This window comes from Rhopilema esculentum, chromosome 11 (assembly GCF_057945365.1).
Source record: "Rhopilema esculentum isolate cy_ngs chromosome 11, ASM5794536v1, whole genome shotgun sequence".
Lineage (NCBI taxonomy): Eukaryota > Metazoa > Cnidaria > Scyphozoa > Rhizostomeae > Rhizostomatidae > Rhopilema > Rhopilema esculentum.
The window spans coordinates 11,461,519-11,567,291 of record NC_142825.1 but is presented as its reverse complement, the minus strand read 5'-3'; the positions used below and the strand labels follow the sequence as shown (position 1 = coordinate 11,567,291).

The window sequence follows — 105,773 nt, the reverse complement described above, 5'->3', positions numbered from 1 at the left end:
TGCTGCTTCTACATTTAAACTGATTTTTTAAGACGATTATCATTGAACAATTTCCCTTTTAGATGCCCCTTAAAGTTACCTCGTTGATTTTCAATAAAATCAACAATTATGGGCCACACCCAATTTTTTATTTTAACCAGCAAAAAATACCGTAATATGACATATGGTTTAATTTTCTCCAGCGGACTGTTAGCCTTTGTATGTTGCAGAGTGTCAGAAAACGGGCCTTATTAATGTCATTCAATTCCTTGTGGCCAAACATACTGCAAGTAAACTCCTCCATCACATCCACTTCATTTTCTGGCAGAGGAGATCTTCCCAGGGCAGTAAAAGCATTCTTATACTGACAGTCTTTCATATAAAGTTTTAAAAGTTTGTTCTTCCCCTGTCGACAAAGTGATGAAATGTAGTCACGACCTGTGAAAGCATGCAATCTAGGAAGTGCTTGCACATAATCGCCAAGATCTTCGGCCAACTTTGAAACATCATTGTACCTTCTTGAATTTTTTTTTTATATATATCCAGATAAAATTTTACAATACAAATTACATTCTACTTTACTTGCTAATTACTCTACGATACTTCAGGTACGATACCATGGAAAGCAATGGACAATGCCAACCCCATGGCCATTTCATGCAACTAGACAAACAAATACGAACGCTACACTTACACTTAATCAATGTTACAAAAAAAGAAAAGAAGTATATATATATAGAAGATTACAGGTACAAGATAATACGTTTTGAAAAACTGAAAATAGCAAATAAGTGGGTGAGACACAAGATTAAGGGATATTTGATGAAACTGATTTTATGATCATTCAAAGCGTTCCGTTCTTGAAATATACAGAATAGTAGATTCCAAAATGAATTTATTTACTTCAAATGGCAATTTTTTGTCGCCATACAAAAGAATCTGTAAAAGGATAGGATTAGGAACGTTGGTAAATTCAAAAGAGTGCAGTACTGGAATGACACAAGCGAGGAGGTCATGTCTTTGTTCTTCAAAAGAATGGCACGACAATATGAAGTGCTCCGTATCCTCAAGACCATCGTTGATCGGACACATCGGGTTGATTGTGTCACTAAAATTATGACTGAATTTGTGGAAATTTAGTTTGCTCAACCCTACCCTAAGTTGAGTTAATAAAGAAAGCCCTCGTGGGTCATAGATACCGAAAACAGAGTTAGAAAGTGGTCTAATGATTGACAGCAATCTATTCTTGAATATATCAATGGAAGGCAATTCTCTGATTTCAGGGTAAGCTGTTTGGGAAAAAGCTTGACTTATATTTTTCAGTTCTTGCTCTAATTTGTCCAACAACGGGTTGATTACGAAAAGCAAGATATGATTGAATCAGCTGGGGAATAGGATCTCTTAGATAATCTGGCATCAGATTGTTAATGATCTTGTAGATCATGAAAAGTCGTCTACTTCATCTTCTCAAGTACAGGGATTCCCATCCTAACTCTTGATACAGCTTTTCACGAGAGGTACCTTTCCATGTTCCTGTTACTGCTAATGCTGCAGAATATTGTACCGATTCGAGTTTTTGCATCAGGATATTGCCGCGGCTATTTGAGCTGATTTCCTTGCATGGAAGGTGGTAAATCACATCACCATAATCTAAATGAGGTCTGACATAAAGTTTATAAAGCATATTCAAGGTTTCTCGAGGAAGATATTTTGAAAGAAACTTCAACATTCCTATTGCTTTTCTTGATTTTGCAATAGCTGCATTTATGTGACTTATAAAAAAAAGCCTAGAGTCGAGTGTAAGCCCAAGATGCTTATGCTCGTCCACTTTCATTACTTGGATATTATTAAAAAATATCGGGGGATGATCAATGTTGTCTCCCTTTGTTGAGAAAATTATCTCTACTGCTTGCTTTCTAGGATCAGGGTTGAATGACATCCTCCATCTATGTGCCCATGATCTTATACGGTCCAGGTCATGGTTCATGTCATCAGCTGCCAATTTAGGATCGTTTACAATGGTAAAGAGAGAAGTATCATCAGCAACTAATTTAACAGTACATTTAAGGTCCTCAGTCAAATCATTGATATATATGAGGAACAATAAAGGTCCCAGGATTGAGCCTTGTGGAACGCCTGCAGAAATATTACCCCAACTAGAAGACTTGCCATTCAAAACTGTTCGCTGCTTACGATTTGACAGAAAACTGCAGAGAAGGGTATGCAGATTTCCCGAAAAACCACATATTCGCAATTTATAAAGAAGGCCGATGTGCCATACCCGATCGAACGCTTTAGAGATGTCAAGATATACAGAGCGAACATCAAGAGTTGGATTACAGTCGAGCGCAGAGTAGATAGAATGAGTAATAGAGACTAACTGATTTATCGTTGAGTCTCCCGGACGAAAACCTGACTGGTTTGGGTTCAAGATGTTTTCAGAAGGCAAATGAGAATATAAAGAATCAAAGATCAATTTCTCTAAGATTTTCCCAAAAATCGGAAGAAGGGAAATTAGTCGATAATTCTCTTTTAAGTTCTTTTCATTTTTTTTGTGCACAGGAACAACGTTTGCACACTTCCAAGTTTCAGGGAAAATACCCTTAAACAAACAATTCTCGAAGATTAACTTCAATGGCAGTACAAGCTATCACAAATTTTTATCATTCACACAGAGATATCATCTCATCATATGTGTTGGCTCATTAATCAGTTGATGAATGCCAAGATCGGAAATTACAGCCTCAAATCGTTTTCCTTCTTCGTTTTCATTCTCATCTTTCCACCACTGGGAGGAGCGACAGTTGAAATCCCCTGATATGATTACAGCAGAAGGGTTTTCGACAGCCATTTTTGACAACATAAGCTCGAAATTATTCATAAAATTTTCAAATTCTTCTTGATTCTGACTAGGACTCCTATAGATGATAGCAAAAAGGTATTTCCTCCTATTGATTTGGATTTCGCAAGCAACACATTCGGGTAGCGTGACAAGGTCAGAACGCTCTTTTTTCGGAAGAGTCTCTTTCACATAAAGCCCAACACCACCCCTTTTGATATCTAACGGATGATTCTGCTTGATGAAAGAGTATCCATTGAGTGCTAGCTTATCCTCATCAATGCTACTATCAAGGTGAGTTTCCACCACACCTATCAAATCATAATCATAAACAGAATTGTATGCCTCGATAAGCGACACTCGAAGAAAATCGTATGCTGTTATACTATTTAAATTCCAGCAACAAAAATCTAGGGTCTCCGGGCCTGGATTTAGTTCAATGTCCTCACTTAGTAAAATCACTCTTTGTATCACCCACAGTACATAGAACAGGTGAATTATATCACAAACAGCATACCATTGAGTGTAGACTAAGAGAAAATAGCTAAGCGATCGGTACCTTAAGCGAAGAACTCGATAAGAAGCAGAAGAAATCCTTTTAAGAATTTCAAAAATCGTATATAGGATGATCCTAGTGTATGAGTATATCAGTGAGAAAAGCGAAAGTAAATTGAACTGAGGGTAGATGGAATGGACTGCAAAAAATTGACGCTTATTATTATTATTCTTGAATTGTTAACAGATATACCTACTTCCAGCCAAAGATGACTGCCTGAAAATGATGCATGGTTTGCCAGCCAAATAACCAGAACATCAGTATCGCTAGCTCTTACTACAATGCTGTCAGTTCTGAGTTGACTTGAATGCATTGCATGGAAAGCAATCCTTGTGTCAGCCTCTTCGTGTTGCTCTACATCTTTTGCAAACACAAATGCTCAGTCCGAAGAAAATTTGGTGCATTCATTATCAACTGCACAAAACAGCTCTTTCTCCGAAAACAGTGGGCCATATGATTCATCTTTAAAGTCTTCAACTAGGAATTTTGTGAAGCACTTCTTAAACTCACTGAAGCGCAATAGAGTCCTGAAATCTGTTGGCATCTTTTGACTAGGAACGAAGAAAAACCGCCTGACATCACTTCCACCCCGAGCTTGACTTTCTATGTCTTCGATGGATGGTGATTTGTATGCATCGAATACCAAATCTGCTCTTTTGACAGCCATCCGCATAATATATTGGGTTAAAATATATTGGGTGACTTCACGAAGAGTGCTTGGTAGCTCTGTCGGTAAAGTGTGCAAGAGAAACATCCCTTCAATCATTTCGTTAGCCACTTGTTCAGGAGACTCACTATCTCTAATTCTCTCATGAGTACCGATTTCTCTATTTTTCTGATAGAATCATCAAGATGAGACAATGTCCGGGGAGTTTGAGTGAACGGATAGCTGAATACTGTCTCCAGGTCGATCTGCGTCTCTGCAGTTAAATATAACAGATGACCAAAAAAGTATCTTGCTCCCCTTTGTCTCGACCACTTTTGCAGCAGCTTTTGATTTGTTAGCTTTCTTGAAACTTTCAGTTCCAAATTCCAGAATTTTCATTCGCTTAAAGTGGTTGTTCAAATCTAGCAGCATCTTTCCTATATTCATCAACAGAATTATTTCTGGCTTCCTCTCCTTTTGTAATGATACCTGGAAACATTCTCTAGTCTAGCGGATTCTTCTTTGCCGGTCTTCAGGTTGAACTGAGCGTCGACTGCTAAGTTTTCATCGAATGGATTAAATGCACTTTCAGTTGACTTTGTTCATGCTGACCCTCCCCCCACCCCCCCCCCCCCCCGTAGATCTTCATGCATCTCACTGCCGTATAAACAATGACCAGTAGTTTCCAGCAACTTATTTAAAAGCTGATCTGTTACTGCACTTGTTTTTAACCACCTACTGACTGCAGAATTGGTATTGGCGAAGGCATCAGTTCCTCGAAGGCGGCTGTTTGCACTTGGACTTGATCTGACCTCTTACATGCATCTTGTTGTAAACTTTTTTGCACCCTTTCAGCTCGGTTTAGGTATGATTTTGGAAAAGAGTTATGATACATTACCTCTTTCACGACAAAATCACCTGATGTTTCAACTTTCAGTAACAAGGAATCATCTTTTAACGATTTTGCAGCATTTCGTATTGCCACTTCTGCATCTACTGTCATGCATTTTTCAAGGCTTTCAATTAAAAATTCCTTTGGCAAACACGGACATGATGTGCCTGAGTCTTGAAACCAGATTTACGTACAGCTTTCGATATTCCAGGACTTTCAGCTTTGACTGGCTGCAAAGAGGTAGGTATTGCTGTGTTTGTTGAAGTTACAAGCCTTAAGGGAAAATCCAGCGATGGGGTATTATAATGAAAAAGTTAATGTCGATATAATTAAAAAATATTTCTTATTGTAATTCAAGATATAGTTTTCGTATCTATCAAGTGTCTATCTATTTTGGGCCATTCAGCTGCTAAAACGTATATAAACACATGCTATCGATGCATTTCACGAGTTTGTTAATTCTAATGAAATTTCATCGTTCACAATTTGCGTACAGTTGGTAGGACCCTGTAGAACAAAACATTGCAGATTGAGCATACCAAAAAATTTTTGAAACTAGTTGTATATCTTGATAGAAAAGAACATTTCACTTTTCTCGAAAATTAGACCTTATAACATTGGTTAAATAAAGGGGCCACAACAACCCCGGCCATAAGTGACAATTCTATTAGATTAGCAGTTTGTTATTTCTTTGCGATCATCGGTAATTTTGAAAGACTGATAGTATGACCATGTGCACCCAAAACCGCCTTATGACCATGTGCACCCAAAACCGCCTAAGTCTAAGGGCAGTCTTGGAAGCGTCTTTATAGGGACTGATCCACTTTAGGTGTCTTCCAACGTTTGGATAGCATAATTAACTTGTTGTTGAAAAAAGAACTGAGTTTTGCCGATGACTGTGCATCTATTTAACATTTACAGGGTGATTTGGGGGCGTCTTAAAGGGTAATTGTCTCAAGATAATCGTTTAAAAAAATCCAATGATTTTTGGCCATCATCCCCCCTTTCCATACTCCCTTAGTGTAGGAAATAAAGAAAATTTCGAAAGGGGAGTGCATATAATTATACAAGGTGAATTTTATGACTTTAAAGGTGATCTTTAATGCGGGATTTTCAATAAGGGACATTCATAACATTAATGCTTGTAAAGGATTTTACAAGGTGAACTGACTTGCCATGCTTTTAAAAGGTTGTGACACCAAAGATAATAGAAGCAAAATACCCAAGGATTTTGCTAAATTGCCTTGCCAAAGTAGCGAAAAGGTACCCTTGACTGTTTTTATTTTTAGTCTAGTCTTTTGTTAGCCTCAATACTACCATTGAAGTTTATAATCTGATTGTAATGATTTATTCATACCTACTTACCGGTGAAAACGCTATAAGATGCCTGAAAAAGAACGAACGCAAGCAGCGTTTAAATAGCATTGGCGCCCAGTGTGATGTCATGACTTCATATGCTTGCAGCATCCAACTAGAGCCTCGTGGGTACCGGTATGGGTTTATATTCAATCGATCAAAATTGTTTGAACTAGGTCGCTAATATTTGTTCAGTCGACAGGGTATTATTAACTCATAATAGTTGTTTATGAAGTGGCGTCAGGTAATAAATAAGTTTTTAGGTGGTTTTCTTTGCATTTGTATCTACATTGTGCTGCATTTGTATTCGTTTTTGCATCCAAAGATAGTTCCTAGGACACGGAAAAGCTATGTTCATCGAATAGTGTCCAGGTCCTTTCTCTCGATATGACCTTACTTCATGATCCCTACGCTTGAAATTGCAGGGAATAAAACTCGGACCCTTAGCTCTGTCTTCCGCGACCCTAATCACTCTGCCATTCTTAAGACATCATTTGATGAAATGCGCCCTAGAATGAACGCCCCCTTGATAATTCTGAATGCCTCCTTCATAATGCTTGATAAGACTATTTTGTATCTAAAATAACAGTCACAACCTATGGCATCAGGTCGTTAAGTTTTCAAGAGTCTACAATTTTGAATTCACTCCCAGAATCAGGAAAGACAGCCCAAAAGACTACAGAATTCAAGAATTTGATTAAATTTTGGTCCCTTAAAAACAAGTGCACATGCTCTTTTTGCAACAATAATCTGTTTTATGCAATTCTTGAAATTGCTTTATGTTAGTCTTAATAAGTGTATATTTAGTATTTTAAAAACTAACGTTAAATAATCTATGCAAAACCTTAAAAAACTGCCGCCTTTTTAGAACTCGTTATCGTAATAGCGCTTCATTCTCGTTGAAAGGAGCACTTATCAGAAGAGAAAGAGCTTAGGAAAGGCCTGATAGCGATGACTGAAAAAAATTTACTCGGTACAACGACAGTTGTTTCATAAATCTATCAAAAAGTAAATTGTTCGAAAAATGATAGATTTAACTTATCTTTTAGCACATTTTGCACGTGCATAATAGGTTAAAACGTGCATAATAGGCCTAAATATAGCTGCGAGGCACGTTTGTTGTCAAGTTCTTGAAATATCTTTGGCTAATGTGGTTTGGAGAATTTTGGTCGCACAGCCAATCAAAGATTTGGAACCTATGCTCGCGAAATCTTTCCACATGACAGAAAATCAAAGATAGAATACACAATTATAGCCCTTCATTTTACGTATTCATTGCTAACGATTTTCCCATTTCTATGTTTTCCCTTCTGATTTAAGTTTGACATTGTAGAAAGTCACCCTAATCAAAGTTATTGATTAAAATCATAAAACTACTGATATTGTTCACTATATATAATTAAAGCGGGGGTTCAGGACCAGGGATTAGTGGTGCAACAGGTGTGGCAGTTGGCTGCTCTGTTGTAGCTTCTGTAGTACTGGTTATTGGCTTTGGTGTGGTTGATGGTAGCCCGTCGTGTTTGATTACGTCATCGATCCAGTTGCGGAACTCACTGACTCTTGCAAACACTGAATATCTGTCAACTCCCGAACACCTGTTTATGGAATAGTAGTTGATTTATACGTAATCAGAGTAGGGAAATTTCGCTTGGCAGAAAGATAAGCAATAGTTTCCCTAATTAGACGGAAACAGGGGTAAAGCAGTGGTGCCGTGGAGAGGAGTTAACGGGACTCTTGCTAAAATTTGAAGATATTATTTTTGGGGGGCTAGCTACAAATGAGTTCATATTTGTTTGGGCGAATTCTTCTTTGTTGTCAAACCTTTCTTATACTTTATATTCCTCATGAATGAGCAATTTCTTATCAGTCTTTTTGTATCATCGAATAGTTTGAATGATTCCTACACACAGCGGAGAGTCTTCAATACAGATGCAAATATATTGGGTATGCTAAGGGTGTGACCGTGGGTCACACTTCTTAAATTCGCCCACAGCACAGCCTGCCTTCCTAACTTTTTAGGATGGCACCTCTGGAGTAAAGTAGGTATCTGGGGTCTGCTACCTGAAGTGGAATACCGCAATGAAAAAAATTGAATGCGAACACTTCTCATTACCATACTTTCTTGATTGAGAAAAATATGTTCCCGTATCTGCGGAATTCACTCTAGTTAGCGTTAGCAACAGGTTAAAATCGAAAACATACTAGAATATGCCATGTATAATCTTATGCGGAGTCGAATTGTCTCTTAATTGATTCACCCACCTGATTGAACCCCAGCTGACAACACCTTGCAGACTCCATTTTCCGTTTGCTCCTTGGCACACAAATGGGCCTCCGCTATCCCCTCTGCAAGCACTCAGTTCTTTGTCCGGAGAATTAAGGCTGTTTCCAGCACACAGCATTTGATCAGAAACACTGAGTTTTTCTGTTCCGAGTGATGCCTGAAGACGCTGTGCGCATTCTTGTTTTGAGACAGTAGCCATCGATCCTTGCTGCAAGACATTGGCAGGGTTGCTCGGATAGCTTGTCATTCCCCAACCTACGAGGCAATTACCCCCATTTTAATAGCATTTGTATAGGTTTAGGTATTAAAAGACCTCCCTATAGTTACTGTTGTTTATAAATGTCTATACGACCAAGACGAATAGTATCTCTAAAAAGGTACTGTAACTGAAGTTCTACCTTCTCAATACATTATTTCTCCTTCATCAGCAGTGCTATCGCCCTTTTTACGGAATCTAATTTGCTTTATTTACAGTTTTATTAGAAATAAAATATTCATCTTTAAAAAATATAACGTTGCTTTGCGAACACAGATTTTTTAATAATTCCTCTTACCTGTAACAAAGCAGTTTGTGTTTGTCGGTAAGCTTTGACCCTGGGCTGGCAAGCAAATGGGCAAAATACGGTTGGAGAAGAGGATGGGTCCGCTCATTTTTATTAAAGCAATGTCGTTATTGTATCGATGCCCTTTGTCATATTGTGGGTGAAGAATCATCTTGGATAGGTATCTTTTAATTTCTGTTCCTTCGTTTGATGTCCTGTAAGAAAATAAAAGCGCTTTTCACAATATTTTCATGCATGTTACGTGAAATGATACAATTGATGGCAATTGATGGCATCTTTGGCAGAGTGTATGGCATTCTATCAACATTGATTCTGTTTTTGTAATGGTCCTTTCCTCTTCATAGTTTTGAGCACATCATGACTGCTTGTGATGAAAATAGGAATACAAAATTTGTAATGGAGGGTTGATGGAACATTCGTCATGTGGTTTTACTTGAGATAAGGAGTACCCCCCAGGGAGCGGTATTAGAGCCACTTCTGTTTAATATTTTCATTGATGATAATGTACTGGGCTACCCTAAAGTCTGCTGTTATACAAACGATTCTACATTTAAGGTTGGTTATGAGAAAAATGCTGAAAAATCTGAAAAATCGGAATAATGTACGGTTTTATCTTTTATTGTCCCTGAAAATTTCGGTAAATTTAATGAAGAAATAGTAAATCTTTTTTATATTTAGCGCATATAAATTGATGGAGTGACACTGAAAGTTGTTGCCTCTAAGAATTTCAAAATCTAAATAATCATTTTGTCAACATTAGATTCTAAGATCAATTTTTATCCCAATTTTCTGAGTGAAATCAAGTAGAAGATGGTAACTTAACGAAATTATCCCCAATCACATATATTAAACTACAAAATTTTGATTGGACCGACAAAATTAAACTGATAACAAGGTACTTTATGCCACATCTAAGCTTGTTTTATGACAATATCACAAATGATCAAATATACAATATGTTTTGGACAGTCTCACACCCACATGCAGAGACAAAGAGAGATCCTTTTAGAACTTGCTGCCAAGGTAACTCAGTTTTAGTTCACAAGGGAAACCTACAGTTGCTTATCATACATAACACCAAGATAAAATAGTTGTTTATTTTATCGTAACAAAACCAAGAACAGTATAAACCCATCCTTCGTTTAAAGAACAAACGTATGCAATCTTAGAATAAACGATGGTTTTTTTCCAAGGAAACTTCAAGCTTCTAATGCTTCAAAAACAACAAGATTTTTTGGAATTAGACTCTAGAAGTTTAGAAGTCATCACTAAATGAAAGAAAATATTTTAAAGGTTGTTTAAAAAACTGATCATAAAGACAAACGAATGAAACTGCAGGCTTTGCAAAGTTTTTTTTTTCTAAACCTCCAGTATATTTAAGTTAGTTTGTATTTGATCACAGAAATGCAAAGTAGGCATTTCTGCATATTTGGCGTAATTTGGAATATATCTGCTTCAAAACTGCCAACTTTAAATGAAGAAATATTAAGAAAGATTATTTTCATTATACCTGTCATGGTCACCAAGGATGACGTGGTAATCGCCAATGGTATCCCCAGAATTTAGTCGTTCTAAACAGTGTGTAGCTGTCACTATCCACATCGGGTCAATCAGTGCTCCTCCGCACAAGAAATTGCCTTTTCGGTACAATGCTACTTGCCATGGCCATGCTCCTGGCTTTGCGTTGATACCACCAACTATCCGTGATTGCGCGACTTGAGGTGTGCCGCATGAGGCTGTAACAGAAGTTTATTTACATTGATTATCTATATTGAAAAGTGAATCGGGTTTGCTGTGGCTCATCGTATAAATGCAAGGCCATTTAAATTCCGATTCAACTTCACTAATATATAAAGGAGCAAAGCTTTTCCAGTCATTGTGCTTAAAATCAATGTATACTTAAAAAGGACGTCATCTTCTCTTATAAAACTCATGATTATAATGCCTTGCTATGATTGTTCAAAACATCTTCACCTTCCTTTAAAACTCACCAGAATACGCCTGTTAAAGTTGGTTTTTACTTAACTTTACATTCTCTTACCTGGTGGTACGGGGGGACCGACCGGCGTTGTAGGTTTAGGCGGAAGTGGTGGTTTCGTATCCGTTGGTGAATTTGTTGTCAGTGTGTCTAGAATACAAAGCAAATTTTGTTAAAAAGCTTTAAGAAATGGGCTGTACCTTCATTTTTGAGCTGATTCTGCAACTTAAGGGAACGATAAATAAATCTCGCAGCCTTCTTTTCGGGGGGGGGGGGGGGGGGGGATGGCAGCCTTTTTGGAGGGGAACTTGAATCTAGCAGAGAGGTGGTGGAGAGCTAAACCACTCTGCCACCTCGAAGGAGGGGGTATTGAATAACTAAATTGATGAAAACATTATAACGGGTTTTCGTTAAATTTTTATGTAAAAAGTTCTTTAAAGCAGTTGCTTGCTTTCCCCTGTTCTCTATGTGTTCCTTTCCCGCATTGTTTATGATTCTAGAGATATGACTTTCCATGACCTATCCATCAGAAAATGTTACTGTTGGGGAATGGTTATAGGTGAATAGGTAACACTACCCTATCGCAAATTGTTAATTGATATACGTTTTAAGAGTAGCGTAGACATTTGGGAATATGGGTGAGAACTTGCCCTTCTGCTATTGACCAATTTTTCCACAACATATTTCTTTAGGTGCTGGATTGAGGATTAGCATCTAAAAAATCCATCAAAGTTTGCTAAATATGCTTCTGTTAAATGCTCTCTATGCCGAATGATATTAATCAAAAGGAAGCTTGTAGATACTTTCTTTTAAAACTGTTCTCATCCTTAAAATTATACTCAATTGCTCCATCAGACTATGGAAAATTCTCCATTCCAGGGGGCTAATTTGAGGATTTGCGGTAGTAGCAATACAGAATAAAGATGCGGCAGCACCTTTTCCACAATGAATCATTTCTTAGTTTCTTCTAAAGCAAATTAAATATACCTTTGTCAACACACTCGAAACTGATTTGTAAATACTTCGAAATTCCCGGACAAGGATCTCCATGCAAGGAACTAAGGGCTTGTGCGATGCCAATTGATCTGCCTTGTGCGTAGAATCTTGCATACTTTGTGGCATCAACAGAGCAGGACGTATCGCTTATGTCTCCGGTCGTACAGTAGGCTGTGGATCTCCTTCCGTAAAACGCACTCAAGATATTGATGACCTTTCCTGGTGCACATCCCAGAAACGTAGAATAGTTCTCGCAGATTGTTTCTAAAAATTTTGAAAAGATTATGACTAAGATTTTTTTGCCTAAAAATCTGTAAAAAGAAAGATAGAAATAAAGGAATATGTTGTATATCGAATCCAATTTGATTAAAGGTTCTTTTCCTACAAAATGGCATTGCACAAACAGTGAGGTTTTTATAATGTGGAAAATTCTTTTAACAAAATTATAAAGCTGCTTACTTGTTTTTATGGGACTTTCTGTCGTTGTCTTTGGTACTGAAAAGTGAATGACACCTTTTAGTACAAAATTCACATCTTCGTACTATCAACATTCTGTGTTTTCTGTTACTAGTTTCAATAATTTATAAGAAACACCTTGTATAACAAAATAGTATGGCCTAGTGAGACTTACTTGTTGTCGGTGGAGGTGTCGGTGGAGGTGTCGTTGTGGCTGAAATTAAGATAATATCAATAATTGTAAAATTAATTTTTAATTTCGAATAATTATAGCAATATTTTCTACTAACATACGCTTGTACAGGATACACGATTAACTTGCCGGTCTAGAACTGTTTGATTTTTTATAAAAATGGCGGGGAAAGTGGTATGTTCTTCTGTTTTTAATTGTATAGATACCCATGAAAATAGTCTCTTACCACACTTTGTAGTTATTTTATACCTGTTCACCCATTGACGCTCTACGCCAAAAGGAAATATCGTTTTAAAAGTATTCAAATATTTGATAGGAATGATTTAAATTTCATTGGACTGTAATAAAAGTCATTTTTCACCCCAGGAAGAAAAGTAATTATGCATCATTGTCAGGTGAATTTTAGAAAATGAATATACAGAATTGAGATATCGGCTAGAAACATGAAGCTGCATCTTCTGCAATGTGATGACCTTAAAGGACAAGTGACACGCTTTTGGCGCCAAATTTTTAATGCTGTATGAGAGTGTTGTCGAAATATTTTTCCTTTCTGATTTCATTTTCCTACTTAAAAACCCTTTTCAAATTATGGCGGGAAATGAATCACGTGACACCGTGACGTAGATTGTGATAATTTGTTATTGCTGCTACTGGTATACAGTGCAATATTAACGTTTACAAAACGCTTCTAAACGAATTCAGTTCGTCTGGACCTGTCGCATCGTGTTTCGTAAACTCTCTATCAGTGACAGGAAAATTCCGAGTTATCACAATGTACGTCATAGGGTCACGTGATAAAAAGCAAAATCGCGCCCCCCGCCCCCTGATTAGAATTTTCTGTTTTAAACCAGGACAAACTTACTTCTAAATGATAATCTATAAGTTGATGGAAAAAAAAGATAGGGTGAAAAGTGGGTCACTTGTCCTTTAAGTAATAAAATAGAAATTTTACAAATGATGTTTAGTGCAGGGTGCGTTATTTCCCAGCGTCATAATCAATGGTGTCATCAGAAGCAGCTCCAAGATGATCGCATTTAAGGATACTATCGGGGTAGCAACTTTGATCCTGCTATGAAATCCGAAGCGTTTTCAACTCTCTTTATAAGGAACCAAGCATTACGCCCCAGTTAACAGCTATTATGACATCAGATGATTTAGCTGGAGGTGCAGTAGGAAGTTTTAAAGAAGCTGTCGTCTGTTTCCAAAAACCGTTCTGTCAATGTACCCTAGTGAACCACAAGTCATCCTTTCAGTCACTGTGAAAGAGTTTTTCCTAACAAAATAGTACATTTTGTCAGAAAGCGCCAACATATCTGGTTTAAATGTACAAAAGTAAAAACTTACATTTTAGCACACACTCATAATTGATTTCTAGATATTTTGAAATTCCCGGACAAGGATCTCCATGCAAGGAACTAAGGGCTTGTGCGATGCCAACTGATCTGCCTTGTGCGTAGAATCTTGCATACTTTGTGGCATCAACAGAGCAGGACGTATCGCTTGTGTCTCCGGTCGTACAGTAGGCTGTGGATCTCCTTCCGTAAAACGCACTCAAGATATTGATGACCTTTCCTGGTGCACATCCCAGAAACGAAGAATAGTTCTCACAGACTCTCTCTAAAAGATCAAGATACAACAATAATTTTTGTGACTGGGCTCGTTGTCATAACTGCAGTATACTTTACAGTTTAAAAATGTAAATTTGTCAAAGCTCTCGTAGAAAGATATAGCAAGCAAAAAATGTAGTTGATTCTTCAACGATTGTAATTTTACGTTTGAAAATGAGCTGAGCATTTACCTGATGGGCCACGTAGGAACTCTGATGAATGAAGTAATGTCGATTGAGGAGTGCGAATGTCGAATGATCAGATAATGGTGGAAAATCAGCGTGAATATTTGTTGATAACACATGTTGATGATGGGTGTAGTTGTTTGCTGATGACGTAATGGTTGTTAATGAGTTTGCTTTGACATAATGGTGTTTGCTTTGCGAGAACACTGGTTGACAACGTGGCATATGGTAATTGATGAATGTGAACGTCAATGGTTGTTGGATGCTGGATGCTGACGTTATTGGTGAGTGTATGTGGTTGGTGAGCGAGAACGTTGGTTGATGACATGATGGTGATTGATGAGTGGGAACGTAAGTTGATGACGTTATGATGGATAAGGAGTTTAAACATTGATCGATGACAAAATGGTGGTTGGTGAGCGAGAACGTTGGTTGATGACGTAATGGTGATTGATGAGTGGGAACGTAAGTTGATGACGTTATGATGGATAAGGAGTTTAAACATTGATCGATGACAAAATGGTGGTTGGTGAGCGAGAACGTTGGTTGATGACGTAATGGTGATTGATGAGTGGGAACGTAAGTTGATGACGTTATGGTTGTCAATGAGTGTGAATACTGCATCATGACGGTATACTGGTTAAGGAGATTGAAAGTTGTTCAATGGCATAATGGTGATTGATGAATATAAACATTGGTTGATAACAAAATGGTTGTCGATCAGTGAAAATTTTGGTCTATATAATAACTTTGGTAAGTAACTGTTAGAGTTTTTTGATACCGTAATGGTCGTGGATGAATGTGAATGCTGAATTATTAGGTCATGATGGATTACGAGTTTCAACGTTGAGTGATGACAAAATGGTGATTGATGAGTTGAAACATTGGTTGATGAAAAATGGTGATTGATGTGTGTGAACTTTGGTTGATGATCTAATCGTTGTTGATGAGTCTGAATGCTGGATGATGACGTTTTATGGAAAAAGAGTTGAAACGTCATTTGATGACAAAATGGTGATAATGAGTGGTAACATTGGTTGATGACGTAATAGCGATGTATGAGTGTGAAATTTTGTTGATAATGTAATCGTTGTTGATGAGTGTGAGCATAGGTTAGTCAATGTGTGTGATTATTGGTTTATGATGTAATGGTGATCGATGAATGGGACTTCTGCTTCACATTCATAGATAACGTAATCATAGATAATTACGTTGGTACATGTGAATTTATTCATTAATTGCGTAATAATAGATAATAAGTGGCAAGTAGGAAAGCACGCGCATCAAATTGGCCATGCTATAGCCTCTCATGTCCATAGTAACTGGGAGATAAATTTTCATTGTGGTATAGTACAGTCCACACGTATACGCCAACGTTAGTAAACGTATACTTTTTTATGCGTCTACCCTTTCCGTCCACATGTGAACGTAGTTTTAGCTCTTGTTGCTCCGCTCCTTATGTCACAGTTTCCATTGCAACATCTTGGGCCTTTTTATTTGGTGCCTTAAAGCTGGTGAATACGGATTACACATAAGTCATTTTAGTGCGAGCCATCTTTTTTACTGCAGTTATTTCACATCAGCATGGCTCAATTTTCGTGTTTTTGGAGATGTTGAATTTGTTTAGATATAGGCAAAAATCAAGAATATTTCTTCATTTGCTATTTTCAGTATTAAACCCTGATACATTTGCCAATATTGTCCGCTAAAAAGTCATCTTATAACTTTTATGAAACTTGCTATAGCTATTTGAATCTTGGTTACCAAAAACACTTTACTACAGTGCCGCCATTTTTGTCTCAGCCTGTACAATACATTTGCTCACTAAGTGTATAAATATAAATCTTACTTTTCTTTATTGAGCTTTCCGTCGTGGGAACTTGAGCTGAAACGAATAAAAATGTCTTCACTAGGCTTAGAAGAAAAGTTCCATTTGGAACCGTTCTAAAGTTTCTCGCAGCCTAAGACCCCATCTTGGAATGCCTTAATCAATATGGCTACAATCTACTTTTCAAGAATAATGAAGTTAAATAGAAAGTATAACTGCTTTTGATTCAAAATAATTCTTATTACAAGTAAATTTGTCTTTTTTTGTAAACTATAGATGATGGATCGCAAACGGGTCAATGCGTTTCTCAAGGCCAAAAGCACTCGGTGCTATTGTAGCTTCGCACCTTTTAGCGTATGTATGGCTGCTCATAAAACAATACATAGTGGTAGGTGCGGATCAGCGTCCAAGAGGTGCGAAATTGCATTAGTGCCCCACCTCCAATATTTTTAAGGCGAAAATCACTGAACTGGTGTTCAAAAATTTCTCAAAAAATGTTTGTTCGAAATTATTTGGATTAAGAATCTGTTTTTTCATCGCTAAGAAAATGGTGGGATATATTTTTCTTTTCTAAACCCGAATGGGTAGCTCGTGAAGTCAGCAAAGTCGAAACAATACTTGAATAATCGCTTTTGATTGGCTGGATGGCGAAAATGTGAAAAAACCTCTTTCTGGTTATAAACTGTACTTAATGTATGCCCTTTCCCGTTAATTTATATCAATCACTAGAATAGGTTTTCCTCAAAAATTGGAGAATGCTCAAAAAGGCTTACTTGTTGTAGAAGGAGCTGTCACTTGAGCTGAAATTGTAAAGATATATAAAACTGATTAATTGTACAATTTTGATAGAAAAGAAGAAATAATGATATGAAAAGACTTGATTGTAAAGACTTTTCATAAGGATGTTGAAGTCTTGCAGGAAAAGTGGAGGGATTTTGTGAGAGAAGGGATATGGTGCCAATTCCAAAGAATATTTTTATTGCACCCTCACTTGGCCGAAAGTCGTTTCATTCCAATTCATATGCTTAAAGAGGATAACCCTTCAGCAATGAAAGCTTTAAAAAGATTGACCAATTTTGATGTACAGTGGAATCCCGACATAACGAACCCCAGCTATAACGAACTTCCCGGTATAACGAACTAAATGTCTGGCCCCTTAGATTCTGCCTAACAAACTCCTTACAAATTCTCTCGGTATAACGAGCCCTGTATATAACGAACTTTCGTTATCACAAACCAATTTTTAGGTCCCTTCATCATAATTACCCTCGATATAAAGAATTTTGCATAATTTTTTCATCTGCAATTTTTGTTTATTTATCCCCCGTGTTCATTTATCACTAAGTCTTAGGGGAAATCATGTTTGTAATCGTCAAAACATGCCGATGAAACATTTCAAGTATTGGCTGATGGACTCAGAGCACGAGACAAAAGTTTGATCGCGTCAGAAATTTCTGCAAATGAGTACCTTCTTACCACTTTATTGAGAGACCCAGATGAAGAAGCAAAGAAGACAAATAGAACGAAGATCAATAATAATCGAAAAAATCGAAGACGGTTTTCAGCTACCAGTTAAAAGTGAAGTGATACCAGCTTTGCTAATCTCTTAGTCCAAAATTATACGACGAACATCAAGTTTTTCATTTTCAATGACCAACTAGTAGTATTATTTGAATTAGGCTTGGTTTTTTGGAGTTAAATGTGAACAGAAGTTGGAGATAGCCCAAACAAGCCCACCGAAGGTTTTTTAGGCGTGAACGGCAAAATAAGCTAAAAAACATGTTCTCCCGTTTTAACCAACTCCCCATATGACGAACTATTTTCTGGTACCGTTCAGATTCCGTCATATCTGGATTCCACTGTAGTTTTCAAAGCTTTGTTTAAGATCAAATAGAAACATAGACCCCGTTTATACTGTGCCGCACAATTTTTTCCACAAAGGCGTCCCGTTTACACTGTGCCGCATAACTGAAATCACGTGACCCAAGTCATGCGCAGAACACCCACAATGAGGTCATTGCTAGGCAACAAAATCAAAATCATCAAAATATTCACTCCAAAACGCTAAAGGTACAAAGATTTTTCATTCTCTCTTCAGAATCATCTGCTCTTCCAGTTAAGACGAAGTCTGAGGACATTGTCAAAACATATCAGACCTAGTTAGCTTTATTAATGCATTCTCTGCTGAAGCAACCTGTCGCTGAAATTGCGAAAATGTAGGAAATCTGACAAGGATACCAATTTCAATACAAATAGTTATCAACTACAAGGCAGCCAAGATGGCAAAAGATCTTGATTGGGAAACAGTTAAAACCAAATACGATGAAATAGCCAATCGTTTTCAAGCAAGATACGATTTGGAAAAAATTTATCCGGATAAAACCGCTTACACTGTACCACATAGCTATCTGAACTAGTTTAATCCACTTTCCTAGATGAACTAATTTTTTTTCGGATAGCCGCTCTCAGATTGGTGCGGATAGCGAGGGTCTAGTGCAAATGCGGCGCTTATCTGAACTAATTTTGATTTGGACAAAATTTATACGACATAGTGTAAACGGCGCATTTGTGATACAGCTTGATAATGCTAATCACTACCGTCACCTTGATAATTAAGTCTACGCAATGGCGGCGCCAGCCACTACAGAGTTAGGGGCTACCATGCCTAAAAATTTGAAAATGAAATGAAATGAAAAAGTGGGAGGATAATTACCAATATACTTCCCCCTGGCGCCGCCATTGAGTCTAAGTAATTCCCCGTCCATGATCTTACCTTTACAGGTGTATCTATAGGAAAGCGATTCCCAAACAGCAGTGCAAGGGTTCCCGAGCAAGTTGGTGTCAACGACGCAAATTGTTTTTCCTGAACATATTCTTCTAACTTTCAGTATAACATTTTCGCCAGAACACGGAAAGCTGTATATCTCGCATTGTGTGCTTGGTCTTCCATATAATGCTTTCTCTATGTGCACGGTTGTTCCAAAGGGGCAAATTAATACACCCCGTTTATTGTGGCATATCTCTCCTGAAAAACGAGTCAGTCTAAATCCTTAGATATGAATTTCTGATCATTTTATGATATCAGAAAGCCAGAAAGATAGATGGCGATTGAAGCACATATTAAAACAGTTTGAATTGTTTACTTTAAAGGACAAGTGACACGCTTTTGGCGCCAAATTTTTTTTTTCTTTTAACTTAAAGTAAAATGCTATATGAGAGTGCTGTTGAAATATTTTTCCTTTCTGATTTCATTTACCTACTTAAAAACCCTTTTCAAATTATGGCGGGAAATGAATCACGTGACACCGTGACGTAGATTGTGATAATTTGTTTTTGCTGCTACTGGTATACAGTGCAATATCAACGTTTACAACACGCTTCTAAACGAAATCAGAGTTAGTTATCGGGTCATTCTTTTGCAAATTGTTTTCGACATTAAGTAATTCTTGTAAATAAGTATAAATAGCAATAAAATGCGCCACTGTATTGCTTACGGATGCACACCAAAAGTAAGAGCTGCGGCCACCGCCGATGGGAAGAACATATCATTCCATAAATTTCCAGAGGACAAAGCAGTTAGGAAAGCCTGGCTTGTCAAAATAAAACGAGAAAACTTTGTACCAAGTCGACACTCCAGAGTCTGCTCCCTTCATTTTACAAATGAATCGTTTCTGAGATCGCCTGTTGTGAACAACTCTTTGGAAGTGACGATGAAGGCACAACTTTTGCCAGATGCCGTCCCCACGTTATTTGTATATAACAAAGTTCAAAGGCGTATATCTGGTGCCCGCAAAAAGAGAATTCATTCAGAAGTAAGTCTTATTTTTTACTACAACTGTTAATTCAATCGGGAAAACCGTGGAGGGGTGCGGGGGCAAACGACCTTTTGTAACGGGGGCATAGGGGCGGAAGTATATTCCGTAAAAAAATATACTACACCTTGCTACGTACAAGACAATTTTCTTATACCTTGTCGTCACTAAGTTACCGTAAAGCTATATTAAAATCCCCCGGGTTTTTTTAATATTCGAGGTTTTAGAGACAGGGGGCTTAATAGAAATCGGGGCTTATTAGAGAAGGGGGGCTTATACAAAAATCACTGGGCTGCGTGATTTTCAAGGAATTATAGAGACGCTGAAGACAGAATTGGACAAGAAATTTTTGACTCTCAAACACACAGTGGTGGCGCCAGGGGAGGACTAGGGGGGCTACAGCCCCTCCGTCGGAAGCATCTAGCCCCCCCATCGGAGGAAATTTTGGGTTATTGTTGGAGCAAATTTGACAAAGTAACATACAAAAATTGCATATTTTAGTCATTTTAGCCCCCTTGTCGGAAGCTCAAACCCCTCTGTCGGAAGATTTCTGGCACCACCTCTGCAAACACATGAAATGAGAAATTGGCAATATTACGACGAAATACAACATGAAATATGACTAAATCATTGCAGTCTACACTGTAGTTTCTCTTGTATGAAAAAGGGGGTTATGTCAAATTTCGGGGCGTTATTTCAAATTTCTGTTAAATATAAATTATTGACCTATAAAAAAAAAGATGTATATTAATTCAAAATTGACTCACAATTTATTGAGAGAAAAAATATTTTCAACCAGGTTATTGAATCAGCACTTGCATCCCATCAATCGAGTTCAAATGCTGAAAATGAGCTTATTGTTGAGGAGACCACTGATCGGATGGATGCTATGGTTACTGCGGACATAACAGATTCTGTTGTAACAGGTGATAATGATGATGATGATGATGCAAAAAAATTTGTTGATGTCTCTGTTCAAACAGATTCATGCAATTGCCGCTGTTTTTGCTTTAAAGAAGATGATGTACTGTCTCAGGAGAGTACCATCGAGAGCACAAAAGAAATTGAAGAATCTGATTATGAAACAGATGAAAGTGATATAGAGGAAAGTGAGGAAAGTGATATTGAATATGAAGAAATAGTAGATGTTTCACAAATACCCTTGCCTGCCCACAAGGATAGATATTTTCTCATACCACAGACCATTTTGCTCACGTTATTCCAGTTATGCCTTGTACCTGGTTGTTTGAAATCTGCAACGGCTAAAATAGTTTCAATTATTGGGACAATGGTGAAGATTTCAGTGAGTTGTGCAGCTGGACATGAAACTACCTGGCACAGCCAAAAATACCACCAACAACTGCCCATTGGTAATCTACTTGCATCAGCAGCTGTATTTTTGAGTGGAAGCAGTATTGCCAAGGTATCAGTGATGATGCATCATCTTGGAGTGCCATTCATTTCTAAAAGAACTTTTTACAGGCATCAGAAGCTCTATCTAATCCCAGCTGTCAATGATGAATATCACCGACAGCATTTGGAGATCATAGAACAATTGAAAGGAAAAGAGATTATTCTGGGAGGTGATGCAAGGTGTGATTCTCCAGGCCACTCTGCTAAATATGGCTCTTATACCTTTATGGATTTGACGCACAACAAAATCATTGACATCAGGCTTGTACAAGTAGGTTGCACTGACTATATGTATGTATGTATAAATGTAGGCATCAGCCTGACTGTATGTGGGTCTATCAGATTTATGTAGTTGTGTTTACAAATAGAAAATCTTTTTGTATGTGTATTCTGTGAAGTATTGTTTAGTATATCTTCCCTTGAAATGATCTCTTTGAATCATACCATGAATTGCTCATTATTCCAGGCAAATGAGGTTAAAAGTAGCTACCATATGGAGCTTGAAGGTTTGAAACGAGGACTTCAGTACATGCAGGACGCCAATATCCATATTGCAGAAGTGGTAACTGACAGACATCTTCAAATAAAGAAGTATATGAGAACAGAGCATACTGACAAAAAACATAGCTTTGATTGTTGGCATATATGTAAAGGTATATCTGTTTCAAAATTTAGTTTTACAACAGTTTCTTCTGTTTAGTTGAAATCTTTAGGACAAAATATTTAACAAAAAATACCTACACTGTTTTCAAAGTGGAATTACTAATTTTCAGGAGTTGAGTCAAAGCTGACGAAGGCTGGTCAGAAGAAGGGTGCCTCTTTGATTCAAAATTGGATAAAAGCCATTGTAAACCACATCTACTGGATTGCATCAACATCAGGTATCACTCTAGAATAATTATCCACCTGCTTCTAGATTTTTAAAAAATTTTCCACCCCCCCCCCCCCTCTCATATTCTAACACCCTTTTGTTATTTATTATATGACAGTGTACCTCTTTTTCGAATAATTCCTGCCAAGGAAAGGCACTTACTAAACAAAAAATGACTATTTTCAATTTGTCCAGCCTCCTCCTTCCAATTCTTTGAGCTATTAACTTTTATCATATGGAACTCCCTTATTATAATAATCTTAAACCAGTTTCAACCCCTCCCCCATTAGTTCTCACCCCATTTTTAATTGGTACTTGTGAGTACATAAAATGCAATTGCAAACAAAGGGATAATGTTAATGATACACTATATAAATTTGACTATGTTTTTACCTTTGATAGGTCATGAAAAAGAGTTAAAAAAGGAAAAATGGTTATCTGTCTTGAACCATATGTGCAACATTCATGCTGGACATGGTGATCTTTTCCCAAACTGTGCACATGGAGATATTGATGAAAGGGACTGGATTATCAAAGGTATTTGGACTTTTTAGGGACAATATAACACATCATATTAAAAATTAAGTAGCATAATTGAAAATGATTATTGATTTCATTTCTTTAAATGATGTTACACCTTATTATAAAAAACATATGATCCACATGTTTTTACTTATTTCACATTTTTATCTTAACAGAAAGTATACCATACAAATTACTAAAACCTATCATTACTGCACCACTGCTTGTGAATGACATTGGCTCCCTGTCTCCGTTGTATCAAACATATGGATTGGAGGTCTTTCACAGGGTGATACTCTGCTTTGCTCCAAAAAGTCATCATTTTTTCTACTGGTCCATGTTGGCACGGTGAGACTCTGAAAACCTTTAACCTTTATGCATACAATTTAGCAGATTTTGTCATTTCCATATAAATCAAAATATACAATAGATTTTCAACTTAGCTTGCAAATAAACAGACAAGCCACAATTATTGATTAAATAACTGCAGATTGAATAATTGGTGTGTGTGTGTCTGTGTATGAAACAGAAGTTGTAAGACTAAATGCAGTAAATATTTTACCCACAGATTACACCTCGCAGTTCTTCACTACAATGCTAACAGCCAAATGCAGCAAAAAACAAACAATATGGGGGGAAAGCAATGGCGTGTTTGTTATCCAAAACATAAAAAGGGGCAACTTGCTGTTGTAAAACCTCTAAAAGAAACTCCAGTATTTGGTGAGTCAGGATACTTTTTTTGAAAATTTGACTATTTATTGTTGAAAATTAAATCCCCATCCTCTATTGGATACACCTAATAAACTAGTTGTTGAACATGCACAGATGCTTCAAATTTCACAACAAGGACCCTCCTGATGCCATTTTGTATGCTGCCACTTTTTGATAACTTTTGATTGTTCAATAACAGAACTTTGGTAAATATTGTCCTCTTTTCGAATAGACTATGCAGAAAAGCTCATCCAAGATGTTTTGGCAAGGAGGGAAGCATTTCCAACGCTGAAAGAAGCTGCACTTGACATAAAGGAAAGGCAGAAGGAAACTCCACCTCCTCTAACTGCTGGTTATGCTACAGCTGACAAAGATCACCTTATTGCACACCACAGATCTAGATTCTCTATTACTTATTAGGTTCCTCGCATTTTCATTTGTAGGCATAACTAAAAATAGACATAACTCATATAAATTATGAATTGGTTCACTAATATTCAAGAATGTAGGTATAAGTTGAAATTTAGAGAAGTGTAAATCAAAAAACAATCTAATATAATAATCCAATAATCAAAATATAAAATATTTCAAAAATCAAAAAATTTAAAGACAAGGCATCAAGGAATATAATACTGGAATCCAGCATACGATTGTCCAGGGAAAGCTCTTCTTATTGCAGCTACTGCACAGGAAGGGTGAACTCGGCGGTTATGACGTCCAAGATGTCCATAGAGGAATCTTGCAAGCTGCCGATATGCAACATGGCGATAGGTTCTATTGAAAATGTTTATAATATTAAGTGAGGAAATTGGTTATGGTGATAGTTATGCACTGAGGATAGTTCGAGAAATGACGATAATCATAAACTTTACTTACTCATGCGGTGGTTGTGTCCCATCAAAGGGTCCAACATACTGAGAATAAATCTCTATTGCCACACGAACTGAATGCATGTTAAGACAGCAACTACGAAATCCGGAATGAGCTGTAATACAATTAACCCCTTCTTCTCCCAATAAATTCTCAACAGCTTCGATCTCCCTGCAACATATTGCCTCAGCTGCCTTGTCCATGCTGACACAACTCCCACATTTGCACCTAGGTAAAAGTCGTTGAAAATTTAACCCCTTGACACAATTTTTTACAACAAAACTGTGTTTATTAAAATTATTATCTTTGAATATAATTTGATTGCAAAAAAACCACTCACCATTCTGTATTTCCAATTCGTCCACTGGGATGTTCTTCTTCCGTGCCACCATTTTCTAGGTCGTCCTCGGAGCTTGATGTTTCCGTGATCGTATTCGGGTAGTTGTTTTGTACAAGAGGTTCAAATTGGTATGGAACGATTTCCAAAGAGTTATTCTCTGCATAATCGAAATCCGTTTGAGAATCTGCCATGTTTTTTCTGAGTTATCCGATCTTTTGTCTTCGTATTCCTCAAAATGCTACTTGTTGTCAATGACAGGAAAATTCCGAGTTATCACAATGTACGTCATAGGGTCACGTGATAAAAAGTAAAATCGCGCCCCCTGCGCCCCCTGATTAGAATTTTTTGTTCTAAACCAGGAAAAACTTACTTCTAAATGATGATCTATAAGTTAATGAAAAGAAACGATAGGGTGAAAAGTGTGTCACTTGTCCTTTAAACTAGTTGGTTTTAATTTCTTCTTGTGTGCAGAGCGTTCGCTATTCATTGGAGCTCGGGTTCTATTTGCTAAAGAAATTTAAATACTTGTAGGAAAGAACATTTTGTAACTCGAAGATGTTTGATGTTCCCCAAAAGAGTTCGAACTATTCAGATTTATAATATAATAATAATAAGAATATTTCAACAGGATGAAAGCTTCAACAAAATATTGCTGAGTTCAATGCCTGTCCTGCTTAAAAGAAAAGAAAAGAAATGTTAAAAACCTGACAAAAATTTTGATTACCAGTTTCGAATTCTTTTTTAATTGGGAATATTAAATTGTGATAGTAAATGGGAATTTGCCGCTTTACTATCACAATTCAATATCCCCAATTGATAAAGAATTCGAAACTGGTAATCAAAATGTCCCCGCCCCAAAGTGGTACTCCCCTCCATTTCCGTCTGGTCAAATACATCCGTGTCTGACCAACATAGTGCCTGGGCCTGGCTTGATTCTTTTGATGATACAACAGATGATTCTTTTAGTGATTTTGAGCTTTGAAGTATGTTTATCAATTTTTAACAAAAAGTTTTGTTTTACGCATTAGGAATTGGGCAAAGTTAGATATTTTGTGACGTCATCATCGAAAGTTTAACGATCCATGTCTCTCAAAATATAAACTTCACAGGGTTCATGTTTATAGATTTTTTTATCTGTTTTGATTCTTTTTCAAATCTTGCCTCAGATTTATAAAAAAATGACTTTTAATTTTTCTGACCGTAAAATGAAACTTTGCCTTCTCACGTGACCGGAAGTAAAATTTGAAATGGTACCTGGCAGATTTAAAATTTCTGGCATATTGGCATCGAGAAACAGTTTAAATAACCTTGATAACACCTGCGGTTAGTTAGTTACGGTTATTTCCGTGCCTATTAGCTGCATCCATCAGATCTATGGAGCTGGCAAAAAAGACAATATACAACAAGGTGGTTATGAATGAAGAAAACGAAACTTTTACCCCATTGATTTTCTAATGCAATGGTGGTATAGGCATTGAAATAAAAAAAATTTTCCAACGTGTGTCGAAACTAATTGCTAAAAAACATCAACAAAATTTCAGTTAAAGGTGAACTGACACGCAAAAATAACTTGACCTCAAATGAAGGCATATCGAGCATCAATACCTGATGCATTATTTTTTTTTAAATATTCAACACAGTTTTCGAGTTATTGAGCGTCAAAGTTAGCCACCGAGCATTTTCCGAGCACGGACGAGTTCGCCCGAGCCTTCCGCATAATCGTGACGTCGCAAACACCATGTTCACATAACTTGATCAACACGACAGTCTGAAAGGGCATACTTTTATGACTTTTCGGATGAGCACCGATACATTAATTGAGTAGGTTTTGGCTCCATTTCGACAACCTAATTGGAAAACAGATTATGACTCCTTTACAAACCTTTCATAATAAGATTTGCAAGAATATCGTATTATCCAACGCGTTTGAGGCCCTACCTCCGTCTTGGAGGACCCAGTGTGTGGCGGGCCAACATATCGTATATGGTAGCGATAAATATATCGACAGGATTTTCATTTTCTGGAAACCTAAGTAAAATACTTTTATTTTGTTAAATACGGCTGCTGTTAGACTAATTTATCAGCCATCACCCCCCCCCCCCCCCAAAGTTAATTTCGGTCTTTGATCCAGGTTAACTTCAATATTCGCAGTAAAGATTTCGAGTTTAAGTCACTCATTTTTGGCATATTTTTTATTCAATCACATGAAAGATTTTCAGGGGTGAAGAACCTGGTACGATCGAATCGCTATTTGCAGGAAAACAACTTAGTAAAATTTTCAACTCCCAGGCCGCTGCACTCCTGTAACTCGAGTGAACCGATGAGTTTGCAAACCCAAAATAAAATAACGTTCATGATTTATATGGATGTATATCGAAGTAATAATATATTGAATTTATTCGAAAAAGAAGCTAGATTCATGATAAAATGAAAAGATTCTTACATTCGTCCGCATGATTGACTTCAGAATTGAGAATTTCTTCGAGCAGCTAAAAGTGCCTATTCCTTCCAAACTTAAATTCCCTCCTAACATAACGCAGTACCAGCCAGCACATAACCTTCGTATATTTCATTAGCCTCGATTTTTCATTATTTTGGATCAAAGGCTACGTAGATCTCCTCGAATAGTAACTAAACAAGATGAACTGAACTGTCCAGTCCGTGCGTGATTTCCATTCAAGGAATAAAAACATGGTGTTTGTGACGTCACACGCACTGGGTCACATGAAATGCCGACAATGGTCGAACACCCGACGATAATTTCATGACATTTAGAGCGGAATTGCGTCAAAACGGACAATAATAATTAACCGAAAACTTGAAATTAAGATTCCATGCATCGTTTTCTACATTATATCAAAAAATAGTTTTGCGTGTCAGTTCACCTTTAAACCTCTGCCTGGATCAAAAGAAAGCTTAATTTTTGTTTACTCAGAACTGCAATAATTTGCATATGAGGCTCTAGGTTAAACATGTTGTTCCTACTGGTGAAATGGGTGACCTTGACACTAGAAACAATTTGTCTAGCATCGCTAATTAAAAACATCATGTTTTAGTATTTTCTTTGTTCTTTTCATTTTGTAAACCGACAGCCTATCGGTATAAAAACAGGCTGAAATTTATTGTAAATTCCTCTATATTTTTTCAGAGAAGCAGTGAGCGTGAATCCACTAACACGCTCATTAATTTGCTAAATATGATTGACAGATGACTTAAGGCATTTAAATATCTGTCGATTGTCTTCAAAGGGTCTTGCGCAACCAGCACGCTTTGCGACTATAATTCAAAAAACGGCTTAATCTAATATCTAATAGCGCTTTTTTTAAAGTTTATTGAAAAAGGCCAGTGAAATCAACATATAGAAGATTTTACCTGACTTTTCATGCTATCAAACTAGCAAAACGTGATTATTTAATCTGGGCCGTCAATATTTCTTCTGTTCATTACGATCGCTAAAGATTTTCTCTATCTTGATTCGTCTAGCCTCTTTCCAGCCTTATGTCTTCAATACTACTATCGAAGCTTATAATCTAAAAATAACAATTTATTCATATCTACATACCGCTACGATTGCCATAAGATGCCTGAAAAAGAACAAACGCGATCAGCGTTTTAAAAAGCATTGGCGCCCAGTGTGATGCCATGACTGCATCTGCTACAGAATTCGACTGGAGCCTCAAGGATACGAGTGTAGATTATTATTCACCTGATCAATATTGTTTGAATTTGATAATTACTATTTGTTCAGTTGACAGTGTACAATCGACTCATAATTGTTGTTTATGCAGTAGTGTCAGGTAACAAAAATCTAATCGATTTTTATTTACGGATACCTCAGTAATGTTAGAATCATGCCCTATGAATTACTCCACATTTACAGCAAATGAAAATAATATGCTTTTTACAACAACTTAAACATGAAAAGCATTCCATTATGTTCCCAACCAGGGTACCTCTGCCCTTTTGACCTTCAAAAGAGCAGCTTTAAGAACATCCCAAAAAGTTTAGTTCATTCTTGAAGCCAATTCCTACTTCTTTATCGCTACACTTAATTCAAGGCCGCTGAAGGGGCTGAAGACCCCCACTTTTTCAGAGATAAATGTTTTTTACCACCCTTTTTTCTTATTTTTGAAAACACAATATGAAATAAAAAGAAAACAAACTATTTATAAACTGGTTGATTTTTTTATACTTATTTACGTATATTTTTATCATTTGTTTATTGTTTGCATCTATTCAGTAGATAGCTTTCTGTATCATTGCAATGTCTGCATTTGGATGTGTAAACATGGCCTACTGAAAACACTCGCGACAAGCAACATTTCGGTTCAAGAAGTGAAATTATCCCAATTAATACAACAGCTTCTTGCTATACAATCGATGTGCACTCTAAACGAAAGGCCACCCTTCTTTTCTTTCCTCAAAGTTTTTCTGAGAATCATCGAATTGTCTATTCTGAGCGTTATTGTAATTTGTTAAATTTTTGTCTGGGAGATGCATTTTTAGTCATTCTAGAAGGCTTCATCTCAAAAGTTTTACTTTTGTCGGACCCAGCTGGTGGGTCCTCCTATGTCACTAAACTTGACTCTTAGCCCCCCCCCCCAGTCTGTTTGAGTGGGTTACATATCCCTAGATGCCTAGAAAAAGGCTTTCCAAAGGTAGGACTAATGGCAATAGTACAATGTTACTAAACTAATGACTAATGGCAAATGAAATTATCAATAAAAAGTCAAAAGCTATAAACATTGATTGCATCAAGAAATGTGTCCAGGAAATCGCTAACTCCAGTGAAATTGTAAACGTTATGAATGATTACTTTTGTAGAATAGGTACCGACCTTGCTAGAAATTGTGGAGAAACTGTGAACCCATTATTATCAGGCAAATTTCAATAAAATGACACCAAAAGTCCTATTCAAATCCATTACTGGCCATGACATAAGGGAAACCAATACGAAAACTGCCAATTCAAAGAGCTTGAAACTGACGCTATTTCAAGTTACTTCCTAAAACTGGCCTTGCCATTCTTGGAAAATTCCAACGCATAGACAATTTTTAGACAGGAATGGAATTTTTAGGCAATGGTTTTTTTTCGCTTAATTTGTTTAACAATAGTTAACTAGCTTAGAATCTGTTCATTTTCTGCATTTACTGAAAAACCCAAGGACAGAGAAGAATCTTCATTTTTATAGCTTTGTGAACATATGAACTTGCATTTAGTACCCAAAATTTTGAGTTAACTTTTCGGTTAAGCAGATAAACTGGAAATTGACCCCAAAGGAATTTTTTGAAACAGTAATTTTTTCTCGCCAAAATTTTCAAACGCTAGGAAAATCTCTAAATTTCGGTTTGTGATTTCAATATAGCAAGAGAGAAATTCCAGTTGTCAATTCTGATATCACAAAGCATGATTGAAATGCATCGAGAACTGTCTGTAGAGATTTTTTGCTTCAAACAATATTTGAGCATTGCTATGCATCCAATAGCATCAATTGTCGTTTCCAGTTTCTCTTTCTCCTTCGTCCCAAAGAAATAAGATTTCCAGCTCATCTTCACTTTTTCTCTTTCAGCAATGGATCTTCATAATTCTCCTCAATTATTTCCTTCAACCGTTCCAGCGGTTTCAATTTTTGCGCCTCGTTTTTTAAGAACTGTTGGCGAACGAAAATCTTGCGAACTGTAAACGCTTGTAACTAATTTTCTTCCATGGGCTTTGAAAAATTTTTAAAAAAATACTTCCTCCAAATAAGATTTTATAACATTCTTGCCTACACTTTCACTTCTTTTCTCACCAAATATTTTCCTTCCACCAAAACATTTTTCTCACCGAAAGAATTTGAATCTCAATTTGAACTTTCAACATAATCTCATATGCAGAAGCCTTATGTGGTGGGGTACAACGAGAGCAAAATTATTCCACTAAAATCTCGTACACCTTTGCTGGAAATCCAATATCAAAATTTCTATAAAGTCAATAAAATAAGTAAAAAAATTTCAATTCAATACCTCCATCCGACACTGCTCACACTAAAGAATGCAGTTAAAAAATTGAGATTTACAGAAATGGATATGAAGTAGCCAAATTGCATTCATGTAGCAAAGGATTTCTACTTGCGTACAGAGATAACGTTTGTTGTCTTCCTTTGGTGCATGTTGGCTGCTCCTTCGCAGAAGAAGCAGTGAGGGAGAATTCTACTTGCGTACACAGAAAAAGTTTGTTGTCTCCCTTTGGTATCTTCAACTAACTAGGTGAGAGTTTAGCGGCCGCCAATTGACCAATGACAAAGGTCCTAGAAAATTACCCTGGGTACCAGAGACTCAAGAAACCGGGGATAAATTAGACCGCTGCAGTAGCAAAGAATGAATGGATGCGTAGGAGGGGAAGGAAAGAGGCTCTGCTCTGATCTGACAGGGTTCAATTTCTGGGATTCTGTCTCTGATTGGACAATTACTGGGGCTGCAAGACAGTCAGTGGTGGAAATTATGGGGGTTTTGGGGGGGGCTCGGGACCCCCTATCATCGATGTTGTCGGAAAATTCGGGCTTTCGTCGGATAATTGACAACCTTTTAACGTGTCGAAATTACTCCAAGAAATCGGGCCTCTCTAACCTCTCTGTGCCTTTTTTGCAAAGTTTGAACATAGCATAGCTGATAAACAAATTAGCCAGTACTAAATAGTCAAACAAACAATATATGACCAATATTGAAACTGCTTGTGAATTTTATATTTAATTTCAATTCCGTAAAGATTAGCCAAAATTTCCATCGGATTCTTCTGAATAAAAGTTATTTTCAAACATATTTTTCACTGACGAAAACAAGATAAAATGCATAAAATGAACGTACGACTTGTCAAAAGTGTAATCGGTCTACCTCTTGTATCACAAATTGTCTTAGATGAGATATCGATCTTGATATCAAAAATCATAAATGGATTGTTCTTCTTGCTACTTAATTATGGCGTGGTCAGCAAAGATTTCTAGAGAGTCCTGTCAAAAAATCAACTATTTTTATCAAAATTTGCAGTTTCTTTGAAATAAGACATGGTCCATGATGTTATCTTGTCGGAAAATCGTAGGCCTGGCTCCCACCAAATGAAAGCCTAAATTTCCTCCACTGACGACAGTTTACTTTAGTGCTGAAATAAAACCCAACTGATCACATAGAACGTCCCTTACTGGTATTAAAACTTATTTAAATCCTCTTTCAACGATCTCTTAGATAAAGAGCTGGACAAAGCCTCCATTGTTGTGAATTAAAACTTTTCATGAATTTGTTGTTTCTTTTTACAAATAATGAAAAATAGCGTCAGAATTGGCTAGAAAGTTCCTAATGCTCCTAGGGATTCCATTCTAATCGCCAAGAGTATCGAATTAGAATATTTCCTCTGCGTGTTCAAAGTGCTATCTAGAAATCTCTACATTTTGTGGTATTTTTCTATGACCTGAAGTTTGGTGAAGTTTGTTATTATCGTTGCCAAAAAAAGCATTGTGCCAGCCCAAAAAATAACGCTGCAACAACCATGTTAAAACGAGAAAGTCTTTCTTCCAAAGAACTCTCAGAATAGGCTCAATTTTACCATGCCGTCGGAACGAAATTCATATTGGGGGGGAGGGGGGAGGACTGCCCATTGTATTCCTTCTCATTCAATACAATGTTATAAAGGAAACATACAACAGCTTGACATTAATTGGGGGCTCCAGCCCCCCAGCCCCAGCCCCTCGGTTTTGACGGGCCTGAAATTTTCTTACCCTGGGTATCAGAGCTTAGGTGCCCAAGATTTTTTGCCCAAAACGTAATGCTTTGGTGCCCAATGTTATTTTTCCCTGTCTTTACAAAGGTTTGCAGCTCCTTGTGTTATTGGAGTGCTTGAGCCGACAATAACAATTACAAAAAAAAGCTAAATCCTTTGTTTCCAAAGAACAGTGCCTCTTGTTGCTATCGTTCTCAAACAATTGTGTTCCCTATAATACTTTTCTTCTTGCAGCACTCTTTCAAAGTAAACATTTGTATGAAAATCAGCGACGTAAAAGTAGAAATCGACAGGAAAGTGGAAACATTGTAGGATACGATCCACACACCCAAGTATTTGTTGCTCATATCCATGTAGAAACGTTGTTTTGATTTCAACTTAAATAGTTCCAGGAAGTAGAACAAGGGTGTATTGTTCTATTGTCTCGTCCGGTTCAGCTTCCGCATCCTGAGGCCATTCTCATGTAGAGAAGATAAAGTCACGGATCTGTGACAAAGTTTTCATTCATAATTTTCGAAGAAACTCGCACCGTGTTGCTGTCAGAGAAAGAAGCAATGCTGAAGCTTTTTCTACTGTTCCTATGCACTGGTGCCCTTTGTATCACCGTTGAAGCGCAAGGTAAGTATTTCAACACTTACTGTTATCCTAAACAAAACAAATTTACTTCAATTTGGCCTAATGTGAAAATCGATATACAATAACACGTACGGGATTACGATAATAACAGTTTGGCCGATGCTTTGAAGGGGTTTCTTCTATCTTGTGGTTTTAGGCAGTCATATTTACTGCATTGAAAAGAGATAATTATGATTATGGTAAAGTTTTTAAAGCTCTATGATAGTTTGGCCATTCTTGCTCTCTTTTTGTGTCATCCAGCGACAGCGTTTTGTCTCTAGTAAGATGTTTGGATGCATGAATTTTTCGTCTACAAATTAAAAAATGTATCTAAAAGACTTAATAATGAGTAAATACTTCGTTCAAGCCACAACATTAATATCATACTTCGCAAAGAAGTGAGGGGGCTACAGCCCCCAGCCCCCCCCGGTTACGGTGCGCTGGATTACTGGATTCATTCTTGTAACATCTTATTTGACTTCAAATTATCACCAAAAACCGCAATATTTGTTGGAATGTAAAGGTTTCTCAATACTTTTTAATCTGTTTGAAAATTAGTTTGGCTCTTCCAGTCGTTGGTCCATAGTTAAGAACAAATTAAGAACAAGCTGAAGCTGAGTTACTGTAAAATGCAATTTTGAACAACGTTTCATCTCAAAACGAGGATTTTTAGCCATATGTGGGTGCTTATTCAAGCTTTTCGGCAAATGAAGGTTGTCTCATTCACTTTGTTGGAAAATGAGGCCTGAACACCTCCCTAGAGCGAAAATGCTAGAAATCACACTGCTTACACCCTATTAATTTAAAAACAAATTAAGAGCAATCCAGCCTTGGATTTTCGAAAAAATTATGAGCAGTCAGCCTGAACCTAAACTTACTGGTTCTTATAAAAAAGAAAAGAGTGTAAGGCTTTTCATTAAAATTTCTTTGATATGCAGGCAAATATATCACATCTGCAGGCATAATCAACAACGGTCCCTCCAAGAACATCAAGTTTGTCTGAAATTTTGAGCTTTTCTGGTACCTTCTTCTAAATAGAATACTTTAGCTTTGGCCCCACCCCCAATATGCGACTCCACATGCGCCTCTACCCATTTTGGTTACATTATATTATTCTTCGAATCACAGTTCAATTGACGGTCGATTATATGTATCCTAAACATAAATATTTTTGTAATTCCATTACTACCAATATTTCAATGTATTCAACTATAACGTAAGTCCTTTAGTTTTAATAAGAGTTAGTAATAGTTAATGCCTCATAAATCAGGAAATTGTTGCACTTTTTCTTATATAAAACACTCTTTTCATAAGAAATTTAGTGCTGAAAGTAGTTTGATTTTTAAAAATTTGTGCAATTCAGCTTTAAATCAATTAAATACCATCCCACCACAAGCGTTAACATATACTGAGTTTCTAAATAATATTATACTTGGCCTTCTAGGCAAATGATAAATTTATGTTATATTTACTTGTTAAACCGAATTTTGACTATTATTGATATTTGCAATTTAGTTTTAGCTATTCTTTGCAATTCGTCGATTCACCTTCGGTATACCTCTACCTACAGGGTGTCGTGATCGTCATGAAAACTGCTACTTTTGGTATCTGGCAGGCTATTGCCACAATGTCATGCATGCGAATGCCATGATGTCAGTTTGCCCAAAATCTTGCGATTTATGCTCACCCACAGGTAAGACGTTACTTCAAATCATCCACTATGCATTTCACAAAGGAACAAAAATTTTGAGTTCATATTTCGGAGGTTTCAGTGGAATGTCTGATATCAGGTTTTTGATGTTGTTGTGTTGTGCAGTGTTATGTTTGATACAAGGCACGTTGTAGAGTTCAAAACAACGATATGCACATCGGAAGATTGATTTTTCGAATGAAGACTTTCGTGAATTATCCAGAATGGTGAACCCAGGGCTCTGTAAGAGTTAAATTTCATTCGGGGGAAGCTAAAGATGTTTTTCAAGAGGTGGGGGCTATAGGTTCTGTATTTCTGTACCACATAAATATAACCCAACCCTCAGTGTTTTACGACACCTGAAAGGATGATGCCATTTCCTATTGAGATGGATTTCTCCTTATTACAACCCAGATAATTATGATAATTATGATAATTATGATAATTATGATAAATAGCAAAGAATCGCATAACTTTCATATCTCGTTTTTTAAGAAGCCTGGTTTCTATTCATGGACGGGCGATGTTTCCTTGAAATCACATAACATTTGAAAAATAGGAATACTTTAAGATAATATTCAGCCTCAAAACAAAAATACCTTAAGAATACCGAGGCTGGATATAATTTGTAGAACCCTTATAAATAAAAAGCGAACTGACTTTAAGATTTTTATTCATTTCATTTTATTTTTGAATTGTTTATTCAGGGTAGTAGCGTCAATTTTAATACTGCTTTACAGCTTGCCCGTGTAAACTGAAAGCAAATAGAATAAGGTTCATCGAAAAGGCTAGAACAGCTCGTTTTTCCGTAGAGGTGCTTTATAATTTTTTTTATCTTAATGGAGATTTTGTTTTACTTCTTGTACGATTTCAACTAACAGAGTTGTTCTATTCGCTAGGCATCTTCTCGTTCCGGAGGAATCTAGGTAAGTCTTGCAGCCCTTATATTGAAAGTGTCTTATAGATTATTGCCTTCTGATCTTATAAAGCGTATTGTTTGCTGTATTTCATGCAGCCAAGCCCATAGAAAAATCTAATTTTCTTGCCTTTGCCCTCTGTAACCGCTGTGTGCCTAGCTGCACTACAGTTAATTCCATGCAGCAAATTATTTGAACAGGTATGCAAAGAGTCTTTAAGGAAGAGTTTAGATTTCTGCAACATGAGAATGCTCTTTCATAGCCTAGTTCCTTTTTCTGCAATAACTTGCTAATATTTTTGAAAGCCAAATGATAAGGTGTGAAGAAAATTCAAAGGTTAAGGAATTTTCATTTTTACATTTCAACTTTTAACCCTGGTCAACCTTAACCTGGGTTGAACCCACTCTCTTCACTTTGCATTCACCACAAAGTATAGTGTAAATCCAAAACTGGTTGACTCAAGGTTAGGGCCGCCACCCGGGAAAACATGGCTTAAATGTTGCTGAAAATATTTTGGCAAAAAAATGAAGCTATGAATTGCCATGCATGACCCGCGAATCCGGGGGGGGGGCGGGGGGCCATGGCTCCTTCACTTTTCTGCAAAGCAAAATAATTTTTTTTAGGCAAAAGTGGAAAGAAGACTAGTTACTACCATTCTTTATGTAACCGTGCTTAGTAATTTCTTAGATATGATCTTAGCATAAACTTGGTGACTATGTATTTACTAAAGATAACAATTGAAAATTGAAAATGGGGATTCGGTCAAAAAATCGGTAAATTTCCAAGTTGTACAGCGTGTAACAGATTGGCTAAGGAAATAGATCGAGAAACCTGATTCAGAATAACTTTGTGCCTGCACCAAATGATTAAGTCTTGTATTTCCTATGGCCTAAACTTGGCTCCAAAGGTCTATTTGTTGGCAGAAAGTTTCTCATGTCTAAAATTTTAAGAACTGGAGTTTGAATTTCTTCGTAGAGTTTGAATTTGCACACAGGCTACCAATCATTGGTTACTGGTGTTGCGAAAAATTTTGTTTCTAAGAACTTGTTGCAGTAGTGCAAGCTTGAGCGGCCGACTTTTGTAAAAGCCTCTGATTGATATTTTCAGTTGTAATGATTTTCTAGATATCAATTTTAACGTAACCCGTCCAACCGTATACGGATATTCTTGAATAGGCAAATTTTCTATGCAGACAAGCCTTGCGGTATACTTGCATTCAACGAAAACTCTCTCGTATCCGCACATTTTCGGTTTTGCTCGCCAGCGTGAAAATTTCTTCATCACACTACGAATCCGGTGGTTTTTAATACGATGGCATAATACCTTCTCGCGTCTGCTTGATGGCGCATGCTCTTGAAAAGGAGTTCACAAAGGAACTGAGAAAATTACTTTGAATCTAAATTCAATTGGATTTGGAAATTATAGGTGAACAATTTTTTTTGCGGTACAGAATTTGAAAATGGCTTTGAAAAAAGCAAACATTTTACAACATACTTAAAGCTTTTTCGTCTGACACTCCTCAGAGCATAAAACGTCAGAATAGGTTCCCCTCAAAGAGAACAGAGAAACTGCCCCTCAAAGAGAACAGCCTCCTCGATCTTGTAGGTCTAGAAACACTGTTAAAACAAGTGATTCTGCCATTGGTCAACATCTTTTAGACAACCCAGATTGTGCAAAACTCTATAATGACGACATGTTTCGGATAATTGGCAGAGCCCGGTCGTCCTTCCATCTAGCAGTTTTGGAGTCAATCTACATAAAAACGAAAAAGCCGCCATTGTGTAGACAAAAGGAGTTCGTTTTCTCTCTTGGACTTCATTGGTAATTTTTCTTTAGGCTCGCGGCACTGATTGGTCAACTATACCGGTCTTGTGCTTGCGTTTTTCTGATTGGCCTATTTCGATCCACAACTGGGTATATATTTTTCCATCGTGTTTTTTCGGAACCTATTCTGACGTTTTATGCTCTGAGGAGTGTCAGACGAAAAAGCTTTAAGTATGTTGTAAAATGTTTGCTTTTTTCAAAGCCATTTTGAAATTATAGGTGTGGGTGTACAAATTTTTGAATCCGGAAAGAAGAGTAAGCGGATTCAAAAATGTCCGCAAACGCGTGGAAGGGGATCTAGACTAGTTATATTTTGTTAAAAATATATTTTGTGTTGTCATTTTCTGCTATGTCTGTTTTGAAAGTCGCCAAAATTTCAAATCATGTTTACCATTGCCATTTTTGGTCATTTACGTCAACGTCAAAAGGTTTCGACGGCAGCTGTAAATGTTATCAAATGTTTCTTCAATGAAGTAGTTGCCCACTTGTTTATAAAAATAAATTCTAACAGAACATTGAGGCTCGAAATTAGTGAATTTCACGAAATTAATAAAGAACGATAGCAAGGCTAGAATGCCATCAAAATTTTGACTTCTTATCTATATGAGTTTTTTAGCAAACAAGACAAGCTTATATTCACTGCCAAAAGTTTGAGATAAACTCATCAAGCTTTTATCGTGCTGGATTGTTTAGTTTCCTTCAATCTTTTCCCTATGAAGAATGAAAGTAACAAAAGTCTGAATTTCTTCTCAAGAACGATTTATTAATATGTCTTATCATCAAAATAAATTTTTTTAAGAATTTTGGAGCTCAGCAAAAGTTAAGTTATTCTTATAAAAAGTGTATAGTGATGCTCTGAATAGAATATGATATTGATATTCGAAGTTTGAAATCGACAAAATTGGCAAAACCGAGACAAAAACTTGACGCCAAACGTGTTTATTTGGCTTCAGGTCTTTCTTAAGAAAAGTATTATTGTCATTTCAACGCATAGCAGCACTACAATCTGAGTATCAATGTTTGGCCCTGACAATTCACTGTTATATTTAAACAGTTGACAGCAAATAGCCTTGAACTTCATGACAATCCAATCAACTCTAACAACTCATAGGCAATATCCACTTGCAATCGCCTCAAAATTATATTTGCCCATTCTTGCTGAGCAACCATATTTCCATCGCTACTCGTTAATAATGAAGCTCTTCCTCAAAAAATATTTATCAAGCTGCTTTTGCGTTTACCTATCAAAGATTTTGTAAGTACTGCTTGTACAGATGGCAAAGGGGATTTAAATACTATTTTGAAATCAAGAAGAAACCCAACTCATGATTTTTGCAGTTGAAAACATGGCGGCTACCACAATGCTCGTTGTCTTTCTGGCAGTTTTATATACTGTGAATGGTGAGTTGAAAAAATCAAGCACGATTCATCTGCAGCAGTATTTTAAACTGATTTTTGCATCGCTAGATTGCCGCTAGATTCACCGTTGTTGCTCTTGTACGGTTGGAAATTGTTCCGTTCAGCTGTTCTGTTTAAGTTGTACCGGGGTAAATTGTAGAGCAGTTTTAAAAAATGCTGCTGTTCATTGACCACTGCTTCAAATTTGCTGCTAAAATAGTGGCCCGCTGTTGGAGAGAAAACGAAACATGGAGAAGAAGAGCGATAAACAGAGGCTTTTAAACCTGATCTCGTTGTGAAGACTGCTTGTCTCGGTTGGGCGTTATCACTGTTCTGTTCAAAAACAGAACCGTGACTTTAATTTGTAACAACGAAGTAGTTATGTTGCAGAAAGAATTGTTGATTCTGATTTTTAAATTTTGAAAAGTTATGTAATCTGTTTTTCTTTATTGGTAGCATGCGTTGATAAGGAATCAAGCTGCCCTAGTTACAGGGATGCTGGATACTGTGACCGATACCGTGATTGGATGCGGACGAATTGTGCACGATCTTGCGGCCTCTGTCCAACCCAGGCGCCAGCTACAGGTATACATTTTCAACAAAAACGCATCTGTTCATGACATTGTTTGAAATGTCATAAATTTTATTTTTGTTCTGTAGTACCATCAATTTTTTTATCTGTTAATAACATAAGTTGATCCACAGCCTAGTGGGGTTCAGTCCCTAATTCCACCTGATTAACCCCTAGAAACCCCCTTATATTTAACCACTAGCATTTTAGTTCCATCAATTGGTTAGCTAATTGCTCAATCCTCACCAGCAACGTATCTTCAAAGCTCTCTGAATGCATTGCTTCAGACTCGTGTTTATTTTTACCCATGTTATCTATGTAATTAATGTTTTCCAAATTCTTCTGTAACCAAACGCTGACATCCATATCTTCTTTTGCCAGAAGGTAATGACGGGGTATGTAGGCCCTTCACAAAAAACTATATACCAAGTGACGAAAGTATGATAACAATAGCTGATAAACATGAAAAAGGAATAACTTCATAAGAGTGATTAGCTTAGATGTAGGCCCTTAAGCTGAGATGAGATGTCATTGAAACTTTCTGTTTTTCTTTCTTTTTCGCGTTGTCTGCATATCGTAATAGGCGTAGACTTAGGGGGGGGGGGGGGGGGGCTGGGGTTTGAGCCCGTACTGACGAATATTTTGGGGGCTCAGCCCCCCTCCCTCTCGTGAAGTATGGAGGCTGGCTATCAATTTGTTAGAATAATTCTTCATATCCTTGGTTTCATGCATCATGCAAAATCATTTCAAGGGGTTTAATCAAGATCAAATAAAAACGATAATGAAAAATGTCAAAGAAAACACCTCAGAACTCCCAGAAAGGCACCTTTCTACCCTCGGCCGTCGACAACGTCCATTAGCAATTGTAATTACCTTTTGAGCCAAAGTGAAACAACATGGAAAGATCTGCATCTCTAAACGATGCTTCTGTTTCCATTTCAAACAGGCTGTCAAGATTTGAACAACTATTGCTCGACGTGGAAGCAATACTGTGACTCAAACAGTATTTATTGGCCGTACATGACAAAGAACTGCAGGAAGACTTGCAACTTATGCACAGGTAATCTTAATCGCAGTCTGGCTGAACTGTAGATAAAACTAACTGGCTGAATTGTAGATAAAAATATATTAATAGTATCAGCGACAGTTGTTAGTGGGTAAGAGTGTAAATTCTCTTCTAGTTAAGTTACCCAGTTTTCAAAAGCTGCAGTTAAAATGTTCTATGGGAGTGTTGCGAAAGTGCTTGTTATATTTAGAGACGTCTATTCGTTGTGTATTAAAAACCTTAAGAGTTTGTTGATTTAACTCTGTCGCTTTATTTAATAATCCTTGTAAAGGTAGAAAATCCTTAAGGTTAAACACAAAAAACTGCTTTTAACCATTACTGCTTTTGTTTAAACGTCTCCGAAGGTATCTGATCTTCATTAGTACATTTATACATCTATTTTTTCTTAGATGGTGGCACTGGTGGAGGTGGTTCAGGTGGCACTCAAGGTCAGTTTGTCCCATTTCATTTCAACAAGTTATTTTCAAGTTTAAGTTAGGGTAAGGTAAAGTGCATTGATGGGAATTCTATAGCAATGGAAAGAGTTCTTAAGTGATGACGTCATAAAAATGTATTTTAAGAGTTTTTACATTTGGATTCCAGAAGTAATAAAGCACCAAGTAGTACCTCCAAATGTTCAAAGTCAGTTAAATGTGTTACAAATTGGCTGAGATATGGCCACATAAGCACAGGCTCTTTCCCCATCAAACCTCTTTAGAATTTGATCTTGTTTCATAACTTTATGAACCAGGCCAGAATAACAGCAATCTGTTAGGAAATTTGAAATCTTTCATTGGCCTTATCTCACACTTTTTTGAACATATCTAACATATCTAACTGATCTTTTAGGTTATGTGATCAAAATTTAAAAATTTTAAAAATAGTCTTTTATGACGTCACATTTAAAAACTCTATTTTTATATCCCCAATGGTCTAAGGCGTCTTTCCCGTAACATTTAGAAAATATCATGAAGGATTTTGCGTTCTGATACTTTGTTAGGAGGGTCTCTGGGAAGAGGGTATGGCTTTCCGACAATTATTCTAGTTCTTTCACATTTCTTTGGCAATGGTAATGTCATAAAGTAGCATTTGTTTACGCCACTCCTTTTAGTTAATCTAGCGGGCAAGAGTTTGAATCATCAAGCTTTAAAAGATATCGTACTTGAATTCGGCGTTTGTGGTTTTGGTTAATGTGTATTGCAGTATTTGTTGTTGATTGTCTTGAAAGTTTGAATTTTTATGCTTCCTCTAGGCAAGAAAGAATATGAATGTGATTTTGAAACGGATTTCTGCGTATGGGCCAATCAGCCTATTGATGATGCAGCCAACTGGGTTATCGGCGTTGCAAGTGGTGGACCATCTTCAGGTGCCAATGGATCAGGTTGGTTCCAAATTTCTTTTTTGCAGCGTGCAGTTTTATACTTGACTCAATGCCATCTTCTTTGCGTGAATTAATGACATGCAAACGTTGTATGGGGCTCTCTCTCTAACAAAAAAGTAGAAGCCCTCCAACATCTTCAAAATAGAGCTCAGTCTTTGATCGATCGGTGATGACCTATAAGATGATGAATAAGATATGCCCTGAAAGCCTTTTGGATAAATATAAAACAAGAAATCGAGTTATAGAACAAAAAACTGCACGGATATTCGAATTCCGAGTTATAATCTTGAGTACTCTAAGAAAAGCTTTCACTATTCGGGTCTAAAGGCTTGGACAGAAATCCTTACTACCATCAGGGAGCTCCCTACTTTGAAATAATTTAAAAAACATCTCAAAATACATTCAAGGAGCTGAATTCAACTCAAACACGACTCCCTGGAAGATCAGCCCCATCCTAGTGTTATTTCAGATGTATATTTTTTTGTTTGATTGTAAATTTTGTTTTTGCTGATGGGATTTTTCGTGTATAACCAATATATGATAATAATAATAATAATAATGGAAACATTTCATTTTCAATTCAACTTAAACTACAATTACAAATCTCATTATTACAAGGTAATTTGCAATTGGCTAGCCTGGTTTTACAAGAAAAAAACTATAACAATCGTAAGGTAAAAGGAAAAACTGAGAAAAAAAACAACCAAAGTTGAAAAGGATGTAATTCTGGATTTGTCCATGGCTTATTTTTGCAACAAAATATGTAGTACGTAGTACGGATGGCAATGTTGGAAAGTTTAGAAATGAGATACCGTTTTTGTTGCTGATCGATGGAGAGAGAGTCACACATTTTGAAGAATGAATTGCAGGAATTGCCGAAGATGCCAAGAGAGCTCATAGAAAGATTAACAAAGGAGACACATTTGAACTGCCGCTGTAAACCAGATAAAAGAGGAGCATACTTGCTGTGTTTTCTTGTAGCATTTGTGTTAAAATTGGATTCGAAGCCAACAGTTAGCTCTAAAATGTAGAGGTAATTGTTGTTAGTCCTCAAGAGAAGATCAGGGCGAAGGTTTTCTCCAGTTATGATTGATGGTGAAAGAAAGCCAGGTATATCAGCGTAGATGGTAGATTCATTGACAGCTTTTAGTGACGTAGCTAGAAAGTTTAGGATAGAGTTATGTCGCCAGGTGTATCGGCCTTGTTCCAGATATGTTTTGCAGCCAGCTTGTTCCAGATATGTATTAAATAATAATGAAAACATTTCATTTTCAATTCAACTTAAACTACAACTACAAATCTCACTATTACAAGGTAATTTGCAATTGGCTAGCCTGGTTTTACAAGAACAAAACTATAACAATCGTAAGGTAAAAGGAAAAACTGAAAAAAATAAAATAAAACAACTAAAGTTAAAAAGGATGTAATTCCGGATTTGTCCATGGCTTATTTTTGCAACAAAATATGTAGTACGTAGTACGGATGGCAATGTTGGAAAGTTAAGAAATGAGATACTGTTTTTGTTGCTGATCGATGGAGAGAGAGTCACACATTTTGAAGAATGAATTGCAGGAATTGCCGAAGATGCCAAGAGAGCTCATAGAAAGATTAACAAAGGAGACACATTTGAACTTTCGCTGTAAGTCAAATAGGAGAGGAGCATACTTGCTGTGTTTTCTTGTTGCATTTGTGTCAAGATTGGATTCAAAACCAACAGTAAGCTCTAAGATGTATTTGTAATTGTTGTTAGTCCTCAAGAGAAGATCAGGGCGAAGGTTTTCTCCAGTTATGATTGATGGTGAAAGAAAGCCAGGTATATCAGCGTAGATGGTAGATTCATTGACAGCTTTTAGTGACGTAGCTAGAAAGTTTAATAATAATGGAAACTTTTCATTTTCAATTCAATTAAAACTACAATTACAAATTTCACTATTACAAAGGTAATTTGCAATTGGCTAGCCTGGGTTTACAAAGAAAAAGACTATTACAAGCACAAACTAAAGAAATTAACAAAAAAAAAGAGGAAAAAGTATGTTCGTCATTGTTTGTTTTAGAAGTCGTCAGTAGCAGAGATCGTTAGAACTGAAGAAGTTCAGGATTATTCCAAGATTTATTTCTGCGGCAGAAAATGTAATAGGTAGTACGGATAGTTAAGTTGGATAGTTTGGAGATCATGAAGTGGAGATGATTCTCGCTGATATCTAGAGCGTTGCACATGTCGATGAAAGAGGAGCAAGAGAGACCAAAGATACCTAGGGAACTGATAGAAAGATTAACAAACATGATAGAGGAATAGGCTGAGCTTAGGCTGTGAATGAGATTCGAGTATTTCTCTCTTTTGCGGTTAGCATTAACATCCAAGTTAGTTTCGTATCCTACTGTAAGCTCGAGTATGAATAGTCGATGGTCAGAAGTGACTAGAAGTAGATCAGGACGGAAAGAGTCTCCTGTTATGATAGAGGGTGAGAGATAACCTGAAAGATCAGCGTAAAGAGAGCAATTAGGTATAGCTTTTAAAGATTGTGCTAGGAAGTTCAATGCAGAGTTATGGCGCCATGTGTAACGGCCTTCTTCGAGGTATGTTTTGCAGCCTGCAACAATGTGAAGTAACGTTTCTGGCATATGGCAAAAAGAGCAATCGGACGACTGAGTAATGTTCCATTTAGATAGGTTTTTTCGCGTTGCAAGGGAGTTGCTAAGATATTTGATAGTAAAACTGTAAATGTTCTTGGGCATGTTGCTTTGAACCGTGGTCCATATTTTAGAGGCTATAGGAAGAGAGTGGTCAAAGATGAAGGAAAGAACGGTACCTTGAGATACAAGATGGTTTTGAAGGCGCTCTTTATGTTCTGATCTAACAGCATTATTATTATTATTATTATTATTATTATTATTATCATTATTGGTCGTTGAGCGGTGGCGTTCGGAGCTCCCGTACACGGCTCTCGTTTAAAAGCAAGTATCATTATAGCCTGGTTACTTTGTATTCGCATATTATAGTAAAATCGACTATTGAAACGACAAGGAGTTTTTTTAGAAATGATTCGTTCGCATTGGCTTTGGATTGTTGCAATATTTGTGGTTTGTTCTTTCTGTGGTCAAGATTTCAAAACGTTAGGCCGCCATTCTTGGAGATGTAAACGGAAGCTTGACGTCAACCACCAAAATGGCCCCAACGGATCTATCAACATTCCTCTAATTTCCGTGGAAACAAATGAGGACATTGTTATGCAAGACAATCGGATCAAATGCTGTTGTGGGAAAATTTGTAAAGGAACAAAAGGTTTAAAGATGCATCAAAGAAGGTGTCGCGTCATTAGCGGAATAGGAAACCCTGATACCTCTGAAGACCTAGTTTGTGAAGTTCATAGCAACGAAGCCACTAGCAGCATTGGGTTTCTAGATGACGTCAATTTGGATGTATTTTTCGAAATTAAACCCGGTGTTCGTCTCCCAAATTCGAAAAACGAATGGTCCATTGCAAACGAATATTTCAAATCTACTTTATCAAATCTCCCATTGGAACCGTGCACCATCAACGAAGCAATAACCTCAATGAATAACTCAATTTATAACTATTTTAAAGATACTTGTGGTACCATCGACATTATTTCCAACGATCTGGTCGCGAAATATCAAGATCGAAAAGCCAAGGAACTTAAAAAGGACTTAAAATTGCTGAAGATGAACAATGCTACTCTTTTAGAAATTAAATACGTCTCTCATCTATTGCGTCACAAGATCAACGGCCGTTCTATGATTTCTAACACTACTCATATTGCTGATCATGATAAGTTCATCTCAAAAAATTTCTGGGGTTACGTTAAACGCATCCTCAAGACCAGTTCATCCATTCTCCCAACATTTCCTAATGATATATGCACTCAGTACTTTCTAAAAGCTCTTTCCTCTCTTTCACCTACGCAATGTTTTTCAATACCATCTTGGATACCCACTTTTCAAGAGCCTGATCACCCTTTTCCGTCAGAGCCTCCTTCATATCAGCAAATTACAACAATAATTCGCCGAATGAAGTCTTCTGCTTCTCCTTGCCCCTTGGATAAGATCTCTATCATTGTCTTCAAACATTGTCCTTATCTACGTAGTAAACTTACTGAAATTTTCCGTGTTATATGGCTTTCCGGAGATATTCCAAATGAATGGAAAAAGGCATGCACTATCTTAATCCACAAAAAGGATAGCGTGGAAGATCCATCTAATTTCAGGCCCATAACACTTGAGTCAGTACCACTAAAAATATTTACTTCTTGCTTGCGTGACTTCATGTTTGATTTTCTTAAAATAAATGGCTATATTGAACATCAAATTCAAAAAGGCTTCACGTCTAACATCTCTGGCACTCTTGAACATACTTCAATGATGGCTCACATTATCGACAAAGCACGTACAAAACAGCGCTCGCTGGTTGTCACTCTTCTTGATCTCAAAAATGCCTTTGGCGAAGTACATCATAATTTGATACCCACTATACTGTCTTATCATCATATCCCTGACAACATACAGCTTCTTATCTCTAGCCTTTACACCGATTTTAAAACCTCTATCATCACAAGCCACTATAATACTCCTGCTATTCCAGTCCGTCGTGGTGTGCTTCAAGGCGACTGCCTCAGTCCCCTACTATTTAATCTATGCTTCAACACATTCATACAGTACATAAAAGCTGAGAAATACAAACAGTTAGGGTTTTCCCTACCTGATCAGAACGACCGTATGTTTCAACCAGTCCATTGGTTTCAATTCGCAGACGATGCTGCCGTTATCACCAGCAATGAGAAAGAAAACCAACTTCTACTGAATTGTTTCACTCGCTGGTGCCAATGGGCTAACATGATCATACGTGTCGATAAATGCATCACTTTTGGAATAAAGAAATTTTCCACACGTTCTCTTCAGTATCAACCTAAGCTTTTCATAAACAACAAACCTATCCCATCTGTCTCGAATGGAAACTCTTTCAAGTACCTCGGTCGTCATTTTGACTTTGAAATGACAAACCAAGAACATAAATCTGACCTTTTATCATCACTGTCAAACATGCTTAAACAAATCGATTCCCAGCCTCTTCATGCAAAAAATAAGCTACGTCTTTATCACAACTTCGTTATTTCTAAAATTTCCTGGAACCTTACTGTAGCAGATCTTTCAAAGACGTGGGTTGTCGAGAATCTTGACAACCTTGTATCCAAATACATCCGCCAGTGGCTCGACCTCCCAATAAGTGCTACCTTGAGTAGCATTATTCTTTCTAAAAACCAGTTTGGACTCAGCCTAACTTTACCATCCACCAAATTCCTACAGTGTCAAACAGTTTTACGAAACGCATTGAAATCTTCACCAAACGATAACATTCGCTCTTTATGGAAAAATACCAGCAGTGGCACAAATATACAATATGATATATATAGGAACACCAAAGAAGCATTAAAGGCTGTCCAGCATGAGCATAAAGATCGTCTGCAAAACATCCTAACCTCCCAAGGATCTTTATTATCACATCTCTTTAACCAGAATCTTCCACAAATAAACAAACTTTGGTCCAAGGTGCAAAGTAGCATGCCTCAGAATATTTTCAATTTCACCATAAGGTACCTGAACAATACCCTTGCCACACAGAAAAACCTGAAAAAATGGAACTTGAGCCAGACCTCTGACTGTTCTTTCTGTTTTCTGCCAGAAACACTCCTTCATGTTGTTGCTGGCTGCAAAACATATCTGGAACAAGGCCGATACACCTGGCGACATAACTCTATCCTAAACTTTCTAGCTACGTCACTAAAAGCTGTCAATGAATCTACCATCTACGCTGATATACCTGGCTTTCTTTCACCATCAATCATAACTGGAGAAAACCTTCGCCCTGATCTTCTCTTGAGGACTAACAACAATTACCTCTACATTTTAGAGCTAACTGTTGGCTTCGAATCCAATCTTGAGACAAATGCTACAAGAAAACACAGCAAGTATGCTCCTCTCTTATCTGGTTTACAGCAGCAGTTCAAATGTGTCTCCTTTGTTAATCTTTCTATGAGCTCTCTTGGCATCTTCGGCAATTCCTGCAATTCATTCTTCAAAATGTGTGACTCTCTCTCCATCGATCAGCAACAAAAACAGTATCTCATTTCTAAACTTTCCAACATTGCCATCCGTACTACGTACTACATATTTTGTTGCAAAAATAAGCCATGGACAAATCCGGAATTACATCCTTTTTAACTTTAGTTGTTTTATTTTATTTTATTTTTCTCAGTTTTTCCTTTTACCTTACGATTGTTATAGTTTTTTCTTGTAAAACCAGGCTAGCCAATTGCAAATTACCTTGTAATAGTGAGATTTGTAGTTGTAGTTTAAGTTGAATTGAAAATGAAATGTTTCCATAATAATAATAATAATAATAATAATAATAATAATAATAAATAATAATAATAATAATAATAATAATAATAATAATAATAATAATAATAATAATAATAATAATATAAAAGACAGAATATAAAAGACGACATGACAATGTGGCAAGGTATATTCATTGGTTGTTAGCGGAAAAGTGCGGATTTGAAAGAGCCACAAAATGGTATGAACAGAAACCTGAAGGAGTTTTAGAGAATCACAAGTTTAAGCTACTGTGGGATTTTATGATTCAATGTGATAGGGTTGTTGAAGCTAGTAGGCCAGACATTGTTGTCGTTGACAAGGAAAAAAAGGATGTGAAGATAATCGATATTGCCATTCCTGGTGATAATAGGGTAAAAGGTAAAGAACAAGAAAAAATTGAGAAATATCAACCATTAAAGGAGCAAATCGGAAATCTGTGGAATATGAAGAAGGTGACAGTCATCCCTGTTGTGATTGGGGCATTAGGGTGTATATCATATTGTTTTGAAGAGCACATGGAAAAGATCGGAATTGATGTAAAGTTACAGGTGATACAAAAGACAGCACTGCTAGGGACAGCCAGGATTTTGAGACAGACATTGTCTATGTAAACTTGAGATGACAGAATGGGACCTTTGTCAGCTTGTTGCTGACTGCTCCCTCCTATATTATCCGGACCAATTAACATCTAGGTGTCTGTGAATCACTTAATTAGTCATAATAATAATAATAATAACGCCAACCGATTTTGAAGATAACCAATTTTTTTATGAACCAGTGTTTGATAAAAATTCGTCCAAGACAAAAATCGCGTTACATAATATTTCTAGGATGCATAGTTTGACAATCTTTTAGATCTAGGATAACAACAAATCACTGACAATATAAATTTCAATCTGAAAGTCAAAATATTTTGTTATATGTTACAAATGGTTCTTTATTAAAAATTAAAAGTCAGTTTAAATTTTAATTCTATTCAATTGTAGTCGATATGGCTAGGGCAATGGGTTTCACCTTTTTCATATTTGATCTTGTTCTGGAGAATATTAAATTTTGAATACTACTTGTTTCTTTTTATAATTGTTTGCAAATTGATCAAAATGACTGAAACTTTGCAACATCTGAATTGACATCTTTTGATTCAATTCACAATTGTTGATAAATGAGATGTTTAACTCCATATATTTGCAGCAAGTTACGCCTATGTCGACTCGACTGTGAACAACTACAATGCAAAATTGATTCTCCCATGGGAACTAGTGCTGCCAGCTGACAAAATGTACATCGGTGCAATGTGTCTTCATTTCAGCTTCCAAACAGGGTAAGAAAAATATGCATTTGATATTTACTTGTCGAGAGAGAGAGAGAGGCTCGTGAAAGAGAGAAAGAGGCTCGTGAGAGAGAGAAAGAGGCTCGTGAGAGAGAGAAAGAGGCTCGTGAGAGAGAGAAAGAGGCTCGTGAGAGAGAGAAAGAGGCTCGTGAGAGAGAGAAAGAGGCTCGTGAGAGAGAGGGGCTCGTGAGAGGGAGAGGCTCGTGAGAGGGAGGGGCTCGTGAGAGGGAGGGGCTCGTGAGAGAGAAAACCGTTGTTGCTTTTGGCATCTCTTTTTGGAAAAAGATAATTCTTTTATTAATCAAACATTTTTGTGAATCTAAAAAAATTTCAGTCCAATGTAAAGCATGTAAAATGCGAATGAAAATGTCATGAGTTTAATGTCTATTGTCTTTGTTTTAATAAAATGATTCATAAACAAGTTACATTATTTTAGTCTTTGATTATTTAGAAATGGTGGAAGCATAAAAATTGTCGAAGATATTTACCCAAGTACAAGCAGCAAGACTCCAGGCCAAAATGTCAAAGCTACACTTCAGGGAAGTGGAACTTGGGTCAATGGAAAAGTTCTTGTGCAGGTTGATGACAAAAGACAGGTGAAAAGATTATACCTATCTTCCAAAGTAGTTTTCTTTTCTAGGCAAATGAATAATTAAAGTCTTCTGTCGTAAGCAGATTACTTTGGTCTTTTTTGCTGGGGAGACGAACCAGCATTTGTTCGAAAAGGTCCGTCGGCTTACAAAACCTTTTATCTTATGCAAAAGCACAGATAAAACCGATGACGTTCTATTCACAATGCATAATGTATTCTATGATAGTAACATTCGTAGTTCTAATGGAAATAACCCAGTCTGGAATCAAACGACAAAAAAAATTAGAGAAAAAGGTTCCATGAGAAGTTTGAGAATGAAACTCTGGTATACATGATTAAATTCAGATGTTCAGTGAAATCCCGATATAACGAATTCTGAAGGGAGCCACAAGATAGTTTATTATATGGGGGATTCACTAAAACGGGAGAAAACGTTTTTTAGTCCTTTCGCAGTTGTTCACGTCTAAAAACCTGCGGTAGGCTTGTTTAGGTTTCCAACTTCTGTGCACATCATACTCCAAAAAACCAAGCTGAATTCAAATATTACGAATAGTTAATCATCGAAAATGAAGATTTTTATGATCCTATTTAAATTTGGTACCCAGACATTGGCAAAGCTGAGGTCGCTTCATTTCCAGTTGGCGGCTGAATAACGTCGTCGATTACTTCATGTTCTTTTTTTTTCTTCTGCTTCTCCATCTGGGTCTCTTAAGAAAATTTTGTCGTCGCTCATTGCCAATGCCTCCTACGTAAAGAAGTATCCGTTATTTTCAATGTACTCATTTGCAGTAATTCCTGACGCAATCAAACTTACATTTCGTGCTCTGGGCCTATCAGCCAGGGCTTGAAGTGTAACATCAGCATGTTTTGCCGATGACAATAATGATTTCCTCCAAGAGAAAGTGATAAATGAACATCAAAACAAATGAATAAAAATAACAGACCAAAAAAGTATGAAAATTTCGTTATATCGAGGGTAATTATGATGAAGGGACCCAAAATTTGGTTCGTAATGTCGATAGTTCGTTATATACAGGGCTCGTTATACCGAGAAAAATTGTAAGGAGTTTGTTAGGCAGAATTCAAAGGACCAGAACTTAAGTTTGTTATACATGGAAGTTCGTTATATCCGGGGTTCGTTAAATCGGGATTCCACTGTATAATGATTTTGAGTAAATGCTGTGAGGCGTCATGAGATGTATGTTTTGATTACAAGCTTTTGCCTTAATGCGCACGTGCATCTGATGCACTTTCTTATTGGCTCAGACAAATAGATAGAACAATAGCAATAAACAATAGGATTAAAGATTCTTCTCCCAAACATTTTGTACAAGGAAATGGAGAGCGACAATGGGAAGTTCCATTTCAAATGTTCCAAGCCTGTCGATTCCCGTCTTAGATTTACTTTATTATTTCCATGGGGCAAATTTCCGACCACAAAATTTCCGACATCAATTTCCGACGTCCGAAATTCTAGATCAACTGATGTCTATGTTATCGCTAGTAAAAATGTGCAAGAATCCCAATTTGAATCTAACCAGACCACATCAAGCCAGTTGGTCTATATTAAATTTTGGCTTTTCTATGAAACCATTCACACATGAATGTTTTAAAGAAAATCATTATCACTTCAAGAAATAAGAAATATCCCCAACAGCACAGGATTTTGAAGAGGTTTTTCGTGGTAGTATAGAAACTTTTTCTAGTATCGGGGAAATTGAGAATAAACCCGTTCATATTGGGCAACTATTAACCCCATATATTAACAACTATTAACCCTGGTTCACCATTCCCTCATCTCATCGTGGTATTCTCAATTCCGCTGTTTTGCACATTAATAGAAAATCCATAATTTATGTTACAGCTGTCGATCGATGGAATTGTTGGTTCATCAGGAAGAATAGTCATCGACAATGTTTATTTTGTTAAAGGAAATTGTTGAAAAAGGTAAGTTTCACATTTGAAACTTGGATAATCAATGCCATCTGCAGTCGAATAAATTAAGATAAATAAATTAAAATTAATTCTTCTCCTAAAGTTGCATCTAATAAACATTCTGCATATTACCTCAGGAAGAGTGGATATTTGATTTAATTCTCTGCCGTCTATGAAATTTGGCTTTAGTTGCATTTTCTACCGAAAGTCAGTATCCTTAATTCTTTTACTTATTCTACATTTCAGGTTCTTGTGCGAAATATGAATTCAAGAAATATAATGGTTTTAATAAGAAATTGCTCTATCAAATTCTTGTTTTTCTTTTCTTGGCTATTTTGACTTCACTCGTTTAGTGCAAATATAGATTTAATATCTGGTTTAGTTTAGAACAACACAGGATAGAGCAAGAAATAATTTATCGTGCATTGATCCACAATATGTTTTCCGATGATTAACAATTTGCTGGAATACCGCTCTTTCGAATATAAGCAGCAATCTTGAATGCTCAGGGAGGACTGTATGGCCGAAATAAACTAGGACCATATTCGATATAAAATCTTTTAGTTCGTGTAAGGCCATTTAAAGGAATGAAGCATTGTGTGTATATTTTTGTTGCAAGCGACGGATGAATGGTTTGAGGGTCTATTGGGAATTAGCCTCATGCAACGAAGAAAGTTTCTTTTTATCAAGCAATCCCAGGGGGTACAAAAAGTATTTTTTTGGATGAAGTGATCCAAAGCTGTTGAAATTTTAAATTTGCGCCATACTTGTTGTTATCAAACTTACCTTGGCACATCTTCAACTCTGCAAGTGAGAAATCTACGAGAGGAAGCTTATGTCATTAGCTGTGCTGCAAATATTACGACTATGAACTAAGGAAGGTAGGATCTACACGATTTACTTGTTTCGTCAAAGCAATATATTCAAGATGTAGCGATGCAAGGCCTAGCCGATAGCTGATACTGTTGTCCAAATAACCTAGAAAATGTTTGGCGAAGATAGAGGTGCACAAAATGCTAACTGATTCGTGTCTGTCTCTTCCGGTAGATATTTGTCTACGTGTCTATCCGGTAGATATTGGAAGTTTATTTAACGCAGCAAACTTCCATGTTTCGATGCAGAGTCCATTATTGTAATTTGTGCTACATAAGAACGGCGGGTCAGCGTTAAATTAAATAGACATACAAACCGTGCGCTGTACTTTTCCTGTGGCTACAGTCGAACCTCTAATAGCGACCACCTCCGATTAGCGGCCACCTCCCAATAGCGGCCACAGGCCTTCAGTCCCAAACGCTTGTGAATGTTTTTAGTAAAACTCCGAATTACGGACGAAAAGCAAGGAAATCAAAGCTATGTAGCAAACAGTGTTGCCGACTGGAAAGCTTTAACCCTAACAAGAGGGGACCTGGAGTTGGGGAGCTCTAAACAAAAAATTACAAGTTGATACTGTTGTATGTTTCCTTTATCAAAACATGTTCAGTTTATGTGTAGATGAATGTTACAGGTAGCACAAATATTTCCTTGACTTCATCATATATAGAAGAGTACTAAAGCTTATGAAAAGTAACACTGATGAGTGCTCAACAGTCATGTGATCGCGCTTCTGATTGGCCTATTTCGATCCACCACTGGGTATATATATTTCATAGCGTACAGTTTTCGATCTATGTTCTGATGTTTTAAACTCTGAAGAGTGTCAGACAAAAAACTTTAGTTTACTTGGTTTTTTCAAAGCTATTTTCAAGTTTTGTACCACCAAAAGAGTGTTATCGTTATTTGCCTTCAACTGAAATCTTATAATCCTGGAATAATTACCTGCTCATGAAATTTACCTGGTCCTTTTAAGATCATAAACCTGCTAATTCTTCCCAAAGTGTACATTATGCCTGACTGTCAGCATGATCCGTTGATGGTTATGTCTGGCTGATTAAGTTAGAGTTAAAGCATTCGAGTTTGATACTGAAATAGGAGTCTCTACTTTTCATACATTTTGTGCGCTACCTTACGCTTCAGTTTTCAAAAATTTATACATGGTCACCTCATCAATGACATCACTGAATTTGAGAGATTATTTCACAAACAAAAAATTACAAAGAGTTTTTTACATTGCAAGCTATAACGACTCGAATAAGCCCCCCAATGCTACTGTAAATTTTTGAACTGTCCGTCCATTTGATGATTTGTGCCATCTGAGGTTGCTTATGGCGTTTTATTGATTACCACAACAAATCCATACTTATGGTAGTAATTAATTAAATACTCATAAAGAAATTCCTACTAGAATAAACTAGGTATTTTAATAATGTCTTCTTAATGTCTACAATAATTTTATAAGCCCCTCTCGTATAAGCCCCCCCCCTCGAATAAGCCCCCATCCAAAAATATAAAAAATAAATAAGCCCCCAGGGGGCTAATTCGAGTATTTACGGTATAGCTTAAGCTGAAAGCGTGTGCATATTGAGGGTAAGCAAGATGAAATATTTATTTTATCTTGGTGTTTACTATAACAATTTTAGAATCCTTAAAGTGGGGCTGCCTCCTTCGAGCTATTACGTTATTATAATTGTGCTTTTTTGGAAATGGTTCCTGGGCATTACTTCTATAAATAGAGGCTATTTTCTGAAGGTCAGAAAACTGATTTAAAGGAGGAAAGATCGCGAATAGACTTTTGCTCCATCAAACCCAATCCCTGACGACATTTTGAGCTTCTTCAAGCTTGGCAAACCTGCTGAGAAGTAAAATCCTGAAAATTGTAGATGTAAACTATTTTTGCTTTGTGATAGTGAACTTTAACTTAGAAAGTTTTTCTTGAAGTTTTACATTTTAAAGGTTTGCAGGACAGGAAGAGAACTAGAAATGACTTCTACACGCATGCAAACAAATACTGATTTGAATCCACATGTCGACTTGCATCAGACAGTTAATCAGATATTAACAAGCAACTGAAGCTAACGATATTTATCAATAATTATTTATCACAGAAGGGAACTCAAATTTCGACCTCTGGTAGAAAAGTATTCTTACGTGAAGATTCATCGTATGTGAAGTTTCAACTTTTTCAATCAAATTTTCATCATCAACATAAAAAATAAAACGTAAATAAGAGCAAATTTGGCTGCTTTTCTAAAGAGACTCTGAGAACAGTTTATTTTGAAACGGTTCTATTTAGAAACAGTTATATTTGAAAATCTTTTCTGAACAGTTCTATTTGAAAATGGTTTCATCCGGAAAGGGTCTATCTGCAATCGGTTTAATTTTGAAACTGTTTCATTTTGAAACAGTTCTATTTGCAAAAGTTCTTTTCTGACACAGCTCTTTTCTGAAACAGTTCTTTTCTGAAACAGTTCTATTTGAAAATGGTTTCATCCGGAAAGGGTCTATTTGCAATCGGTTTAATTTTGAAACTGTTTCATTTTGAAACAGTTCTATTTGCAAAAGGTTTCTTTTCTAATACAGCTCTTTTCTGAAACAGTTCTATTTGAAAATGGTTTCATCCGGAAAGGGTCTATTTGCAATCGGTTTAATTTTGAAACTGTTTCATTTTGAAACAGTTCTATTTGCAAAAGGTTCTTTTCTGATACAGCTCTTTTCTGAAACAGTTCTATTTGAAAATTGTTTCACTTGAAAGGTTCTCTCTGCAATCGGTTCAATATGGAAACTGTTTTATTTGGCGAAATAGCTCTATTTTAAAATTGGTGTTTGTGGAAACGGTGCCATTTCGAAAAGGTTATATTTGGAAATGGGTATTTCTTAAACTGTTTCTATTTGAAAAAAGTAATATTTTGAAACTGTTCCTTTATTGGGAAGCAGCTCGATTCGGCAATGGCTAGCTTTAGAGAAAGTTGCTTCTAAAAACAGCTTACATTTTGGCTACAACTGAAATGATTGAAAGTCATACAGAAATATTACGAAGGCATAACGTCTACATTGCCTTATGTCATACTCATACCTGTACCTTCTTTTTACTACTTTTTAGCCTTTCCATGGGTAATTTTCTAAAACGTATTGCACCATCCCGTACTCAAATCGTAGCCGTTACGAATGAAACTAGTACTTATATACTTATATAAACACAGTCTTAATTAGCTCACCGTGATTGTATGGTTGCCTACAGTTTGTTATTTCATCATTTAGCTCTTAGATATAAAAGTAATAAGATAGATTGAGTTTAAAATACAAATCTGTTTCGCATAATGTTCTGAAAACATTATTGCACTCTCACCTTTATGTAAAGAACCAAAAAACATTTGTTTGTGGGCAAGTAGAAATCTTTTTCAAAACCCATGAAATAGTTACTTTCTGACTTGAACAAATCATGCTCTTATTGCAAGGATAATATCATTACCAATCGCTGATTTCTAGGTATTCCGGGTTATTTCCAGGAAATAGGTCAAAGGTCGTTATGTTGTATCATACTGCCTTGATGCCTCCGCACAGCTTGCAATGTTACTCCATGAGCAGAGCTTTCAAATGACATTCCCCTTTCTCTTGATTCTATTGAAACAGCTTCGGTGTTTTCACTGTTGTCCGCCAAATACCAAACAGAAGACAGCTCATCGTCCGTTTTGTTAAACATTTGAAAAGAAAAGTTAGATGTAAGGGTGACAGTTGTCATTGTTCGTAGCTTCCTCCTATAATGTCCGAAAATTGAAAAAATTATCTCTTTAAAACTTTCTCTGAAAGACTGGTTTCGGAAAGCAAATATGATGGGATTATGTACAGTGTTTGAAAAGCCCATGAGATATGCCACCGTAAGGTACTGCCCCGCAAGGTCCCCCTTGACTCCGGCGATTTTTAGCAAGCCGTAGATAAAGAAGGGTGTCCAGCTCAGAATGTAGGACAAGAAAACCAGCAAGAACGTAACTGAAGTGCGTTTTTGGGTGCTTGTATTATTACTAGTCAGAACAGCGTTCTGTCTAATTCTTAAAGTGTGTTTTTGTACAGCGCGAAACAGCAACACGAAAGAAACTATATTTGACAACATTGGTATACTGTAAACAAAAACTGCCAAGAATACCATGTACGAGTAATCCGCCTTTGTTTCAGAGACCCCTAATCCACACTGAGACGAAGACGGATTGTAGGTAAACTTATGCCAGCCAAGTAATGGCCCTAGGCCACAGGCAAACGATAACAACCAAGTTATTGTGACAAATACTTTAGTTATTCTCCAGGTTCTCTTGGGATTGAAAGGTTGATACATAGAATGACATTTGTGTATGCTGATGCCTGTTGTTGCGAATACCGTTGCTGGTATCCAAAATGCATTCATAAAGCCGTTTGCCTGACAGAGTTTAGGTCCAAGAATCCATTTTCTCGATAGCAAGGTAATGATTGTAAACGGCATACAGAAAAGTCCTAGGCCCAAATCTGCAATTGCTAGATTGCCAAGTAGTGAGTAAATACGTGGTCTGGTTTTGCGATCCTTGAAAACAACAAGGCACATCATGCAGTTCCCGATCAGGCATCCCAAGAAGATTACAACTAGAATCGTTGCTTCGATTTCTACTGCAGCCATGCTCTTTTGAGCGGTATCTTGCAAATTGTCAAGCAAATCCAGTCAGTTAACTGTTTACCGGTAGCACAAGAAAATTGATTCAGCTTCGATACACGTGTGCTGCTGTGGAAATGTCGTCCAACTCTGTTAAATTTCGTTTTTCTGGCAAGTGCTGCACGTGGAGTATCACATAATTTCTATCAAAGCGATAAAATTATGCGTTTGCATCCTTCTTGAAAAACGAATGTTCAACATCGGGGTGATATAGCTTTGTAACGCAGTGCCGCCTACTTCCTGTCTTTATAAATACAGTTTCTTTGAAAACAGAAAGGAAATGTCAACATTTACAGTCTCGTCGCGGAAATAGATGCTCTGCAGCAGGGTCTTGGTCTTGCACAGGGCTACAGAGGGCAGGTGGCTGTAAAAAATTGGAGCGGAATCAGGGTATTGGGTAAACTACCCCGCAAACATGAACATCTTTGCTTTAAGCGTGATGAACTCTGCAAATCGTAGAGAAGCAAATTTAGTCTCTTCTTTAAGGAGGCATTAGATACCGTTGATACTTTAGGCTCAATACCGATTGTAAAATTTCAAGTTTCTTATCCGGAAATTCACCTTGCCTGTTCAAAATGATTTAATTCAACGTAACTCCAGTCAAAAAGAAAATAAACGGGGCAATGGTGCAGTTTATGATCCAGTGGGTACAGGGATTTACAATAGAAAACGATCAGTGAATGGGTCCACTCATTGTAATTCACAAGTTTGATATTAAGAAAAAAATCAAGTAAACTGTTAAGATTTCCGACTGTTATTGGATTTTCCAAACTTTGGGGGGAGGGGCGTCACCCCCCTACGCCCCTTTTTATTTTCGTGCCTGGCAATACCAGTGTTACCTTAAGAAATATTATCAATTCCATGTTACCTGTTCAGTGTTCGTCGTCTTCAGTGTTTAACGGTCAGCTCAACAATATTTGCAAATAGTACAATGGTTTCGGAGAAAGTGAGTTTGTGGTGACGTTTTGCAGCATTGGCGATTTTTATCTACAATCCTGGCCAAAAGGTTAGTGGACTGGAGAAAAAAACAAAACCATTAAAATTGCAACTTGACCCCAATAATATTATCAACCCACTCCCCCACCCCTGCAGCAATGTTGGTTTTTTGGAAAACACCCAAGTAACCATAATCGAAAAGAGTAGAAATAGGCATATCAACATTGGCTGTGGGGGGGGGGGGGGGCAGGGAGCGTATTTTTCCAAAAATACTACGATTTGCCTTTAACTTTTGGGCAGGATTGTCTGATTTCTAAGCAGAATGAGAATCTATCATAGCGGTTTGTTATGTATCGGAAAAAGCTACTAGGCATCTAGAAATTGTCGCCTAATGCTAAAAAACTAGGAAGCTGGTCTTTTAGAGCATTTTGTGTCAAATCTTCATGAAAAGTAAAGAAACCCGTAGTAAATGGTAGGAGACGCGACATGTCTGCCTAAATTGATTTAGAATCGAAGTTCTCTACGATATCAGACTGCAAGCAAAAATTGGAGTTCCGCAAGTGTCATACTTTGGATCCATTCTTTTTCTCATCTTTAGCAAAGACTATGCCTGCTTCCCAAACTAGACAGTTAGCAATGAACCTGTAAACGTCCCTTAATTAAACTTTCCCTACTTTATCTGTCAAAAATAGATAGATAACATTCTCGAATATCGAAGTGGAAAGTTCAAACATACAAAGGGATTAGAAAGTCAAAAGAAACATGAATTGGTGTGCAAATATACTTCTATTTATTGTGAAGGAAAATCAAGGCAGCTTCTAAGGCAGTTAGAGTGGCGGAAATTACGAGGGAAAAGGGGGTTTGGCCGTCGAATCGCGTTCTTGTTGGAAAGTTTGGGCTTTCGTCGAAGTATTGACAAAAATTTACTGCGCTGAAAGCACAGTAAACATATTGTCTTGCAGGCACGAAGCCAGCACTGAAAAGTTGTGCGGGCAACATGGGCGAATCCAGAAAGTTTTTTTAGAGGGTTAAGCTGCTACAGAGATTTTAGTGCCAAGTGCTTTTGTCTCTAAAAGGAGGAATTTGCTACCCTTGCCCCCTAAAAACCAACACTGATGAGTGAGGATCTTTGGGCACGAGCTTTGAGGACGCTGATATGTTTATTGTTCATCTAGCTCCTCAAGCTTATCGTTGACAAGAGAAAATAACATTTTAAGACGCACAATTTCACAAGACAAGTATCCCATTTTCATAAAATAACCTTTATCATTGCGAAATTTTTTCAAGTGTAATCTGTAAAGCAACGAATCGAAATTCTTCAAATGAAGGCTTTGTTTTACATACGGCACAGATATATCTGGCTAATCCTCAGTCAAACATGGTAGAAAAGAAAGATATATTTTCTCCTTTATTGGCCTAGACTGTTCTGAACCTTAAAGGTCTCGGCCCTTTTGAGAAAGTAATTTGCTTTTTTGAGGCCTTTTTCGCAGAAAGGAACTCAGTTTCACTATACATAGGTTGTCAAGACTTCAAATGCGTGCGCATATAGGATAGAGCTAAGGGCCTGCCATGCAAAACCATCAAACTAAGATGTTGGTGGTACATCAAACTGTTCGCGGTACACAAAATTAATAATAAATTGAAAGTTTTGCCCCGGGTCCCAGGGTTCACATCTACTGAAAAAATTCAACATGGTGAAAGCAACCTTGTTCCTTGTTGACCATTTACCGGCTATTCTCATATGAAATTTTAAACTACTCTCATCCTACTACTCAAAGTCCAAACAGAAGAGGCTTGGTACGCACAAGATTGTGTTGCATACAATCTGCGTCAAACAGTGGAAGTTTTACTTTCCTGCACTCTAGAAACAGTTATATTTGAAAAAACCACATTAGATGAGACCACGTTTCGCTTTTTAGTCCTCGATGGTCAAAAGCAGTATACAGCACTGAGGTTTCGCAAAATGGTCAAAATTTATAATCAGCGATTGACTGCATTCGTAAAAATTGAAAATTAAGCAAACCTCTTCACCTATATTACTCTTTGTTTAAGCAGCAACTAAACATCTGAATAATTCTTCAAATATGGAAAGGAGAGGGTACAAGCTTCAATTGAAAATCTACGAATGGATACCATTTTTACTGCAATTACATTAAATGCATGTGCTACATTCAACAGAAAGGAACCATGCTCATACCAATGGTATTAAACCCATACGCGTGGGCCCTTTTGAAAATATAGAAGGAATCTTGCAGTTTGGATCAGGCCATTCACCACACGTTCAGTTTTCTCAAACTTGTTTGAAAACATCTTCGTGTTTCGCATTGTTATGGTGCTTCGTTTTTTTTTAGTATTTTCAATGCGTGAAAGTGAATTTTTGTTACTGTTAATTGAGAAAAGATCGAGTGCATTGTAAACCCCACAGTTTTCGAAGTCACTCATCTTTTTTCCTTGCAAATATGAATTGTTATATCCTTTACCCTCTCTTTTCGTAGCGCCGAGAGAGAATCAAGAACACAAAGCAGGCAGAATGTAAACAAAGGATAATACAAGTAATTCAAGTAAGTTGCAAATATTTTTTATCGCCTAACACCAACAAAACAGAGATATAGCGCGCCTATTGAGTTCAAGGTGCAAGTAAGGAAGAAAGAATAAGATGAAAGGGACTATAAATTTTCTTTTCAAAGGTACATTACAAACCGCATGCAAGATATCATGTCCACTGGTATACAAAATTCTGTTCGTAGAAATGTTTCTGGATTGTCAGGGAAATGCATGCCATTGTTTTACCGAAGGCTTTGAATATCAAGCATCGCGAGCAAAAAATAATGGGTGGGGCGAATTTGTTGGGTGTGGTCGCCGTCAAGAAATCTCCATGATCCGCCCCCTACTAGCGATTGTGTACGATATCTGGTCATAAGAAACTTACATATCAAAAACTCTAAAAATTATTTCCAGTAGAGTAGCCAGGGTGGTTAGATTGAGGGGGCAAAAGCGAGTTGGACTAGGAAAAAATGGGGGTCCACACTTTTTGGAAGCCAAAAAACATCTTATATGGAGGCAACTGCTTCATATAAGCTATTTTCAGTACCTAGATAAACACTTGAAAATAGGGGGGAAAATATACTTATAAAGTAGCCGGAAGTTACAAGTCAAAATTAAGATTAATCATTAGTGTATATTTTATGTTAACCTGAGTAGAAATAAATTAAACAACCGGAAGTGAAGCGACATGTTTATAATATGCTACAAGTCGTATAGATTTCAGCTACATAGCTTTGAATGTAAGCTATTGAATTTCCGAGTTCATTTACTGTTTAGAAGTTTGACGATTGTACAACGAATCTGAATCTTATAGAAACAGTCCAATCAAATTTTTAGCAAGCCGTATACTTAAACCATAGCAAAACCTGTCCATACATTACGAGTCAGAACAAACGTCATGTTTTTCATTCATAACTTTAAAAGGAAATGGATCCATGATTCTAGCGATCAGTGCATCTATTTGTGCTTTATCGCCATCCTTCAAGACGACTTCACTCAAGTACTCACGGGTCTCTCGCGTAATCTCTTTCCTGCTCTGTTGCAAAAAATCATCCTCTTTGTCCATCGTTAACGTGAAAATGAAAACTGCCCGCGGATAAGGAGCTCCTTCATTGTCACAGTATTTGAAAAATATGGACGCAACCTCATATGAAAGCGAATCTATCTCTGTAACGATGACAACTCTGTGATTATCTGATTCATCAAGGATAGAGCGGAGGCGCTCATCGAGAGCTTGTTTCTGGTTAGAAGACGTTGCGATTTCATTACCAGAAACAACATTCCCAATTTGTGTATTATCAGCCTGGAAAGTTTCTCCGATCTTTCTAGCAAGACAATTAAGGGTTTTTTTATTCCGTGATATACTGGTAAAGACGAAAACAAGAGGTCGATTTGGCCCTTCAAGAGTTTCATTATAAACCTCGTTTAGGTGATCGCCTCCTAATTTTGCAACTGCTTCCCATATAAGCTCGCTTTGGCTTGGAAACTTGCTTTTCAAAACAGCAAGGCTGTCTTTGAATGCACGTACCTCTGGACAAATTTGATCGTCGCCACGAATCGGGCAAAATATATATAGCAATATTGCTAGCATAGCAAATAGTGTTGCTATCACAAGCACCACACCAATGTCCTAGAAAAGATGATAAAATTTTTCGTTTCCCTGCACACTCGTAAGCTGTTATTTATTCAAGCCCCTTTTCCTTAGCACTAACAAGGGGGCTGGGAGAATCCTACAAGAGAAACGAAAACCCTCATTACCCTTTCCTAGTTTTATTTCGAATTTAACATTGCAGTATGTGGTTTCGGATTGGTAATCATAGTAAATATTATGGTCTAATACAAAATGCAGCTAACCATGACCAGGTAATTCCAAAAGACTCTTATAATCTTTTTCTGCTCAATATTTAGATACGTATTGACAGCCATAGCATTAAACTACCAGTTTACTCTTGTATTTGAGAGCATTGGGTTCTTAAGCATAAACAGACCCTTGTAAATTCATTTCTTACTAGTCGAGGAAATCAGGACTGTGTGTACAACTGGAAAGGTTTCAAATTAAGGGCACAAGTAAAATATAGCTATATTTCATTGACGTTGGCTAAAGGCATGCAAATCCATTACGGTCAAGAACCATTATATGTGTCATGTTGACCCCTCCCATTATGCCCGTATAAATAGGTTGCTCGTATGTAATATATAAAAGCAAATGTACGATACAAATACTAACACTTACACTGACGTTTTCATCTTCTTTAGGTTTCCTGTTTTTCTGATATGGAAAATTAAATCAACGGGTAAAGATTTGTAACGTGATTTCGCTAGTTAAAAATGATGGAAAAATGATCATGATAATGATAACCCTATAGGTTTTTCTGTTTCTACCAAAAGTGTATTCTGTATACCATTGAGTAAGGTCAGAGTTAGCTTTTTGATACAGTGCTTATTTTAGCTGCAGTTAAATGTACATGTTAATCAAAACTGCTGTCTGCCGTCAGAAGTTACCATCGTGTATTCTCCGAAACCATTCTAACTGTCTACTGTTTGTTCCGAAACTATCTACTGTTTGTAGTTTTTCTTTTTTGTAAAAAATAATTGCTATTTGTGGTTCAAATATTAAATAGAAATGTAGTAGTTAATTAATGCTGTGAATGAAATGTTTTGAGTTTGAGTTTGAGTTCGAAGTCTTGACATCATCGCTCAAATAGTAGATGGAGATTCATTCATTTTCACGTAGAGATCGGCATGTCTGGGCCCGGGTCAACAACGACTGCGCTGCCCTTTGGACCATTCATGGAGGGTAGTGAAAAGTGTACTACCCTCCATGAATCAAGGGGAGTTAGAGCTGAAATGGAGAGAAGCAATGTAGGGACAAAAACACGGTCAATGGCACCTGGAATGTAAGGCCTCTGAGTCAGAGTGGCAAGATGGAATTTCTGGTACAGGAGATGGATCAATTGGAATGGGACATCCTGGGTATCCAGGAATGACCGAAGTTGGACACAAATTCTGTTTCAGAAGAACATCCACGAAGTGGGATCTCTAATCAACAAAAACACCAAAAACACCAAAAGTTCGATCCCGGAGTGCATGCCTATGAATGAAAGTATCATGGCAATTAAACTGGCATATAATGCATATGAAAGATGGAAGGGAACGGTTCGAAAGTTGGAAGGTAATAGTATAAAGATTATTTTGCAAAAGGACGCCAACTAACGGCAGCAGCTTCACTTTTCAACCAGAAGAATTCAATAAACACAACGTGGTACCCTCCAGACGGAAATCTCCACAACCAAATCAACTACATCTTCATATCTAGAAGGCGCGTCACAGAAATCAACAAGCAAGAACAAGAGCATTCAACAAACCAGATACTTGAGGTGACCACGTCTTGGTAACGATGACGCAAAAAGAAAAGCTGGAAGGAAAAAAACAAAGGAAAGACGACTAGAGCATTGTTTGATCTAGAGAAACTGAAAGGCCCGGAAATAACAGCAGCGTTCCAGCCAGAACAAGCGGGGAAACTTGTACTGCTTCTACTGATAGATCATGACTCGCAAAAACTATGTGATGAGTTTACCAACAACGAAGAAAAAATTGCTGCAGAGAAGCTAGGAAAGAAGACAAAGATTAAAAAGCCATGGCTAACACTGGAAGTCATAAAGACCTGTGAGGTCGAGAAAAAAAGATGCTAGAGAAAGGATGGTTGACAGAAAAGCAGATAAGGAGTGTACCTAATGTGGGAAAAAGCAAATGGATCAAGAATCAACAAAAGATAATCGACAATCTAAATCATTGTAACAGAAGAAAGATGTACGAGGTTGCAAAGAAGCTAAATGGTGCATCATACATGGAAGAGAAACCAAGAAAAGCAATTTACTGACAAAGACTTACGAAATTTTAAACAGATTGAAAAACTATTTTCAAGAACTGTACAACCATGACACACAGAAGGATCTCACTGTGCTGATTGAGCCTGTACAGGATGATGATGTTAAGGAAGAAGAGGAAATTCTACTTTTTTGGAGTAGAGTGGGCAATTAAAGAACTGAAAGAAATAGGTTACCTGGTGAAGATAACATCAGTGCAGAGATAATTCAAGGTGGAGCCAATACCACAGCAAAAGTTCAACACAGATTGTACAGCAAAAGTTCAACAGCAAAGTTCAACACAACCAAACCTTATAAACTGAAAGGTGGCATACTCATTACTGTACCGAAGAAAACTAACAGCAGAAAGTGCTCAGACCATTGAACTATAAGTCTGATAAGCCATGCATCAAAAGTGATGTCGAAGGTCATACAAGAACGGATAACACCCAGAATTGAAGAGATTGTGAGTGAAAGTCAAGCTGGCTTCAAAAAAGGATGAGGTAATGTTCAACAAATTTCAACGTTGAGAATATCTAATGAGAAAGCAAAGGATTCGGGAAATAGGATCAATCACAATTTCATAGACATCGTTTTAGAAAAAGAAAACCATGGCATATAATGAGAATATATAACACTGGTGAAGAGATGACTATTCTTATCGAAAATCGCTACGACCAATTCAATAAATGGTTTCGAATAGCAATTGGTGTAAGGCAAGAATGCTTGCTCTCTCCAGTTTTATTCAACTTGTCTCTTGAAAAAATGATGTAGGCGGTGCTGGACGACCACCAAGGTGAAGTAAGATGTACGGGGTGAAGGATAACAGACCTATGCTTTTACTGATGACACTGACTTTTTAGAAGAAGCGAAGAAGGACTACAGGAGATCACAAAGAGCTTAAAACGGGAGTCAAGAAGTTATGGAAGAACAAGAAGCAGAAGACTTAGATGTCGATATGATGCTAGAAGGTGTGAAACTAGAACTAGCGAAAATTTCACTTATCTAGAATCCAAACAGATAACAGCTAAACAACAAAAATTGAAATCCGTGCCAGAATTGGGAAGGCTACTAATACCCTAGCAAAGTTGGACAATATTTGGAGAGCGAGAAACATAAAAATGAAAAACAAAGTGCTATTAATGAGATCGGTGGTAGTGGTGACGCTACTCTACGCTTGTCAGAGCTGAGCATTGGACAATAAGAATGCAAAAAATATCAGCAGTTAAAGAAGAGCAACAAAAGGCTGAGATAACCAGAGTTTGTGGATACGAGCTGGAAGAATTTTTTGACATCTTCAAGAGGAAGAGGTTAAAACACTTAGGACATGTGGTGATGGAATGTGAAATGGAACAAAGAAAAAAGTGAAGGTCAAGAACTTCATGGATGGAAAATTTAAAGGAGTGAGTCGGTGGAAGTGGGACATAATTGTGCAGGAAAACGGAGAACCGGGAAAGATGTAGGCTTAGGACTTGATCAATGTTTAGCAACAAAGGCAGAAAAAATTATCTTCAGAAATCATGCAAAGCATCTTTTTGATAATTGGTGATATTGCAATAAGAAGTAAGGAAACAGTTATATTTGACAGAACGGGTGCATCTCATTATGAGTTTTTTGTCACACATTATGTTAGTGAACACTGTCCGTGCGATATCTCTTATTTTAGCGTTTATAGATTACCAAAATGTGACATCATCAAAAATCTTTTATTACAATTTCTTAATTTTGATCATATAATATGAAAGATTGGGATAAAATACTTCATAAAATGCAAAATGAGTTTAACGTGTTCCAAATGGGGTGAGGTATGGCTCATGAAAGATTTCAAGCTTGCTAACGGATAAATTATACATAGGTACGGAACGAAGCTAGCTTTACCCGTACTCTCTGACTCTCGGACGGAGGGTTGCCTTACTCGTCAAAATTTTCGCTCACTCATCTCCCCAACAAGTGCATTTAGATATAATTCATAATGCTGTTTTGGGTTATATGATCAAAATTGAAAAATTTTCAAGATATATTTTTGTGATGTCATCAATTGGGATCTCTTTTAGCTACATAAAAATTATTCAGCTATCGTTATCAAAGTTAATGATGGTGATTTCTATGCTAGCCGGCTTGTAAAAACACTGGTATAATGAACAGATGATAGGTAACATAAGGATATGTAAGAAGGAAGAAATGCAAGATAAGCTGTCTACAGGATTCTGTGAATCTTGCAATGAGTAATAATATGACACAAGTTAAATGCCAGGAACAATGCATGACGACGTTGAGAATCCAATGTTGTATTAAAGAATTTTAAAATAAAGTCGATATATTTATACTTATGTTTTGCCCTTACAAACAGGCTTTATCACAGTAAACATAACAAACGACTAGAGAAACATTCATAAGAATGATGTTTATAATTTCCTTTTTATCTAAGACACCAGTCCAAGTGAAGAAAGCCAAGCTAAATTATTCATTTGTACCTTTGCAGCTAGGAGATGATCAATGTAGCATTTAAACTGTGTGTGATTGGAGAACTATAAAGAGGAATGGGTTGAACAGTTCTCTGCTATAAGCTGCTCTTTGGGTTTAGCTTTTATAATTGAACATGCTTGGTGTCAACAAGGGAGATGTTTCAGAAGAAGCAACAGGAGAAGTGCAACCACTCTAGTTCTTCTAAGTATCTTAGAGCTATCTTTTCCGCAACAAATTGATTAAACAGTTTGAAAAATAAAAACAAAATAAAAAGGTTTATTACCTTTACTTTTTCAGCATCATCAGTACCATCCACATCATTGTCAGATTGGTTTTCATCTTCAACTTCTGCATCATTTGGAGATTTCTCTTGCAATCCCGTGAGATTGGGATAAAGCTGAAAATTCTTATAAGATGAGCAAAAGGTTCTAGTATGAAAATATACCACTAGAAGTCAAAACAAAACAGCTGTAGGCTAATGTGTACATATCAATCTAGCAATTTGAAAGATGCAGCTCCTTCTGAAACCTGGCCTAGGGTTACTTTCCGCCAACTTAAAAAAGTATAAAAAAGAATATGTCAATTCTGGATCAAATATTATGACTTTTAATGCTTATAGCTTTATTCTAGCTTTATTCTAGGTATATTAGTGTAGCTGGATATTGTACTAACTTTAGATAAAGAAAAGAAAAATGTTAGTCTGAATGCAGCTCCTGATCGATAGTCTGCACACAACCTATTGATTGGTTTGTCATTTGGTACTAGATGCTGCATGACAGAGCTGTACATGACTACAGTTGCAGAGATGCATCTTGGAATTTTCTGTTCCATACACCAAAGTGCAAGGTCCAATCATGTATGCAACTCCTGAAAGGTTTATTACCTTTACTATTTCAGCAACATCAGTACCATCCACATCATTGTCAAGTTGGTTTTCATCTTCAACTTCTGCATCATTTGGAGATTTCTCTTGCCATCCCGTGAGATTGGGATAAAGCTGGAAATTCTTATAAGATGAGCAAAAGGTTCTAGCATGAAAATATACCACTAGAAGTCAAAACAAAACAGCTGTAGGCTAATGTGTACATATCAATCTAGCAATTTGAAAGATGCAGCTCCTTCTGAAACCTGGCCTAGGGTTAAACTTTCTGCCAACTTAAAAAAGTATAAAAAAGAACATGTCAATTCTCGATCAAATATTATGACTTTTAATGCTTATAGCTTTATTCTAGCTTTATTCTAGGTATATTAGTGTAGCTGGATATTGTACTAACTTTAGATAAAGAAAAGAAAAATGTTAGTCTGAATGCAGCTACTGATCGATAGTCTGCACACAACCTATTGATTGGTTTGTCATATAGTACTAGATGCTGGATGACAGAGCTGTACATGATTACAGTTGCAGAAATGCATCTTGGAATTTTCTGTTCCATACACCAAAGTGCAAGGTCCAATCATGTATGCAACTCCTGAAAGGTCTACATGGTTTACACCTGCTGATCATAATGATTATTGTACAAAATAATGCTAAGCCACCATAGAATTGGTTCTGGGGCCCAGAGGGAATTCATTAATTTTTTCTTGGGGTGGGGGGGGGGGGGGCAACAATTTCCAAAGTATCTAACAAAGCTTGAGCTTTGGGGTCATCCACAAAGTATGTACGCATAAAAATCAATATTTTTCAGGCCCCATTCTCTCTTGTACGCAGTGGTGCTTTCCCAGTGAATCTCCCCTCTTTGCATACATACACTTTGAAAGAATCCCCCTCTCTTTATTTGAATCTATATTAGGTAAAATATTTTGCAAGTTAACACTGCAAAAATGTATGTTTTTGTAATGAAAACAGTTACATAAAATAATGCATATATGGTTACTCTAAGGTCATAATAGGTGTTCATTGTAAATTAATTTAGCCCAAATTTTAAGTTCTGTTTTGTTTTAATTTTAAGTTAGTGTAAGTCAACAAAACTCAAGAAAGAAATGAAAATTCGGCAAATATAAGACAAATATCTCCTAAGTTTAAAATAATTTCTTAATATTGCCATAAACTCATTTATGATACCTTTTGATTGCCTTCACTCTCTGCCTTATCATTTGCATCATTTTCTTGAACTTCATCTGACACAGGATCCTTGGTAAATAAGATATGAAATAAAAGTTACATAGCATTGCTTTACAATAGATCTTATATATTGTGCTTGATAATATTTAATAGAAGGTAATGAAACCATAAAGTAGAGGAGGTAGAAATTGTATCCTGTTTATTTCATTTTTATAAAATTTCTAACATGTTTTCAGTTGAAATGATCTGGATCTCTTTTTCACTTTTTGATAGCTTTTTGATAACTATTTCACTAGTCTTCATTTTGAGGAGCAAGTAAATAAATTTAAGAAATTGCCCTATTAGAAAGACAATTTGCTGTGTTGAATTACAAATACTTCTTCTAGCATCAGTGGCATGGCGACAAACTTAAATTGTTGGGGATATCACTAAGGGCATACTGGCCAGTCAAGCTGTACTAGATAGCCAAGTATCCCGGAGAACATTTAATTCTCTTATTTTACTCTGTGGGCCTCAAAGGTACCTATTATCAAGCAAATTCAGTTGGTTAGTTGTTTTTTCTTAATATAGTTCAACTGTTATCTCAAGTCTATAATTTATAAAATGGTACAGTCTTTGACACATTAGATAACAAGAAATAACATTAATAGAAAGTGCATGCAAAAATAAATTTAATCATTGACTATTTCTGATTACTATATATTCCAGTTTCTTAATGCTATGATTTAATTCCCAATTCTCATGCCCAATGATGCTATGATTTAATTCAATATATTAGAAATTCAAAGGCCGTCCTAGACCGTGAACAGGATGATTTTCAAGTATGTTGCCCATGCCACACAAATATGCAGGGCTCTTTGTTATGCAAATATTTTGCCAAATCTCACCAATTCAAGTTTTCGCATATTCGTGCAACACAAAAAGTCTGTAAACACTAGATGTTAGATTACTATGCCACATAAATGCTGGAATGGGAAGAAAGTGGATGTGGTTGGAAGTTGTGAAGGAGAATATTCCAAATTTTCTCTACCTATAAGGAAGAGGTGCACTGGGGGTGAAAATTATTGGTATTCAAAATATATTGTTTCAACTACGTGTTGGATTTGCTCGAGAAAATTAAAATTTTGAACTTTGAAAAACTTATAAAGGGATAAATTTTTGATGAAATCAAAGCTGGCTGAACATTTGAAAAATTTCCCAAGTCTGGCACCACCCTCAGAATTATTGCAAGACCTAGAAACCTAGGAACCTCGAAACTTCCGCTCCACAAGAGATGGACGTCCAATTGAGGCTTTTCACCAATCAAGATGTATCAGTCTTGCTTAGCGGGACAAATCGACTTTCTTGGGCAAAGTATCGGGTTTTTTTTTATTTTTGGTGGTTGAAAAAATGGACATGATAGAATCCAGGGCATTTTGCCTTTTAAATTAGACCTAGTTGCTCTGGTGCCCAGGGGCTGGCTCCGCTGAGGGAGGCCCCCTAAACCGCCTGCTGAGCAGTAGTTTTAATGTGAGACCGTCAATTTTTTTTCACACCACAGATTTTTCTATTTATAAGTAATTTTGGCATCTTTGAAAAGAAGGTGTAAAGTTGGGCCACTCTCAAAGCCATGCACATCACTTGGGTATACAAGAGTGCAATCGTATTTTTCAACAAATTTCTCGAAAGTGGAGCTGCCTACTTGGGTTTTGAGTTTTTCGATTATCGGGAATCTCTAGGAGGAAGCAGGATTTGCAAAACAAAACGCATTCCGCGAGATACTACATTTACTGCAGGAAGTTTCTTAGATTCTCCAAAATAAAATCATTAAGTAAAGAAATACCTTAGGCAGAGCCTTTCTTTTTCTCAAACGGCGTGGTGACGATCTCGGTGAGTCGGCCATCTTGCTCTTCTCTATAACGAAAGTAAAATTCCGAGAAATTGATAGCAGTTCATAGTTTGTTTCCCTGTGGTAGCTTCAGTCTCAGCACGCCGGTGTATATCGTTTTAAAACAAGTTTTAATTGGTTTGTTTGTGGCGCTGCAAAAGAAGAGATTTTGCCATATCACGATGTGTCATAATAATATTGATCAGAAGTAGCTAACTCCCTAACTTTTCAATTGGCTTTAATCAGGGACAACGCACCCAGTGGTGGCGTCAGAGGAGGGCTAGGGGGGGCTACAGCCCCTCCGTCGGAAGCATCTAGCCCCCCCCCCCCATTGGAGGAATTTTTAGGTTATTGTCGGAGAAAATTTGACAAAATAACGTACGAAAACTGCTTATTTTAGTCATTTTAGCCCCCCTGTCGGAAGCTCCAACCCCTCTGTCGGAAGATTTCTGGCGCCACCCCTGAACGCACCACTTTTAAAGTGGGGAGCTAAGGAGCTGTTCCCGGAAACTTTTTTTGGACAACGTCCTTTAAGCCTTGGCCAAACGAGTAGATTTTTCATTCAATTTCTTGCTATAAATTTGTATTCCAAAATTCGAAAGATGCAAAGTGTTGTTTAGTGTTGTGGCAAAACGGTTGGACATTTCGCTATACAACTTGCTCGACTTTCTAATTTGGAATCTCGATTTCACGTAAATCTTGCTTTTTCTTGCCAAAAACCATTTCTTCTTCTTTTAATTCACATTCATTGCCAGCACCCAAGCTTCTTTTTGGAGGGCAAGGCGGCCTAGAGTCAGACGCAAGTCCTCTTACTTTCGATGCTTTCATTTTTCGAACGAAGCCAGATTTTAGTTTCTATCTGTCTTGCCATAGAGAAAGCTCTCTGCAGATGCACTCGTTGCTGGGTTAGCGGGCAGAACCTTACAAATAGTCAGGGACAGCCGAAGCTGGGGTGGCTATGGGCGCTTTAGCCCCCCTCCCTCAATAATTTCCAAATTGTGCTTAAAGCCATACAAAAATCACCCTGCCTTTTATGTTCAGCATGTTTTGCACCCCAAAACGTGTTAGCCCCCTCAATCTGGGATATGCTCCACGGTTCTTGTAAACAGTTACCACTTTGCCTATGAGAAGTTCTGCAGGCTTGAAATTTATAACTCTCTTTAGAATACCGTCGAAGCATTCGGATTTATTCTCTCCAAACAAAATTTTTTAAAGTGAAAGCTGAGTATTGAGCGATAGAAGGAAGACATCTTTTTCTTCGTTGCGCTTAAAGTTTATATGATTGACACAAATACTGTTTATAACCAGACAAAGTAAAAATGCCATATTTTAAAAATCCATTTTTAAATTCCATATGGAGGGGGGCTATAGCTTCTGCTAGCCCAATGGCTGTGCGCTCCCTGGCTGTGATTTATTCTGTGATAAAAGGGTTTTGAAGAAAATAACAATTTTGGTAGAATGATCAAGGAACCAAGTTATCTCGCATCGCTGTGATTGTTTAAGTTTCCTGATGTACTGCTATAGGAATTATTCCTTAATATTGAATAGTACTTCCTGGTAGGGTAAAATGATATTTCTGCTTGTACTGTACAACGTTCTACAAGCCTAGTAAATTGTCGGGGCCCTTGCTCCTCGTCTTGCCAGCATAAACCTGCGGCTGTCTTTAGAGCCTTTAGAGCGGAGAGGCTCTTTATCGCAGAAGACACACCACAAGGCACTGCAAGCAACACAAAGCATCTTTTTCTTTTGTTCTGTACTCTTTTGTAGCATTCAACTCAACTCAAGATATCAATGTAATTATACAGAAAAATTTTCGGAGTATAAACGACGGATAATGACCAAAATTCAGCAGAAAATGATGAACCAATCCAAACGGGCTTCTTCCCCGCCCAGTTTTTACGATCCAAATCTAGACATAAACTTTCTGTTCAATTTCGGTATTTCAATATTTTTGTGAATAGATTTGAACATTTCTTATGAGACTAGTTAATGGAGACCCTGGCACCTCGGGGGTAAACCAAGCCCATAATTCTGGACCCATAACTCTGCAAATGTCTGAAAAATATGACCCATAATTCCGCAAACATGATGAACTATACCCACAATTCTGCAGAGCAAATAAAAATTTTAAAGCACATAAAAAATCATCAACCAAATTTGGCATGTCCTATGCCCCAAAATCTATTATACATATTTCATACTTTTTTTCTAACTGGACATTCATTTTGTTAAAAGCTAAATCTTCCCCCTAATAATTTTGAAAAATGTTCCAAAAATGGTACCCATAATTCTACATGTTTCTTCAAATGGTATCCATAGTTCTGCACATATTTCAAAAATTGATACCGATAATTCCGCACTTTTCAGAAAAAAGGGACCCCTAAATAATGGTCCCTAGATTTTCATTCCTAAAACAAAGCATCAGAAATTCTTTGCCTTTAGATTAATTGAAATAAAATTAAACTTGTCTGAAAACTACTTATGATGAAGTGGTGGTTGATGATAATTTGTAGAGGGGCAATGTTAATATTTTGCTTTGCTGTTTTCAATTATGATATTGTCTTGGTACTTGCTTTAGTTTGATATTTCTTTCTTTATCGGCAAAATATTTCACATACCAAGTTACCAATCATCATTTGTAGGAAAGGGCAGTTTGCACAATTAGTGTTACCATGTTTGTTCATGTGAGAAACTGGGAATAGTAAACGTATCCTATGTATAACAATGTTCTAAATGGTTTTTACCTCACTGAACACATTTTGTGAAATATTTCTAAATTCAATAGCAACAAATGTTGGTCAAGCAATGACTAGGCTGACATACATATCCTTCAACATTGCAACTTGGCCACTTTTTTTCATCAGATACTCATACTCATAAAAACAAGATAAAATTGATAAATTCAATAATATATTTCTACCCTACAGCATCCCTCCCAATTAATTTACAAGTTTAAGCATCGTAACAAACATTACTGTGTCACATCTTGTTGTTCGGTTTTGAATATCTGGCCATATGCATTCTTAACGTCTGTTTTCAACTGAGGGTCAGTGACATCTGGTTTCCCTTTGTCTTGTGAGTTTATTTCAAGAAAACTGTCCCATTCTAGAGACTGTGACTGTTTTGCTTTCTGCATGCACTTTTCCATGTACTCGATTGGGTCTTCAGGCCTCCTGTAGAGCAGGGCAGTCAGCAGACTCTGTGGGATGATTAAGAATTGTGTCATTTTACTGTAGTTGTTGCCCTGTGAGAATACATGTCAGAGTTGTAACAAAAAGAAATCTGGTCCTATAAGCAAAACCGCAACCATCGATGGGAAGATAAGGATGGAAAAATTGTAGTCGCAAAGGACAGTTGAAAAAGAGTATGGAAGGTGTACATGGAATCTTTGCGACCGTTCTGTGGGTGCTGACAAAGGTTGAGGGACCAGTGGAACCGTTTGACATGGACGAAGTAACAAAAGCACTAGCACGTATGAAGAATGGTAAGGCTGGTGGATTAACTTGAATCGCCAAAGAGCACTCCGCTCCATTTTAGCATGGAAAGCCAAGCCAATAACTGTGGAGACAGCAAATGGAATCCTGTACAGAGATGATATGCCACAGGAATGGATGTTGAGTACACTTGTTCTTATATTTAAGAACAAAGGTAGTGTTATAGAGCGTGGTAACTATCGCGAAATCAGGATAAAAAAGCATGGAGCATGGTATAAAAGCGTAAAAAGACTGCTGGAGAAGAGACAGAGGGATATCATGAATGTTGACAGAATATTCACGATATCCCTCTGCCTCTTCGTCCCTTTATCCAGGTTTTATGCCTGGTAAAGGGACGGTTGGTGTCGTATACATCGTAAGGACGATGCAAGAGGTTACATTGAGAGGAAAGAGAATGTCTACGTGTGTTTGTGGACTTGGAGAAAGATTTGATCGAGTTCCTAGGAAAGTCATTGAGTGGTGTACAAGGGTGCAAAAATGAGAATGCGTATTGGGGGTTGTAACACAGAAAAGTTTGATATTGGGGTCGGTATTCATCATAGATCTTTACTTTCACCGCTTTTGTTTGAAATCGTCCTGGATGTGCTTTCTGAAGGGAAGAGAAAGGTGCCTTGTATATGCTTGTATGAACTACTGTGTGCGGACGATACAATTATAATGGCACAGACAATGGAAAAGCTGGAAGTCAGCTTTTGTAGGGAGAGGGTTAGGTTAATATTGGAAAAGGAAAGATTTAGAGTGTGGAGTCGGAAAGGTGTGTCAGTGGAGTTGAAGGTTGATCCATTTGGTGTATATGGTAAAAGGGTTAAGTCCGTCTGTATCCGGTGTGAAGCCTATCAGAAATGGATTCATGCGTGCTGTACTAAGGTTCAGAAGGCGTCAGAACGAGTTTATGAACATTTTATTTGTGCAGTGTGGTGCAGAGAACAGGCTGAAAACGAGGAACAGGTTTTAGGACCCCATGACATCTTGAGTGAGTTGGAGAGAGTGGATAACTTCTGCTGCTTCGGCAACAGCATGGTTGGTAGCGAGGTAGAATTTACAGGACTTGTTTGAGACCTTTTATGACATATGGATTGAAAACGTGGGTGGTAAGATCAATGGAAGAAGACATCTTCAGAAGGAAGGAAAGACGTATGGTCTGAAAGATGTGTGGAATGAAGTTAGATGATAGAATGAACACGAGAGAACTGATGGAAAGATAAGTCTAAGATGGTTAGGCCATGCACTGAAAAAAGGTGATGATGACGAGTGTGTGGAACAGGCATAGAGGCCCATGGAGTTTGGAGGTTGAAGGCAGTTCTGTCAATATATATATATTATTTAGTTTGAAAGAGTTGCTTTAATAGCTTTTGTTACTGAAAACTTTAGCTCATACAAGCATTCAAACCTCCATCAATATCTTCCCTAAGTTAAGCCTGTTTAACAATTAACAATAATTGACTTTTTATCATTATAGGGTATCGTTTGGGCTTTTAAGTGATTTGACTGAAACAGATTTCTTTGCTTCATAAAAATCAAAGCAAGCTATAACATGATAATCAGCACCAATAGTTGTTTACTTTTTGGGGTTAAGTTGTCAAACACTTTATAACCTGGGCAGTGTCAGACAAATAGTGCCTTGATATAATGTTTTATTTCCTTCTTTCCATACAGATTCTTTCATCAGCAAATAACTTGTTGTTGTTTTATTAGTTTTGGAAGAGTATGTGTATATTCAATGTCACTGAAATCAAGAAATCTCATTTACACCCTGGAGCATATTGTCCAAATTTGAAATATCATTGCAATATCACTTTCAAATATACTTTTTCTTTACAAAAATGAGCCTTAATTGCCCTCTCTTTTCCATTGACTTCACCCTAATTAACTTCTGACGTCAGCAAAGAAGTAAGATCCAGAGACCTGGTCCTTGTTCTGGTCAAAAAATGAAACAGTTTCCCCTTTTGTCAAAAAATTGAATTGCTAGAAAACAGCTCCCCCTTTTATCAGTTTTGAAATTGATATACCAAGTGTATTTGCTTTGCAAATGTGTAATGAAGGGAGGTTGCTGGGTACTTAAAATTACACTCTATTACATTTATGAAATGCAACAAGCAGACACCCTCTCCTGCTTTAAAAGGAGAATAAAATCTTAGACAGGAGAGGAATGCAACTGTAGACTGTGTAGACCTTTCGTGGCTTGGGTTGGGTTCTTGAACGGATAACTCTAATGTCATATTTCTACCCTTCAATTACAATTGTCTGTTATTGATTGCTTAGGAAGTTTTTAATCCATATAATTCTACCTCCGCTAATCAAGGGGTGTAGTGTTATCAAAATAACAATGAGGACTTTTCTGCATAATTTTCAATAATAATTTAACAGATAGAAATTGGCTTCTTTCAACATTAACATAGGGGCTCAGCAGGGGCGGATTCAGGGTGTCGCACAGGTCGCACAGAAGACTGTCAGATTTTCAGAATTTAGTTTTAGTCTTCAGTTATTGAAATGTGGCAATCATGTTTACCACAATCTTTTATTTTCCTCCTTACAGATAATACATTTTGCTCTCTTTACACAACAAACACAGGACCAAACTTGGTCGATCTCACACACAATGCTACGATTTAATTCAAGATAGGAAAGAATTCCAAGACTACTCTAGACCGTAAACAGTATGATTTTTAAGCATGTCGCACGTGCCGCACAAATATGCAGGGCTCTTTGTTATGCAAATATTTTACCAAATCTCACCAATCAAAAGTCAAGTTTTCACATATTTGTGCGGCACGAAAAGTCTGTAAAAACTATGTTAGATTACTGTGCCACACAACTGCTGGCAAGGGAAGAAAGTGGATGAGGTTGTAAGTTGGGAAAGGGAAGAGTCCCAATTTTCTTTATCTATACAGAAGAGGTGCACAGGAAGTGTACACTTCTGAATCTCAAGATATTTTGTTTAAACTGCATTTTGAAAACCTTTTAAAAGGAAAAATGCTTGACTAAACAATTTGATTGTTCAGGGCCCCAGTCCTAATTGCTCTGGTTCTGGGGGGCTGGGCCCCAATCATGGCTCCGCCCTTGACCATGAGGGAGGCCCCCTAGACTGCCTGCTGAGCAGTGTTGATGTGCGACCATCAACTTTTATTCTGTATCCGCCCCTGGGGCTCAGCCCCCCTCTAGGCCACCAAAGCATTACAGTTCTGTGCTAGTCTCATAGCAACTGAGCTTATCTATCAGTCTTTAGTGTCCCACTTTGTTGAACAAAAAATCCATGGTAATAAAATCAGATTATTCATTCTTCATGTTCTGCAATATATCATTCTGGAATTCGAGTAGCTGGGTCTCACAGTAGCAATGCTCTCTAATTCCATGTTGCAATTTATATTATATATTGTCTTCACAATTTTTGATGGCAAGATATGTTTCATGATCTTGTATTGCCAAGATAATTCATGCTTGGGGTTTGCTTTTTATAAGGGTACATCCCAATGGCTTTTTTAAATCCAGCCTTCTCGTATTTCTGACCTACTTCCTTCGTCTACATGAACCTCGGTGACCGTTGAGCGGTATTCCAGATTTGGGGGGGGGGGGGGGTAAAAAGTTTTGCAAAATGGCTATGAGCAAGATTATTTTTGTATTGTTTCACTTTCGGTATTGAAAATAATTGAGGGCTTCAGCCCTCCCCCCCCCACACTGCTGTTACATTCCCTTGGATATGTATATTCTAATTCACAATTGAAACACATAAAAAATAGTGTCACAAATGCAATACTGGAATAGATCTCATTAAAGTGTCAAAAATCAGTTTTCTTTGGCTAATGGCCTTGAATACCAACCTCAAATACTTGGAAAAGATCTTTTCGTGCTAGATATGTTTTAGCATCTTCTGACGTGACATCTGACTTGACAGAAGTCATAATTACATTGGTTCTGATTTTTAAGGTCTGCCCGATCAAGGAGTCTAATCGGGGTCCGAGGGACGGTTCAGCTTGTTGCCCTGGGCAACAAGTCCCCTCATTCTGAATGTGAGGTTTTCTTCTATTTCGTGATTGTCAGGTGATTTATTTATACATTGACGATCGAAATTTTTTTTGGAAAAGTGGATTAAGGATGAATGCAGTTGTAGCTCTTTGCCATTTTTGTGAATTACATGGACCGAGTGTATTATTTTGCACCCAGGCATTCCACTGCATGAACCATAACCCAGAAGAAGTCCTTAGCGGAGCAGAGGCGTCGCTATCAGCTTGTGGAAGCTTCAGCCATGGGAGCTTATTTGGGCCTAAGGAAAGACTGTCAGAGAATTTAGTAGGGGAAGGCGGAGAAAACCATAGTACACCAAAAAAGGCTGAGCCAAGGCAATCAACTTGCATTGCCTGCACTTCAATGCAGCCAGGTGAACCAGGTCTTTTCAGCCTTGACAGGGAGTCTCATATTAGCTATATAAGCCGACAGTTTCCTGAAGATCAAGAACTATACAGCATTGTGAGGCATGCATGTGTCCGGAGTCTAAGCTGTGAAGTATGCCCTGGACGTGAGGGCCCAATAATGTTTGGTGATGAAGCCAGTGGTTATGTGTTTAGCTATACATTTTTTCTAAAAGATAGCCAGTCAAGAGGATTTCAAAGATGGTATAGTGTAATTTGCGTCATGATGGATAAAGTTTATTTGGTTAACTCATGGCCATTTTTGATAACTCATTTCAAAGCAATAATTGAGGAGTTACAGTTAAAAGCAGATGTAACATTTAAAAGTGAGAAAGCACAAAACCCATTAGCTGACCAAAGATTACACATGTCATCAACATTCTTTCTGTTGAATCCAAATCAGTTCATTAGAACTAGAGGTGGTAACCAAAACTATAGATCATTACGTGACCTTGTCCAAGATAAAAATATTTTCCAGTACCTTCATAGGTACTTTTCGTGGATTTTGAAGGCATCAGGCCAGCGGTACAGTGAACAGTTTGTTGTAGGCCCACCAGAAGAATACTTTGATGCAAATGAAGAAGAGGAAAATAACATTAAGGCAGGTGGTCTTGGGCCGAGTTTCAGTAGTCTTAGACAGTTGTCAAAGTTTATACCTGCAGAAAAGCTGAAACAAATTGCTTACCATGTTGCTATTGGTGACCAATTGATAGTAAGAGGATCAAATTCTAAAACTGTGGCATCATTTCTGAATGTCTTTAGAGAACTAATTCCTGCTGGGTGCTACAGAGGGGCCCTTTACTCAAAAGAATACCAGGACTCATGGAGGGTAAATTTTATTGGAATTGATTACTCTTGTGAAATACCTGCACATGTGTTATCTTCAAACCTCTATGTATTGGTTGATATAAAATCAAACAGCAATGCTTTATCGCATAGCAATAATGATGCTATCACAGAAAACCAAGATTTTACAGATGTTGATTTTACTGTGCAAGGAATCTCATGCTTTACCTGCCCAACCTATCTGTTAGATGTATTAAAAGCCTTAGCTGATGAGGACTTTACAGATTCAGTGTTTGCTAATATATTATCTGCACTAAAAGATGAGTGGATGAACAAAGTCAAAGTCATGTTCAAGTTTTCAAAATGTGGATCAAGAACTTCTGAGGAAAAAGTAAAACTTTTAAAAGTGTTAAATGCAAAGCCTGAAGATGAGATTTTGTTAAAATTTTGGATGACTGCCCTAAGTAGACCCTACAGGGCACATTTGTTGAGCTGTGCAACACAGAAATCTGTTCAAAGGACTGGAATTAAAGGGGAGATATCCAGTGAAGATCTATTTTTTACTGTGCCATAGATACAATTTTATTATTATTTGACATGTCCTACTATAGTTTGCAAATGCTTTTGAATCTATCAAAGTAGTATTTGCTTTTCGTGTGCTTATTGATCTGTATAAAATCCAATATTTGTGTACTTGTGGGTTTCTAGTGATAAGGGAGCTGAACAGTACTGGTAGGGAAACATTTTCTAATCAGGGGTGGATCCACAATGTGAAACATTTTCTAATCATGGAAATGTCCACTCCACTTTTTTAAGAAAATTTTTTTAACTTTTCCAAAACTGGATTAAAAACATAAGGGGGAGGGAGATGTTAGTTTTCTTCTCTGAGATCAAAACCTTTTTTCATTTTGATGGTCAGTTATTGTTTCTCTGCAAATCTTAGCTGACATAGAGAATGGTGTGTTGAATCATCAGTTTCATAAATAATGAGCAACTATGATAAAGATGATCTATAAAATACAGCTAAACAGTTGGTTCTTAGAGTGTGGTCTTCGCCTTCCTTCCTTGGTAATGATTTTTGTATCCAATATTTGTATAAAACTTGTATCCAAAAAAATTTTTAAGCTGTAATGATAGTATAGGTGCAACTAATGCACCCGCACTTGTCACAAATGCATCCAGGGCTGTCAAGAGGCATCTCAGGCCCAGGGGTGATTAAAAAACTGGAACCCCATTAAAAAAATTCCTGTGGCCACGCCCTTAAGTCTCCTGGACAACCAGGGAAACGCCCTTTTCAGACACAATTGTTGAAAAGGTTTTTTAAGGTTTTTTACAAGAATGTGCAAAAACATTTGGACGTATGGACATTTGTATAAGTAGCTGAAATACTAGCTTTTTGCATTGTAAATAGATCTTGTTACTTTATTACGGGCCCCATTGGAGCACGGGCCATGGGCCTTTTGCCCTTCTTAACCCTCTCTCGACACTCCTGGCTGCATCCTGTGAAAAGGCACACAGCAAGGTAAAGATCTTGAGCTATTTTCGGGCCTTGCATGATAAAAGACTTGCCTATGAAATTTAACTCTTCTACTAAATGAAATTGAATTCTTCTATTGAGGGTTACAAAATATTGAAAGGATTACAGTCAAAGATTAAAAGATAGTATGAGAAATGAAAATTAATTGTTTAGTCTTTTAGTCACTGGGACAAAAACCTGATATAATAATAATGATAATAATAATAATAATATAGATAACATTTTGTCTACAGTTAGTCTACTACATCTATAACTAATAGCTATAAAGAAGCTAATTAAGGCCAACTATCTATGAAGAATTAGTAAAAAATGAATGTATGGTACAATGTCAAAAAATGTTTAAGGTATAAATCCTAAATGAAACCCAGCCCAGCAATCAATATTTTACATAATCAACAGTCACATTTTACAAGGTGTGTTCTTAATTCTTTTTTAAAAGTTGCTTATGATTGAGACATTTTTATACTGTCAGGTTGTGTTTGCCACAGTTTTTGACCTAAATATATCACAGTTTCTATACCACAAAAAGTTGCCCTGGTTTTTGGAATGACAACATTATTTTTATTTCGCAAATCATAATGTACATTTCTTGTTTCGAAAATCTCACTCATAAATCTAGGGTTCAGGTTACATTTGTTTTTGTATATTTCTATCATCAAGTACTAGAGATTGAGTTGGTGAATGGAAAGTGCATTATCCGTTGTCAGCAATATTTCATAGTCGGCGTGACTGTCTTTATAAACAATTCTGAGTGCTGTTTCTTGGATTTTATTCACTTATGCATTTAGATATCTGTCATGGAACATCCAAATTAGGGGGCAGTAGCTAAACTGGACTGTTATGAAGCTATTCATTAGGAGACGCAGTTTATCTGAACCCTAAACCAACCATACTCTAGCGAGGGCATAATCAATCCGGATTGAGTAACCTATATGAAAACAGTGGGGGAAATATAAAGGATCGTACACGAGTTTCTCGGGAATTGACCCAAAAATGGGAAGGAGAGAGATTGAATTTTTCTCCTTTTTCTTATGAAAAATTTGCATTTTTTTATATTTTGGGAAATGAAACTTGCCTTAACTTATCAAATAATATTTTTAGTAAAGTAACTAATGCAGCATTGTTGAACTGCTTAACTTTATTTTTCCTACTGATATTCCATCTCAACCATGTGCTTTATTAGCATTTAGTGACTTTATAATGTTAAGAATTTTTACTTTACTGATGAGAGAATCGCTTACGAAGAAAGAAGCAGTCGGAACATTAAAGTGAAATTATCCTATCTGTATAAATCTTTGCACACTGGAGTAGGGAATAATCATTGAATATATGTGCCTTTTCAGTAAAATCCTATAAAAAGAATTAATTTACTAAAAGAGGTTGTTTTATTGGAACCTTGGCCTTGTTAGGACAGTGTTGATTAAAGACCAATATGTTTACTAGAAGTCCCAGGGTTACCTGTCTGTCACTTGCTTGGCCGTTCTTCAGGAATTTTCTAGGCACGATTCTTTTTTCTTAGGAAGATCTTTGTCTCATCTGTTTTCCAAGGTGCTTGATGAGGCTTATTTGTTTTAACTTTGTCAGGTAAAAAAAATTGAGTAAATGTTTAGCAGGAATTAAATAACTTATTCAACTTGCTCATTAGGACATGTCTGGTTGCCGAGGTGCTCTCGCCAGTCAAAAATGTTAATGTTTCTCCTAATGGCAACGAAGATATAAGTACTCAAAGCTTTACACTGGAACAGGGGGGTTCAGGGGGTAGGTAGCAGTGACAGCACCGGGAATTCAAAGGGTAATACTTCTTAGCAAAACCCATCTTCCTTACAGAAATGCCTTTCTAAAATATTTTAAATTGAAAGCTGCTTTCTCGTACAATTGTAATGTCTACGGAAAGTTGGATCAACACTTTAGTTTACAAATTCCTCAATTTAATTCGGAAAGCCTCCCCCTTATTAAAACTCAAAGAAAAGGCATTCACTAACAAACTTCACTTGGAAATTTGGCAAACCCGATTGAATCAAGCCCCACGCTTCAAATCCCAAACAGTAGCTGAACAGAACATCTTAAAGCAATTGCAAAACCACTGGTATTCGTAATAAATCTATATTTGACAACAGGAATGTTACCAAATGACCTAAAACTGGCGCGTTTAACACCGATCTTCAAGTCAGGCGCAAAAACAGCTTTGATAACAATCGTCCTATCGGCAACTGCCAACATTAGTGTTTACACATATAACTCAAGAGTCAAGAATTGTCTTGAGAGCAACCACTTATTATCAGATGGTCAGGTCGGATTCCGCCGGAACCGTTCTCTCTCGCGCCTCGATCGTTAATATGCTCCCATCTTTTGGTTTCTCAGGAACTGAATATCAGTGGCGAACTAGTTATCTGTTTGCCAGAGAACAGTAGGTATCATACCAAAGCTCAACTTTAGGACTAAATCCCATGCTCTGTTGTTACCACAAGGATCAATACTTGGTTCTCTTTTCTTCCTCCTGCACTTAATTTACCTATCTACAAATATTTATGTATGTCGACGACACTGTCATCATTTATTCTGATAAAGATATCAACGTCACCTAGAAATACCTTGAAGAGGATTTCAGCTCAGAATTTGCTAACTAAAATTATGGTGTTTGGAACTAACCAACTGCTAAAAATGTGGACAATGGCACATTTAATTTGAAGCATAACTCTTCCCCTAAAGCTACAGCACAGACATAAAAAAACCTAGAACTTACACTAACCACTTCTCTTAATAGGACTCAGCACTTATCGTCAAAAATTAAGAAGGTGTTTTCGAGAATACCATCTCCTGAGAAAAATAATTTTTACGTACCTTACGTATGGTTCACTGTCACTCTATAGTTCAACTCCACCTTATATCTATTGAGAAGTAGTCATAATAACTGTTACCGCTTTTGCACAATTAGTTAGATCGAGCTAGTTTCGAGTTAGTGTAGGAGATTTGTGTTGGCGAGAAAGATCGATGGAGTGGAAGTTCGAGAGTTGCGATATGTTTCTCAATATATGTTGTAAATAGTTTTATATATAAAGTGGAGTTGGATTTATTTGAATTCTCCTAGATTCTCCTCGATCGTGATAAATTGCAACCTTCGATTAAAACAATATCAAGCGTCAAATCGAAAAAATCAAGGCCCATACCCAGATAATAATTGGTAAATGTGAATTGGAAGTAATTGGAAAACCTGCCCCAACCAATTAATCTTTTGGAATAAGAGTTGAAAATGGCCCTTGCATGGATTGATCAGAATATATTTCATGCTTGTCTTGTAAAAAAGATCAAATAAAAAACATATTAGGACACACAATCCCAAGGGAAAACTATAGATTCTGAAGTTTCAGTAAAGTTGCTTTGTGGAACTACAGACCAGGGACGGATTTAATAGGGGGGGGGGCGACCGGTAAATTTTGTTCCATTCGGTAAAAATCATTTTTGGTAGTAGTGGTAACAGAATCATGCCTAAATTTTACTTTTTATATCTTCTTATCAGTAGCGTAGCGAGGGAGCAATGCTCAGAAAGTTGGTTTCTGAAAGAAAGTGCAAATCTGAAATAAAATTTGTACCTCAGGGAGGGAAGGAGTTTATAATTCAAACAATATTAAAAGTTTTTAAAACTGCAAGCAAACGACTGTAAGAAATGTATTGTACAAGTATTCTGAAATGTATTTTAGGCTAATCTAAAGGGCGTGGTCTCAAAAAAATGTCTCCTCGCTTCGCTCGCAGGGGGCTAACATCTATATCAGTACAGAATGTTTACAATGTCCCCTCGTCCAAGGGTTTATGTAGAAAAGTTCTTTACATTCTTCAGAAATTCCCGATAGAATAGAAACTAGAATGCTAAAGCCCTTCAATCATTAAAACTGGATTCTGAAATGCTTGTTGGGTAGTTTGAAACTTTTGAATACTATTTATTATTTTTTTAAGCTATTTTGGAAAATCAGTTTTTACACGTAGAGCTTCCTCGCCTTACACAATTCAGAATATAAACGCAGTAGCGGTTTTAAGGGGTTCCTGGGGGCCATGACCCAAGGCCCCGCGCTTATGTTTGCCAACAGGGGCCCTACACCTCAGAAAAAAGATACAAATTGTAAAGAACAAGGGCCCCGCAGATGTTTTTGGCCCCGGGTCCCTAAAACCGCTGCTGTATAAACGTTAGATGAATTGTTAAGGAAATAGACAGTTGTAGAATAGGGTCAGCCACAAAAAGCTATTTTTGAGGGTTATTGTGTTTGATTAGCCAACCATTGCCACTTAAAAAGAGCTATAGCTTTTGTAAAACCACTTAAAAAGGAGGTTTTACAAACGTGAGTTCGTATGTCGTTCGCAGAAACGTACACGATAAATACGGCAAAAACTGTTATCCAATTCGCTAATTTCTTACACTTCTTCTAATTCGTCAGTTCACGGCAAACGACTAAAGAAATCTTAAACGGCTAACGACGACAATGTAACGGCAAACACAATTCTTCAAGCTAGCGACAAGGTACACTGAGTTCGACAAAGCTTACGGCAAGACTTAACCTAACTATAAAGCCATCCCTTATATACCCTAAGAATAATACAATTTATAGAAGCTGATGCAATTGCAGCGCAATGATGCAATTGTCATGTGATATCCTGCAATGAATGGGAACCCTGTGTTCTAACATAGCCCCCTCCTTTGAAAACAAGCCTCCTGGCTTGGTCTTCTTGTGGCGTTTCTTCTTCGCATTTATACAACATGCCTTGAAACTCTTTCGTTTTTGGTAATGAGAATAATGGTGATGATGATCTGCACAGATGTGATGGAGCTAACAGTATATCGGTGATTGACGTCATTTCTTTGAATATCGTTGTCAGGGGCGTTTTGAAAATTTCTGCCTCGTCGAACGCTATTGTTTGGCCCAATTGCTCTTTCATCAAGTTAGCAAGCTCCTTTGTTATGTCTTCTAACATGCGGAACAACTTGCACAGAGCAACGAAGGGTTCAGTTGTGGTTTGGGTTGTCATTCTCGTCCGAATTTCGGCTTCAAAAACTGGGCCCATTTTTGCATTCACAGGCACAGAAGCTTTTCCTTGCAATGGTTGCTGCTTCAACGGGCGTCTTCTGCAATATTTGACCACGTGTCCCACTCTTTTGCAGTAATTGCAAATCGGCTGGTCGTCTGTGGTTCGAAGGTATCGATAAGTGCTCATCTTCTGTTCCTTCGGCTCGGCTGTCCTCATACGGGGTAACCAATGTAAAACCACTTAAAAAGGGGGTTTTACAAACGTGAGTTCGTATGTCGTTCGCAGAAACGTACACGATAAATACGGCAAAAACTGTTATCCAATTCTCTAATTTCTTACACTTCTTCTAATTCGTCAGTTCACGGCAAGCGACTAAAGAAATCTTAAACGGCTAACGACGACAATGTAACGGCAAACACAATTCTTCAAGCTAGCGACAAGGTACACTGAGTTCGACAAAGCTTACGGCAAGACTTAACCTAACTATAAAGCCATCCCTTATATACCCTAAGAATAATACAATTTATAGAAGCTGATGCAATTGCAGCGCAATGATGCAATTGTCATGTGATATCCTGCAATGAATGGGAACCCTGTGTTCTAACACTTTTCCAAACGCCTTTACAAATTGGTCTATTTTCCCAGATTCTTAAGGGTGTGGTCTGAAATTTTTTTTCCTCTTTGCCCCTTCCCATCTTCTAACCCTGACTACGCCATTGCTTCTTATCTTCTTTGCCTTAAAATTAAAAACCGAATTTTAGAAATGAGCGTTTCCATCAATTTCCAGTGATCTGAAGGGTGTGGCACCAAAATCCAATTATTGTGTAACATCTCCCAAATCATTGTTGCTTAAATATGTCCCTGCGTTCTGGTACACATGACTTGCAGTTCTACGTACAGGCCCAACCAAACAACTTCCGGTTCAAACAGTCACACTCTCGTGTCCCTCGGACCACAAGTTTGAAATAACTTACCAGAAGAAATAAAATCTGCAGAAAACCTGACCGACCCCTTTCAAATAATTAATTTCAAATTTTGGAGGGGCCACCTTCAAGTGTAATGTTTGCATAATTGTATGAAATATTTAGAAATATTTTTGCCAGATTTAGAAAATATTTAAATTGTTACTTTGTATTTTTGTTGATAAGCGGATTAGACAAGTCACTTTATTGTAGCTTAGGGTTTTTTTTCCTTTTAAAATAAGATCACAAACAAACAATGGTCAGAGCCAAGCCACATCCGTACCCTCAAAAATGCCCGAAAGTGAAGAGGCGAGTTTTCAGCTAAGAAGCTAGGAGTATTCAAAAAAGGAGGTGAATGTTTGAGCTTTCTCCTAACTTTATTTATTTTCTTATACCATAATTTTAGGCCGGATACAATTTTTCAGCAGGGCTGGCGCCTCAAATTCAAAGTGAGGGGGCTAGAGTTTATAACATTATTAGACCAAAAATCCAACTTTTGAAAAAGGCACTGAAATGCTTCACCATATTTTATGCTTATGATTTTATGGGGCACTCGTTATGCTAGCGGTACATTGGAAGGGCGGCGAGAGGTTGTCTGGGGCCATAGGTATAACCAAAAAGACATTTCAGATATTCCTTGCGGTTCGGTTTTTGCAAACATTTTGCTATTTTTAACGCATGGTTTTTTACGTTTGATTAATTCCAGTCTCAAAATGGACTATGCTTTATGCCATACCTAATTTTAGTGTGCAGTGATAACCAATTTGTGCAGTGATAAACTGAAAACGTGCAGTAATAAATCATGAAATGTGCAGTGATAAAAACGGTGCTTTGTCAATTTCGTCATACTTGGAAAAGGGTGATGACTTTTTCTGTTTATTGGCATTGGACACGTGACTGATCCTGGTGCCTCTGCAGCATTGAAATTGGGAGCAGACGATACTATTGGCTTCGACGAAGTAATGAAAGTGATAACTCATCTTTCAACTGAGGGGGAAAATAAGAATGTTGGAGAGCATCGTGGTCTCTGGAAGCTCCTGGATGACGACCGACAGAAATTAGACATCGACCTTCCCCTCCTAAAGTCTGTTTGTGCAGTGCATTCAACTGCAAATGCATACAAAGACTTATGTAAGAGTGTCCCAGAAATTGATCACTTGGTTAAGAAATTAGCAGCAATTTCTACCTTTTTTCACGCTTCAGCAAAACGAACCAGTGAGCTGGAAAAAGTTGCAAAAGTGGATGGGCTAACAGTGCGTCGTTTCCCAAAGTATTTTGAGGTCAGATGGAAAGAATTTACAGCTGCTCTTCTTGGTGCTATTCTGTGCTCGTGGCAAGCACTCATAAAGTTCAACGTAGAGCAATGCGATGCTGAAGGCAAAAAGTTTCTGAAGCTTCTTACCAACAAGGACAACCTTCTTTTGATGTGTTTTATTGCAGACCTGATTTTCATAATCAAAGTGTTCCAAAAGAAGCTTCAAAGCGACTCACTAACAATTGTGGACATTGAGCCAGAGGCAGAGAAGTTTCGCGAAAGGGTGAACAAGCTGAGCACTGGATCCTTGCTAGGAGGTTAGGAAAATGAATTCAAAGAAAGGTATGATGAAGAAGCCAATACGTTTTGCGGGATCAAGCTTTGGGAGAAGGAAAGACGCCGACCAGATGCCAATCTGTTTGTAACAGATCGCAGAAAGTTTAGTGCTATTCGGAACGAATCAGTGATATCAATCAACACATTCGTAGACAAGCGACTTCAAATGGACAGAAATGCTTCCAAATCATTTAACCCGTTTGTTAAGATCATGGCCACAGAAGATGAAATAAAATAAGTTAACCGCTCTATTGCTCCTGACTTGGATTTGGCACATGTAGCCATTCAGTATCAGGATCTGCAAGATTGTGCCGAAATGCAAAAGGCCGATCCCTTCAGCATGCTGCAAAACATGCTACAAGGAGCAAGGGACGAGTATTCAGATGTCTGTGTCGTCCTTGGCCGCATTCTTGCATGCAAACCCCATTCAGCTGATTGTGAGCGGGTCATTTCTCTTTATAACAAGATCAAATCAACATGCAGATCATCTTTCAAGCGCCAAACGGTCAGCGATTACCTTTACATACATATGAATATGCCACACCACAACTATGGGACTTTGATCCTAGGCCTGCAGCATTGAGGTGGATGAAGGAAAAAGATCGTTGGGCAAGAGAAAGCACAAAAGCAGGAAAGCAAGAGTGGTTTAGCAAAGCCAACGACGATAAAGAAGACAGAGAGGTTAAGGAGAAAGAGTTTGAAGACGTTAAATTTGTTTAACATTAAACAGCGTTGCGTTATTGTTCAAAAAAATCATTACTGCTTGAATGCTAAGGTTGACCTCAATCTAGTATATACGTTTGTTTGTGAAGGTCTATAGGCTATATTTGCGTTGATTTGCGTATCTACAATAAGACACTGTTACCAGATCACGGAATGCACTGTGAAACGCAACAGCTCAGTTTACTTGACTTTTCTTTTATGGAATCCCTGTTTATTAGTAATGCTAACGTTTTTTTTCGTTCTACTTGCAAAATATCTCAAAAGACCTCATATTGAGTTTACAGGATCCTAAGCCATTTTAAGGCCTCAGAAATGGCAAAATCTCAGGAGCTTCCGCAAATAAATTCTTCTTATTTCCTACAGCCACCCTTGATTTCTTGTAAAATGTGCAGTGATAAAATTTCCTTAAAATTAGGTATGCTTTATGGGGCACCATAGACCCCGGCTTATTCCTTTGAAATAAAGCAATACTGTAAAAGGATTAATCGCACTATTCTTTTCATATATTTCTTTTTTTCTAATCTTTCTATTCTCTTAAAAACACTTTGTTGCAAAAAATTGGGGGGAAGGGGAGGGCTGGAGCCTCCCAGTCCTCACTTGGCGCCGCCCATGTTTCATATTGTTTGTGCTTGTATTTTAGATTTTATAGAGAAATGAAGAAGTTGGAAAACTTGAAACGGATTTGTCCGCATAAATCTTTCCGGGTGAAGCTTTAATCACGGTCAAAGCCCTTATAAATTGTTTATCTTTATATTGTCATAAAATCAATATCGTGAGAAAAATCATAATGAAAAATTCTGTACGAAAACATTTGAAGAATTTTTCAAAATGAGGCTGAGACTGATCAGTGATTGCTTCCTGTACGAGCAACAACAACAACCCTTGCTATTTGGAGGAATACAGGAATACAAAACTGTTCCTTTTCGGAACACAGTTTGACAAAATAGAATGTTGGCTCTGTTAGGGCTACTTTTTTTAGCCAATGTACAGGCAAAGAATCACAATGTATTCTGGAAGTCAGACGAGAATGGCGTGTATGTAATAGACGGAGTCTTTAACAAAGCAACGAAAGCCCTTCGCAACGTTGTTTCGACATTCAAGGACACCAACTGGAGGTTTACTATTGATGAGACCATAGGCCACAAAGAGAATCAATCTTTGAAGATGGGTTTTGCCACGAAATCTTCTGAAATTATCCAGAATCTGAGTGCTAACAAAGTTCTGGGAAAGCTTGTCTCCGAAATTTACGGTTTGTCCAAAGTGGCCCTTACTGAAACTCAAGGACGAATGGTAGAAAGAGGTGATTTTAACCCTGTAATTAGTCGTTGTTTTCAGGATTCCTCACAATTTTTGGCTTTACTCACCTTGTCAAAGAAATGGAAGAAAAATGATTACGGCGAGATAACAGTGTATGACAAAGATGGTGAAGTTCTTAGATCTATTTTTCCTCGGTTTGGTAGAGTGATACTAATCCCCTGTGGTATTCAATTCAAGATTTCTCCACCCTGTGTTAATGCTGAAATAAGACATTACTTTCTGCTATCTGAGTTTGGAGAAAATCTTTCAAAATCTAAGCTTGAATCCAAAGACCAGATTTTGTCAGATAATAGCTTGACAAGATTTTTTGCTAATAATTATGAGACAGACAAATTTCAATACCAAGATTTTGCGCCAGAGAACTATGTAACTAAAAAGTTCTACACAAAAGATGGAAAAAAGATATTTGTTTATGATGATGTTTTTCCAGCAAAGGCCATAGATATTCTTCATCAGTATATTGTAAACATTGCTGAGTATTATGAGAGTCCAGTCTTTGAGAAGGATAGTGCAGATAATGTTAAATGGATTATTTCTCTTGATGACCCACATTTTGAAGATGGACCAATTTGGAATGTGAGTAGAAAGCTTTTGGCTCACATTGCTGGCAAGGAGTTTTTCCCTTATGACCTTGCTTGTAACCATGTCCGCAGGACTGATAACACATTTTCTCACAAAGACAACTATGAGGATGCCGATGAGTACACAGTTTTGATCTATCTTAATAAAGATTGGACAGAGAATGATTATGGAGAAACAACTTTCCTACAGGATAATGAAATAGTTGCAGCTCTGAGGCCAAGGTATGGAAGAGTTGTAATTTTTCATGGAACCATTGATCATTCAGCACATCCTTCAAGTCCAGAGCACCAAGGAGCAAGATACACATTTGCAATCAAGACTGCTGCCACCAGAAAACATGCTCTTAATAGAATCCTTGAAAGTGAGGCAGGTCTATCTTTTTCGGGTGCCATTGGCAAATTGAAAAGCTTAGAGACCAAGGGAACATCAGCTCAAAAGAAGTTTGCAAAAAGTGCCATTGATACATTAGAAAATGGCAGGATACCTAGCTCTGAATTCCTAGTCAAGCTGCAGAAGGCCATCAAGTTATAAGCAGGATTGACCTTCTTTATCAATCTTTCTATTCAGATTAAGTGCTTCTTAGGTCTGTATTTAGTAGAGATATCCCTAAAGGCATGGCATAATTTTTTTCTGAATGTTTCCGTGATAATTTATTTTCTGGGGCAGACTGTTATCCTCCTGTTGCACAGAAAGTAGATGGAGAAATTTTTTGGTTTAAGTAGTCATGTTTATTTCAGAATTTTCTTCACTATTTCACACATAATACTTGCAAAATAAATGTCAAAGTTCACAGATACTTGATCTTTGTTCTTCTTGTCCTAATATATATTGCGCACTTCATCCATCTTTTTTGCAAAAAAGACTTTGCTTGATTGCACTCATTTATCCCGCTTTGCTCTGGCAAACCAGATTAAAACCTATTCAAAACTTTTAAAGTAGTAAGTCAAAGCTCCTTTTTTAAAAAAAATTAACCATTCTTTTGTCATTTTCTTGTCATTGGCTTGTCAAATGCAACCAGTGAGTAAACTCTGATCTGCAACTTTACCTTAGAATAAATCTTGATTGATTAAGTAGTGCTATCACAAGAATGGTGCAATTGTATCCTGGCAGAGTGCTTAATTGGTGTAATTTGATCTTCACACCAAAAGGTATAGCTTAGATCTTTTTGCTGAGGTGTACTAAAAATATCTAACCAAGTAACATGTTTGAAAGCTAATCTTTTCTATTTCTATTTTTTACAAGAGTTTATCTAACTCCATGTTTTTGTTATGTTTTGGAAGCACTTTTGAAAGCACAGCAACATACACCAATTCAATGTACAATCTCACTGAGAAAAATTATTCATTCTTCATTGTACTGAAATTTCGTATTCAGATTCAAATTGAGAAGAAGAATTTTAGTCTCTGTGCAAGTTTTGATAATGATTCTGCTGTTGACATTGATTGACATAAAGTTGGTAAATCTATATGGTGTACATGAACTGAGAAATATTTCAACTTGGATGATTTTTGCAGACAAGTCAAATATATGGTTTCAATCATGAACTTAACAATACAAGCACATGCAATGTGTAAAAATTGTGTCCAGACTCAAAATGTTATGGAAAATCCTTATCTTGGATACAAAAAAGCCTTACAAAGAAGTTAAGATTAATTTGCAAAAAGTGCCTGTAAATTGAATTGGTGTATAAATGTTATTCAAAGACTTTTTGTTGAATAGTTTCAAGCCAGAACTCATTGATAGTACAGTTTTAACCGTATTTTACTTTGTTTGCCAAAACTGTATTGCTAAAACTGTATTGCTTTTTGCTGTTTGCTGTATTAATACATCTGATTATATACTGATCACCTACCTCCCCGTATTATATACTGATCACCTACCTCCTCGTGTTTATCAGATCTTCATGATCTAGTGTCAGCTGCTGCTATTAACGTGTATGCTATCATTATAGAAATAAAATATTTTTAAAACTAACAAAAGACACGTAAAGTACATTTTGTAACATCGAACAGATAACAATAATATACAGTTATTAACACTAAGAATTGCTTAGTCAGTCTGGTTTCTTTTTTCTACATGATTTTTCCTTAATTTCTTTTGCATTTCAATCTTAATTTAAACATTAAATGCTTAAACATTGTTGGGAACATGCACTCAACAGTTTCGCAAATTGCTGATTATATAGGTAAGCTCACGCCTTTCGTAATTAGTAGCACAGTTTAGGACGCATGGTGCGAGTAGATGGCTTGCTGCTCTATTCTTAGCCAATTAAGGATCGTGCAGAAGCTTCTAGAAATTTCCAACTATCCTGAATTTGGACTGATTATTGTGCATCACGTAGAGTTCTTAGTTTTGTTACTCAGTTATAAATTGCAAGCTTCTCGAATAACAACAGAAATCATGTTCAGTTCAGCATGGACCTGCTGTCTTTGAAAAGAGCTGCTATCATCCTCAAAGGGCGAAACAGATGAGAAAGGGGTGGTTTTTTTCGAGACGAATCCCCTTGAAGGGGGGAGACCGTCTCTTTTTATTGAGCATTTTCTTTGAGGTTTGTTCATAAGTTGGCAAAGTATTTTAAAAGTACATGTATGTCCATTTACGTTTCTGATAGTACAATGTTGAGGTGGTAAAAATAAAGTTGAGATTGTATTAATCTTGGGCAAATTCTTGTTTTCCCCTTTTTCACAGGAGGTTTAGTGAAACCCTAGCCTTGGGATCCCAAATTTACATTTTGCTCCTTGTGTCCTTCTCATGTAGACACGCTAGTTCGTCAGAAGATGCGCTGGTATTGGAACAACAACTGTTGAATTCTTTTCAGTTGATATTGTCGTAAGAGTCTGAAGAACTCGAAGCTGGATCGCTGCGTAAGACTGAGAGATGATCTTTGAAGCTTCTTTCAATGACATTGCTGATTTCAATTCTCCGTTTGCAGCAACAACCTAGCATCAGATAAAAAAAATTGAGGCAATTGTAGGCAAAGAAGGAGCATTCCCGTGACCTGCAAATATGCACATTGACTTTGCATCTGAAATGTTGTAGTAGGACGCTCCCCAGATCACATGACCTTTTATAATCACGTGACAAGTATTATTTACTCCGAAGCTTTGTAAAGCGGAATTGAGTTATCTTCGTTTCCTCGTTCAGTTAAGTTATAAATCTTGAATGATTATCAAGATATGAAAATGTAAAGAGTGTGTTTCCTTGCTCTACCATCTCAATAATATAAATAGAAGCACCTCTCACAATGTTGGGGGGGGGGGGTACTCTTATGTGGCTATGTCCCTAGTTCCATTAAATCCAAACAAGTATTTACACAACTTTTTAAAGCTTTATTGGAGATTTGATTTGACAGGCCAAGGTCACTGCTCTTCAAATCACTCACTCAATTTCATGAAGCACTGTAGACAGTCTGAAGTCTGGAGAGTTTTGTTTATGAAGGGATTTCTTATTTCATTGCACTAAAACCCTTAAACCCTAGGTATCCCTTGTTTTCTCCACGCACCTATCTTCAGTCATAAAATCTTGCGCGTTTATTTGTTTTTGATGTTCCTACACGCTTTAAAACAAACGAAATGTTTTGGAAAAAGTCCCCACTAATAACAACGAAACTACAATGCCTCTTTTGTAAAACCTTTCCTTTTCAGTGAAAACAGTTCCCAGGAAGGAGGCAACTCTTGATGACATCAAAAATAGTTTTAGCGATTGTAAATTGTCTCTATTATTATTTGAGGTGCTCCTTCGAAGACCCAAATTCCTTTTGAGATTCCAAGATGGGCGCTATAAATACGCGAATGGATGTTTCTGTGACAAATGATTATGAATGAAGCTGTGATGTTAATTGTAACGAATCAAAGGTGTACCTTAGCACTGGCTTCTCTTGCTGCCTCTGCCTCTGCGGCCATTGATCTTTGCAGATGTTGTGGCAATCGCAAGTCTTTTCTGGAGATCATGAAAGCATTTATTATATCAATTTACTTTCAAAAATAGTTTCTACGATTACTTTTAAAGATGTGAAGTCAAAAGCGTTGTATCCTCTCTAAAGTGGCTTTAGACATTCTCTCCAATTTTAGCGAAGGCATGAACCACCAAATTCAGCTACAATAGGCGAGAAATCTGTTCGGTAGTCAGGCTTTATCTCTCATCAATTGCGTATGGAAATTAAAATACGTTGCAAAAAGAATGTGTTTTAGACAATGTAAAGGCGTGTTTTCAAGCAAACTGTTCTTGCTCGTCCTTTTGAGGATATAGGTTTTTTGGGTTAAGTCTTGTGGTTTGTCGATCGGAAAGAAATTTAGCAAGTCGAGGATTTGCTAAACGTTCAGGCGTGCCGCCTTTGATAAAGTCTATGATACCGTTGGTACCTCTAAGCGTGTTTACACGTGATCTAAACGCTGTGTAAGTCATTTTAATTTTTCAGAAGATCTCAAAGTTTACAGAACATTGAAGGCTGGTTGCTAAATCTTCAAAAAGAGAGCAAAAATATATGTGACAGGGAGTACAAATGCTGGAAGACTTCACTAATGGAATAAGAAATACTGAAATCCAAGCTGCTTTTCGAATTAATTTTAAAATGAACGAGTTTTTGCTTTATGAGATTAATTTAAATTTCTACCCGTGAGATTTATAAATCTCCATCTGATCAACGACCTTTGTCTGTTTTCGTATCCCCATGAATTTTTTATCAGGACTTATTCTAAGACATCTGCTAAAAATGTTGAAATTGTCTTTCCATAAATTGGAATAACTTGTATTCAGAATTGAAGCCACAATTTATTAGTTTCTACTCCATGAGACCATGCTTTGAATCAAAACCTTTCTATCAAACAACTTTAATTCTCTTTCAAATTCAATTTGGGCTTGAATAAAAATTAGATTTGAATTGGAATGAAAAACATAAGATGAAGAGGCTAACATCTCAACTCTTTCAACTTTCACTCCCCAAGGTGTTGTTGCCTCATCCAATATGGCCTAAAATCGAGAAAGTAATATCTATGTAAGGGTTCATAAAGTGTATGAGCCTCTATCTGGGCCTTAATTTTATCAATTTTTTGCAAGTTGAAAATTTCTTTGTAGCTTGATGTACCTGATGTTGAAGTTGTAGATATCATCACGACAAAGGTAATCATAGAAACCTCTAAAGTCAAAGCGTATTATGAATGGGCACATAGATATAAAAGCTAGTTTTCTACCAGACATTCGTTATACATTTATGAACACATTCAGCGGCGGCTCCAGCCTGGGAGAAATGGAGGAAGGGGACAAAAGGTGTGTCAGGGACCACGCCCTTTTTGACCACGCCCTTTTTTGATGTTTGAAACTTTTTCTTCCGGAGAAAACACCTCTTATCTCCCAAGAAATGTAGTTTAAGATGTTCCCTGAAGTTTTCTCATCAGGTTTGCAAGATGTCCGTCATGCGCTTTTATGGAAAACAAGCTAGCCCGGTTATGCACGAGAGTTTGGATCTCACTAAGGTGGGATGAATTTTTTCCATATAAACGCTTGAAGGTGGGATGAAGCTGGAAGATAGGATGAAATGTTCATATAACGAAGTTAAATTTAGTCCCACTTGTCAGCACATAGGCTGGCAGATGGAACGATTTTTTCCATAATTAGCTGGAAGGTGGGATAAAATCTACATGTAAACATTCGATAATTCAATCCCATCTAGGTGAGGTAAATTCGCTCGAATAAACAGGCCCTTAGCCGCTTCATAGGAGGGCTTTCTGAATTTCCTAATCAGAAAGACATTCTGTGAGTGGTTACATGAAGAATCAACCTGTTATTATGTAGATAAAGATAAGTCTACCTGCATCTGTCGGCTGACATCTTCTCGATCTAGTAAAGCTTCAGCCAGCGTCTTAGTGCCTATCATATTCCTAAGCGTTGTTTGAGCGAGGAGTTTTGTAGATCCTGCTGCATTTCTGATCTTGGTAACCGAACGCTTCGCCTCTTTTATGAAGAAATAGACAACAGCATCTACGGTCACAGTAACGCTGTCCCTTGTCAGGGCCTGTGATAAAGATAAATGCCACAAATAAATGCCACAAATGCCATTTTGCATAATATCCGTGAAGGAGGGCTCGGGGTGGCCTCTTTTGCTTGCTAATATCAAGAGAGATTTTGGGCTGCTCAGCCCCCTTAGCAAGGGCCAGTTTATTTTTGGTTAGGCAAATTTTCAACTTGGCATAGTGGATTGACATGTTAGCATGCTATTCATTTTCTTTGAGTGAACAATTACTATTAGTCTATTTCTTTCTCTGGAAATAAATGATTTTTCATATCATATAGTATATAGGAAGCGATTCTTGATTTTGTTATTTCATGAGGGTCCTAGTTGCCAGATACAGCAACGATTTTTGCCTAAGAAACCCCTATACATAAGTACTCGATTGATGGTCTATTATGTTCATCACTTGTATTTGCACTCTAATATATGTACTGAACTATTTTAAGTTGCTGAAATAAAGCCTCCATTGGTGGCAAAGCTAGACAGAATCAGGAAAACAGATAAACTTGATTATGTTTACTTGACTATGAAAATACGTGATTATGTTTTCATAAGTGAAAAGCTTCAAGCAGTAGCCTAGCCAAAACATTTTTGAAATAAATTGTTCTATTCATTTTCCTTATTTAACATAAACATTAAGATTTTACAGAAGCTATTTAACAGATGATCCTGTTTTCATTTTTGCCAGGTGTATTCGAAAATTGCAAACAAGCTCTGAGGATTTCAATTTATGGGAACAGAAAAGACTCCTCGAGACGTTTTGAGAAACATTGATGGAAACAAAGATCCTAATTCAATAGTGATTAAAAATGACCTCGGGCAGCCAGAAAAATTTAATCGGAGATATCTGCGGCATATGACATTCATTCAAAAGGTATTTACAACCTTTCTTAATTTATTCAAGGCCTACTAAGTAGGGCAATAGAGGTAGAGCTGCATCTCTAAAGAACAACAACTATGACGCCCCTGCGAACGAGGCGAGGATGCCGACCACAATGAATTACGTTAAATGATATATCGATAGAGGCGAAGGAGCAGTAGCTATAAATTGTTGCACTTTTATAAGAGTCTGAAACTGCTTTTGGTTTTTCAATGAATGGTTAAATTTTTTTGATTATGAATATTTTCTGAGGTTACCATCCTTCTTTGCACCAGTTTGCTTGGAATATCTTTATACTATGCTTCACCTGTAGCGTTTTGAGTTAAGATGACAAATGCGCCAAGTTAATCACTAGACCGTGTGAGAGGAACTGGCTTCCAAATAGCATTTGGTTTCTTGCCTTGATCTACTGGATTCTATTGACAAAACGTCGTTTCATTTGTTGGTATTTACAGTGATTGAATTTGTGCGTTTCATTTGACCTCTACACTGGTGAAAGGTTTTTAGAGAGAGAAGGGGGGGGTGGGGTGGAGGGAGCAGCTGCTCACCAAATTCAACAAGACTCTGAAATATTAATCGAAAATTCGATATTTTTGTTATAGAGGCAGTAGAGAAAGACCGCTCAAAAAACTTCTTGCGCTTGTCTCACTCCTCAAAAAAACGCAACTTTGTTCCCTGGACCGTTAAAATTGTTTGAAGCACTTGATGTTATATCTTCTATCTGCAATGTTATAAAGTCTTTAAAATCATTAAGTGGTTTGCAAACTTACTTCCTGTGGTGGAATGTTGATTGTGACTGTGCGAAGGTCGACTTTTGCCATCTCGTCAATGCAAGGTAACACAAAAAGCAAACCTGAAAATGAATTAATAACATAATCAAAGATTTAGTTAAATTTCTGCATAATACAAGTGATGATTAACTCATGTCCACATTTCAAAATACAGGCTTTCAAGTCTCGAATCTTATTCTATAACAGATATCATTTAAAATCAGTATCTAGCATCGAATTTTGCAACTTAAAAAAACCTTGTGATCTTCAAAATCATGTCTTACTTTGCATTTTTATGTAAATACTTAGCAGAGGTGTGGTCTTAGGAAAAAACAAAAGGGTTACATTCCCTACAAAAACAATAGCAAGGAGTTCAAATCGATTATTTAGCAGTATAAACCAAGGATGCAGCCAAACTTTAAATCTGACAAAATGGCTACATCAGCCTTTTGAATTATTTTAACAATTATTTCTCCTTTTTTCCATTCCTCTTAAACATTTGTACGTAAACGTTTGGTTGCTTTGGTACCCGGTGTGTGCCAGTACCAGTGTCAGTATAAGTGACAAAGGAGGAAAATCTTAAGTTTTTAGAGAACTCTGGTGCTTTTATTTTTTGTCAGTGTATGCATTACCTGGACCTTTGGCACTTCCTGGCAGAACTCTCCCGAGTCGAAAAATAACAGCTCTTTCATATTCTTGGGTTACCTGCATGATACGATAGAGAAAACGATGTCAATTTTCATCGTAAATAATTTATATCTACAGAATTCAAAGGAGTTGTTATTTAAATTACGAAATTAAGCTGTTCAAGCGCTTTTTATCCTATTCGTAGTCATCGACGAAATTGCTGGAAAGTTCGGCCGAAGAGTATCCAGAGAATTGCTAAGAAGTTCGGCAAGAGAGACAAAGAATACTCGTTGTTTTAGACAGGCTTTCTATGCAATTTGGCCAGATATAAGCTTTTTAAACATATAGTATCTTGATAATTTTCAAAGTAAATTATCTTCCCTTAATGTTCTGCTCCTGAGTTATTCATAACATAGGCAAATCTGTTAATGCTAATAGTTTTAAAAGAATAATTGTGCCAACTTGGTTGTCTCCAGAAATACACGTTGGAAATGGAAGCCACTGGTCAAAACAGGTGTAGTCCGGTTAATACGAATGATACATGGCCGGGTTTGTGTTTGTGGATCAAATCAACAACGAGGTCTTCTTTGGTAAGTAGCTCTCAAAAATCCAGCTTAAAGGCAATCTGTCACGACGTTGATTGATTATAAGAACAAAAGGATTATTTATTGTTTCCAGTCCCTCTTTAATTTAACGCATTGTAAAAAATATGGCAGAGCGCTGGAATTGTGTTTAGGCTATTGTTCCAGCTATTGTTCTCATTAACCAATCCACAACGAGACAGCTCAAGATGTAGATAGCTTAGAACGTACCTTTATGCAGAACAGGAGCGACAATGGAAAGGTTAGCAACATGACAATGATACAGAGGAATGCCACGAAATGATTGAAGAAGCCCAACTCAGCTTCCACTTCATTTGGATTTTTTTCTAGTGTGGTAAAAGATATATAAAATATTGACAAAGAAGTACACAATACTTTGAAATATTTACAAAGTACGACAATAAACGTCTTGTTGGCGTAATTTCAGTGCTGGGCTATAGCGACAGGTGGTCTGAAATAAGGCCCCCTCGCAAGTAATGCTGGCCTATCTTAAAGAGTTTCTCCCACAAGCATGCATGGCATTACTAAGGGGTACAATTTGTCAAAATTCCCATGCCAGCAATAAAGCAGCATTGGAGTTATGAAAATTAACTTTGGTATTCGGCACATCATTTCCTAAGCATACCAATTTTGTAGCCATGGCCCTGGCAACAATTGTTGCCAAATGTGTTGGAGCACTGATGTCAGTTTGCAAGGACTTATTAGCTATTTGCCCTAAAACGATGTTGAGTTATTACAAAATGTTTTATATATTGTTTAGGTATAATAGAAAGAAGGGATGAAGTGATTAAATAGGAGAAAAATTGAATATATGTCTTTAGGGGTTAAAAGGGAATTTGATAGATGTTATACTTATTAGAAGAATTTTCCGAAAAATTATCTTGATTTTTCGTCTTTCGCCGTCTAAGAACATTAGAGAAAATAATTTTTTGATGAATAATAAATACTTGCAATAGTCTGAAGAATTATCTTCTAAGAATTAAAAAAAAGAGCATTTATCCTTAATCTTCGAAATCTTTTTTCATAGGAATATTGAACGAAAATAGACTGCAATTGCAATTTTTTCCTCTTTGTTTCAAAGGTTTTACAATTTCGCATTTTGTGCACAAGCCTCCCTTTCACTTAAAAATTCCTTGCTATAAAACACCCCCGCCTTTTCAACACACGTAAATTATGTTTAGAATTCTACTTTTTAGAAGTTAAAAACAAGCAATGTTTTCAAAATAGAAAATTAAAGCGAAAGCAGCGGGATTCATAAACAAAAGTTAATCACTAAGGACCATGAGAGGATGATCTGGCAGTCAAACAGCTTTATGAACACCGGCCTCAAAGTCGAAGAAAAAGAAAACCAGATAAGTCTAACTTGTCGCTTTCAAAGATAAGTGTGCGATCATTTAAAAATTCACCAAATTGTCTTCTGAATGAAAGTTGCTTTGGGAGAGGGCTGTCAATCGAGTACCTTTTGGAGAGCCATTGGTACCAGACCAGAGCTACAAAATTTCGAGCACAGATATAAAAAACCAAGTGGAGGACCCCAGTTTTTGTTCTTGAATTGGCTCTGGTACCCAGGGGGTCAATCCATTTGCTTTCCCTTTATTACCAGTAGCGGCGCCAGCTGCTGCATGTTGGGAGGGCTATGTGCGTTAAACCAGGTCTATTTTCCTTAGGCAAATCTTGAAACAATAATCTTATACCCCCAATCAAGTTAATCTTTATCCATTATCAGAACTATGTGGACTGCGTTTTGACAAGAATATACCGACTCATGATTTGTATGCAAGAAGGAAGTTCCCTAGGGTAGGCTGGCAACCTGATTCTGTGAGTCTTAAAATGTGTGATGTGAAAAAAGCAATCTGCAGAAACAAAACAAAACAACGACGAGAGTACAATACGTTGAAAATCTGAATTTTAAAATTATTATCATACTAATATTGCGCCCAATATTACATACAGGGCTTCACTCGAGCGATTCTTGAGTGCAATTCTATTTGTAGAACTAGGCATGATACTACGAAGCTACCTCGAGCTGGTTCTTAACCAGTTATTAATAATTGCTGTCAAGATGACATGAAATTATAGTGATCACGTCGAAAAGCATTTGACCTCCTGAAATGGATGCATTTTCGCTGCGACTTAATTCCTTTAAGCAAGCTGTTTTTACTACCAGCGTTATAAAGATATCATCGCTGAGCTGCTGGATATTATTTTACATCGGAACCTTTTATTCAATTTCGTTAGTCACTATATTGATGATATCTTTAGCAGCTATAAATTTTGAACGAAACTTGAGCAGCAACATTGATCTGAGCAAGGAGCCTTGTGGTACAAGCGACAAAACACGCGTGAAATATTTTCATCTAAGTTGCAGCGCTGATAGCACAAATATTTTGTTTAAATTCGTCTTGGTAATATTTTTCTTCGTTCCTCTTTATCTTAGAATCAGTAAGGCAAAGGACCATAGGGAATTTCCCTGTTTGATTATTTCATTTGTTGAAGAACTTGAAAACGCCAATGTAAGAAGATTTAAAAAGGGGTCGAGCGAAAACAAAATGCCATCTAGATACACCTACGGTCAATGATTTGTTCTTTTAGAGAGAAGAATAGTAGGTTTGATACATTAGAAGCTTGAATTTTGATCTATGCTTATTTATCCGGCCTTGAGCTTTTGTTGTTGTTTAAATCAACGTTATTTATTCTAACAAATAATACAGGATAATTTGATCACGCGATATTTTCGGTTGTTTTGTTTTAAATGCCCTTATAATGTCATCTGCAGTTTTCGGGTATTCTTCGTGCATTGCAGATCTAGTTTGCAATGGCAGCTTGACTGGGATGGTCTTGATTCACATTGCATTGATGTTTTATAGAGTTATAGGAATAAATTACACAAGACACGTGGAGCAGATTTTAAGAATTCTAAGCGTCTTTAGAATTGATAATAATGGTATTCGGCAAAAGATCTAGGAGAGCAACAGGTTTTTTCAGTGTTTAGTACCTGCCATCGATTCACTCACAGCTAATTTATGGATTTCTAAGAACACAGCTCTTTTACTTACATTTCGGGATATTCAATATCTTACTTGCAATGTACTCTACTATAAATAAGGAGTACAATTGTTTATAAACATTAAAGTTTATAACTTATAATACCTTGAGCTGTTTTATGGCCTATTTCCCACCCGAAGAGTTAATTTGTAAGCACGCCTTGTGCATAAATATTTGCACCAAATGAATTGACATTCATGATGATAATGTTTTCTTTTGTCACAGAAAATACTGTAAATCTTGAAGAAGTTCACATGACATGCTTGACGATAAAGCAAACATTTCATGCGCAAACACTTACCAGCATTGTTCGAATGATTGCTGTTGTTGTTTAGAGAATTCTTTGTTTCATGGGAAGGTATCATTGCCTGCCTCTCGGGCGATATTCTACCAGATTTCGAATTCATATCAACTTCAAAAGAGTTCATCTCGATAGGAGATTGGCAATCTCTTAATACTTCCATTGTGTTTTCCAATTGGGCTTGGTTGACCAGATATCAGTGATATAGCACCAATATGACAATGCTGCTTAAACTATTGCTTGCTGTTGGGGATCTATTTCAGTAGAAGTTCATCTTATGCACGTTTGTTTCTCGTCCAACCAAATTTGATGCAAAATATGCTGCCAATTTCACTCCGTGTCCTCGTTTCCTGCGAATTAGCTATGTGCCAGAGCAGGCAAGTGTTCCGATCTCCGTAACTTCACAAATTTAATTCTCGAAAATGTCTTACTTCTTTTGAAAAGCGAGATGTTGCTAACGCCAGAAATTTCCTCTCTTTTAGGCTTAGCTGGTTACATCCGAGAAGAACAAATTTATCTTGACATTTCCAAGACGATCACTAAAAGTGTTGCCTTCAGCGTTCCTGAAAATTTTACTAACAACAGGCGGCAACCTCAGACATGTTTGACGGGCGTAGCGTTAATGCTTTGTTCAAACGAAGAAAACCGGACTCAACCCGAAATCTAAACAGGTGGATTTTCTTGAATCACAACAAAAACCATAAATTGGATCTAAAGACTTTAGTTCTGTCTACGTAGCATAAATGATCACGGGAACCTAGCTTCAATAATGAGCAGTAATAGCAATATCGCTGAGCAAAATCCTCCGCAACATGTTTCTGCGTCCTAGCAAAAACATGTAAATGTTTATTAAGAAAAGATGTGAAATAAACTGCGCACGAAATCGTAAATGCTGTTCAGAATAACGTACTCGACGTGATTCCATGGTAACCCCTACGTATAAAACCCAAAATCAAGCTAGTTGTTATCCGTTCTGTAGCCAGTATCATTTGAAATTGAGCGCCTGCCAGTTTGCCTTGACCGTCCCTCAGTAAATCAATCAGACGTGTTCCTAGTTAGATAAGAATCATCAGTACTTTCAGATGTTTGTTAGCATTTCGATTCCTAGGAAAATTTCTGCTAGCAACTACTAGTAGTGGAAACTTTGTTTTTGGAAGAGCGGAAGAGAGGGTGCTGCTACAAAAAAGCGGGGCCTCTGGAAAAAAAAGAGAGAAAACGATAAGCAAGAAGAAGGGATTGGTCGCCCTCTAGCATCAGAAGGAGGCTAATCCTTCTGCCCCCCCCCCCCCCTATCAATGTACCCCTGTGTGGAGCCTGTGTGGAGGGGTTCAACACTAGTAAGTCATCCGAGTCGCTTTTTCGATCTCCAGATGAAATTTGGGATAAATTTTTTATCTCAATGTTAAATGAGCTATTATCTACCACATACGCAATTTTTGGACTGGTTTGGTGTATCAGCTGAGCCTCTATTGAAAGTGTTTTGGCTTGTGTT

General features: G+C 37.1%; 10 protein-coding genes across 15 annotated transcripts; 4 read left to right on the top strand and 6 right to left on the bottom strand.

Moving 5' to 3' along the window:
- Window positions 1-7,512: 7,512 nt before the first annotated feature.
- On the bottom strand, window positions 7,513-28,609 carry LOC135693194 (uncharacterized). Its single transcript, XM_065211589.2, has 13 exons — window positions 28,460-28,609; window positions 19,132-19,383; window positions 17,132-17,158; window positions 16,380-16,415; window positions 14,083-14,355; window positions 12,721-12,759; window positions 12,549-12,584; window positions 12,081-12,353; window positions 11,157-11,243; window positions 10,626-10,851; window positions 9,107-9,309; window positions 8,531-8,807; window positions 7,513-7,863 (listed from the first exon to the last, which is right to left on the bottom strand). Exons 1-13 carry the CDS (start codon window positions 28,539-28,541, stop codon window positions 7,668-7,670), a joined length of 2,007 nt encoding a protein of 668 aa, XP_065067661.2. The 5' UTR covers window positions 28,542-28,609; the 3' UTR covers window positions 7,513-7,667.
- On the top strand, window positions 19,832-24,107 carry LOC135685625 (uncharacterized). Its single transcript, XM_089111562.1, has 8 exons — window positions 19,832-20,170; window positions 20,970-21,854; window positions 22,050-22,236; window positions 22,357-22,464; window positions 22,857-22,991; window positions 23,153-23,324; window positions 23,545-23,696; window positions 23,920-24,107. Exons 1-8 carry the CDS (start codon window positions 19,832-19,834, stop codon window positions 24,105-24,107), a joined length of 2,166 nt encoding a protein of 721 aa, XP_088967688.1.
- On the bottom strand, window positions 24,305-25,088 carry LOC135685624 (uncharacterized). Its single transcript, XM_065201610.2, has 3 exons — window positions 24,898-25,088; window positions 24,564-24,785; window positions 24,305-24,461 (listed from the first exon to the last, which is right to left on the bottom strand). Exons 1-3 carry the CDS (start codon window positions 25,086-25,088, stop codon window positions 24,305-24,307), a joined length of 570 nt encoding a protein of 189 aa, XP_065057682.2.
- Window positions 28,610-33,101: 4,492 nt separating the features above from the next.
- Window positions 33,102-52,652, top strand: LOC135693211 (uncharacterized). 2 transcript variants are annotated; one of them, XM_065211614.2, is made up of 11 exons: window positions 33,102-33,267; window positions 34,835-34,957; window positions 35,854-35,880; window positions 39,550-39,678; window positions 40,611-40,724; window positions 41,120-41,158; window positions 41,962-42,090; window positions 49,678-49,807; window positions 50,268-50,412; window positions 52,273-52,355; window positions 52,590-52,652. In XM_065211614.2, exons 1-10 carry the CDS (start codon window positions 33,204-33,206, stop codon window positions 52,348-52,350), a joined length of 978 nt encoding a protein of 325 aa, XP_065067686.1. In that variant the 5' UTR covers window positions 33,102-33,203; the 3' UTR covers window positions 52,351-52,355; window positions 52,590-52,652. The 2 variants fall into 2 exon arrangements, with proteins under 2 accessions (XP_065067686.1, XP_065067687.1); XM_065211615.2 differs by lacking the exons at window positions 33,102-33,267; window positions 34,835-34,957; window positions 35,854-35,880 and adding an exon at window positions 38,940-39,096.
- A 132-nt stretch (window positions 52,653-52,784) lies between these two features.
- On the bottom strand, window positions 52,785-61,225 carry LOC135693210 (high-affinity lysophosphatidic acid receptor-like). The gene has a single exon (XM_065211613.2). It carries the CDS (start codon window positions 57,859-57,861, stop codon window positions 56,734-56,736), a length of 1,128 nt encoding a protein of 375 aa, XP_065067685.2. The 5' UTR covers window positions 57,862-61,225; the 3' UTR covers window positions 52,785-56,733.
- Window positions 61,226-61,363: 138 nt separating this feature from the next.
- LOC135693209 (torsin-1A-interacting protein 2) lies at window positions 61,364-71,740 on the bottom strand. 4 transcript variants are annotated; one of them, XM_065211609.2, is made up of 6 exons: window positions 71,591-71,739; window positions 69,769-69,837; window positions 68,590-68,712; window positions 67,990-68,103; window positions 63,608-63,643; window positions 61,364-63,004 (listed from the first exon to the last, which is right to left on the bottom strand). In XM_065211609.2, the coding sequence occupies exons 1-6, from the start codon at window positions 71,648-71,650 to the stop codon at window positions 62,252-62,254; spliced, it is 1,155 nt and encodes a 384-aa protein (XP_065067681.2). In that variant the 5' UTR covers window positions 71,651-71,739; the 3' UTR covers window positions 61,364-62,251. The 4 variants fall into 4 exon arrangements, with proteins under 4 accessions (XP_065067681.2, XP_065067682.2, XP_065067683.2 ...); XM_065211610.2 differs by having other exon boundaries at window positions 68,590-68,703; XM_065211611.2 differs by lacking the exon at window positions 67,990-68,103 and having other exon boundaries at window positions 71,591-71,740.
- Window positions 71,741-74,523: 2,783 nt separating this feature from the next.
- Window positions 74,524-79,114, bottom strand: LOC148959002 (adenylate kinase isoenzyme 5-like). Its single transcript, XM_089111312.1, has 2 exons — window positions 78,948-79,114; window positions 74,524-74,834 (listed from the first exon to the last, which is right to left on the bottom strand). The coding sequence occupies exons 1-2, from the start codon at window positions 79,026-79,028 to the stop codon at window positions 74,607-74,609; spliced, it is 309 nt and encodes a 102-aa protein (XP_088967438.1). The 5' UTR covers window positions 79,029-79,114; the 3' UTR covers window positions 74,524-74,606.
- Window positions 79,115-79,144: 30 nt separating this feature from the next.
- LOC135693834 (folliculin-like) lies at window positions 79,145-81,349 on the top strand. Its single transcript, XM_065212416.2, has one exon. The coding sequence runs from the start codon at window positions 79,222-79,224 to the stop codon at window positions 80,893-80,895; it is 1,674 nt and encodes a 557-aa protein (XP_065068488.1). The 5' UTR covers window positions 79,145-79,221; the 3' UTR covers window positions 80,896-81,349.
- Window positions 81,350-91,054: 9,705 nt separating this feature from the next.
- On the top strand, window positions 91,055-93,434 carry LOC135693208 (uncharacterized). Its single transcript, XM_065211607.2, has one exon. It carries the CDS (start codon window positions 91,099-91,101, stop codon window positions 92,578-92,580), a length of 1,482 nt encoding a protein of 493 aa, XP_065067679.2. The 5' UTR covers window positions 91,055-91,098; the 3' UTR covers window positions 92,581-93,434.
- Window positions 93,435-93,742: 308 nt separating this feature from the next.
- Window positions 93,743-105,450, bottom strand: LOC135693212 (band 7 protein AGAP004871). Of its 2 annotated transcripts, none has more exons than XM_065211616.2 (8): window positions 104,282-105,435; window positions 101,146-101,261; window positions 100,339-100,411; window positions 99,707-99,789; window positions 97,856-98,059; window positions 96,962-97,017; window positions 95,910-95,988; window positions 93,743-94,988 (listed from the first exon to the last, which is right to left on the bottom strand). In XM_065211616.2, the coding sequence occupies exons 1-8, from the start codon at window positions 104,442-104,444 to the stop codon at window positions 94,812-94,814; spliced, it is 951 nt and encodes a 316-aa protein (XP_065067688.1). In that variant the 5' UTR covers window positions 104,445-105,435; the 3' UTR covers window positions 93,743-94,811. The 2 variants fall into 2 exon arrangements, with proteins under 2 accessions (XP_065067688.1, XP_065067689.1); XM_065211617.2 differs by having other exon boundaries at window positions 94,849-94,988; window positions 96,970-97,017; window positions 104,282-105,450.
- Window positions 105,451-105,773: the final 323 nt, after the last annotated feature.

What these genes read in the sequence shown, in the direction of transcription:
- LOC135693209 (XM_065211609.2), bottom strand. Translation starts at nt 71,650, where the DNA reads ATGGCCGACTCACCGAGATCGTCACCACGCCGTTTGAGAAAAAGAAAG. An exon ending in ATGTTGCTGAAATAGTAAAG is followed by an intron (nt 68,104 to 68,589) that starts GTAATAAACCTT and finishes AAGAATTTTCAG; the next exon opens with CTTTATCCCAATCTCACGGG. An exon ending in AAGAAGATGAAAACGTCAGT is followed by an intron (nt 63,005 to 63,607) that starts GTAAGTGTTAGT and finishes CATCTTTTCTAG; the next exon opens with GACATTGGTGTGGTGCTTGT.
- LOC135685624 (XM_065201610.2), bottom strand. Translation starts at nt 25,088, where the DNA reads ATGGCAGATTCTCAAACGGATTTCGATTATGCAGAGAATAACTCTTTG. An exon ending in CGAATTGGAAATACAGAATG is followed by an intron (nt 24,786 to 24,897) that starts GTGAGTGGTTTT and finishes ACTTTTACCTAG; the next exon opens with GTGCAAATGTGGGAGTTGTG. An exon ending in GGGACACAACCACCGCATGA is followed by an intron (nt 24,462 to 24,563) that starts GTAAGTAAAGTT and finishes CATTTTCAATAG; the next exon opens with AACCTATCGCCATGTTGCAT.
- LOC135693194 (XM_065211589.2), bottom strand. Translation starts at nt 28,541, where the DNA reads ATGGCATCACACTGGGCGCCAATGCTTTTTAAAACGCTGATCGCGTTT. An exon ending in GGAAAGCTCAATAAAGAAAA is followed by an intron (nt 14,356 to 16,379) that starts GTAAGATTTATA and finishes TTGATCTTTTAG; the next exon opens with AGAGAGTCTGTGAGAACTAT. An exon ending in CGGTCCCCCCGTACCACCAG is followed by an intron (nt 10,852 to 11,156) that starts GTAAGAGAATGT and finishes CTTCTGTTACAG; the next exon opens with CCTCATGCGGCACACCTCAA.
- LOC135693211 (XM_065211614.2), top strand. Translation starts at nt 33,204, where the DNA reads ATGCTGAAGCTTTTTCTACTGTTCCTATGCACTGGTGCCCTTTGTATC. An exon ending in CGATTTATGCTCACCCACAG is followed by an intron (nt 34,958 to 35,853) that starts GTAAGACGTTAC and finishes TCTATTCGCTAG; the next exon opens with GCATCTTCTCGTTCCGGAGG. An exon ending in CATTTCAGCTTCCAAACAGG is followed by an intron (nt 49,808 to 50,267) that starts GTAAGAAAAATA and finishes TTGATTATTTAG; the next exon opens with AAATGGTGGAAGCATAAAAA.
- LOC135685625 (XM_089111562.1), top strand. Translation starts at nt 19,832, where the DNA reads ATGCGCCACTGTATTGCTTACGGATGCACACCAAAAGTAAGAGCTGCG. An exon ending in AAAAGAGAATTCATTCAGAA is followed by an intron (nt 20,171 to 20,969) that starts GTAAGTCTTATT and finishes ATTTTCAACCAG; the next exon opens with GTTATTGAATCAGCACTTGC. An exon ending in AAGGGACTGGATTATCAAAG is followed by an intron (nt 22,992 to 23,152) that starts GTATTTGGACTT and finishes TTATCTTAACAG; the next exon opens with AAAGTATACCATACAAATTA.
- LOC135693834 (XM_065212416.2), top strand. Translation starts at nt 79,222, where the DNA reads ATGAATGCAGTTGTAGCTCTTTGCCATTTTTGTGAATTACATGGACCG.
- LOC135693210 (XM_065211613.2), bottom strand. Translation starts at nt 57,861, where the DNA reads ATGGCTGCAGTAGAAATCGAAGCAACGATTCTAGTTGTAATCTTCTTG.
- LOC135693212 (XM_065211616.2), bottom strand. Translation starts at nt 104,444, where the DNA reads ATGGAAGTATTAAGAGATTGCCAATCTCCTATCGAGATGAACTCTTTT. An exon ending in CAATCATTCGAACAATGCTG is followed by an intron (nt 101,262 to 104,281) that starts GTAAGTGTTTGC and finishes TTACCACACTAG; the next exon opens with AAAAAAATCCAAATGAAGTG. An exon ending in ATGTCAGCCGACAGATGCAG is followed by an intron (nt 97,018 to 97,855) that starts GTAGACTTATCT and finishes TCTCGATTTTAG; the next exon opens with GCCATATTGGATGAGGCAAC.
- LOC148959002 (XM_089111312.1), bottom strand. Translation starts at nt 79,028, where the DNA reads ATGACTTCTGTCAAGTCAGATGTCACGTCAGAAGATGCTAAAACATAT. An exon ending in ATCTTTTCCAAGTATTTGAG is followed by an intron (nt 74,835 to 78,947) that starts GTTGGTATTCAA and finishes ATCATCCCACAG; the next exon opens with AGTCTGCTGACTGCCCTGCT.
- LOC135693208 (XM_065211607.2), top strand. Translation starts at nt 91,099, where the DNA reads ATGTTGGCTCTGTTAGGGCTACTTTTTTTAGCCAATGTACAGGCAAAG.